At 36.1% G+C, this 144,179-nt stretch overlaps 2 protein-coding genes and 1 long non-coding RNA gene across 11 annotated transcripts; 1 reads left to right on the top strand and 2 right to left on the bottom strand.

The window, feature by feature from the left end:
- The first annotated feature begins 40,842 nt into the window (after window positions 1–40,842).
- Window positions 40,843–101,266, top strand: LOC131060168 (glycolipid transfer protein 1). 2 transcript variants are annotated; one of them, XM_057993297.2, is made up of 6 exons: window positions 40,843–41,276; window positions 71,787–71,842; window positions 94,677–94,807; window positions 99,891–100,026; window positions 100,287–100,418; window positions 100,678–101,266. In XM_057993297.2, exons 1-6 carry the CDS (start codon window positions 41,147–41,149, stop codon window positions 100,711–100,713), a joined length of 621 nt encoding a protein of 206 aa, XP_057849280.1. In that variant the 5' UTR covers window positions 40,843–41,146; the 3' UTR covers window positions 100,714–101,266. The 2 variants fall into 2 exon arrangements, with proteins under 2 accessions (XP_057849280.1, XP_057849281.1); XM_057993298.1 differs by lacking the exon at window positions 40,843–41,276 and adding an exon at window positions 44,262–44,269.
- A 12,630-nt stretch (window positions 101,267–113,896) lies between these two features.
- On the bottom strand, window positions 113,897–115,089 carry LOC131060195 (uncharacterized). The gene is made up of 2 exons (XM_057993341.2): window positions 114,752–115,089; window positions 113,897–114,521 (listed from the first exon to the last, which is right to left on the bottom strand). Exons 1-2 carry the CDS (start codon window positions 115,087–115,089, stop codon window positions 113,897–113,899), a joined length of 963 nt encoding a protein of 320 aa, XP_057849324.2.
- Window positions 115,090–138,648: 23,559 nt separating this feature from the next.
- Window positions 138,649–141,868, bottom strand: LOC131060169 (uncharacterized). 8 transcript variants are annotated; one of them, XR_009358573.1, is made up of 6 exons: window positions 141,734–141,868; window positions 141,440–141,647; window positions 141,208–141,315; window positions 139,527–140,700; window positions 139,077–139,431; window positions 138,649–138,971 (listed from the first exon to the last, which is right to left on the bottom strand). It is a non-coding gene; the product is annotated as an uncharacterized LOC131060169 (long non-coding RNA). The 8 variants fall into 8 exon arrangements; XR_009110302.1 differs by lacking the exon at window positions 141,734–141,868 and having other exon boundaries at window positions 139,077–139,262; window positions 139,337–139,431; window positions 141,440–141,686; XR_009110300.1 differs by lacking the exon at window positions 141,734–141,868 and having other exon boundaries at window positions 139,077–139,254; window positions 139,337–139,431; window positions 141,440–141,686.
- Between the last annotated feature and the right edge of the window lie 2,311 nt (window positions 141,869–144,179).

Raw genomic sequence — 144,179 nt, 5'->3', positions numbered from 1 at the left:
AAAAAATGAGTAGAAATAAAGATAGGTTTTTGGCATCTTTATTACTAGGAAGTACTATAGAACATGTTAAAATGAGTTTTCAACATGTTTTCAACAACACATTAGGTTATATTTGGGGACATCATTTCTTCCTCCTTACACATTGTGGGAAATGACTATCTAGCAACCAGGATGCACCATGACATTGATGGCTAGATGCTACACAACTAAAATTTTGACTTCTCATCAATGAGGGTGTTGTTAATATTGTTTGAGTCAATAGTATAGTGAACAAGTTGTAAACAATCCTCATTGATGAGAAGTCAAAACTTTAGTATAGCACCCATCAATCGATGCCATGCTACATCCCGATGGTTGGATAACCATTTACCACATTGTCCTCTCTATCACCACATCATTATGTTATGGGCATCAAGCGTTCCATCGAAATATATCCTTATGTCTAATGACATGTGGGGGCATTTACATTAACATGAAATTTCACTCTTACACTTTACTTTGTTACACTCATATGACCTATTCATGTCTTAAGAAACTAGTTGACCACATTGCACCAGACATAAGGAATTATGCCTAAGGGTTTCACTAAGGACATTGTGAGATTTCCCCATATTATCAACTACATGTTATCCCATTTACCAACATTTCCATTTCCACTAGAGACTTATTGTCTTACCTTGACCATTGCATGCTTAGGTTGTTGGATCCATATTGGAAGCATATGCCACTTTAGTGTTTACATGGTTATACATGTAATCTTAGCTACAAGAGCCATATTACATCCTTTGTTTATTCATGCTAAGGGTAACACCATTATTTATTCATACCATCTCTAACCAATGTGCTTACAATACTTATTATTCAAGATATTTGATGTACTTATTTACAACTATTACATGATTTACATGCTTATTTGCCTAACATATATTTACTTTTCATGGATTGATTCTCCCCCTTTCACAATTTCTTGTATCATATGAATAAAACTAAAGTTGTTGTGCCTTGTTGTCATTGATGTCAACCTGTCTTGTGTTGATATGAAAGTAAGAATAGTATACTAGATGTTTCTATATGTTGGAAAGAGTATTTATGTATAGTGTTGTTGAAGATATTGTGGTGTTTCTAGAAGATTGGTATAGTGGTAGTTTTAATATGCAAGAACAATATTTAATGTCTCAGTGGAAAAATGTCTTGCATTCCTCTAGTTTGTGAAGATTATATGTTATGGTTCTACATATGATGTATGTTTTCTGTGTACATTGCACTATCTATTTTGCAGATGCTCTATGGCTCAAGTGGTTGAGCTGATTACTATTATTTTTTATAGTAAGTTTATCTATTAGAATAGGTTTAGAAAAGGTTTGGTGGTTTCCAGATATGTGGATTCAAGTGTTGTGGTTTGGAGGATTTTTTCATGTGATCTATGCAACATTTCAGTTCAATTGTCAAGTGGCAAGTTGATTGGCAAGTGAAGTTATGATGCTATGAGTTCCAAATGTCACTTGTTTTGGTCTTTGGTTGACTATGATGTTGTATTGTACTTGGATCATATTCTTCGATCTGGGTTTGCTTCAGATGATTTGTATGGATAATGTTTTGGATCTCACCATGGCATGTGTAGATCTGCATTGATTTTCATGCATTAGAGAATGTTTTTAGGCTGACTAGTTGGCGTGCTTTATTTTACATCTACACATTTCATTTGATGTCGACCTTGGAGGATGTGCTAGTGAATGTGGTTCGTTAGAATAATTTGGAAATGTTATATTGTAATGTTTTTAGGTCTCACTATCTCCTGGAGTGGACCGCATTTAACATTTTAGGTCTGGTTGGCCAAATTTATGCAATAATGTATATTCTATCTTTGGTTGACCTAGTTAAGGGTTTTGATGATTAACCTTTGTATATAAAAGAGCATGTATGTATTAGTGAGTGTGTGGAATTGGTGTGAATTGATTTGTTCAAGGTGTGAAAGACCTAAAAGTAGATTTGGTTTTCGACATATGTGAAATGATGTGGTGAAGAGCTTTGATGATAATATTCTCAGCATGACAGAGATTAGAGGTTGTGTTCTTGAATCAGAAGAGTTTGTTATGATATTGTTCACTTGACATAGTGGCTCAAGATCAATTTCATGATCAAGAGATCTTGTTGATTCCAATTTATTTATTTGTTTCTCTATTGGAAGATGATGATTCTCTTGCTAGCTTTCTGTTTATTGCCCTAAAACAATGAGTTTAGTCTTGCAAGTCACATGTATCTTACCCTAAGGTTATGTGTCTTAGTTATGCAAGTTCTCTCAGGAGAAAGGTGTTCGAAAGGCAAAATTGTAATACATTATATATATTGTGAGCTTGATTCTCACAATGGTTTTTCCCTAATTTGGTTTTCCACGTAAATTTGGTGTTCATGTGTTTATTGTGTTCATACTTTCGTAATTTGTTATTACTGAGATTATATACTTGTGATTTAAAGTTTGAATATAAGTACTTAATAATTAGAAGGTTTAGACTAATTCACCCCCCCCCCCCGCTTCCCTCTTAGTCCTATGGTGTGTTCAATAATTGGTATCAAAACAAGGTTCCTCTTTTCAAGCTTAACTACTTGAGGAAGATCCAGGATGGCATAGGAGTATACATTCAAGGCTACAAAGTTTGATGGCACAAATTATGCTCATTTGAGAGAAAGGATGGATTATAATTTGGCTACTATGCTAGATGAAATTTGAGAAAGCATTAAGAAAGGTTATACTACTCCACAAAATGGTCCTACAACTCCGGATGAAATCAAATCATATGAGAGTAATGCAAAGGCTATTGTTGCAATTATTACTTGCTTGGATGATGCAGTCTTTAGCAAAATTATAGGGTCTAAGTCAACTAAAGAAATTTTGGACAAGATGAATGTATTTGAAGGAGATGAGAAGACAAGGAAAGCCAACATTACAAATCTAAAGGGCAAGTTTGAGAATATGAGAATGTCTAGTGATAAAAATATTGAAGGCTACATTTATCGAGTGAATGAAATAGTAAATTCTCTTAGAAGTGTTGGTGGATTGGTATAAGAAAGTGAAGTTGTAAGGAAGATAATGACAACATTACCTAAAAGCTATATATCAAAGAAGTATGTCATTGAGGAAAGTCATGACATGATTAAATACACCATGAATTAGCTTCTTGGGTCACTTGTTGCCTTTGAGATTATAGAATGGGATGACATCGAGAAGGATAGGAAGGAAGAAACATTCAAAGCCATAAATAAGCCTAAAGAAGAACCAGAAGAGAATGAAGACTTGGATGAGATTGAAGAAAACTTTGTAAGAATGTTGAGGAGAGGAACTGGAAAGTATAGAGGTAAGTTATTCCTAAAATGTTTTTAATTGTGAAAGCGTAGGACATTATGCTTCTAGATGCATGCATAAAGAATATTATAGTGAAATACCTAATGATGATTACAAAGGAAAGGAGAACTATAGAGGAAACGACTGGAGTATCAAAAAAGATGATAGAAACCACCAAAAGAGGAGTTTTTGTTCAACAAAGGCCTACTCATTTGAAGAAGAAGATCACAATAACTCAAATAAAGAACATTTGTTCCTAGACAAAGAATAAAATATCGATGGATGGTCCGAGAGCTCAGAAGAATAATCTATGAAGACTGCTTTACATGCCAAAGTGAAACCTATGGCATGGATCATAGACCACAGATGATAAAACCACATGACCAGTGATGGAGACAAGTTTATTAGTCTTGAAAATTAAGATGGTGGATAAGTGAAGTTTGCAGGAGAGGAAGTTGCACATGTTTGTGGAAAAGGAACCATTTCTATTGATGGTAAGAACAAAATTAATAATGTTTATTATGTTGAAGGTTTGTGAAATAACCTATTAAATGTGAGTCAAATGTGTAGAAAAGGGTATAAGGTCATATTATAGGGATCTCTATGTGAAATCACAAAAGGAAGCTCCAGAAGATTGGTTGCACAAGGTACAAGGACCAATGGTAATGTCTATTATGTAAAAGATAATAATGAGAGTAGTTTTCTACTAACATAATGCAATGAATGTTGGCTATGGGATAAAAGGACGAGACATATCAATTTTGATAACATGGTGAAGATTAACTCTAACCATGTTGTGAGAGATTTACCTATGATTATCAAATTTGTTGATATTGTGTGCCGGGAATGTCAGTTAGGAAAGCAAACAAGGAGAAAAGTCATAAAAAAAGAATTTGGCACCTCACAGCCTTTAGAGTTAATTCATACATATCTATGTGGACCTACAAGGACAAGAGGACTAAGAGGTGAAAGATATTTTATGTTACTTATTGATGATTACTCTAGAATGACTTGGATTACTTAAGAGAAAAATATGAAGCATTAGATAGGTTTAAAGTATTCAAAGAAATGGTTGAGAATAAAATAGATGGTAGCATCAAATGCTTAAGGTTTAATAAAGGAGGAGAGTTTACATCAAATGAATTCATCCTTTTGTGAAAAACATGGCATTAGGAGACACATTTTTTTATCTAAGGAGCCCTCAACATGTAGTTGAAAGGAAAGATAGAACTGCTGTTGAAATGGCCAGAACCATGTTAAAGGATGCTAACCTACCTAATGTATACTGGAGAGAAGCTATACATACTGAAGTTTTGGGAAAATAGGTATTGTACACCTTGCATAATAATGTTTGTAATTGTAATATTTATTTATTTGATGTTGCACATGGACGTGTAACATGTAGAGATTCCTTGTGAATATTCTTGGGACCACTTGATGAGTTGTATTGTAACATTGGGATTATTATATTGTATTTATTTAATGTTGGGGAAATTAATTTAAGTACCCAATATTAGATGTGGGGTCAAGGGGGTAGGTATCCCATGGTATTTGCACATGGCTTTGATGTAATACCACTTGGTGGTTTAGTGGGAGCTTGTGTTTATAAAAGAAACCACAAGGGTAGTTGTTTGGGTTGAAGCCAGGTCATCCAAGTTTAGCATTTGTGGAGATTGGAAGCATGGCATGGGATGTGTGGTTACATGCTTGTTGATGGCTGGGTTTTGAAGGCTTTCATAGTTGTAGTATAATGGTTGCATTGTTGAATAATACATGGTGATGGATGCTTTTGGAGGCTAGGTTTTTTCCTCATGAGGGTTTTCTCAGGATATATCTTGTGTCATCTTTGATGGGTATGTTGTCTATTCTTTGCATATAGATTCTATGAGTTTATTTTATTGAAATCTCTTTTGGGTTATGTGGAAATTGTCATAAAGTTGGCTGCAAATTTCCTTACATGAAGTTTATCTACTTAACAAAGTGATAAGAATAAATCACTCAAAGACACCTTAAAAAATTTGAAATGGAAAACCTCCTATAGTCAAGTACTCCAGAATATTTGGAAGTGAGTGTTACATAAAAAGAGATGAAGATTATCTAGGCAAGTTTGATGCAAGAGAAGATGAAGAAATTTTTTTGGGATACTCTACAAATACCAAGCCTTATTGATATTATAACAAGAGGTTGCAAAAGATTGTGGAAAGTGTAAATATGAAAGTCTCCAAAGAATGGAATCAAACTAAGGTAGCATCTGAAGATGAGTCTGAGACAGAAATAATAATAGTTTTTGTAGAAAAGAAAGTTGATCTAGAAGTAGTATAAACTAATGCAAAAGATGAACTTGAACAAACTCCTAAGACGCTGAAAAAGTATATCCAAAAGAATCACTCAGAAGATCAGACCGTTGGAGACAAGAGTAAGAGTGTTCAGATGAGAAAAAGACTTGCATAACTCAATAAACAAGAAAACTAATGTTCCCTATCCAAAGTTGAGCCAAGGACTAATATGGAAGCCAACAAAAATTAAAGTTGGATAAAGGCAAAGGAAGAAGAACTAAACCAAATGTAAAAGAATCAGACATGAAAACTGGTACCCACACCTATGAACAATAATGTGATAGGAACAAAGTGGGTGTTTCAAACAAGCTAAATAAAGAAGGAAAACTCACCAAGAATAAGGCAATATTAGCTTGCACAAGTTACTCACAAGTTGAAGGCATGTATTTTGAGGAGACATTTGCTCCAATAGCAAGGATGGAAGCTATAAGAATGTTCCTTGCATTTGTAACACACAAAAATTTCAAAGCATATCAGATGGATGTCAAGTCAACAATCCTGAATGGAGAACTTGAGGAAGAAGTATATATTGAACAACCAGATGGGTTCAATTTAACAGATGAACAAGATATAGTTTTCATATTGGAGAAGGTATTGTATGGACTCAAGAAAGCTCCTAAACCTTGGTATGCTAGGTTGGAAAGCTATTATTTACAACAAAACTTCAAAAAAGGCACTACAAATAATAATATTTACTTTAAAATTGAGGACAACAACTTATTGATTGTCATTGTGTATGTTGATGATATCATATTTGAAGGAAATGATGGTATTTGCAGGAATTTTGTAGAAGAAATACAAAAGGAATTTTAAATGTCTATGATATGTGAGCTATCATTTTTCCTCAGTCTACAAGTCACTAAATCAGAAAAGGGAATCTTTATTCCTCAGGCCAAATTTATCAATGAGTTGTTAAAGAAGTTTGAGATGGAGAATTCTAAACCGGTTGCAACTCCTTTTGCTATTGATTGTAAGTTAAGCAAGGAAGATGAATCTTTGAGTGTAGAACAAAAAAGGTACAAATATATGATTAGAGTATTATTATATTTAACTTCCTCGAGACCGAATATTATGCAGGATATATGTTTGGTAACTCAATATGTTGGCATTAGATTGTCATTAATGTCAATAGTTGAGAAGATGCATTGGATATAGATGTAGAGAGGATGAGTGCCCCAGAGGAAGATCAGTTTGGTTGAGATGGTGTTGTATCAGACTAAGTTGTCTATTTGGTAGCTCAATACATTGGCATTAGATTGTCATTAATATCAATAGTTGAGAAGATGCACTAGACAGAGATGTTATCAGACTAGCAAGTTAAGCAAATTTGATTGTATGTGTGCAAGTTGTACAAGCATGGAGCCATAAAAGGAATTTAGTCTAAGGTCACAAAGAAGACAAATAATACAATTGAAAGTTTTATTGGTCTTGCAATTGGAAAAAGAAGACATGGGTCATAGAGTGGTGAAGGCATTGGGCAAACTAGTTTGGCTCAGAAAAAGTGTAGCCGCGGTAATAGATAATATGTCATGTTAGTCACACACTATTATGGGGATAGCATAACACAATGTGTTATCGCTATTGTTGTTTCACGGTCAACTCTTTACGTTGACCAAAGGTTGTTGCGAAAGTGCAATAGGAGACAAGAGAAGCGCATAACACACTATGTTTAGGATTATTGCTATTTCGTAGGTCAACAGGCTATGTTGAAGGTAGCTGTGAAACTATTAAAATGCATAGCACGTAGAGAATGCTATCACTATTTTGTGGTAAACTTTTTGTGTTGACCAAAGGATGTTGTGAAATTGCGATAAGCACATAATACACAATTTCATTGTTTTGCGGGTCAACTCTTTGTGTTGACCAAGGTGGCTATGAAACTGTGACAAGCACATAATACACGGTGTTAGTCAGTCTACAGGATACACCAACTCAGTGTCGTCCATGAATCCAACATGGATTTCTTCTACACATGAACCTTTTGTGAACAAAGGGATATGTTGATGGGTCCCACCATCCACCATGTGGCTAAGCAACATGTGAATGCTATGTGGATAAAATATTTGATTGGTCTATGAAGCTAAGAGCACACATATCAAAGGAGATTTTTTTAGATAGAACAACAAATAAGAAATGGAGTAAATGCTAAACAGAGCTATAGTTGAAAATATATTTTTGAAATGGGGATTGTGTGCAAAGTCAAATCAGATTGCAGAGATTCTTGGGTAAAGAAGGAAGACACCGTTTAATATGGACGGTTGCAAACTGAGAAGAAGAGACAAGAAATATTATTAAATGGCTGGAACAATTTTTGAAATATCTTTTTTTTTAGGGAAAATTCTTGAGGTGCGTAGATGACCACCAAATGAAGAAGTGTAAAAAAAAAAGTAGGTGGATGAGTAAGTGTGAGAAGTTGGTATGTAGGTGAAGAAGCTTTGCAAAAACAAAGGTTACAGAACAACGAAAAAAAGTAGAGGGTCGTAGAGAAGTTGTTTTAGCGAGTGCACATAACACGACACCAGTGCAAGGATGACATCACAAAAAAAATTGCATATAGAATGATCAAAAGATGAAGAGGAGATAAGAGGCAGCTAGAAGCAAAAAAAAAAGTGCAAAAAAATAGAGGACTAAGAAGGCAGAGAAAAGGAGGTAACAAAGGTACAACAAAGAGGTGAAGAAGACATAAAACATGGTACACATAAGAAAATCCAGAAAATTTGCATAACACAGTGGTGAGAAGAGGAGAAGGTGTTTCTATAAGAAGGTGTGTGTGTGTATGCTCTGAATAGGGCATAGCAGGAAAGAAACCATAAATAGAGGAAGCATGAAGAACAAAGGGTTGTTCAAAGTGTGTGAAACTTAGAAAGAAACCCACACAGAGTGAGAAACACAGAAGATAATGCACAATGAGTGAAGTAAAGCAGGAGGATAGAGGACAAGGACTTAAAAGTAGAGAGTGGAGACCTAAAAGCAGAGAGGGAAGAGAATAGAAGTGAAGAGTTGAGATCAGAGATCAGAGAGCAGTGAGCCAAGGGAAAAAACATTGAAAACATAGAGTATGGCAGACAAAGAGGAGTGCTTAGAGCATAAATGAGAGAGTTGGCTGCAGAGAGAAGAAGAGGATAGAGATTGACAAAAAAGATCAGAGAGCAGAGGAGAGTTAATTAAATCTCAAGTGTAGATAACACAATGAATTACAAAACACCATTTGTAACAAGGTAGTTAATTGTAACTAGAATTTTACTTACTGTAATCATCCGATTTGGTGCTCAAATAGGGGGTTGGTGCTCCTTTGGGTTGGTGCCCATAAATATGTAATCAAGCTTTTATTTGTGAGGATAGATTAGACCAGTAGACTCTAGCAACATTTCTCACTGATGTTTTTCTCCACCGCAGGTTTTCCTCGTATATCTTGTGTCATGTGTTTGCTTTGTGAGTATGAATGTGTTTAATATCTACTTATAGTTTCTTGCCTTCTGCCACTATAGCTTTTATTGTTTAGAAAGTTCAAGTTTTTGTTACCACTGATTCACCCCCCTCTCAGTGGTCCATTTGTGTTCCTTCACAATATCGGGCCAACCCTAAGCAATCGCATGAACAAGCAGTAAAGAGGATATTTGGATATCTGAAAGGAACTATAGATTAAGGCTTATGGCATAAGAAGGATGATAAATTCATAATGAAAGCAAATACAACTATAGATCAGGCTAGATGTATAGATGACAGAAGGAGTACAAGTGGTGGTGCATTTTACTTGGGAGATAGATTGGTCTCTTGGTTAAGGAATATGATTCAGTATCATTATCCATTGTAGAGGAAGAATATATTGTAGTAGTATCTTGTTGTACTCTAGTGATGTGGATGAAACAGACCCTCAAAGATATTAAGGTAGTATATGATTAAGTAATTCCTATTTTGTGTGATAATACAAGTGTTATTAATATTTCAAAGAATCTAGCAATGTATTCAAGGACTAAGCATATTACAATCCAATATCATTAATTAAGAGAGAAGGTTGCAAAAATTGAAGTCAGATTGGAATATATACCTACAAAGGAATGGATTGCAAAAATCTTTACTGAAGTATTGGAAAAGGATACCTTTGAGTATCTCCAACAGAAGTTGGGGGTCACTGCCCCTCCTTTAAACTAGATGTACTCAGGCAATGCATCCTTCCAAGGGGAGTTCTAGAATTCATCTTTTGCTCCTAGATTGATGAGGTTAGGGGGAGCAGTAAGTATTGTAGTCATCATAAAATATGCATCAGGGATAAAATTCAGTATGGTACCCTTTGTCTTTGATGTCAAAGGGGGAGAGATAAACAGGTCGAGTTCAAATGTCTTTGCTATTGGTGGTACGCATGTGCTGTTATCAATGACAAAGGGGGAGAATGTTGGAAACTGAAGTTGTTGTGACTCATTATCATTGATGTCAACCTATCTTATGTTTTCATTAATGTTGACCTATCTTGTATTTATATGAAAGTAAAAATGGTATAGTATATGTTTCTATATGCAAGAAAGAGTGTTTATGTATAGTGTTGATGAAGATGTTATAGTGTTTTCGAAAGATTGGTACAATGGAAGTGTCAATATGCAGGAAACAATATTTAATGTATGAGTGGAAGAATGTCTTACATTTCTCTATTTTGTGAAGATTATATGCTATGGTTCTACATATAATGTCTATGATCTATGTATATTGCACTATCTATTTTGCAGATTCTCTATGACTTAATTGGCTGAGTTGATTACCATCATTTTTTATAGTAAGGTTGTTTGTCAGAACAAGTCTAGAAAAGTTCTAGTGGCTTTAAAATATGTGGATTCAAGTGTTGTTATTTGGAGGATTTGTTCATGTGATCTATATAGTGCTTTAGTTCGGTTGTCAAGTGGCAACTTGATTGGCAAGTGAAGTTATGATGTTCTGAGTTCCAGGTGTCAGCTATTCTGGTTTCCGACTATTGTGATGTTGTATTCTACTTGGATCATATTATTTTGGTCTGTGTTTGCTTCAGAGGTGTAAGGCTAATTTTTTGATTCTCACTATGTCATGTGTAGATACACTTTGAGTTTCATGTATTAGATAATGTTTGTAGGCTGATAGATTGGTGTGCTTCATTGTTCATCTACACATTTCATTTGATGTCAACCTTGGAGAATGTGCTAGTATGTGTGGATTATTGGAATCATTTGGAAATGTTATTTTGCAATGTTTTTGGTCCTCTCTATCTCCTGGAGTGGACCACATTTGATATTTTAGGTCTGGATGGCCGAACTTATGTAATAATGTATATTTTATCTGTGGCCAACCTAGTTAAGGGTTCTGATGATTAACCCTATATATAAAGGAGCATAGATGTATTAGTGAGTGTGTGGAATGGGTGTGAGTTGATTTGCTAAAAGTGTGAAAGACCTACAAGTAGATTTGGTATTGGAGACGTGCAAAAGACTGTGGTGAAGAGCTTTGCTGATGATATTCTTAGCGTGATAGAGATTAGAGATTATGTTCTTGAATCAAAAGAGTTTATTATGATATTGATCACTTGACATAGTGTCTCAATATTAATTTCATTATTAGGAGATCTTGTTCATTCTAATTCAGTTATTTGTTTCTTTGTCAAAAGACATCGAGTCTCTTGGCATCTTTTTGTATCTTGCCCTAAAATAGTGAGTTTTAGTCTTCCACGTAAGTTGTATCTTGCCTTGATTGTGTGCCTTAGTTTTGCAAATCCTCTTAGGGGTAGGTTATTTCAGAGGCAACATTGTAATAGATTATATTTATATTGTGAGCTTGATTCTCACTGTGGTTTTTCCTTGATTATGTTTTCCACGTAAATATGGTGTTCATATGTTTGTTGTGCTTAATACTTTCATAATTTGTTATTGTTGAGATTATATGCTTGCGATTTAAAGTTTGAAGGTAAGTATTTAAGAATTAGAAGGTCCAGACTGATTCACCAACACCCCCCCCCCCTCTTAGTCATGTGGTGTGCTCAACAAATATAAGCAATTATAGGGTGACATATTATTAGTACATAATATTTATCAGGAGTTCATACTAGGCCTCATATAGACATTTACAAGGCTTTACCATAATATATACCATTATATACTAAATATGCTTGCAACATATTATAATCACATTTAGCTAGTTAACAAATTGTCTTTTGTATTAATCAATTTATTAATTAGACACTTAATAAATTTTATGGACAACTTCTCATAATGATGTAAACAACCTTCTCTCCCTATATTTTAAGGGATCTATTTTAAGTTTTGTGATGATAAAAGAGATTTTGGTATACAACATTAGGGGTTTAGAGAAGACATTAGAAAGGACGAGGAAGATGTTATCCATAGGTTTTTCTACCTAAATCATATAGACAATCATATAAGTTTTACTAACAATGACATTTTGTGGGTTTTGATACCATAAGGTTTTCCTCAAGTTATAATTTTTTATTTTTATTTTTTGTATTTTATCATTCGTTTACAATTTTAGGTTAAAATATTCTATAATTTATTGACCTAAACTATTTACTATTTTAACATATTTTTTTTACTAACACTCATACTACGTTTTTTTAGATAGTTATAGAAGTGTATAAAGACTCATCTTTTAAATACATGGCAAATTTCTACCCTCCCTCTAATGATTGTTGATAGTTATATTGGGGTTGCATTTATTCTTATTTGCATTACAAAGTTTCTCATGGTATTCTTTCTTTTATTTTGTAGGCTCACATGGAGAATACATGCAAAAGATAAACCTACATGATGACATCTTGCAAGGTCCTCTGCTTTATGTAGACCCTTATTATTAAATTTTATAGTTTAATTTACTTTAGATGCATTTTCATGAGTGCTATGTAGTTTGAGATACACATATCATTTTGTGATTCATAAAGACCTCTAACTTAGGGGAAAATGCATGGTGAAATTTAGATACTCATGTCAATTTTCATTTATTTTTATGTCAATTTTGATTTAGTTTTGTGCCCATTTTGAAGAGATTGTCTTAATACATTTACTTAGTGACAACACATATTTTTTTAATAAATTGGGTCCCTCCCCATGCTATTTACCTATTCACTTACATGCATTCCTATAAAATTATCTCCACCTTATCCACATAGATACATAGCTTAAAAAATTCATCATAACCATGCATAAAAATATTTTCCTATACTTGTTATCAACTTTGTTTAGCCATTTTATGTCTCGGGTCATTTCCTTAACCATGTAGTCACATATTTGCCCTATCAAATTTGAGTTCATGAAAGAAGAGAGGAATTAAAAAATGATGAAAACCACCTTTACTTTTGTAGTAAAAAAACACCACATACTAAATTATTTAATATAGTTGAATCTAATAGTATATATACATACAAATAATTTAGATTCAATTCGAATTTTAATAACTCCCAACCATTTCTTCCATATCAAGGGACCAAACATAAGCTCACACAATTTATTGCCATGTCCTTTTATTTAAAGGTACGAAATAGATTCATTTACATATCTCTTCTAATTTGGATATTCATTGGTATTAAAATAGAATAGTTTGCTCAATAAAAGAATCTATATTTTCATGAGTATTCTAAAAGCATATACATGTTTGCATAGTGTTGTCTTCAATCATTTATATGCTTTTTTGCAAGATTAATTTGAAGAACATGTCCCCTTGTGGTGTATTGGTGTCTCTTCTAAAATATGTCTAATGCTAGTCTTCATATGTTAGAAAAAAAAACAAATAGAGGCAAATCAAGTAAAATAAAAAGCAACTTTGTGTAGATTATCATATTTATTTTGTAAGTGTAATATATCTTGTAACTATTTATGAACCTAACCCTTTACAATACAAATAAAAATATCCTAATCTTGAGATAAGTTACAATTTGCCATCATTTATTTTTTATTTTAAAATACCATCAAAAAAAAAAAAATCTGTACCAAAATTAATTAATCTTTGATCACAAAACTAAACACCACTATTTATTATATTTGATACTAAATTTTTATTATTTCAAAATACATTAACCCTCAAAAATTATTATTATTTTTTTAAGTTGTAAATTATTCACCAATCTATTAATCAAAACATAGTGATTTGGTTACATAAAATAGTGATCAAGTAGATCACTCATTGCAACCCAACCAAACATAACATGTTCCAAAAATAAATAATACTAGTAACTATCAAAATCTATATCATGAAACATATTGAGTCATTTCAAGTACAAAATACATAAGATTATTTAGCATATGATACAAAGGAAATAAACATAAACTAATCAACATTTAGTCTTCATCATCCGCTTTGTCCTAGTTATCCCCTTCATTGTCTTGTTCATTATCAGTATTTTGTTGATCATCCACAACCTTCTATTGTTCCTCTTCATCACCGTGTTATCCTTGATCATCACCCTATTGTTCTTCCTCATCATCTTGCTACTCCATATGTTGTCCTTCCTCTTCTCCCTGCTAGTCTTCATATCCAACAATTATTTTACCTTCTTAACATTGGTCTTAGTTTGTACCTAAATTTCCTTAAATGATTCATGTGGTCTAAGGGGAGGGGAGATCCTCTCCCAACTAGCAGTGTTGAAGTTTTGGTGGGCGACCTTCTCAATTGGTACTAATGTTCCTTGATATAGATGTTTTAAAAGTCCAAGTATTCATCCTGAAACTTGTTATCCACCTTATTGAGGTCTTGTGCCCAATAGTTTGCTTCCTTTGTGTCCTCTTTGAACAGGGGAGAAGACCCCTTTTTCAGTACTTTCATGAACCTATCAGCTAACAATTTGAGAGTTAATGTGACATGTTCAATAATCATCAAAAAAGCGAGTCTACAAGTAGACCTAGTAAGTACTCTATCCTTGTCTTGATATATATGTTCATTTTGTTCTTTCCAAATAAACCATAAAATCTTAGTAGACAAACAAAACCATAAAATATTATGATTTCTTTTCGATCATTTGACATACCCATAAACAATCTCAAACCAATACTTTTTGTCACAAACATCCCATCGAAAAACATTCCTCATAAACAAGGGCCATACATCAACAACAAACTTACAATTGAAAAACATGTGCATATCATCCTCTACACAGCCACAAACAAGACAAATTGCAGTTTTGTTATCAAAAGCAATTTTTGAAACATGAACTGCCAATGAAAACATTTGTTCTTAGGGTCTATTTTGCTCGACAAACAATTTGAAAAAAAGTTTAGACCAATGATATAATTAGCATACTCAAAGATATAATTAGACTATACCAACGATTTTTATAAACACTTAGTCTTAAGTTTCAGGAAAGGAGCATTGTCAATCCATTTCATTTCATGTATATAGTCACTGTTAATAATATAAATGGGTTGCCTCAACAGTGATATTTTCTGCAAGATAACATTATAAGTTCTTTTATTATTATCAACAATATTATATTCATGTTGTAGTGAACTCCAATCTTTAATTGGTCCATTTTAGAACATATAATTTAATGAGGACAACCCACATTTGTCACATTTTTTGGCTGAACATCCCTATAACATAGCTAGAGGTTTACCCTTGTGTTCTATGTTCCACCATAAAGATTTGAACCCACAAATTTTTCCTTGATTGATTCGTATAGCCTCAATGTTTTTCACCGTATATTACATCTCTCCCAAGCCCTCCAAATGCTGCGAAAAACAACAAACCCTGAAGGGATAACATTAGACCTACTAAAGAGGATATCCATCATATGAATGTGATGCTCTGCAAAAAGGATTAGAAAATCTGTTTGATGGCAACACACACAAGAGCACAAGAAACAAACGTTAGTGTTAGCAACAAAAGATTATCCTAAACAGGCATATCAAGAGAGATATTAAGCATGAAATAGAAAGCATATAAACATAGAATGAAATAGCTAATCAAGATGCTCATAGTTGCTCCTCCCTTGTTCCTCTCCTCTCCAAGTCCCAAATGAGTGTAGCTCTCAGCAGCTTTTTGCACTATGGATGCTTATGGAGGATTGAGATTTAATACTAAGCTTCAAATATGAAATGAAAAGCTAAATACTATGCTAGAGTAGATAGTGATGCTATGAAAAAGCTCTATGCTAATGCCAGTATAACAACAATACTCTAAAATGCTTTTTTTTTTGCTTGAGGAGAAGGGTTCTATTTATAGAAGAAATAGGGAAATGAAGGGTTAAGATTGAGCAATCTTAACAAGGGTTAGGATTGAAAGTTGGGGATCCATGTGCACAATTGGCACCAATAAAATGGTGACAAGTTTCAACATAGGATTGGGTTGAGAGAAGAGGTTGGAGGCATTAAAGGCCTGAGAAGACCTCATGGTTATCTAGAAGGTAAGGGTCAAGTCTAAATTAGGATTACCCACTGGATTAGGAGTTAATGCAAGGATAAACCTTTGTGCAAATGATTAAGAGATAATCATGGTCAAAGCATTAAAGGCTTGATGAGACCCTTGGGTTGGGTAGAGGTTGAGTCAAAACAAATGTTTTAACCATGTGGGAGGGTTTGAGGTAACCATTAATGGTTATTGGAGACTTTGGGGATTAAGTGGTTGAAGGTTGAAAGCCTTCAATGGTTTTCAAAGACTTTGAGCCATTTAGTGGTTGAAGGTTGGAAGCTTTCAAAGGTTATCCAAGACTTTGAGGGTTAATTTGTTGAACACACAAAGCATTAATTGCTTTTCAAAGACTTTGGAGTCTTTGAGAAGTGACTCCAATTTGCTTAGGAATGTGACAATATTTAGGGGATGGATTAGGCTAATTAGGAAGGGTTTAGAAGAATCTAGAAGGGGTTTAGGCATACAAGTGGATTTTGTAGGAAAATGCAAGTGGTAGAAATTTTGGTATTTTCAATTAAAATAAAATCATTTATTTCAATTAAATGGTGTAAGTTGAATTTGGATAAATATTTAAATAAATATTAATTTATTTAAATGAGAAAAAGAAGATAAAGCATTTAAAATGCTTGAAGACTTTGAGGGAAACCATTAAAGGCTTGAAGACTTTAAGGAAAACCATTAAAGTCTTTAAGAAGACTATAGAAGGAAGCCATCAAGTTTGAAGACTTTAAAGCCATCAAGTTTGAATACTTTAAGGGAAACCATTAAAGGTTTCAAGTGGGTGAGGATAAATAGGATTTTAAATAAATAATTTATTTAAAATAGTTGTGCAACTTGCTTTTGTAGGAAAATACAAGTGGGTGGAGGGTAAAGGTGATTTAAATAAATTATTTATTTAAAATAATTGTGCAACTTGCTTTTGTAGGAAAATACAAGTGGGTGGAGGATAAAGGTGATTTAAATAAATGATTTATTTATTTAAATGTGAGAGGTGGGATTTTGGGGGATTTAAATAAATATTAATTTATTTAAATGTGAGAGGTGGGATTTTGGGGGATTTAAATAAATATTAATTTATTTAAATGTGAGAGAAGATTTAATTAAACAAATATGATTTATTTATTTAATTAATGGTATGAATTTGGTTAAGTGAATTAAATCAAATAAATTGAATAATTTATTTAATTAATAGGAGAATGGGGTTAAGATGAATTAATTAAATATTAATTTAATTAATTATTAATTGATGGTTAAATAATCAAATAAATACTAAGTATTCATTTAATTAAGTGGACAGATTTATGTGACTACAGAATGTTATTCCAACTTTTTGCACCTTTAGGTTGAGAATATTTAATATTTTATCTGCCTAAGACTTCCCATGGTTCATTGCCCATCATAGCCTTCAATCCACTTAGTTGCTAAGGAAATGCCTTGTACTTTTAGATCCTTTAACCCTAGTTACCCATCTTCTTTGTTCATACAACACCATTCCCAACTGACATCACGTCTCTTCCCATTACCCTTTCCATTTGACCACCAGAAATTCCTGATCACTTTCTGAATACTGTTAACCTGATAGCTAGAAAAAAACCAAATGGAGGCATAATAGGTAGTGATGCTCTGCAAAAAGGATTAGAAAATCTGTTTGATGGCAACACACACAAGAGCACAAGAAACAAACGTTAGTGTTAGCAACAAAAGATTATCCTAAACAGGCATATCAAGAGAGATATTAAGCATGAAATAGAAAGCATATAAACATAAAATGAAATAGCTAATCAAGATGCTCATAGTTGCTCCTCCCTTGTTCCTCTCCTCTCCAAGTCCCAAACGAGTGTAGCTCTCAGCTTTTAGCACTAGCCATGGATGCCATATGGAGATTCAAGATGGTTGAATATGATAAGAAAATACTATGCAAGAGTAGATAGTGATGCTATGAAAAAGCTCTATGCTAATGCCAGTATAACAACAATACTCTAAAATGCTTCTCTCTTTTGCTTGAGGAGAAGGGTTCTATTTATAGAAGAAATAGGGAAATGAAGGGTTAAGATTGAGCAATCTTAACAAAGGTTAGGATTGAAAGTTGGGGATCCATGTGCACAATTGGCACCAATAAAATGGTGACAAGTTTCAACATAGGATTGGGTTGAGAGAAGAGGTTGGAGGCATTAAAGGCCTGAAAAGACCTCATGGTTATCTAGAAGGCAAGGGTCAAGTCTAAATTAAGATTACCCATTGGATTAGGAGTTAATCCAAGGATAAACCTTTGTGCAAATGTTTAAGAGATAATCATGGTCAAAGCATTAATGGCCTGATGAGACCTTTGGGTTGGGTAGAGGTTGAGTCAAAACAAATGTTTTAACCATGTGGGAGGGTTGAATTAACCATTAATGGTTATTGGAGACTTTGGGGATTAAGTGGTTGAAGGTTGAAAGCTTTCAAAGGTTATCAAAGACTTTGAGCCATTTAGTGGTTGAAGGTTGGAAGCTTTCAAAGGTTATCCAAGACTTTGAGGGTTAATTTGTTGAACACACAAAGCATTAATTGCTTTTCAAAGACTTTGGAGTCTTTGAGAAGTGACTCCAATTTGCTTAGGAATGTGACAATATTTAGGGGATGGATTAGGCTAATTAGGAAGGGTTTAGAAGAATCTAGAAGAGGTTTAGGCATACAAGTGGATTTTGTAGGAAAATGCAAGTGGGAGAAATTTTGGTATTTTCAATTAAAATAAAATCATTTATTTCAATTAAATGGTGTAAGTTGAATTTGGATAAATATTTAAATAAATATTAATTTATTTAAATGAGAAAAAGAAGATAAAGCATTAAAATACTTGAAGACTTTGAGGGAAGCCATCAAGTTTGAAGACTTTAAAGCCATCAAGTTTGAATACTTTAAGGGAAACCATTAAAGGTTTCAAGTGGGTGAGGATAAATAGGATTTTAAATAAATAATTTATTTAAAATAGTTGTGCAACTTGCTTTTGTAGGAAAATACAAGTGGGTGGAGGATAAAGGTGATTTTAAATAAATTATTTATTTAAAATAATTGTGCAACTTGCATTTGTAGGAAAATGCAAGTGGGTGGAGGATAAAGGTGATTTAAATAAATGATTTATTTATTTAAATGTGAGAGGTGGGATTTTGGGGGAATTTAAATAAATATTAATTTATTTAAATGTGAGAGAAGATTTAATTAAATAAATATGATTTATTTATTTAATTAATGGTCTGAATTTGGTTAAGTGAATTAAATCAAATAAATTGAATAATTTATTTAATTAATAGGAGAAGAGGGTTAAGATGAATTAATTAAATATATTAATTTAATTAATTATTAATTGATGGTTAAATAATCAAATAAATATTAAATATTCATTTAATTAAGTGGACAGATTTATGTGACTACATTTGCCCCTCTTTGAGACAGTGCGGTTTATCGCGTCGTTTCAAAGAAAGAAAAATAGGTGTGAAGAAATGCCCCATAAAATGTAAATTTAATGGGTGGTATGCCCCCTCGAGAGATGGGCCGAATTTTTTTGAAAAATCGGGCGATCTCTCGAAAAAGAATGAAAAGCGGAGGGGAGGTAGAATAGAAGAAATTAGAACTAATGATGAAAGAATGGGAGAAAATGGAGTGAATATGAAGAAACAACAAGCCAACGAGTACCCTGAGGTCATGCAAGAGATACATAGCAGATGTAGTGTGGGGTTTGGATTGATGCTATACAATTGATCAAAATTGGTTGGACAATCTGGTGCAATCGGTTTAATTGCCCCGGTCAAGTCAAAGCGTGACAGTTGATGTCAGTTGGTCGCTTGGACATGATAAAGTCTGAGTAAGTGAATCAAAGTGACCTGATGTGACTTAGACAATTGATGTAATTGCCCGATGAAGTCAAGGTATATGAAGCAAAATACTCGTTGAGACTTAGACAATTGATGTAATTGTCCATTGGATTGTGTTTGATTGGTTGATCAATGGATAGTGTGTGCGTGTGATGGATGGTTGTGGGGAATCATGGCAACCCCGTTGAGACTAGGTCATTGTGATAAATGCCTGATGTAGTCTAGGATTACCATAATCGATTACCTGTTGAGACCCGAAGATACTTGATCAGAGTATCTGTTGATAGTCTAGGTGTGTGTGAGACGATGTATCTGTGCAGATAGAGTAACTTTCTTGACTTATTGGATGACTTAGGATAGGAAACACAATCCCTCCTAGTTAGAGATGGATGGTGATGAACATGGCTTGATTAGGTTGATTGGGACACGATGTAGGGTATGTGATGCTGATTATTGAGATGGGTAGGGTGGGGGGGGGTGCAATGTTAGATAGAAGAAATGGAGGACCTATTACATTCCTATGGAAGAAGAGGAAAATAGAGTATCCATTGTCATTACTATGTATGAATGATATGCAGCTATTTATGAATGTATGGATGGATGGAATGCAACGGAATGCAATATATACAAATGAGATGGAATGATGATCCATGGTGCATTATTTTTCATCATTGAGCTTTAAAATGTTGTAAGAAAATACAAGCAACTTGACATAAAGATTCAAGATGACCAGAGTATTTCTTACATGGATTTTATATAGCAAGTTAATACAAGCAACTTGATATAATGGATCAAGTTGACCTGAGTATTGCTTGCGGAACAGACAAGGATTATCTCCGTTCATGCATGACTTGGATCGTCCTCCTTGATCTTAGGCTGATCATATCCTGAGACAAGTGCATACCGTACTAAGAAATAAAAACCTTTATCCAATTTGGAGGAAGAGGAACCAAAGAATGAGTATTGTACCTGCAAACAAACAACATATATATACATAAAGAATAAAGAATATGGATCCTTGGTAATGGTTCATGCCCATATGGTCGAGGTATACGCTGTAGTCAGCAAGCCGTAGTGATCTATGACTGCATTTGGCATAAGATCACGTAGCTTGGTGAACTTCCCACGTAGACACCATTAGTACATGCCTCAGAACTTCATCGGAAATAATGCGCAAACGATACAAAACAATGCTGAAAGATCCTGATACAGATAAACAAATGATTGTACTCATAAATCAACGAAGTATTTGATAGCTTAACATAATTTTCTTGTCAAAGAAAATGTCATCTTGTCTTTGTTTTGATAAGGAAGGATGCATCCTTGTTTAAGACAGTTTGGATTGTTGATGTTGATTGTGTTGGTCGAGTGATAAGTGGTCATTTGTGTGAGTATTTTGTATCTGATCGGATGAATATGTACAAGGTGTTGTCATGTTTTTGGGTGATTTTCGATGGTTTTTCGATGTTTTTGGATTTTGTGTAATAGTTTTTGAATGTTTGTGGATTTTGTGAGTCATTTTTGAATATTTTTGTATTTTTGCGAGACATTTTTGAATGTTTTTGTATTTTGCAAGACATTTTTGAATGTTTTTGTATTTTGCGAGACATTTTTGAATGTTTTTGCCAATGAATCACCAGTAATGTAGAATCCACTTCCATCATCTAGATTGTAAGGGCATTGCCCCCAAGTTGGACATGATTTATGAAAAAGCGGGATGCTAGACGCATGAAGTACTTTCTTGGATGACAGATCAAATAACAAGCCATGGTTAAATGGATGGATGTGTGTATGTATGAATGTGATCGCAATGAGCCTGAAAGATACTGGAGCCATTGCCTTTATGAGTGGTGCCTGTTTGCCAGGTTTTCGCCATCATACTTACCCAAGGTGCCACTGGAGTGGTTGTTCACCGTTTGGATGCATGATTTTTCTTTACTTTTTTTTGTTTTGAATGGTTTTGTATTTTCTTTAGGACATTTTCTGAATGTTTTTGATATTTTCTGATATGTAGGGGAGCCTGATGCTCTGTATACCTTAGGTATAAAACCGTTTGAGGTGCATGTTATTGATTGGATCTGTGGTTCTCCATCTGATGTAGCCAACTGATATGCCCCGGACCCGAATACAGCAGTGACAACATATGGGCCCAACCAATTTGATTCAAACTTGCCTTGATGTTCTCTGTTTGGTTGGTTGCGAGGATTTTCTCGAAGAACAAGATCACCTACCTCAAATGTACGAGGTCTAACTCGGTGATTGTAGCTTCTGCTCATGCGCTGCTGATAGGCTTTGAGGTGATTGTATGCAGCTTGTCGCTTCTCATCAAGTAGCTCTAAGTCCTGAAGACGGGATACTCTGTAGGCTTCATCATCGATGAGATTATGCAAGGAAACTCGTAAGGATGGTATCTCGACCTCAATAGGTAAGATAGCTTCAGCACCATAGACCAATGAATAAGGAGTTGCACCTGTAGGGGTTCGAATGCTAGTTCGATATGCCCATAATGCTGGATTCAATTGAACATGCCAATCACGACCGGCATCATTGACTGTCTTCTTTAGGATTCTCAATATGTTTTTATTGGATGCTTCGGCCTGACCATTGCCTTGTGGGTAATAGGGAGTGGAAAAGCGGTGTTGGATATGAAATTTCTCACAAAGTTCACGGACATCCTGATTTTTGAAAGGAAGACCGTTATCTGTGACAATGGACATGGGCACACCATACCGACAGATGATGTAATTGAGGATGAATGAGGCGATCTGCTTGCCGGTGACTTGGGTAAGTGGAACAGCTTCGATCCACTTGGTGAAATATTCGGTGGCAGTAATAATGAATTTATGGCCATTGGATGAAGATGGATGGATTTTACCCACAAGATCAAGACCCCATTGACAAAAAGGCCATGGTGTTGTGATTGGTTGCAGTTCTTGAGCTGGTGCATGTATTAGGTCGCCATGAACTTGACATTTTTTGCACTTCCTGACAAAGTAGTAGGAATCCTTTTCCATAGATGGCCAATAGTATCCAGCTCGCATGATCTTCTTGGCTAGTGATGGACCACTTGAGTGAGTCCCGCAAATTCCTTCATGTACCTCTTCCAAAGTCTTTGTTATCTCACCTTGTTCTAGACATCGAAGGAGAGTACCATCAAGACTGCGTCGGTATAGGGTTTCGGCAATAATGGTATATCGAGCAGTTTGGTGAATGAAGGTTTTACGTTGGTTATTTGATTGGTTGGGAGGAAGGGTGTGATCGCGGAGATAGGTGTAGAACTCACCGTACCATGGGGATTCAGAACCAACAAGGCAACATATCATTTCAGATTCGGGGATATCATAAGCGGGAATCCAAAGCTGTTCTACCAAGAACTCGTAGCGTGTTGAATTCTGTGGAAGATCTAGTAAAGATGCGATGGTAGCCATGGCGTCAGCAGCTCGATTCTGCTCTCTTGGTATCTGCTCAAAAGTGATAGTAGTAAATAATGTCTTTAGATTGTCCACCATTTGCTTATATGGCATGAGTTTATCATCTTTGGTCTGATACTCATCTGTTGCTTGTCGAATGACCAGTTGTGAGTCGCCATATACTTGTAGTTCTTTTAGTTTCCATTGTATGGCTAGCCTAAGTCCTGTGATCAAAGCCTCATACTCTGCTATGTTGTTTGTGCATGGAAATGTGAGCCTGTAAGACTTCGGGATGCTATCACCTTGAGGTGTGATAAACAGAATGCCTGCCCCCGAGCCATGCCTAGTGTATGAACCATCAAAATATAGTTTCCATGGCTGTGCTTCTGTGATCATGAATATCTCTTCATCTGGAAAATTGGAAATGAGAGGATGATCGCCTATGAGTGGTGCATCGGCCAACTGATCTGCAATAACTTGCCCTTTGATAGCCTTACGGTCCACATACTCAATATCAAATTCACTTAGAATCATCACCCATTTGGCTAAGCGACCTGTCAATGCTGCTTTGCTGAGTAAATACTTGAGTGGATCAATTTTTGCCATGAGTTGTACCTTGTGTGTTAACAGATAGTGCCGCAATTTAGTGGCTGCCAGGATTACTGCTAGGCAAGCTCGTTCAATAGGTGTGTAATTGAGTTCATAGCCAACCAGTGTGCAAGAGATGTAGTAAACAGCACACTCTTTACCTTCTTCATTATGTTGTGCCAGTAGCACACCCAGTGTTGTACTTGTTGCTGAGATATAAAGTAACAACGGTCTACTTGGATCTGGTGGCGTCAACAAGGGTGGATTCATGAGATAGTCTTTAAGTGCCTGAAATGCTTGCTGGCATCTGTCATCCCATTGGAAGCGTATGTTCTTGTGTAGTAGGTGTGTGAATGGGTGACACTTATCAGCCAATTGTGCAATGAATCTGTGGATGGATTGAAGCCGTCCTTGTAGTGTTCTTAGCTGACTGATATTCTTTGGAGGTGGCATGTCCATGATTGCCTTAACCTTTGTTGGATCGACCTCAATGCCTTTGCTTGAGACAATGTATCCTAGAAGCTTCCCGGAGGTCACTCCGAAGACACATTTCTTTGGGTTGAGTCGAACATGGTATTGTTCCAGTCTATCAAAGATTTGATCTAAGATATGGAGATGTCCTTCTCTTGTGAGTGATTTTGCTAGTAAATCATCCACATAATCTTCCATCATAGTATGCATCATGTCATGGAAGATGGTGGTCATTGCTCTTTGATAGGTCGCTCCTGCATTCTTTAGACCAAAAGGCATTACATTCCAGCAATATGTGCCCCATGGACATGTGAAAGTTGTCTTATGTTGATCTTCTAGTGCGATCTTTATTTGATTATATCCTGAAAATCCATCCATGAGTGAAAGCATGGCATGTCCTGCTGTCAAATCTACTATGATGTCGATATTTGGTAGAGGGAAGTCATCCTTAGGACATGCCTTATTCAGATCTCTGAAGTCTGTACAAATGCGGATGCCCCCTTTTGGTTTGCCAACTGGTACAATGTTGGAGATCCATTCTGCATAATCAATTGGTCTAATGAAACCAACATCCAGGAGTTTCTTGAGTTCTGTTTTGACTAGCACGGCAATCTGAGGATGCATCTTACGAAGCTTCTTCTTGACAGGTTTGGCTCCTTTTGCTACTGTGAGATGATGCATGACTAAATCAGGATCAAGCCCAGGCATGTCTGCATATGACCATGCAAAGTTGATCTGACGCTGTTGGAAGAACTCTATAAATTGAGGTTGTTCCTCTGGAGTGAGAAGAGATGCCAGATGTATGATATGAGGGTTTTCAGGAGTCCCCACATTGTATTCTTTGGTCTCCTCAATGAGAATCGTCGATCGTTCCTGTTGTGTACTAGCAGGGAGAATGTCAAACCCTTCATCCTCAAGTGCCTCAGAGAGGTTTTCACCGTTGGATACGCTCTTTCTTTTTACTTTTGTTGGATCAAACAGTGCCACAGTGTGGTTTTCACTGGAAGATCCATGTTTTAATGTTATATTTTTGCAGCTGAAGGATTTGGCATCCGCCCCGAAGTATGCTGCGCTATTAAGTTCAATGGCGAATCCAGCTTTGTGATCCCCGCTTGGTAGATTATCCCTTAATTCCAAAAAGTCAATGATAGCCTCATCGTTCTGGAAGAGGTCAAGACATGGGGGATTTGGTTGGTTCCATTCAATGAGTTCAGGGTGGATAATGGGCATTACTTCATCGATTAAGTTAAGTGCGGGAGATGTATCAGTGAGGGTTAAGACGGTGTGGTGAAGGTCGTTGATGGTACTCTCCCTGTCAGAATCAGGCGTAGGCTGAGACGTAGGGTCTGTGGAAGATGTTTCCAGCTCAGGTACCCAAGTGGTCTTTATCTGTGCTTCTCCGTAAACAGGGATGTCTTTGCGGGGTGGAGGTGGTGATGTGTCTTCCTCATCTGAAGTGTTAAGTTGCACTGAATCGAATTCCCACTCATGTGAGTCGGTCTCTGAATCACTCTCCAGCATCCGATTGCTATACCATACTGGGATGTCTTTGGAGTTAAACACGGCAGGTGTGATTGGTTTATGTATCCTTGTAGTGATCGGTGCTGCAGGAATTGTGATGGGGTTTAATGGATTTGTCACTGGAAGTATCGGTAATGGTGACTCAGTGGCTTCTGCTGGAACTACTGGTGCCATAGATGCTGCTGCGGGTTCCAATATAGTTGCTGCTACAAATGGTGTTGCTGATAGGATTACTGGTTCGTTTGATGGGATGAGTGACATTGGTGATGGTGGAGTTGTGAGCCTTGAGGGGGCAGTGGGGATAGTGCTTGATGGTGCTTTGATTATGAAAGGTATCCTCTTTGCAGTAGGTGGGCAAAATGGTTTGCTGGGTTTTCCTTTGAATCTGAGTTTAGGAAGGATCTCTTTTTCAAAGCCAAGGCCTGTATTACCTTTGGGCTTGAATTCTGGTAGTAGAGGTTCGTGTCGTCCTTGTTTGCAGTATCCCAAAGCACTCTGACCATCATATCCCATTCTTTGCATAATGAGGAGGCCTTTGCCATATTGTTCCGTAGGAAGTGTAACTTGCGGTTTGTCAGTGGTGATGGGATCTTTATAGATCCAGTCCGCTAGGTCCTCATCTTGTGTTTCTTCCTCTTGACTCTTTCCAAGGATGAAAGGCGTTAAGGCACATGCTGGCGTGATTAGTCGTTGCTGGAGTAACTGTTGTGGTTTACCATGTGTTCTAGGAGAAGTGGGCATTTGTCCCACACAAAAGAGTTGACTTAAGTTATATTCCCCGGGACCTTCCTCTGCGACTTTCATCTTAAGCTTTTCTTGCTTGGGTATAGGGGTGTTCGAACTGGCAAGAGAGGTGGGATTTACATATGATGTGGAGGAAATGGCTTCCCTATTATTAGGAACAGTAATCTCTGGTTGATGGCTGATATTATGGCAAAATGCAAAGGGATTTGCATCACCCAGGATTGTGATCTCTGCACCATTATGTGGGAACTTGATACATTGATGGTAGGTAGATGGAACGGCTTGCATGGCATGTATCCAAGGTCTTCCAAATAATAGATTATATGGCAGAGGAAGGTCCAGAACCTGACAAATTATGTGTTTTACCACAGGGCCCACTCGGATTGGTAGCACCACCGCTCCTTTGGATGAACGCTCTGCATCATCATAGGCCTTGATGGTGATCTTCTTGCGAGGATCCACTGATTCTATTGCATATCCCAATGCTGTGACCAACTGTAGTGTACAAATGTTTAGGCCTGCTCCATTATCTATCAAGACTCGCTTGATCCTGTGTTGGTTGACAAAGCCTTCAATGTGGAGTGAGGCGTTATGAGGTTGCTGGAACGAAGAGTTGTCACTTTCGGAAAAAGTGAGACAAGGTGATGACTTTAGATTTCCAACCATGGCTTGAAAGTGGTCTGTGTTCAGGTTTGCAGGGACTGACGCTTCTTGGAGTGCTTGATCCAAGATTGTTTTATGAGATGGCGATAGGCGTAATAGTTCTAAAATGGATATGAGCGCAGGCGTTTTGTCTAATTGTTCCACAAGATTGTACTGCTTTGGATTGGAGGTGGTGCCTTGTGGAGCTGCCTTGATGGTGACCTTGCCACGACGTGTAACAACATTGCAATTTGCGGTGGGATTTTTGAAGGTTATGGTTGCAATTTGTTCACTGGCATCATACAGGTGATTTACAGTGTAGTTATACGCAGCCTGCGTATAATCAGTGGTATCAGTGCCTCGCCGGGAAGTGGAAGGACCCCTTTGATCTTGTGATGGAAGTGGATTCTTAAACATTAAATGATCATTATTTGTCATTTTTGGATCATGTCCTTCAATCTCAATTTCTCCTCGATCAATAAGATCTTGAATGAGATCTTTCAATCGATGACAATTACTTGTCTTGTGTCCTCGTCCTTGATGGAACTCACAATGTTCGGTATCTCTCCACCATGCTGGTTTGACCTGAGGCTCATAGTTGGATAGCTTAGGTAGAGTGATCAAATTCTGAGAAAGGAGTTGTCGCAACACTGTTTCAATGGGTTCCCCTAAGGGAGTGTATGTACGTTTTTGTTTTTGTGGACGAGGTCTTGGTTCATCCTGAGATGTGATGCGACCTTGATTAGGAGGAACATTTGTGTTATTTTGAGGTGGAGGATTTTGTCCTGCAAACCGAACCACAGGTTGTGCATTTTGGATAGTTCGAGCATCCACAACCCCATCGTTGACGATATTCTTATTCTTGTTCCAGAAGTTTGGTTTATCACTATTGAAGCGCGGGCGAGGACCATCTTTTGGTTCATTAAAGATTTTGATGAGTCCTTTCTTGATGAGTGCCCTTTCACATTTTATACCTTTGGTGATCATATCGTTAAAGGAGTCTGTGTCTTTGACATCCAGGTGAAATTCCATTTCTTCGTTTAAGTTGGAAATGAAAATTTCCACTAGTTCTCGTTCAGGTAACTGAAGAGAACGTCTGCTAGACATTTGGCGCCATCGTTGCAGGAATACTGAGAATAGTTCACCTGGTTTTTGTTTGGTATTGCATAGATCAGCCATGGTGATGTCACGTTCAATGTTATAAGAGTAATGAGATAGGAACTTCTGGATGAGTTCCTCAAATGTTCTAATGCCTCCTGGAAGTCGGGAAAACCATGATGTGGTTGTTCCTCCCAAGCTTTGGGGAAAAAGGCGCATTAAGTATGTGTCTTCATATGCAACTTCGAGACAAGCGGAATGAAATTCTCGGACATGATCGCGGGGATCTCCCTTTCCTCTATATTTTTCGAATTTTGGTGTTTCGAACCCACGTGGAAAGGGTGGCATATAAAGATTCCTATCAAACGGATAGGGACAGATGTCGTTAAGTGAAAATTGATTGGTCTTAACACCACTATGAAGTTGTTGGGTGAGATTCGCGACTTGTTGCCGCAACATCTCCATTTCATTTGGAGGAGGAGGTGGTGGGTTACCTCGAGGGATGTTATATCTGATGGGATCTCTACGCCTTTCCTCCTCATGGCGACTTTGTCTTTCTGGTGCTTGTCTTAATTGGGCAAGATCAAAGTCTGAGGGGAGTTTGGCTCCTTCTTGAGCGAGTCTTAAAAAGTGAGCATCCACATTGCTCCTTAATATTTCATCAAATAATCTGTTAAAATGAGGGTTATGCTGAACCCTTTCGATTGTTGAAGGAGTGGGAGTACTTGGGTTTTCGTCATTCACATTTCCTCCAAGTGCTTCTTGAAATTCATTGAGGTTGTCCTCTTCTTCCTCAATTTCTATTTCTCGTTGCCTTGATCGTGATCGGGTTTGAGCCATTTTGTTTGCAAGTTTGTTTTGAAGTTGATTGAAGATGATGATGAGTTGGTGATGAAATGAAAGATTGATGGTTGGTGGATTGTAGATCTCTAGCACTCTAAAGGTAAATGTAACTAGAATTCTTTCTTTGAATTGCTTGTTTGTTTTGATGATTTTGGATGTGATAAGGTGTAGAGAAATCTGAGATGTGTTACAGATTTTGACTACCTAGTAATGAGAGGATTCACTCATGAACTAGTTTTAACCTGCGTAGATGTGTCTCTTAGGATGAGCTTATCCTAGATGTAGAAACAATCTAAAAGTGATGTGATGTGTTTGATTTCAAGCAATATCTAAAAAGGAATCGTGGGACAAGAACTTCTTAATGTTTTGAGAGTTGGGATGGATTGATGATGAAGTGATGATGTATGAGTGGGATGATGGATGAAAATGTTTTCAACTTTCAATAAAAACTTTGTGTCACAAATGGGACAAACTCTTCTTCTTCCCTTTCAGACGTTGGTGGCACTTCTCGAGCTGTGTTGTAGGTGATACAGATGTTTGGGAAGAAGTTGGGATTAATATTTCCTCCTTGATTTTTGTGATAACTCAGAGCTCTATATTGCATAAAAGCTCTGCGGTTCAATGATTCTGAATCAAACTCGTTTGTTTTACCTTGAAGATAGAGACGCATGCGATGTAGAAAGACTCTATGGGAGACAAAGATTTGTCGATTGATATAGAAGAATTTCCTCCTTTTGATTAAAGCCTTTGAGCTTAGTGGTCTCCTTTTCAAGGTGATACTCTGATGACACTTCTTCTTTCGCAAGATGTGAAGAATGGTCATAAATTTTTGACTCTTTGTTTGTTTGCACTTTGTTTTTGGTATTTTTGGTTGTGTTGACAGATGTTGGATGAATACTTTGTTTTTGGAATTGATTTTCTGATTTTTCTTTGACAAGAAAACAAAGCAAGCACACAAACACAAGATTGTAGCCTCAAAGGCACAAATGAGTATGGGTCTAGATCAACCCAATTCTTGGACTTGTTTTTGACCCTTCCTTTAGATGTATTTTAAGGTGTATTTCCAAAGCCTGAAGTCGGCTCAATTTGCTCTAGGTCTGTAAAACGAACACACTTCAAACACTCTTTATCCCTATGGTCAAATGGCCAGTTGTGATAAATTTAGCCCACATCTTGATATTTCTTCGACTTTGGTACTACATACCTTATGAATCCCGCCGTGGCAGGTAAGGATGTGATATACTAAGTCTTGCACGAGCATAACAAATAGATGATCCCTATGATGGGGGAGTCACCACTTTTATCAAGTCACAAGTGACTTTTCAAAAAGCTATGTTTCTACTCAAGGAAATATGTATGGTGAGTATCTTGGGAGCAAAACCATCTATGCTCTTGCACTAAATTATATCTCAAATATCCTCAATCAATAGAACAGGTGGGCTACTACTTAAAGGTGTTTAGTCATGTTCGATGTTTTTGGACATAAGTTCATTCTGCAGTGACTCACTTAAGAGCCTTGTAACTGGTGGTGGGGCCCATTTGTCCTTTCGGCCAGTTACACTGTAGGAACAGCTATACCCAAGGCTACAGCTTTCGCTCTCACCTGATTTCTATAGCGGCTCGAAGGATTTACCGCTCGAGGTCGTTCCCAAGAGTATCGATCCCTTGGCAGGCCTCTCTTAAAAAGATAAAATGTGAGTGTTACTAACACTTTTCTCTTGCACCTAGGACCACGAAAGCCAAGGGAGAGGATAGTGTGTGTTAGAAGTAGGACCACTCGACCAACTCTTTGCACAAGTGTGCCAAGCACGAAAAACACCTGTTCTTTTTAATCTATCATTGCAATGTGATCTAACTATTTGGAGATGTTGCTCCAACAATCATGGTGTTCTTTTTAATTTTCAAAGGCAATTGTTTGAGTAAACTAGAATTTGAAAATCCTGGTCAACTTAATGAAAAGCACGTTTGCATGAAGTAAGATTGCTTTAAAAATGAGACAAGTTTGATTGTGAATTTTATTTGCACCAAAAATGGAAGTGTGGATTGTGAGTTTTATCTTGATGCAAGAAATAAAATTTGCCTTGTTGATTTTAAGCACCAAAACGAAGTTTGTTTCCTAACTTGCAAAAAAAAAATAAAGTTGTTTTTGTATAAGTTTGTGGTTCTTTTTACCTTTGAACAATGAAATTCTTTTTAAGAGCCCCAAACAAATGTGTGATTCTTTTTCAAAAGCCCAAATTTGAAATGTGAAGTTAATTTTAAACCAAAATAAAAAGTGAATTCATTTTTAAAACCAACTTCAAAAACAAGTTAGTAAAAAATATAAATCTACTCTTTAATCTAATTTAAATCTGCACAAAAGAGAAAAATAGTTAGTAAAATCTGCCTATTTGGTGGGCTTCTACAAGCCTAAATTTTTTATTTTTATTTTTGGTTACAAGGTGATTTGTACAACGTTTTGTTACAATAGCGCTAGTCTGCGTTTGAACAGAGGCACTATTTAACACAAACGTATTAAAAGAAAGGGAAAGACAGAGAAGGGAAAAGCACTGAAACAGGGGGAATAGCGCCAAAATAATGCCAAACGCACCAAAACAGTGTCAAAATCGCAACCTGTGTGACATTTTCAACATTCAAACATGTTATTGGTTAAAAAAAAAAAAAAATGATCTTTTTGGTGTTTGGATTCACGTCGGGTTCACCAAATGATGCTCTGCAAAAAGGATTAGAAAATCTGTTTGATGGCAACACACACAAGAGCACAAGAAACAAACGTTAGTGTTAGCAACAAAAGATTATCCTAAACAGGCATATCAAGAGAGATATTAAGCATGAAATAGAAAGCATATAAACATAAAATGAAATAGCTAATCAAGATGCTCATAGTTGCTCCTCCCTTGTTCCTCTCCTCTCCAAGTCCCAAACGAGTGTAGCTCTCAGCTTTTAGCACTAGCCATGGATGCCATATGGAGATTCAAGATGGTTGAATATGATAAGAAAATACTATGCAAGAGTAGATAGTGATGCTATGAAAAAGCTCTATGCTAATGCCAGTATAACAACAATACTCTAAAATGCTTCTCTCTTTTGCTTGAGGAGAAGGGTTCTATTTATAGAAGAAATAGGGAAATGAAGGGTTAAGATTGAGCAATCTTAACAAGGGTTAGGATTGAAAGTTGGGGATCCATGTGCACAATTGGCACCAATAAAATGGTGACAAGTTTCAACATAGGATTGGGTTGAGAGAAGAGGTTGGAGGCATTAAAGGCCTGAAAAGACCTCATGGTTATCTAGAAGGCAAGGGTCAAGTCTAAATTAAGATTACCCATTGGATTAGGAGTTAATCCAAGGATAAACCTTTATGCAAATGTTTAAGAGATAATCATGGTCAAAGCATTAATGGCCTGATGAGACCTTTGGGTTGGGTAGAGGTTGAGTCAAAACAAATGTTTTAACCATGTGGGAGGGTTGAATTAACCATTAATGGTTATTGGAGACTTTGGGGATTAAGTGGTTGAAGGTTGAAAGCTTTCAAAGGTTATCAAAGACTTTGAGCCATTTAGTGGTTGAAGGTTGGAAGCTTTCAAAGGTTATCCAAGACTTTGAGGGTTAATTTGTTGAACACACAAAGCATTAATTGCTTTTCAAAGACTTTGGAGTCTTTGAGAAGTGACTCCAATTTGCTTAGGAATGTGACAATATTTAGGGGATGGATTAGGCTAATTAGGAAGGGTTTAGAAGAATCTAGAAGAGGTTTAGGCATACAAGTGGATTTTGTAGGAAAATGCAAGTGGGAGAAATTTTGGTATTTTCAATTAAAATAAAATCATTTATTTCAATTAAATGGTGTAAGTTGAATTTGGATAAATATTTAAATAAATATTAATTTATTTAAATGAGAAAAAGAAGATAAAGCATTAAAATACTTGAAGACTTTGAGGGAAGCCATCAAGTTTGAAGACTTTAAAGCCATCAAGTTTGAATACTTTAAGGGAAACCATTAAAGGTTTCAAGTGGGTGAGGATAAATAGGATTTTAAATAAATAATTTATTTAAAATAGTTGTGCAACTTGCTTTTGTAGGAAAATACAAGTGGGTGGAGGATAAAGGTGATTTTAAATAAATTATTTATTTAAAATAATTGTGCAACTTGCATTTGTAGGAAAATGCAAGTGGGTGGAGGATAAAGGTGATTTAAATAAATGATTTATTTATTTAAATGTGAGAGGTGGGATTTTGGGGGAATTTAAATAAATATTAATTTATTTAAATGTGAGAGAAGATTTAATTAAATAAATATGATTTATTTATTTAATTAATGGTCTGAATTTGGTTAAGTGAATTAAATCAAATAAATTGAATAATTTATTTAATTAATAGGAGAAGAGGGTTAAGATGAATTAATTAAATATATTAATTTAATTAATTATTAATTGATGGTTAAATAATCAAATAAATATTAAATATTCATTTAATTAAGTGGACAGATTTATGTGACTACAGGTAGAGTATGTAGATTATATCTTCTAACAAACTTGCACCCTACTAGCCAATGATAAAAAGGTTCTATTCCAACTATTTAATTTCTTTACAATTTTTGTGAACATCTAATTCCACATATTAGGTAAGGTGGGAGAGACAGAAAAAGGAATGCCCAAATATCTAACAATCTTATTACCCCCTGATTGCAAGTAAAATTCACCAATCTAGTCTAGGGCCTCTTGGCTGCTTCATAGAATGATGTATTTGTCTTTTGATACTTTGGCCCTAGTGGCATAATAAAAGAAGTCAAGTCTATATTTAAGAATGCCCATGTTTTCTTTATTCATAATAGGAAAGAATTTTGTATCATCAACAAACTAAAGGTTAACCAATCGAGAGTCATCAAGAAGTCTAATCCTCTTAGGAATAGTTCCAAGTAGATTTGATCTTAGTATATACTAGAGTGCTTCCGACGTAGGGGCTAATAGACACCCTTGTCTAAAGGATATTCCTAAGGGAAAGGCTTTCAAAATATCTCCATTGATTTCAACATGAGAATTGGAATCTTAAAACAACACTCTTACAAGTTTACATAAGGAATCAGGAAATCCAATCGCTCCCAACACTGTAAAAATGAATGAACACTCCACCAAATTATAAGCTTTTTCAAAGTTCAATAGTAAGATACTGATATATTGCCCATTCCTTCTAGCCCAATTCAAACCTTTTAAATTGGTTAAAATATTTTCTAAGATATATCTTCCTTTAATAAAGCTAGTATGTGTAGGATTTATAATATAGGGAAGAATATCAATTAATCTTCTAGCCACCAATTTAGCAAGTATCTTATATGAAAAATTTAAAAGGGTTATTGGCCTCCAATTTCGAATATTATTCTTATCTCCTTCCTTAGGGAGTAACTTTATTACTCCTTTGTTGATGTTTTCCCCTAAGGAGCCAATCTACAAAGCTTCCTTATAAACCTTAAATAAGTCTCCAACAATTCAGTCAAAATTGGCTTTATAAAACTCCACGGGGAGGCCATCTACCCCTGGGGATTTGCCATTTTTGAAGGACATAATAGAGTTGGTGATCTCATCCTTTATAATCTCTTTTCCATTTTCTTTTACCATACTAGGAGTAAGATTCTTTAAAATCATTTCCTTACATAACCTTTGAGCTTCTTGATAGCTAGATTTATTGTCTTCTATGGTAAATAACAACTTGTATAAATCATGGAATGAACCTTGGATATCTTTGTTCTTATGAATCCATTCATTATTCACTTGGATAGGGCCAATATTCTCTCTACTTTTCTTATCCTTCATAATATTGAAGAAGATACAATTCTTCATCATGCAGGTCCTTCTGAATCCTTGATTCTATATCAATCAAGTCCTCCTGCAATATACATTCATCCTTCCTATTAGATAAAGCATTTCTCTTACCTATTATTTTCATAATTTTCTAATATTAGCAATCAATCTATTCCAGTACTTAATATCCCCCTCATTTTGTCCCAAGGCTTTGGTAAGACTCCTAAGAGTAGAAATCCCTTCAATGCAATCTTGATTCCTTGGTAGGTCAATATTAAGCTTATATAACCCTTTACTCCTATCTCCTTAGACTACTTATTGTCAATAAAGACAATATTAGTTTTTCTATATATTCTTTGAAACAAAATGTGTCCTTATGAGCATAAAACCTATCCAATCTGCAATACACTCTTTTTCCCTCACCTTGATTATTTCACCATGTATACCAAATATTGTTGCTTTCTCTCTTTTTCTTCTCAAGAGGCTCATACAGCTTAAGGATATTCTTCATTCTAGACCAAAAAAATCTTTCATTTCCTTTCTAACCCCACTTATTTCCTCCACACTTATCCTCCTCGTATTTAGACATATTAAAATCTCCTCCTATGATCCAAGGGATACTAGGTAAATTTGATGCCATCCACTGCTAAAGGATTGTCCTTTCCTTGTAGTCATTTGAAGCATATATTGAACACACCCCAAAATGTCATTCTTATTTCCTTATTTCTACCTATATACACCTATTACATGGGGAGATCCCTAGCCCACTATTGACCGATAAGTACTAGGATTCCCCCTTTACCTCTTTCATGCTTGGTGCAAATAACCTTAGCATCTTTCCAAATAAATCTTAAACTACTTTCTAACTGGAATCCAATGGCTTTCACTTCTTGTAGAAAAATAAAATCTAATCCTCTCACCTGGTTACACAAACTTTTGATAATGTATTTTATGTCTGGAGACTCAAGTCCCTTAATATTCCAACTTAGACAAAGAACCGTGTAGGTTTATTCGATGGGGTTGATTTTATCATTCCTCAAGAGCCTTTCAAAATAATCCAAAATATAATTCCCTTTTCCTTTTTTACCCTCAATTTTAGCACTATTAGTTCTACTAACATTTTTCCTTTTCCTTATGGTTTTATTTGCAACCACATTCTCCCATTCACCCACCTCCTTAATTTTTGAGTCAAACATAGGTGGGATAAAGGTACTAAGATCCCCAATCATCTCATTACCATAATTGTCAGACATTTCATCTCTAGTCCCAACTGACTGTGATATGCTAGATAGGTCAGTGGGCATATGATTACAAGGAGATAGCTCATTTTCCACCACTTCTAGGGAAATATTTTGTTTTTGAACTCCTTGTGGGTGTTATTCTAATGCTATCCCTTCATAATCTGATGGTTTTGCAACAAGAACTTTAGTAACCCAATGTCTCACTTTGTTTAATTCCCTTAATTTATCAAGCATTAGTTCTTGACCATTTTTTGCTTGAGGCTTATTGTTTAAGGGGGTATCTACATCATTACATTTTTATTTTCTTTATTATCTCCATTAGGCATACCAACTTCTTTGTCCTCAGGGGAATTACTAATGGTAATTTCCATACTTTCCCTTTCTGCAGGTGAGGGAGTTTTACCTGTATTATCTTCTGTAGATTTCCCATGAGTAACTTCCTCTACACAAGCCGATGTCTCTACATTGAAGCCAACTTTCTTGTTATTAACTTTTTTTTGTTGTCAACAATTTTGGGACAATCTTTCTTATGGTGTCCAAGTTTTACAAAGCAAATAAGAATTAAGACCACCTAGAGCTTCTAATTCACATTTAATCATTTGATCCCTAATAGGGAATTCAATCATTGCACAAATTTATTCACCTTCATTAAACGAAATCAAAACCCTAGCATTCATATGGGAGAGTGTAATGTGAGGTTGTTCAACTTATAGGGTTTTTTCTACTGGCTCTAACAATTTAGGTATAAAAATCTAGCTTTGTACATGGGCATTCTTAATAAAAAACCATTTAGGTGTAGAACAAAATAAGATTTCATTTTGGGATACGTCTGGTGCCAATTGAATGCCCTTGAATAACGAGTTCCCTATGTTCTGATTTTTTTTTTTTCAATAACCCTCTTCTCCATGTTATGATTTTTTTAAAAGATAACAAACAAGCCCTGTTGAATCATTCAACATAAAGAGATATAAACCCCTAGTTTTTTCAGGCCAAACCATATTCAACCAATTATCTAGAAATCTTCTAGTTGGGAGAGTCTTAATGTCCAGGCAAACAAAGAACAAAGCAATATTTCTCAACCTGTTTTCTTCCTTTTTTAGTGCTAGCACCATCTATTCATTAGGTTTTAACCTTAATACCCTAGGAAGGATAGATTCCTTACCTCCCTCAGCCAAGATGTGTCTTGCTCCTCCTACACCTTCAAAGGTTTGCACCATCTCCTCTGACATTGAATACAACTTCCTTTGGTATCTCCTTGGCTTCTCTTCTTGGAACACTTCTTTGAATTTTTTCCACCTTTGTTGTTTCCATTTGAACCCACCAAAACGTCCTTCCTAGAATTGATGTCCTCCTTCCCTTCCACTTGCAACCTTGTTCCCATATGATCTGCTTAAGAAATAAACACACACGTGCGAGATTACATGGACAAACCCAAGGTGTACACATAAACAATCATACAATTTAAAAAAGATGGCAATAAACAAACACACAAATGTCTACACCAAAAATGATGGCAAACTATCCACTAAAAAAATAGAAGAATCTCTAAAACCAAGGTAAGTATAGGAGACAAGGCACGACAAGCTAGTTGCATGCATCAAGAGATGAAAAACCCTCTCACATGTAGAGCCACCCATCCAATATTATTATTTTTATATTGGTAATCATTTAAAAATATTTTGTTCATACGATCATTAACATGACACAAATACGAGCTCTTGCAAACACAACCATGAGACTAATATTAGCGCTTTTCAAATAACCACACTAAAAACCAACTACGAAAGACCAAGAATCACAATTTAGAAATCCACTTATATAGAAACCACTTTCACCTTAGAAGCTAACTATAAAAAAATAAGAGTCACAACTTAGAATTCCATATTAGATGTTCCTTTGAGATTTAAAATTGAGTCCAACCAATTAAACTCAATCTCTTACAATGAAATATTACTTATTAAATCAATCTAAATTAATTTTCGATACTATTAAATTTTCCTACAATGAATAATTTGATGTGGAAAGTGTTTTTTTTTCTACAAGATTAAAGGTGGTTCCCATTTGTTTTTCTAAAGTGTTCTCTTCTCTCTGCCAAGGAAAGGGAATGTTAGGTTCATATTGTCATTGCTTTTAGGAATTCTAATAAATATAATAATGGCCTATTGGCCCAATTTATTTACCATTGCAGATGATCATCAATATTATTAAAGTGAGATCTGGAGGGACATGAAGGAAGGTGTGCTATGCATCTCTGTTTTTTTATACAAGGGGAAGGGGTTAAATGTTATTCCCACCACAGTCATTTCTAAGTCAAACACAAGCAGGATATAGGTACTAAGATCCCTAATCATCTCACTATCATAATTGATAGACATTTCATCTCTGGTCCCAACTGACCATGATATGTGAGATAGGTCAGTGGGTAGAGGATTACAAGGAGATGACTAATTTTTCACCACTACTAGGGAAAGATTTTGTTTCTACAGTTCTTATAGGTGTTCTTCTAATGCTATCCCTTCATAATCTGATGGTTTTGCAACAAGAGCTTTATTAACCCGATGTCTCACTTTGTTTATTTCCCTTAATTTATCTAACACCAGTTCTTGAGCATTTTGGCCCAAGGCTTACTCTTTAAGGGGGTATCTACATCATTAACATTTTTATTTTCTTTATTATCTCCATTAGGCAATCCAACTTCTTTGTCATTAGGAGAATTACTTATGGTAATCTCCATACTTTCCCTTTCTATAGGTGAGGGGGTTTTACTCGTATTACCTTTTGTAGATTTCCCATGAGTAACTTCCTCTACAGGAGCCAATGTCTCCACATTGCAGTTGACTTTCTTGTTGTTAACATTTTTTGTGTTGTTAACAATTTTGGGACAATATTTCTTATGGTGTTCATTGGTTTTACAAAGGAAACAAGAATTAAGACAACTCAAAGCTTCTAATTCACATTTAATCATTTGATCCCTAATAGGAAATTCAATGCTTTCAGGGATTTGCACACCTTCATTAAACGAAATCAAAACCCTAGCATTCATATGAGGGAGTGCAATGTAAGATTCTTCCACTTGTAGGGTTTTGCCTATTGGCTCTAATAATTTAGGTATAAAACTCCAGATTTGTATAGGGACATATTTAATCAAAAAACATTTAGGTGTAGAACAAAACAAGATTTTATTATGGGATACATCACCCATTGAACGACTTTGAATAAAGAGTTCCCTACAATCCGATATTTTTTTTCAATTACCTTTTCTACATGTTATGATTCTTTAAAAAGATAACAAACAAGCCATGTTGAATCATTCAACATAAAGAAATATAAATCCCTATTTTTTTCCCCCCTAGACCATAATCAACCAATTATCTAGAAATCTTCTAGCCAGGAGAGTCTTAATGTCCAAGAAAACAAAGAACAAAGTAGTATCTCTCAACCGATTTTCTCCCCTTTTTAGTGGTGACACCATCTCTTCATTAGGGTATAACCTCAATACCTTGGGAAGGATACATTCCTTACCTCCCTCAGCTGAGATGTGCCCTGCTCCTCTTTCACCTTTGAAGGTTCCTACATCGTCTCCTTCGATATTGAATATGGTTTCCTTTGATATCTCCTCGACTTCCTCTTCCTGTAACACTTCTTTGAATGTTTTTCCACCTTTGTCATTTCTATTTGAACCCACCTGCACATCCTTCCTAGCATTGACATCCTCCTTCCCTTCCACTTGCGACCTTGTGTCCATACAAATTGGCATGCAATAAATACATACATGTGAGATTACATAGATAAAACCAAGGCATACACATAAATGATCATACAATTTTAAAAAGATGGCAATCAACAAACACACAAATGCCTAGACCAAAAACGACGATAGACCATCCACTAAACAAATAGAATAATCTCTAAAACCAAGGCAAGTATAGGAGATAGGGCACGACAGACCAATTGCATGCATTGAGAGATGAACAACCCTCACACACACATATGCACCTATCCAATATTATTATTATTATTTTTATATTGTTAATCATTTAAAATAGTTTGTTCATATGAACATTAACATGACATAAATACAAGCTCTTACAAACACAACCATGAGACTAATATTAGCACTTTTCAAGCATTCACACTAAAAACCAACTACTTAGAAATCCACTTACATAGAAACCACTTCCACCTTAGAAGTCAACTATAATAGATCGAGAGTCACAACTTAGAATTCCATATTAGATGATCCTTTGAGATTTAAACTCGAGTCCAACCAATTAATCTCAACCTCTTAAACATAGAATATTACTTATTAACTTGAGAAGTTGGGAGCACTCATCATCAACTTGTATAGGCAAAAAACTGATCTTTAGAAATCGACTTTGATTAGATAGGCTATCCCATACACTATCTTAACTTATTAATGTTAAAATTGTTTTCTTCTTGTTAAATCAATCTATATACATATATATACTATTAAATTCCCCAATACTGAATAAATTGATATGTAAAGTGTTCAGATTCTCTATAAGATTAAAGGTGGTTCCCATTTGTTTTTCTAAAGTGTTGTTCTCTTCTATGTGCCAAGGAATGGGAATGTTGGGTTCATATTGTCATTACTTTTAGGGATTCTAATAAATTTAATGATGGCCTGTTGGCCCAATTTATTTACCGTTGTAGATGATCATCAATATTATTTCAAGTGAGATCTGGAGGGACACCAAGGCAGGCGTGCTCTGCATCTCTGTTTTCTTATACGAGGGGAAGGGGTTAAATGTGATTGGGCATCCAAGTCTAAATTAAGAAACAACCTGTTCGCTGAATTCTAGCAATTCGTTAAGGCCTTGTTATTTTAGAGCTTCGCTGTCGAACGGGAGTTGAAATCGATTGCGTTTACAGGGATGGCAGAGGGCCAGGGGACAACTCTTTTTACTCCATCATTGGAGGCAATGGCTCATGTCAAGTCTGCTGATGACGATATGCTCACCAAGCCATTTTTGGATGTCTGCCGACTTGTTTTGCCTGTAATTGGTATGCACTCTTTCCTCCCCCCAAATTAAGTTTTTTTCATACAATGTTGTCTCTGATTGTTTCCATTTACAATATGTTTGATAACAAAGGGTTAATTTCCAAACAATCTTGTCCGCTAAAGTAAGAACACAGTGTTAATTGAGGGGTTGAAATTGAAAGATCACATTTTTATTTGTGTTCTTGTAAACCAGTACTTATGAAATATGGGTGGATGATCCAAACCAAGCTGTTGAATCGGGTTAGATCATCACAAGATATATCATAAACTTTGAGTAAATATAATTCAGTGTGCAAAACATTTAAAAATGCCATAATGTAGTCCAAAAATATCGGTAGCGGCTGCACCATATAGATATATACGGCGTGAAACAAATCGAAAGCATCACATTTCTTCTCTATTTTTCTTTGTTTATGTTTAAGTGTATGGCCAGATCTAATTTTTTTTTTTTCCCTCTTAGCGAGGGCTAGGGACTCTAGGCCGGCAATTTTCTTCATTTTTTTGAGTGAAAGAGAAGATCCTAACAGGGCAAGTCTGGGATCTAAATTTTAGAGAGCTTTTTTTTTGTTGTTGGAAAATCTCCTTAAACACCTGGGCACTAAGCCTGTTCTACTCTTTCTGAATTCCCATAATGCATCAGCTGAATGTGCCAAGCAAATATTCACTAATTGTTTCCACATTTTTTTATGCAACTGAAAACCAGCTTATCACCGAGGGGCCAAAGCTGTTGGCCTGGAAAAGGAACATATTCTTTGCTCCCCAAACCTCATGGCCTTTCAAGACTCACTCTACATAAAGCTTGCACAAATGAATTATATTTCGCTGGCGAGTAAATTAATTCTAATATTATTTTGCTTCTGTTTCCCAAGAGCAAAAGGAAGAAAAACAGGGACCATAACAAAATGATCTTATCCAGGTCACATGTGGAGGCAGGAAGAGGCTAAATGGAGTCACTAAACAAACACACCGCCATGTTCATGGGACACTAGAGATCTCATGTCAGTTTTGAAGACTCAAGAATATTGAAGATCCAATCGTAGTAGTCATACTTGACACACTCAAAATAATTGCTCTGAGAATGAAAGGAGTATACATAGAGATATGATGGATCAGATGGATCAGATTCAACCAGCAGAACCGACACTCACATTTTCCGAATTACTGCCCCGCATCAGAAAAAATATGTGGTTCTTTAATGTTATTAAATAATTTTGCAATAAACCACGTGTAATTAAATCACTTTTCTCTTAGGATTGTTTTTATTTAGTAATAAATTTTGAATGTTTATTCAATCCAATTCACTTTAGTGGAGTTTGACATGGTAAATGGTTGTCTTCGGATATTAATTTTTGTGATTTAATATTTTTGTTACAAAATCCCCTTATAAGTTGAGGATTATGGTCAGCAAGCAGTACATTGGCTATATTTCACTCGGCAACTTTGAATTTGTGTTCACTCACGTTTTCATTTTTCTGGGTAGTTTCAACAATGTGCATTCTTCATATTTACTGAATTCTGATTGCAAACATTACAATTGTAATTTTGTCACAGTGGTTTTGAGTTCCTCTATTTTTTGGTTTTGTTATAAATGACATGTGCATTCGTATTTTATCTTCCAAGAAATAATAATGTGGAAATAAAATTGTGATTTTATGTTTGAATTGACAATGTTTATGTATAGTTCCTATTATAAAATTTCTCTCACTTTGTCATTCTATTAGCTTTTCAAGGATTCATTTAGGTGTACTCCAAATCCTTTTTGTGGGTTGTATTCCTCTTAACTAGGATTAGGGACCCTAGGCCAGCAATTTTTTTCCTTTCTTAAGTGAAAAAGCAGGCTCCTACCGATTATCATAATGATCAAGTGGGGGACATAAATATTAGAGAGTTTCTTTTGAGAAACGTCATAGGACACCTAGGCACTAAGTCTATCCTACCCTATCGGAATTTCCATAATGCTTATCAGCTGAATGGGGCAAGCAACATTCACTAATTCTTTCCACTTCCTTTATGCATCTGGAAACCTACATATCACCAATGGGCCAAAACAGTAGGCCTGGGAAAGGCACAGTTTCTCTGCCTTGAAAACCTCATGACCTTGCAAACCTCAATCTCCATCAAGCTTGCACAAAAGACTTTCCATTATCCCAGTCACCTCTACTGAAAGGTGGGCCTCAATCGCCCACCCAAGATCAGCTTAATTAATTAGCAACTGTTCCCTTCAAATAGAGCAGAGAAAAGACTGACTTGCTTGTTTTCAAGGCTGGGGGATGCTTGCTCCAATACAAAGGTATTCTATGCCAATCACATGAATCAGTTATGTGGCTCTCAACCATATATTTCTGGTGAATAAATCAATTCCAATATTATCTTGCCACTGTTTCCCAAGAGTAAAAGGAAGAAAAGCAGGGGCCATCACAAAATGATCTTATTCAGGCATATGTAAAGGCAGGAAAAAGTTTAAGCATAGTCGCCAAACAAATGGACCACCATGTCCAATTGGACTTTATAGATCCCGTGTTAGTTTGATGACTTAACAATATTGAAGATCCAATTGTAGTAGTCATATTGCAACACACTCAAAAGTATTGCACTGAGAGGGAAAGGTGTATATTTAGAGATAAGAAGGATCGGATTAACTGACATCCTTTAACTAGCAAAACCAAGACTCAAGTTTCCAAATTTCTGCTCAACATCAGAAGAAATATTTAGTCCGTTTATGTATTAAATAACATTACAATAAACTATGTGTAATTCATTCGAATAATTAAGTCACTTTTCTTTTAGTTTTGTTTTTGTTTACTGATAAATTTTGCCTCCCAAAACATAAGCTTTTTGATAAAATGTCTGTGATTGTTTCCATTTGCAATATGTTTGATAACAAAGGGTCAATTTCCAAACAATTGTTCTATTTAAATATGAAACTTTTAGTTTTGTTTTTATATAATAAAAAATTTGAATGTACATTTGATACAATGTGTGTTGCCTGTAATTGGTAGGTATTTTTTTCTCCCCAAAATAAAGTTTTTTGATAAAATGTTGTCTCTGATTATTTCCATTTGCAATGTGTTCGATAACAAAGGGTCAATTTCCAAACAACTGTGTCCACTAAAGTATAAACCTTTGTTGTAATTCATGGGTTAAAGTTGAAAGATCATATTTTTATTTGTGTTCTTGTCAATTACTGCTCATGAAATATGTGGATGATCCAAACTGATTATCATACAGATTAAGTTGAGAACCTAAATATTCAATGCTTTTTTTTGGATGAACACTTTAAAGACTTAAAGTAGAAATACCTAGGCACTGAGCCTATTCTGTTCTATGTGAATTCCCATGATACTTATCAGCTGAATGGGCCAAGCAATATTCACTAATTCTATTCACTTCCTTTATGCACTTGGAAACCAACATATCACCAAGGTGCCAAATCAGCAGGCGTGGAAAAGGCACAGATTCTCTCCTTTCCAAACCTCACGACCTTTCAAACCTCACTCTCCTTGAAGCTTGCATAAAAGAATTTTATTTTTCTGGTGAATGAATTGATTCTCGCCTCTGTATCCTAAGAGCAAAAGAAGAGCAAGTGCCATCACAAATAAAAGCACGAAGAGGTTAAGCAGAGCCACCAGACAGACAGACACATCTCCATGTTCAATGAAACTATACAGATCCCATGTCAATATTGTAGATTCGACAATATTAAAGATCTAATTGCCTTTCCCATCAGAAGAAATACTTGGTCCTTTTATGTAATTAAATAATATTGCAATAAACTATGTGTAATCCTTTCAAGTAAGTAAATCACTTTTCTTTTAGTTTAGTTTTTTATTTAGTAATAAATTTCGAATGTACATTAAATCCAATTCACTTACTGGGCCATCATGTGGTAAATTGTTCCTTCGTCAGATTATTATATGTGTTAGGTGTTTCAAATGGCCCTAATAAGTTGAGAATTATGGTCAGTGTGCAGTTCATGGACTGTCTTTAACTTGGCAATTTTGATCTTTTTTCAACTCATGTTTTTGTTTTTTTGGGTACTTTCAGTAGCGTGCATTCTTCATATTTACTGAATTATGATTGCACATTACATTTGCCGCTTTGCAATCTTTCCACAGTGGTTTTCAGTTCTTCCATCTTTTGGTTTTGCTATAAATGTCATGGACATTTGTATTTTATCTTCTATGCAATAACAACGTGGAAATATTATTGTGATTTTGTGTTTTACTTAACAATATTTATTTATAACACTTATTATAAATTACAGATGTATTTTCACAGTCCATGAAATGATTGAAATTGTTTCTGGTTGTGATTGTGTATGAGCTTTTGCATTAATGTTTTCAGATCACACTTTGTGATCCATCATCAAGATGAGGCAAAATGGAGGTAGATTGCAGACCATGTTCTTTAAAAAGATAGAGAGGGAAGGTGAGGTGGACTGGAAAATGAGAGAAGGGAAGGATAAAACCTAAAAGGTTGAAAGCACCAAAAAATTAAGCAAAAAGAAATAAGGTGTGAATAAAGCCAATGACATTGTTATGAGTATCATAGTGTCATTATTAATTTAAAATATATGTCAGGTCTTCGATAGTAAATAAAAATAAAATAAGGGGATGGCCCTTTGGTGAAATGGTGGGGCTTCTTGTCTATAGTGCCTACAACCTAGGTTCAAACTCCACGGGTTCATCTTTACCGTGTTAACAATGGAGCATGCTTTACCTTGGGGAGAACCTTGGAGAAATGGTGGGGTTTCTTGCCTCTAGTGCCTACATTCTTGGTTCAAACCATAAAGTTTTTTACCTGTTAATGGGCATCAATGGGTTAATCCATATTCATCCAAGAATCGAAATGTCGATTGCATCAAACTGGAGGTGGGATGGGTTAAAATCAACTTTGATGGAGCTTCTAAAGGTAATCCTAGTCCATCTAGGGTGGGATGTGTGGTTTGAGATTGGAAGGGTAACATCTTAGCAATTGGAGCTTAGAAACTTGAGGATGGGATGAACAATGAGGCGGACGTTAAGGTGGCTCTGCTAGGAGTGGGTTAAAATCAACTTTGATGGAGCTTCTAAAGGTAATCCTAGTCCATCTGGAGTGGGATGGGTTAAAATCATCTTTGATGGAGTTTCTAAAGGTAATCCTAGTCCATTTGGGGTGGGATGTGTGGTTTGAGATTGGAAGGGTAACATCTTAGCAATTGGAGCTTAGAAACTTGAGGATGGGATGAACAATGAGGCGGACGTTAAGGTGGCTCTGCTAGGAGTGGTTTTGGTGACCAAATTATCGGCTAACAAATTGCATTTGGAGTGTGATTCAAAAATTATTGTGAATGCAATAATTGATGGTGAGTTTCAGATTTGGAAATTAAACAAATATGCCAAACTAATTAGAGAGCCAAATTGGCTTTGTTTGGAGAGTATAAATTATCCCATACATATCGTAGTGAAAATGGGGTGGCGGATGTGTTATCGAAGTGGGCGTCTACATTTAATGATGGCTGCAAAAATGTGGTGTGGGAGCATTATGGAGGGGTATGTATCAACGAGAATGAAGTATGGGGGGTAGGTGATAGAGTGGAAGACTCATGTGAAAGGATTTAGAGGAAGATTTATGGCATGCGAAATGAATGTTGCTGTGAATTGAAATGTGCGGCGGTCTATGTAGAGACTGGCAGATTGGTTTGGTGTATTGGCGGTGAGCTCTACAAAATGGAAGCAAATTTCACTCTTCGAACCAAGAAATGACAAATTGCTTTCTTGAGCAAATTAATAGACGACAGATTGAAGAATGTCTTCTCAATCGAAGACCCTATGTTTCTGCAGCTGATAGAAATGTTGCTAGGTGATGAAGTCATGAGTGTCCAGTATAAGTATCAGACAAATGTGGATATAGCCTCTTTGGTTCTTGCTTGGTGCTTTGAATTGGGAACCAAGGATGATGCATGATGGCTTATCGAGGCATGTGTTCGGGGCCAACGGTGTTTTGGCTTGGGGTCATTTATTGCAATGACCATTCTAAGGGAGGGTTTTAAGGCAAGGGGAAACTTCACCCTCCATCTCAAGGTTGTGGATCTTTGCTAGTCATGAATGACTTGGTCTTCCACCTTCCAGCCGTGGATTTGAGGAATCGAAGAAAAAATTCTGATGACTGCTGTCGATATTGGCTAGCCAAGGAAAAATGTCATGATTGTCATGGATTTGAGGCAGTGAAGGAAGAACTTGAGGATGGCTATTGTGGATTTGAGGCAGTGAAGCAAGAATTTGAGGATGACTGATGTGGATTTGAGGTAGTGAGGGAAGAATTTTAGGATGACTGTCGTGGATTTGAGGCAGCCAAGGAAAAATGTCATGACTGTCGTGGATTTTAGTAAGTAAAGGAAATTTTTTGATGACAACCGTGGATATTGGGAGGTGAAGGAAAGATGCGAGGAAGGCCATGGATTTTGGCCAGTGAAGGATAAAATCTTCCTTGTTGTTCAAGCTTGTTGACTTCAAGCACTTAGTTGATCAATTCACTTAACCTTCGATATGATTTTGATCATCCTTCAATTTGCTCCAAGCAAGGGTTGAGCAAGTTCAACATTTCTATAATGTCCCCATTTTCGTGAGCATCAGAGTTCGAGGGATTAGCCTATTATTTGGACTCTCGTAGGCTAATGTGTTTGGATAGAGAGTCTCAGTGGCAGTTAATGGAGATTGTTGTCACTCTATGTCTTCAGTTCAGTCTCAGTTTCAGTTCCAGGCCTTTGTATATCAGTGTTTGAGCTTAGTTGAGGAACTTGCTATTTATAGTAAGTCAATCTGGCAGTGAAGCTATTTTTAGTCAGCGCACCTAGACACATGGGGATTATATAGTGTTGATCCTAGCTTCTGATGACACGTCAAAAGACTGAATATTGAGGGAGATATTAATATTTTAGTGGTTAAGTTATTTAATTAACTTATATGGATATTATAAAGTCATAAAGTGACTTTATTAAAATTAAAAGCCACTTAAATCTTATAAAGTGATTTAAAAAAAAAATCACTTAAGTGAATTTGGACGCCCAAAAGCAAATTTGACTATAGAAAGTGAATTAAATACATTTAAATGTATTTAAATGACATTGGGCGTACCTTTTTGGGAATTTGTGCCATTTGGGGTTATAAGAGGAATAAAGCAATTCAACCTCAATTCATTATTGATTATTTGAAATTGCTTGATTTTGCTCTGTGGAATTCTTTGACAAGGGTTTCAGAGGTTTGCCATTGGAGAATGATAATTCTTCATGGATTTGTGATTTTGAGGTTGTGAAAGATTAGTTGAATTATTGCAATTGTGAGGGCTTCATCCAGGAGTCTTACTGTGCTTCATCAGAAGTTATTTCGTTCAGTTATTTGCAGATTTTTGAATAAGGGAGGGGCATTTAGGTTTAGACGCCCCAATTTGCAGCATCTTAATCCAATAAGCCAGGCGCACCATCACTCTTGCTGGCCGTACATTTTCCAGCTTGGCACGTGGGGTCCAGAATAGGGGCGTTTTGTTCTGGAGGGCTGAAACTCCTTCCTTCTTGCATTCTGGTTGCACCATTCCCAACGCCCAACACATACAGGTTATTCCATCTCTTTCCTGGCTTGAAGAAATTGCATTTTGGACTTGTGCACCTTGTTTTGTCAGTTTCACAGTTTTGGCTGGCAAGTTCCAGAATTTTCTTATTTAAATAATCTGAGGACCTCCAGGTATGTTTTATGTATTATTTTCAATTGTAGCAATTACCTGATACTTAATATAGTTGGAGTTGCTCTATACTTCTTGTCAATTCAGTTTAATGTGGATTTCTTGCCTGGCGCACTTGTTATTTTTTGCTTAAAATTCTTCAAAACTTTTGAAAATACAAAAACAAGACAGTACTTGCATCAGTAGAAGAGTTAGAACTAGCAGGGTTCTTACAGTTTCATCGTCACTTCAAGGATCAATCTTGCCATCTCCATGCTTGAGGTGTGGATTTTAGCAACCTAGGGAAAAATGCACTCAAGGCTAAGGATTTGAGGAGGTCAAGGAAAATCCACTCCTAGGCTGTGGATTTGAGGAGGTCAAGGAAAAATCACTCCTAGGCCATGGATTTGAGGAGGTCAAGGAAAAATCACTCCTAGGCCGTGGATTTGAGCTAGTGAAGGAAAAACTTCACGATTTACACTTTGAGCTGACCACTTCATTGCTTGCCTAAGTTGATCATTTCAACACCCTTGCCTGCAAACTTGGAGGATTCAAAGGGGTAAATTCACTCATTGCCACTTCCGTTTAACATCATCATCAAGACCTTAAAGGTCTTGGATTTTGGCAACTCATGGATAGTTCACTCCAACCTCATTACTTGCTGATTTCACCAAGTGTAAAGTGACTTCTTCATAAGGTTGACTTGGTTTTTTCTTTCCTTTTATAATCACTTAGACCTTGAATCATCCTCAGCAAATACTTCACCTTAGTTGATTGATCATTCCTCGCTTCTACGCTCTAACGTAAGGATGCCTACTTGCTCACTTGACTATTCATCACACCTAAGACTCATACCTTGACTTGACTTAGAGGTTGCATTTTGAAGCATCACCCAAAGACTACCTTGACTCTCACGTATCAGTTGGCTCACACTAATCACTTAAGCTCTTAGAGCTGCTAAACTGCTTGACTTGATCATATCCTAACGACAAGGTATTGCATCCCCTCACAAGCAAGAGGTTAAAGAGTCAAACTATTGCCAAGCTAGATGACTAAGCTAAGACAACTACGCTACCAAACAAAAAAGCTGGGGGTCCCCATTTGCAATGGGGCGATGTATGAAAACGTTAGAACACATACAGGTTGGAAAGCCACTAGAGGATTCGCTCCATATAAGTTTGTCCATGGCGAGAAAATTGTTTTTCCCATGGAATTTGAAATCAAAACACTTTGAACAACTCTTTAGCTAGGAGTACATGCCATAGACAATATTAGATGGGAAGTGGTATTTTACATTGAGATGCCGCAATAAAGCAACTTGTGGCCTGATTGATTCATTAAAATGATACCAGGATTTTCTTTATGAATCACTCTTAAAGGGTTTTAAGTGTAAGCTACATAGCCAATAGTTGGGACCCTATGAAATCAGGATTGTATTTGAGAATGACTCCATCAAACTACTAATCATAGATTCAGCTTGAATGGTTCTTGGAGTTCATGGCCATTGTCTATGTTGTAAAACAAACCATTGTCCAAAGTAGAGTTCCTCAATCAAGTGAGGCCATTTAGGTTGTGATATGCATCTTGAATGTCCCCTCCATTAAGTTGTTTAATATATAATTAGAAAGAAACCCCCAAAAAAAGTGAAAATCTTCAAGTACTGTTGGTAGTTGTTGACTTGAAAACCATGATGTTAGTGGATCTTCTATTGTTGATAATAAATAATACACAAATAAATTGCAATAATTTATTATTTTTGAATTGCTACTTACAATTTTCAATACTTCATTGCTGTTGTGGGACAAGTTTTGCTGCAAGACAACTTTTATTGTGGGACAACTTCTATTGTAGGATAACTTGTGCTATGGGACAATTTGTGTTGAGGCACTATTGATGTTGTGGGGGATCTCATGACACTTAAATTGGTTTACATCTATAACTCTATCATATTGGTAAACACATATAATATATATAGTTGCACACATACATACACACACATACATGTGTGTGTGTATTTCTTATGGCATTCATCCTGTTTTCTTGACAATCACCCTTGGCTTTGCCTTTATCCTTTGTGGGCTAGTTTTGTGTAACCAAGGACAATTTCCTATTTTATGGTTTTCTTGACTATCGTACAGTTTCTATCATTTGCGTTGATGTATAAGTGATGCTGTGAGAGATCTCATGACATTCAAATTGGTTTACATCTGCAATGAATGATATTGGTTAACCAAGGTTCAATATGATTATTTATACTCTTTGTATCACCTCCCTTCCCATTCCCTTCCCTCTGTATGTTGTTTTTGGCCTATAAAGGATGATTTCTTACTAAGTTGGGGAGGGGGTATGTGCCTGTGTCATCCCCTAACTTTGATGTGCTGAGTCATTTTTTAAAAATTGAAAAGGGACATTATGACATTGATTGCCATGCTGTTTCCATGTGTACAGGCACTTTAGTATAAATGGTGGCTCCAGTCACATTAATGCAAAGCAATTAATATCCAAAGCTTGGCACTCACTTCCAACGTAAGAGATGTGATCTGTTTATATCTAGTCATACATCAATTTGTTCACAACTCCCTTGCCAAGTTCTCTACAACTTTTTTCTAGGGTTTTGATGTGGAAACATGGTAGTGTGTTTAAGGAAGCTCATGGACCATGTTGCTACATTTTTGCATAGTGAGAGGGAGATTGAAACATCATGAACCGATGGTATCTTTGCAACAAATCTTAAGGAGGTACAAATCTTACAAGAAAACAAATGGATGGGCTTCATTGTGTGCTTTTAGCATTTACACGAAGAAAATGCCCTAGAGTTTTCCTAGGGTTTTCAAGATGGAAGAGTGTTAGGATTTGGGGGCTTGACATGATAACATAGGAATAACATAGGAACTTGTATTTGTGGAGATCAGATTACCTCAAAAGGGTGAGTCTTGGTTTTCACTCAAGGGTTGACAATACCAACCTTGTTAGGAATTTTTGCAACTGGGAGAGAACACCATGATGGATGGCAAGGGGACCAAACAAATCTTGCTTCCAGTTCCATTGGACAAGGTTGAAGTATTTCACCCATGAATGTAGATTTTCCCAAATTTAACGGTACTATTTTTGATTCTCGTCTCATTTTCATAATGGTAGGAAGGTGAATATGCTGCATTTTCTTCTTTAATTATTGAAAAATATGGCTGGAGAGGTCTAGAAGGGGAGGTTGTCAAACCATGCCCATCACGGTTTCCTTAAAATAATACTGATGGATGCTTTAAACCACCTTCAAACCCTAGTGTCATGGTATGTGATATGGCTGTTGCAGCCAATCTAGGAAGCAGGTTTTATATCCATTGCTGATGTGATAGAAAGAAGTACAGCAAAGACAGAAAATTTAGAGATTGCTCTTGGAGGAGGACTTATAGCAGGGGGATAAATGCTTAGGGCTTAATATGGGATGTATTCTGTTAGCAGAACAAGGAGCACAAGGAATTGCAGTCGAGCAAATTCCAAGCAATAAACAGTTAGAACTTAGAACAACAAGAAGAATTGGACTCTACAAATACTTTTGCAGGCACAGACTGAGGGACTAAATGTGACAAAAGGGACATTTGAAAAACAACAAATAATTGGAGGATTTGAGGAAGAGTCTAGCCAAATTGGAGTTTGAAATTGCTGTGGAATAAGTCCTTCAGTTACAAGATTTGACATGACAATTAAGAAGCACCAGGAAATTGTACAGGAGCTAAGAAAGAACAAGTGCAAAAATTTAAGCATCAAAACAAAGAACTATAAAAACAGTTGTGTGAACAAAAGGCAGAAAATAAAGAGCATAGAGAAGCCAAGGAGACTGTTTGTCAGATTACCTTTCAGAGTGCTCTGAACATGCAAGAGCAGCTTTACAAGATACACTTTGAAATGATTTTCTCTTGGACTACCTAGGGATGTGAGCAGGTCCTCTACATTCTATAATGCTTTCTTTGCATCATCTAGAAAGCTAAAGTTCAGTTCTGAATAATTTATACACAATTTTGTGATGGACAAGGATGCTGATTGGAACCCCAATGGAAGTGCCATTAAGAGCATATGCCTCGTTTTGGATTAAATTTTGGAGAGGAAAAGCAAAACAGGCATATCTCAGTGCTGAGATGAAAGCCTACATCATAGTAAGAATGTAAGCCTAATGAAGTAAGACAAGAATGGATCACATAGATAAAAGAGGTCATCATTCGGACTCCTGTTTGCTTTAGATTTTGCAAGGATAGGTGACAAGAATTATCACTAGAATTAGGACAAGGAGAGCCTTTGGGCTATTCTAAGTTCAAGATTGCACAAATTATGGTGAAATATTATGGGAAGCTCATAGAAGCACATGTTTACTACCCTTTTTTTTTACCTCCCGCATCATCCTATCCTAAACCTCCCTTTATTTCCTTAGCCTAAACCTACCCCATCCCATCCTTATATCTCCTTTTACCCACCAACCTTCATTTCCTTACATCCTGTCCCCCACCGACCTTCCTTTCTTTACATCCCTCAGCAGCTCCCTCTCTGCAGCACATCCTTACCTTATATCCCTCATCCCTATCTCCACCGTGACACCTTCTTCACACCGACCTCCCTTACTCCCTTCCCACCACGGCACGTTCCTCACTCACATCCCGCACTACCTTCTCCCTCGCGGCATATGCTTCCTACCCACATCCTCCATCCCTTCTCCATCGCGACATGTGCTTCACTTACATCCATGACCCCCCTCTTCCTCGCAGACATGCCTCTCCACCTTGCCATCGCGGCATGTCATACTTAAGACCAAAGCATGGGTATAGAAAAGTCTAACACAGCTAGGATGAAAGAGGGCCCACACACTAAAAGGAAATATTTCATTTGAAAATAATACCGATCACACCTTGGCCATTGGAAATCACGATAAAAGCAAATTAAGGATGATGGAAGGTGCCGATTTGGAGGATGAAATAACCAAAAAAAAATTCGATGCATAGGAATTTAAAGGAAATTTAAATAGAGGAAATAAAACAAAACATTTCAAAATCAAAAGGAAATATTTTTTTTTGGTTATTTCATCCTCCAAATCGGCACCTTCCATGACCCCCCTCTTCCTCGCAGACATGCCTCTCCACCTTGCCATCGTGGCATGCCATACTTAAGAGTCTAAGACCAAAGCATGGGTATGGAAAAGTCTAACGCCAGCTAGGATGAAAGAGGGCCCACCCACCAAAAGGAAATTAATTTTGAAAGATTTTGATCATCAAACTCTTCATCAAGGTGGGATCTTAATTTGCAAAGGTCAGCTAATTCCCTCATTATTCGATTGATCAAAGAAGGCGATTCTTAATTTAGGATGTTTGAGATCAAGTTAAAGATTTTCAGATCAGACTTGTAGCAAACATAAAATCAGAATGAGAAAGTGATCAACTAAAATTAAAAACATCATTTGATCAAATAAAATCAGACTTATAGAGATGAAAGACAGGTAAAGTTAATATATACTTTATGATGTTTGATGTCTTCTTGTTTGCTTTGCAGGAAATTAAGAAAAAAATCAAGAGCAAGTCTGATTATAGAACTATCAGAACAACAATTCAAAGAAAGATTTCATCACCTCAGTAAAGGCAAGGGATCAGCAGCATGAAGAAGATTCAATAAATAAAGAGAGGCTTTGCAATGACAACATCGTGACAAAGGCGAATTCAGGATAAGGAGATCATCAACAGCAAGTTTGGTCAAGATCAGACCTCAATCAGGCTTAAAACACAACATAATCCAATCTGAGAAATAAAAATTACCACAGATAGGAGGATTTTAGAACAGAATTTTGATCAGTAAAAAGCAAATTTTGAACATCAGTTTTGTAGATTATTATCAGCATCCTCTTGCAGGAGGTAGATGGCAGCCTCGAAAGCTGGATGACTCACAAGGCAAGTTCTCATCAAGGAAGATGCGAAAGGAGCACTACCTGAATCAAAGATTACCTTGTTATGGGCAAATGTGAGAGACACCAACTTAGGCAAGACTGACATGAAGAAATTTCAAGGCCCTATCTACACAAGCAAGCCAACTGGGATTTCAGAGAAAATGATTGAAAGTGGAGTTATCCAAGCAGCTGGTTTCCTTCCAGCCATCCAATGCAACAAAATAATAATTGAATGTGCAGGACACTATGATGTTAATACAAGGCAAATAAAGACACCTGATGGCGAAGTGTTAGCATTCTTGTTGGAGACTGCTATAAATGAGGCATTCAACATACTTGAGCCCAGGGACATGATATACAAGAGTAAAGAAGCAGCATTGGCGATATATGAGAATGACCTTGACAAATGTCTTAGTATCATAAATAAGTATTGGTTGTCAAAGGCTCGGCCTGCTCTCAACAAAGTGCCAAGCAACCTCCACCGAATAGACTTCAAGGAGGAATTCAATGATTTGATTACCCTACTCAATAGGATCATGGGAAGTCCACACGCCTCCTCATTTGAGAAATGGATGTTTTTCTTCATAGAAGCAATAACAACCGGAAATGAAAAGATCATCTGGGCCAAGATTATAAGCAACAATCTTGATCTTCAATTGAGAAGACTTGAGCGCACCAAACAATTTCATCTGAGCTCCTACATCATATACTCACTAGCCAGAGCCAAGTAGTACACATGATTGATGTATAGAGGCTCGGTAGGGAATGGAAAGGGAGAAATAAGGGTATGTGAGAATTACACACAACTACATTTTCATAACAAAGCACATTATCGAAGGGTGAACGATGCCTTCTCCATGCATATAACAAGAAAGTTGCAAGGCGGCATCCATCAAAGGTTATCCTCGTAGGCACAGGGATTGGTGAAGAAATACGGTGCTTGGTTCATTCAGTTTCCCAAGTTCACCCACATACAAGTTCAAGGATGCTCATTTCCACCATACAAGCTTTCATGTTACCCTACCGACAAGATAGTGTTGTTGGAGGTGTTGAGGGAATTAGTTGCATATGACAAGACTCAAAAGGACAAACATAAGGTAGGATTTCCTTTCCCATTGTGGTTGGACAATCATTGGAGGTATGCCCATCTTTGCAGGCAATTGAAAGAGTAGAAGAGGAGATGAAATTTTATCCCTTCATTGAATATCCTTTAAGGACTAATTTTGATCCATACAACAACATGAGGAGGAAGAATGGTAACAAACACAAGCACATGCCACATATAGAAGACTATTGGATGAATGTCAAAGATGATTTTGAGATTAGAAAATTGATGTTCTCCAAATTGCCTATAGATATCATTAGGACATTTAGAGTGTTCACAATCCCAGATCAAGTGTAGGATGATGGAAGGCGCCTCCAATGTGCTTATGAGCAAGTGAAGGACAAAGAAATGGAAGTCAATTGGGTTGAAGTAGAAGTCACTAAGATGAATGAGTTGATGAGACCTATCTTGGCTTACACAAAAGGATGGTTAGAATATAAAAATAACAAATTGAAGAGTCAAAATGTGCAACTCACCTTTGATATGATGGGAGATCCGGATTCTTCAGATGACGAAACAGAAAGTGTAAGCATAAGTGAGAATGCTACCTAGTCAACTCAACCTATGAGCTACAAAAGAGAAGGAAGTCAAGGAGGGGTCAAAGCAGAAGAAACAAAGAACAAGTCATCCTTCCACCACCTCTTCCATCCACGAGGTCAATATGAACAAGATGGCCAACAATGAAGGACAATCACCTTGGAAGGGAGGTAGTGATCAAGGTGCGAATGAATCATTGGAATCCACTATACATGATAATCAAGGAGATAGGACAACAAAAGGAAAACCGCCCTAGATACAAGAACCTCAAGAACACAAGAAGCAGTTGCAAATGATAAGGAAGCTGAAGATGAATACGTGGATATAGGAAATCATGATGATGAGGCAACTTCTCCACCTTGAGCAGAACATCAAATTAAGGAGTTACAAGTAGAGAAAGAAAGATCCACTATTCCAGCATGGTTACAAGAAAGAATCAGTAAGGAAGTGATAGTGATTGAGGATGAAACAATTGATAATGTGGATGACTTCTTGAATAGAATTGGTCCAACAAAAGAGAAGAGGAAGTCTATTAAGCTTTCAAAGATCACAAAAGATAGTGTTGGATCTTGAGTCATACAAATTGCTACTCCAAGAGGAGTGGACAAGCCACAATATGAAAGCACTGCTGATGAGTATGATTTGGAGACAATTGAGTTAGGACGTATTACTACGACGTAGGCAATGGAGGACTTGGATGATACAGTGAAGACATTCCATGAGAAATTACAAATTGAACTACAACATAGTAGGAAACTAGAAAAAGAATTGAATGCCTTAGAATTTTGTGCAACAACTTAATAATCCTATAAGGCGAGTTGATCCCTCAAGCATGCCTCCAACATTGCTTCCGCCAGACTCAGTGGATGATTTGGAGGAAATGAGAAATAATTCCCAAATGTTGAAAAGATGGATTGAAACTTCCTTTACTAAGGCCAACGAATTTGTAGGAGAGCTGGCTCATGTATTTGATACACTTCAACCATACTCGATAGTATTGCTGTTCTTATGGCTTCTTATGATGTCTTTGTTTATACAAGGGATTTCACCATTCCGAGGTTACAAGTATTAATGGATATTCCAAGACAAACCTTGCTGGATGCTGGAATAGTAAAGAATGGGCAGAAATATGACTTTCATGTATGGTATTCTACACTCAAAATGAGAAGAAGTATGTTTGAAGGCATCAATAGTGGTTGTGAATGAGTAGCAAACATGATAGAAACAATAAATGATAAGACTGTAGCAGCAGCTGAAACAATTCTTGGAGTAGAAATGATAGTTGAAGCTGACATGGCCATTGACAAGATAGCAGAAAAAGTTCGAAGTATCTTCTTTGGAACTTTTGGATCACTTTCAGAAGGACAATTGGAGGATATTCAATCACTTATGACACATGTGGGTAAGATTAGTGACTTGGGACCTGAATGGGAAAAGATCTTCGCTTCAGCTATTGAGGAGTTGGACTACATGGAAGATTAGATGAAAATCATGCCTAATGTTCTAGAAGAAGAGCTTAATTGCATCATGACCAGATTCATTGAATTTGCTTATAAGGAAAGAGATAAAGGAAACAAGCTTCTAGAGGAAAATTTGTTGTGATTCCATGTGGTGTCTATTTTTTCATTGGAGGAATTTTCCTCAAAATTTGTGCTAGAAGATATTCATTTTCTATTGGTTGATTTTGAAATTAGTTGGTTGGTTACAACTAACCCTAATTAATGTTTTAATCTTAGCCGTTCATTTCAGGGCAATCTTGACCCTCTATTTTATTTTGGAGCTCTATATAAGCTGCCATTTTTCATTTGCAACTAAGAAGAGAGACTTGAACAATTGTTGCTATTTTGCTGCCAGGGTAATATAAAGACATTGAAGTGTGGTGATTTTATATTCTATCTTTGGAGCATCTGCATGGTTATTCATCTTCTAAATTCAAGCTTTAGATTTTGTTTAAGTATCTAAGTTGAATAATGGAATGTTGTGCATGATTCATGATGAAACTCATATATCCATACCACTAGCGATTTGCTGATTGTAAGTTTGCCTTGTGTGGTCAAGTAGAGTTCTTGGATGAGCTTAACTTCAATTATTATTCAATCATTGATATGTATTCAAATGATGGTGTCTATGTTTGATAGTAATTTGAAAACCATTTAATTTCTTTAGAAGATTGCATTAGCCTTTGTGGAGTTGTTCATGTATGTCAAAGCAAAGACTAGTAGAGTCTCATCGAAATTCTCCTTCGTCCTTGCATTCTTAGGCATAATTTAGTATTGCTCAAACTCTTCAACTTTTTATTTTTAATCAATCACCCATTAGTAATAGTAAGAGAGCTATATTGCAAATCATTTGAAAAGCATTCCGTGAAACTAAGTAATATCTCTTAAGAAATATATATGTAAGGCCCCTTGGATTACCAGCAATCACGTCAACCAATTGAGCTATCTTCACGTCAAGACCTGACTAAAGAAACCTTGGAGTCACCTTGGTTGATCATTTAAATTAGCATCCAAGAGGATTTTGTTCAAGAGAGGATAGAATACCTTGGTATTTTATTTTGTGTTCGATTGTGCTAAAAAACACATCAACAAATCCTAATTCAGAATGGAACACAACTGATGAGTAGCCTACATTTAGTGAAGAGGATTTTTTATATCTTAAATGAGTAGATGGATGATTGTGGCCATGCTTGTTTGTGGTAAATGGCTGCAGAGATGGGGGCATTGACCGCTGCTTCAGATATCTAGTCATGGTTGCCTTAGAGGCTATTTGAATTTTGCATCCTCAAAATTTGTTATTGTATACAAGTAATGAGTCTATGACAAACATACTCTAATACTGAAAATTTGAGACATAAGGATAATTTGAAAGTAATTGACCAGTTTGAATCTTTATTTATACCGTATAATTGAATTTTGGACTTGTTGTGACCTTTTTCACACATCACCCCATTGCAAATGGGGACCCTCTCTTTTCCTGCTTTCTAGGGGTTTGGTTAGTGTCCTATGACTTTTTGCTGCAGTTTCACCAAGCCTTGTCCAGTTCAGAGCATTTCAGGCCCTAATGATTGAAAGTTAGTTTTTGCAAGTTATGTGATTCCGGAATGCGAACACCACCAGAGTGCTTAGAAAGGCCAAAGGACGAAGATCGCAATTGATTTGGACAACTTTCTATTTTTAGAAAGTTTGCTTTTTTGCTTTTTCCTATTTTTTAGGAAGTTTCGTTTTTGGCATTTTTAGCCCAATCCCCGGTATGGCTATTTTTAGAAAGTTTTCCCTATGCACTTGCACCACTGACCAGCTTCCACCGGGACTCAAAAATTCCAAGTTTTGACCTAAAAAGCTAAATCCCTAGATTTTAGGCTTTTTGCTTTTTCGGGATGCAAACCTAGGGTTTACACTTGCACCACTGACCAGCTTCGACCGAAACTCGAAAATTCCAAGTTTTGACCTAAAAAGCTAAATCCCTAGATTTTAGGCTTTTTGTTTTTCGGGATGCAAACCTAGGGTTTACATTTGCACCACTGACCAGCTTCGACCGGGACTCAAAAATTCCAAGTTTTGACCTAAAAAGCTAAATCCCTAGATTTTAGGCTTTTTCCTTTTTCGGGATGCAAACCTAGGGTTTACACTTGCACCACTGACCAGCTTCGACCGAAACTCGAAAATTCCAAGTTTTGACCTAAAAAGCCAAATCCCTAGATTTTAGGGGGCGTGATGCCTCAGATGATCCACTTGGGCATGGATTTCAAATTTCAAGTTAATCCGGTTAAATTTGATTAAGCTGTGAAATTTTGAATTTTTTATAAGAAATTTGGCTAAGTCTAGAATGTCATCTTGATCCTGAAATTTGACTAAGTCTGGAAAATTGGAGAATCCTCCAAAAACTAGATTTTGCATTATAAGTCCCAGAGACCTGAAACCACTCTCAAACATCCTGACAATATATATGAAATATAACTTAAAGTATAAGGAAATACCACTTATACTTAAATGTTATATTTCATATATAGTCCGCCCTCTTGAGAGCCTCCAAAAGTCCGCCTTGAAGAGCAAAGGTCTAGAAGTCCGCCCATGTTGGAGATGTCTAAACGTCCGCCATGTTGGGAGGTAGACCAAAAGTCCGCCATGTTGAGAGGTGTCTAAAGTCCGCCATGCATGTTGGAGAGGCTATGAAGAGGGAGCATAGAACCTCGCCCTCAAGGAGACCTTCCTAAAGTCCGCCTTGAGAGGCTTCAAAACTCCGCCAAGTCTTGTGGACTCTCCAAAGTCCACCCAAACTTGTTGGTGAAGATGGTAAGGACATCAAAACTCCGCCCAAGCATGTCAATTGGTGGTCATGCCTCTTAAACTCCGCCCTATGCCTTGTGGAGTGAGAAAAGAAGATGTGGGAGCCTTGTCCAAACTTCGCCCTCCAAGCATTGAGAGTCAGCCTTGTCCAAACTCCGCCCTCCAAGCATTGAGAGTCCTTAGAAGTCCGCCTTACCCTAGCAACATGATGGAGAGGTCTAGAAGTCTGCCTATGAGGAGCAACCTCCAAAGTTCGCCATAGGTTGGGAAGATTTTTGAAGAGCAACCTCCAAAGTCCGCCCAAGGTCTTCAAAGTGGTGGGAGCCTAGCCTAAAGTCCGCCACACATGTTAGGGAGAGCCATGAGGAGAGGCCTCCAAAGTCCGCCATGCCTTAGGGCTCTCTAAACTCCGCCATGTGGGAACCAAGTCCAAAGTCCGCCCAAGGTGCTGTTGAGTGAATGGTCTTGAAACTCCGCCCTATCCTACCATGTTGGTGGCCAACCCTTCAAAGTCCGCCATGTTTTGGAAGAGGCCATGATGGCCAACACTCTAAAGTCCGCCATGTGTGTGGGGTGCCCAAGGGGTGAAGTCTAAAGTCCGCCCTATGTTGGAGACCCATCAAAACTCCGCCCTACCCTAGCAAAATGATGCAAAGGTCTAGAAGTCCGCCCATGTTGGAGATGTCTTAGAAGTCCACCTAGGGGGTGTGTTCCAAAGTCCACCCTATGCCTTAGCCAAAAATTCACCTTGATTGAGCTTTGCTCAAAGTCCGCCCTCCATGTTGAAGGGACCCTTCAAAACTCCGCCCAAGGAAGTAGATGCTAAGTATGATGTTGAAGAGCCTTCTCAAACTCCGCCATGCCTTGGAGAGGTAAGGAAAGTCTGCCCAAGTTTGAGGAAGATGAAGGTAAGCCTCCAAAAGTCCGCCTACACATAAAAGTCAAACAGAATCAACGAAATTACAAAGTGATGTCATGAAAATCCTTCAAGATTTCGAACTTAAATCCAAAATAGAAAGTTTTCAAAAGGAGAATATTGGAAGATTGATAAGGATTTCGAACTTAAATCCAAAATGGAAAGTTTTTTTTAAGAGAATATTGGAAGATTAATAAATATTTCGAACTTATAGCCAAATTGGAAACTTTTGGAAGATATTTTCTTCGAATTTGGAAACATGACAACACTTTCCAAAAGAATGAAGTTAAAATTGGAAACATGATTTGGAAGATTTTAAGGGTTTCTGATTGAGGATTTAACTTTATTTACAAATACTTCGTTGTAAACTTCATTTCTACAACAAGAAGTTCGAAAATATTAAGGAGAGCATAGTAAAATACTTTCAGTTTGGAGTTCATCTGGAGAAAGTTTTGGATATTGCTGGAAGTTGGATAAACTTTTTTGACAAAAGTTTCACAGATTTTTGGAGAAAGACAACCAGTATAAGGACAAATTATTGAATCTCTCCTGAATTTTTGAGTATTTTTGAAGGTGAAATTAAATTCATGATGCAGATTTATGTATTTTCTGAGTTTTTCCAGAGTTTGAGAAATGATTTTTAATTTTTTAGTAAATTTGTTCGAATTTCTAAGTGAGGAAAATCATTTTTTTGGCTAAGTATAAGAAATTTTCGGAGTTATAACACAATTATCTTGAAGGTTGGAGAATTTACATGTGAAAATCCCATTCTCATGGCTAAGTATGAAAATGAAGTGAAATTTTCCAAACACTTAGCCGTTCGCAGCCTCGATTTTCTTTAATCCCAGATAGATTTCTAACTCATTTTCCTTTGGTTTTACAGGTCACAAGAGGAAATAGAAGTGGGATCATCATAGAGATCGCAGTTGGAGTTTCAAGCCAAACGAAAGATTGAGGACAAGTTCACAGGCAAGGTTCATCCGGGCGTGAAGATAGCCAAAATTTGGCTAAGTATGAGAAATGTTTCACAAAGAAAATTCCAATTTCCTCAATTATGATGAAGGCATGTCAGGGTATCGAGAAGGAGGACATGATCACAGCGTATGCCTGAATAGCTTGATCCCATCATTTCATATTTGCAAGGAGTTACCCATAGCTTTTTAACCCTCCTCCCACGCAACATAAATTGGCAGCTGAAGGCAGGATCGTCACAGAAAACACAAATGGAGTTTCGAGCCAAATTCAGAATTGAAGACGGGACCACGAGCAAGGTTCATCCGAGTATAGAGAGGGCCAAAATTTGGCTAAGTATGAGAAAAACTTCACAAGGGGATTTCTTCTCCAAATTCGAGGCACTTGAAAGAATCTCAAGGCATCAAGAAAGAAAAGTTCTCAGACTTGGTGAAAATATGGAAAAGTTAGATAAATTTCCAACTTCTTGAAGGATTTCATCTCCTGAAGGAATTAAAAAAGACAAGCACCCAAGCAAAATCAAATGGCGACAAGAAGGAATCAAATTTCCATACTTAGACGATTTCTTAACACAAATTGGAGAATTCAAGAAAGACATCCAACACGTTGAGGTGGCGCCTCGTCATTTTCCAACCAATCAGATCGCTCCAAGTGAGCATGTCCAGGTTCGATGAACCTGACTTATCCAGAAGCTTCTAGAAGGGCACACTTCACAATGCAACAACCTTCTATTTTCATTGATGGTTCATATTTAGCAAGAAGGACAAGTGTCCCAAATGTAATTGGTCGAGGGTAGTTAGTTTTGGGAAACCCTAATTAGGGTTTATAGCTTTCAATCTGGGCCCTTGAGCACTGTTTGATCTTGGCCGTTCATTTATTCTTGAAAACTATATAAGGCTGCCTCCTCTCATTTGGAGAGTGTGAGGTTTTTGATGTATTGTTGCTTAAGGTCATTTCCAGATAATATATTGCATGTGCGTTGCTTTGTAATCTCTATTATTTGAATGATTTGCATGGTTTCAATTGCCTCAACACTTAGTTAGAATTAATTTATATTTGCTTTCATTGTTGTTAATTTGAATGAAGGATTTGATAAGTGTCAATTGATGGTGTATCTCCGCTCATACTTTTGGTAAATGGATGATTTCCATTCTACCGTGCAATGTTAGTCTGAGCCCATCCCCTGTGCATCCCAACATCTCGATCATAAGCACAACCCATTGAAGATTGCACCGGCCTTGTGTAGTTGTCCCTAGTGTGGCGAAGCAAGGTTTGGTTTCTCAAGAGCACCCAGTTGATACTGTCTCCGAAATTCGTAGGATTAGATTAGCCTTCCTAAACCTTGTCCCTTTTCCCTTTCTTTTGAAAGTCTAAATCCCAGAAAATTCCCCAAAAAAAGAAGAGCCTGAAATTGCTAAATCCATCTAAGTCCAGCAGTTCAAGATACTTGTCAAACGTAAGTCCCCCTTGAAATTTCAGCATACACTACCCAAGAAGCTATTCCACTGAAGTTGCTTGTTTGCACATATAGACCTTGGAATCAGTAGTGATTTTTCAGGAGAGGATAGAATACCTTCAGGTATCCTATCCTAATGTTTGGTAGATGATAAACAGACACCAACAGGACTTTGTTTCTCTTACTATGCACTCTATTTGGTATGCTTGTTTGTGGCAAATGGCTGCAGACATGGGGGCATTGACTTCTACTTCACATTTCTAGTCTTGGTTGCCTTAGAGGCTATTCAAATTTTGCATTCTCAAATTTTGCTTTTGTATACAAGTAATGAATCTATAACAGACATACTCAAATACTGAAAATTTGTGACATAAGGATAATTTGAAAGTAATTGACCAGTTTGAATCTTTATTTATACCATATAATTGAAGTTTGGAGTTTGTTTCTCTTTCTCCGTACTCTATTTGGCATGAAATAACATTTGCAGTTCTTTTCCTGTGTTTTATATGACTTAAGGAGAATTTGAGAGTTGTCTTATAATTGAAGTTTGGACTTTATTTCTCTTTCCATGTACTCTATTTGGAATGAAATAATATTTGTTGTTTTTTCTGAGAGGAATTGGCAACATTGAATCTTTGTTTGTCTTATAATTGAAGTTTGGACTTTATTTCTCTTTCCATGTACTCTATTTGTAATGAAGTAATATTTTTTTATTTTTTTTTTGTGTTTTTATGAGAATTTGAGTGTTTTTAAGTCTGCCATATTTTTCCTGTTTTAAACACCCGTGTAATTGAATTCCATTTATATTTTCAGTTTGCCATGACATTGTGGTAAGTACAATGCTACTATGATTCCAGTCATGCACTATCTTGTAGCAAAAGCAATCCAATATTTGATACATTAGAATCTCTTGAATCTATTTGATACATTATGCAAGTTTTAAATATAGATTTACAATAATAAAATAATAGATAAAGCATATTCTTTATTGTGATAAACAAAAGCATATTTTTTGTTTCAAGATCTTGTACTTTAAAGCACTGTGGGTTGTGAATTTTTCTGAACACTGATATTTAATATGATGATAAAATGTTAAGATCTCAGACCTATGTGATGCATGAAAATTCCTAGGATATTGAACTTTCCAGCACTACAGATTCCCAAGTTCTATGAAATTGTAATTCCAGTAGTGGGGTATAGCCATAAGGAAACTGGGGTCCAGATAAGATTTTCAGAATTCAGATTTATGATTTCATCATGTGCTTTAAAGTTTTTTACATAAGACTTCCATTGAGGAGGCTTATTGATTCTACAAAACCCACATTACCTAGAGGATCTTTGACTTGAGCTTCTGAGGCTTGGGCTAGATCTCAAGAAAAAGAGTATAGAGTGGTAGGTTATCTGTTATAGTCTTTTTGTGTTCTGTCCATATGGGATATTCAATCTTTTTATATGAGGGTTTTTCAAGTTTCATCTATGGTGATTTTCAAAAGGTAATCTCCAGGATTTTTTGTATCATGGGGAAGTCCACTGTAAGGTAGGCATTGTTTGATTAATTTTTTAAGCATTGCAATATCTTGATTTTCTCAATCTAGTATTGTAAAGAAGAATTTGTGAAATCTATATGCCTTTTGGACTTTTAGTTTTACTTGCTTTATAATATAACTAAGTTACTGATCCTGGTATGAAAATTGGTACACGTTTGGGAATGCTGGTATGACATTGTTTCTTTTCCTTGGCTATGGGTATGGGTTTTTTTTTGTGTGTGTATATATATATTAAAATTATAAAAATAGTGATACTCATAATTGCCAATAAACTATATTTAAATACCTCCTAACGTCAATACACAATGAAAATTACAATCAACATTGACTAATCTTCATACTGCTCTCCATCAAGAGTATCAAAGTCAACATTTGGCTCAATTAATTTGAACCACAATCAGTGACAATGCCACTTCCACTAGCTATGTCATATGTAGAAGCTGCCTCAGCTATAGTGATTTCAACAAGTTGTGCAACGATAGTGTCTAAGTTGGCACAATTAGGAGTTAGATCTCATTCTTTGTCACCACCTTGTTTTAATCAAGTTTCTTATGTGACAAGAGATGCAAGTCTATCCTTTGTTTCTTTTGCACCCAATTGGTTGCACTTTACTTAGTGGATAAAGGACTTGTTGTGACGTTTTCACAACATCGCCCTATTGCAAATGGGGACCCCCTTCTTTTTAGGCCCTTTCAGTCTTTTGGATTTGTTTTTTGGGTCTTTTCGCAGCAGTCTCTCCAGTCTCTTTGCTTTGCAGGTGCTTGGGGGGTTGAATTGGTCAAGTCTGCTTTTCGTTTGAGTGATTTTGGTGAAGTCTAGGGCTTGTTTCGTCAATTTTAGGGTTTTTGCCTTTAGTCCTAGATTTTAGGGGTTTCTGCTAGGGTTTTGGAAAAAACTGAACATATCACTAGAATCAGGACCCTTCGAGGAGCCTCCCAGTAAAATTTGAGCAAAAACAAAGCAACTTTCTATTTTTAGAAAGTTCATATTTTTTAGGGATTTTACTGAGCCCCAAAATGTCTTCATTTTACCAAAAATCAAACTTACTATTATTAGTAAGTTTCTATTTATAGTAAGTCATTCTTGTGTCCTGTTTTGGGGTCTAACGCTGATGTTTTGAAAGTTTCTATTTTTGGAAAGTTTATTTTTGACAGGACCATTCAAGTAGGTAATGAAGATCAAGCATTCACGACTACTTCTAAATCCGAAAGGTTTGAAAAGCAGATAGAATCAGTCAAAATTGGCTAAGTATTGGAAGCCCATTCCTGAAGTGGAAAGCTCGAGAAATTTGTCTCTGTCAGGGAAATCACCTCAAATCCATATATGATAGCCTGATCCGGAAGAAGCTCAGAAATTCACCTAAGTTAGGAAGAAGAAAGGAAATCATGAATTCCTCCACACATGGAAAAATCCGCCCTACTCCTTAGGAGGGCGCCAAATTGGAGTGGTCAGGGAAGGATAGAAAAGTTGTGAATTCCTTGGCTTAGGTAGATTTGCGCCCTAGCAACTAAGAGGGCGCCAAAACAAGGGAGACAAGGAAAAGATTGCAAAACAAGTGAATTCCTTCCCAAGTGACAAATACTGCCTAGGAATGATGGAGGGCGCCAAAGTGGAGTGGTCCGGGAAGAATTGAAAGAATCATGAATTCCTCCACCTATGTAAAAATCTGCTCATGAGTGAGTTAAGGCGCCGAAATGAAGAATGCATGGAAAGTGTGAAAGATGATGAATTCCTCCACCCGTGCAAAATTCCGCCCTAGCATTGTGGAAGGCGCCAAATCCAAGGGATGAAGAAAAGTCCAACATATCATGAATCAAAACTCTGCCCTACTCCTCAAGAGGGCGCCAAAATGGAGAAGTCAGGGAGGAATGGAAAAAGTGTGAATTCCTCCTTCATGGTCAAAATCTGCCCCAAGCACTGTGAAGGGGTGCCAAAATGAAGAATACATGGAAAATGTAAAAAAATCATGAATTCCTCCCTCGAGGAATTGCACCCTGGCCAAGGAAGAATGTTGAATGGCCAAAGAAGAATGTTGAAATGGCTAAGTCAAAGAGAATCAAGGAAATGATGAAATTCCAAGACATAGGGAATTCCATGCCTAAGGTGGAAAACTGAAAATTTGTCTAAGGCATGAAAATCCAAGGGTCAAGGAGGAAATTGAAGGTTAGGAATGGATTGAAAAAGCAAAAATTCCCTCTAGAATTTTTTTAAAAAAATCCATTTTTAGAGACCTAATCTTGTTTGAATTTCAAATTTTTTGTAGACTTGGATTCCTAGCAGAATTTTCTATCTCCTGGACCTGGGACCTAAATTTTAGGAAAGTTCCAAAAAAATAGGAGATGTGAAAAGTTGGTCAAAAAGCTCCTTGCGGACATGACGAATTCAAAGAGCACAAAAATTCCTTCCTCAAGGAACAAACTTCCAGAATTTCTTCTCTAGTTCCAAAATGTGCCCAAAGTTGGAAACAAGACATAAAAATCAAGGTTCGGGAAGAAAAATTCAAAAAAATTCCTTACTCAGGGAAGAATTGCGCCCAAGAAGAAGAAATTCCAAGAAAGTGGAAAAATTGACTAAGTGTTTGTAAATTCCTTCCTTCATGACAGAATTCTAGGAAAGTGAAAATTGACTGAGTGTTGGAAATTCCTTCCTTTAGGACAAAATTCTTGGGAAATGTGAAATTTGGCTAAGGCATGAAGGAATTTGTTCCTCAAGGGGTAAAGTAGAATCAAGGTCAAAATGAGGTTAATGAGGAATTTTTCCTCAACATCAAAATTCCTTCACCTTGGAGAAAATGCGCTCCGGGAAAGGAATGGGCGCCAAATGAAGGTAAGGAAGGAATTTTCCTTCCAAGATGAAATTCCTCCATGACATGAAAATTCCGCCCAAGGAAGAAGATGAAAATTCCAAGGCAAGGAAGGGATCGAAGATGAACAAAACAAGAAAATTCCCCTTGGGAATAAATTTGAAAAATCCATTTTTGGGCATCAAATCACATGCAAATTTCAAAATTCTTTCAGATTTGGATTCGTGGGAGAATTTTCTCTCTCCTGGAACTTAGAACCCTATTTTTGGAAGTTCCTAAAAAATAGGAGATGGTGGAAAATCACCAAAAATCTCCTCAAGAGCAAGGAAAGTTCGAGAAACTTCAAGAAAATTCTTCATGGATCAATTTTTTCTCCCGAAGTTTTCTCTCTCCAAGGTTTTCTCGCCAAGTGGTAGCCGAGTCAACGCACGCTGAATTAATGAAGCATCTCTTTGCATGCAACCGTCACATTTATGCCATTATGGCAGATTCCTTCTGCATGCAAGCATCACGTTCAGGAGATGATGGTGCATTTATGGCATCATGGGCGATTTTTGCATGAGGGTACATTCATTGCATAGTGGGCACTTTTGAATGTAATGGTTAATTAATGCTTTATGGGTGCCATTTTTGGCAAGATTGTAATTAATTGTATATGGGATTTATGGGGTATTTAGTGCTGATTCCCACCTTGTTGTATCTTGAGTGGAGAATCTTTTGGGGAAACCCTAATTAGTGTTTGCATGTTATCATAGCTTGAGGCCTATAAAGGGGTGACTTGTATGAAATTGTTGCGATAAGTTTTGAGATAATAACAGTGAAACATTGTTCTCTGATGGTGTCCACTTAAGTTATTTTTCAAAGCTTGCATGGTTTTACCTTCCTCACTTAGATTAGAAGTAGTAAAGTGCTTTGATTTCAATGGAGAATGTAATGGTGTTTGATGAATTTCCATGGTTCATACTTTTTGCATCTTGCTGATTGTAAGTTGCAGTGTAAAGTTAGCTTGAGCCACTAAACTTGTGCTAAGTTCGGTTGTGGACAGTCGTTTGGATTGCGCCGTTTTGGGTATTCAAATGCACTTTCTCGGTTTGAAAATCCTTCAACATCCTCAGAAGATTGCACGGGTTCTTGCGGAGTTATAGTTAAACTTGGCGAAGCAGAGCTTGGTTTATTTGGAATTTGTCCACCAAAGCATTAACTATTGATATCACTACCCTTAGGAATAGATTTAGATCCTTATAAACCCTTTCCCCTTTAAATTCCTGTTCATTCTAGCTGAGTTTGTGCGATGCAAAAGCATCGCAGAATTGCCATATCTGATGATGGAGTTCCAGCCACAACAAAGAAGTGAAAGAACGATCCAAACGTAAGGCCCCTTGGATTACCGACAATCACATCGGCCAACTGAGTCACGTCCGTTGCATAAAGGAACCTTGGAGTCGATTGTTTGAACTTTTTGCAATCTTAGCATGCAATTGTATTTTGATCAAGAGAGAGTGAAGTGACCATTAGGCAACTTTATTCTGTGTTAGGCGCTGTCATAAAAAACACGTCAACAGGACTATGTGCTCCAATTTGTCTTAGTTGACGAAGAACTCACAACCTATAGAAAGTGTTTAATATTGGGCAAAATAGGCTATATTTCATGGAGTCTTAGGATGAGAGGATGTGGGGATGGGTCTTTAGGATGGGGGGACCAAGGGCCTAAATTTGGGGATGGCAACTAGTGGGGGTCTTGGAGTGAAGCCCTAAGTGGGGTCAAGGGGTACCCCTTTAAGGGGTTTAGGAGTGGACCACCCAGTGGGGTTGAGGGGCAGTGCCTCTTGTGGGTAGAACCCCTGCCACCAGGCCTAAATTAAGGCTTTTGAAATCACACAAACCTTCATGGCAATGGCCATTTTCACAATTTTATCACTTGGGTAAAATTAGGTATTTTGTCACTTTTTTGTGGGTAGAGCCCCTGCCACTAGGCCTAAATTAAGGCCTTTGAAACCACACAAACCTTCATGGCAATGGCCATTTTCACAATTTTATCACTCAGGGTGAAATTAGGTATTTGGTCTCGTTTTTGTTTATAAAAATGTTTTAAAAAATTATATTTATTTGGCTATTTCTTTTGGGTGGTGTATGGGTCTGCTTTGGTTTGCTTAGGGTCTGCCCTAGGGTTCCTTGTGGGTCCGTTTGTGGGGCAGACCCTTGCTTAAACTAGACCTATGTAGGTGTGAGGGGTGGGGGGAGGGGGTTGTTGAACCTTGCAAGATAGCAATATAACTTGCAAATTTTTGTGTTAATCCCTTAAAATACATAGCTAATTCCTGCATAATTTCCAATGAAATATAAAATCTTTCTTAATGAGTTTTGTGATGGATATTGCTTGTATTAATAGCACAATTGCATGGATACTGATACAGCATCGGATATGGATACGGCCATTTTTTAAGACCCCCAATATGGATGCAGCTGGATACAACATTCATAAAAAACACATACACATATTTAACACAATTTTGTAAGTTATTAGAGGAGATTTTCATTACTTCAAAAGCAATATAGACACATAAGTGCTACATAAATAATTATAAGTTGATTTAACAATTTATAATATGCAAAAATAACAGAGTTGCATTGGAAGATAACCCAAAATATGGGTCGCTTGAATAGAAAAACATTTCATTTGTTTTTCTCATTTGGTGTAGGTTTTGTTTATACCAATTTTTTTTTTTCAAAAAATTGCATGAATCAAAAAATCAAATCACATAGTATCCGACACAATTGGAAAATCAAGGTTTTTTGGGCACACATGGGTACAGTATTCAATGCGCATCCGGGCCGTATCGGATACATATCTGTTTCGGATACGGGGATATGCGCGCCCAGAGAGGAATAAAGGGGTATCTGGCTATTCTGATTAATAGTTAATAGCAGATCTCAACTTTTAAATAACTATATACTCTCTATGTCAGTGTACAGTGGGAGGTTTCCTTCGAGGATTCTTTTTTTACATAATATTTTAATTTTACTTTTAGTTTGCTAGAAATAAATTTCATTGAAGACTGATTATTAATGCTGTTTCTGGCTATTCTGATTAATAGTTAATAGCAGATCTCAACTTTTAAATAACTATATACTCTCTATGTCAGTGTACAGTGGGAGGTTTCCTTCGAGGATTCTTTTTTTACATAATATTTTAATTTTACTTTTAGTTTGCTAGAAATAAATTTCATTGAAGACTGATTATTAATGCTGTTTATGCTTTGGCTTTTTTGCAGACAAGTTTGGTGCAGCCATGGCACTTGTAAAATCTGATGTTGGTGGGAATATATCAGTAAGTTTTGAATAATTTTAATATTTCTTTCAAGGGAGAGATGATCTAGCAACATAAATTAGAAAGTGGAAAGATAAGTTATAGTAAATATCTCAGTGGGACCTGAAAATATGTTCAGTTACAATAGTAAGGGAATAGGTGGAAAAGAGACCTAGCTGTTTCGTTCTTGCTTTCATCTCAAATTGATTAATTGTTTGGATGTGAGGATTCTATTTTCAGGATTTCTACTGATATTTATGTAATGGTTATCATGTTTGATATCAATTGTTTGTTTCATGTCTTATCTCCTGATATTACGTTTCTTTTCCAGCAGTGAATACTGTCTAGTCTAGTTGTGGATGTGGATCTTTGCTTTCCAATATATTTTCTCTCAATAAATTTTCAAGGGAATATTCCTATAAAACATCACACTACAAGTATTGCATAGCTGAGCTTTTATCTAATGCAGCTAGGCAATGAGATTTTCATTATGAAACAATGCTGTTTAATTGATATGTCTTGAAGTCTGGGTCATGGATGCTTGAATATTTGCCTTCATGATTGGTCCTAAACAATAGACCACTAATTGGATGTTTAAAAGTGGGCAGCTCTCCTCTTTTTAGCATATAACCATAGATTGCATACGATCATAACATTCTATCGAGAAAGAAACAAAGAGAGATTATATCAATGTCCAAGAAAAGAAAAAAGGAGGTCAATAGGACTTGAAAGCACATCTAGTTACTATAAAAAGTGTTAGGATAAATAGAAGCTCTAGGATTTGCAAAACACATCCCAATAACACTGGCAAATGCAAAGCAGTTAGATATGAGCAATTATCCAAATATAAGTAGAAATAGGTGTGTGAAGAGAAGATCTCTCAAATGGACAAGGAGCTAATGGATGCCAAAGCTGGATACTATTAAAGTAATATTTAGTTATTTAATGGTCATTTAGGAATATTTAGATGTAATGTCCCCTACTAGAATTTGGTCTATTTTAATCATAATTAATCTATTTCAAAGTACTAATGACTTAAACTAACTTGATTAAGAGTCAAGTCTATCTTAACATGAAACAAATCTGTGATATTCTATCTTTCTTTAGTCTATCAAATACTTGCTAATTTACCGTACTAGATAATTAATCTAATTCTGATTCGTTTATAAATCATTTACATATTTATTAATTAATAATTACTAATTATATGAACTATTATGTATTACTGCAAAGCAGTTCCTAAAAGAGATTATATTAATTATAATTATTATATTAATATCTATTATTATATCAGTATCCCTTTTATTATTCCTTATTCTGATTTGAGTATATATATACGTAAATAAATAGATGAATTAAATAATATCACCAATAATTTATGTATTTGCCAATTTCCTATTCTATAAATTTTTAATACTACCACTGCATAAAGATATTAGTTATTAATATATATTGTGGTTGGTAAAGGCAGACAGCTCTGATGCATGTCAGATCTGGTCTGCCACTGTTATGGAATTTTGATATTACTATAATAAATATTGCACCCTATATGAATATTATCCTTAAATTCTGCATAAAAACGTTATCGAGCTTCATATAGCAAGCATACTTATTAAATACATCCCCATGCATACCATCAAGAACAAGGATGTTACCACCTGCAACTTAATAACAGTTCTGATCTGAGCTGTACGATTTGCAGACTATTAACCTATCTTATCTCCCCTTGATTCAATAACGATGTGGAGAGGAGGATCATCAATAAGAAGTAATTGATGATCCTCCTCTCCACATCCACTACGTAAACCTCTATATATATCCTCATCAAAAGGTGTGGTGATCTTTGAAAGTCGTCCCTTTCCATAGGAGATATGTCTTTAAGTGAGGTGCCCTTTTGCCATAATAATGATTATCTTAACTTGATTACCGTCTTAAATCACTGCATAATAATCTGTTCTTTAATTGCTTCCTTCCCAAATTTAATCGATGCTTCCTCTAATAATAATCGCTGACTAAAAGGCTTTAATAATCACTGTCACCTCTTCATTCACTCTTGGAATGTACCTTGTTTATTTATTACTGTTTTTTATCCACTTTTATATCAGTCGCTTAGTCTTATTGTGCGTCGATATTTGTTTGATTAATTGGATTCCCATGCCTAAATGATTCTTGGCCAGCAATATATTACTTTCCGGTAATATCGGTAATGGCTAATTGTTGATGGATGTTATAGCGGTGCTGTACGTAGGAGTTCCTCAAACCGATGCCTTTATATACCTTAGAATATAAAACGGGTTCGTTGTATTAGAAATATGGTCGCTGTCTTCCTTGATTAATAACAATGTCATCACTTTCTCCGAATGCATATGCTTTAGTCAATCTGTTTACTAATCACCAATCTGTGTATCATATCGTACTTGATATTTTCAAAGGCAAATTGATATGTATTATAATATATTCGGCTTCTTCCATCTGACCAAGGCAAATGGACCATTATGTTGTAATTCATACTTACTATCTGTTCAATGCTTGATAATCGATTTTAGTCCAATCATTATTGATTACTCATGACTTCCAGTAAAATTGAGGTTGAACACCATGTACTTCATCGGGTGCATATGACTGAGCTGTTTGTATCATCTATCTATTGTGCTATGATCATCTTCTAAAGAATCAATAATCCTTGCTTAAGGGAAAATTGCCTTATTCATAAGACTTTTGTAATAGCCTATCCATCTAGTGTATCATTTTTAAAGATAATACAAGGGGCTTTCTTAATAATACAATACTGGACAAAGTCTTGTGTGGGGACATCACATTAGATATATTAGATAGTTTCTATTTCTATCGATTGTTTTGTTTAGAAACATTGAATGTAATTGTCTTTATATGTAATCTGCGTTTCATTAATTTAGTATCCAATTATCATTCATGGTATAGGAGCAGGACTAAATTTTTGATAAAAATTTGTTTGCAATTCTAAAAAATGAATCTCAGAGAAATTTTTTAGTGGTTTGAAATTGTGAAAGTTTTTTCTTGCTGAAAAAAAATCGAGGGTTTCTTTTGTTTAAAAATCGGGGCACGTTTTCTACAACCTACGCGCAAGGGTTCTTGTTTGTTTTGTGGCTGTTTGTCTGCTATTTCACGTGACTTTTGGTGAACAAATTACGTGTTTTTCCAACGCGTTTTCTTATTTGAGCTCGTCTATACTGATGATGGACTACACGATTCTCCATGTGTGCTACATGTTTCATTTTTTTCCTTCCAAATAGCGTTTTCTTCCACGACGGAATTGTTTGTTTCACACAACCTGCGTGTTTTGGCCAAGTGTGAAGTTTTTAATGCGACGTGAATTCATACATGTGATTGGTTCTTTTAGCTCCTTTTTTTCTGCAACAAATATTTCTGCGACAGTGCTTTTTCAATGGTTGTTTTCACTTTTTTTTGGGCCCGTGCGAGGATTTTTTTGCATTTTCTCTTCGCGATTTGGGTGTGATTATTTTATGCAACCTAGGGTTTTGTAGTCTCTCGGTGCTTGTTTTCTACCACTAAAACCTGCGGCTAGGGTTTTTCTTTTGGAGCACAATGCAACTACGACATGAATATCCTTTGCTAACCTGCGATCAAGGTTTCCTACACCTTAGGGTTCTACAACAATATTTTTTTCTACCACGAACTAGAGTTTTATTTTTTGACTGATTTTTAATATAAAAATCAGGGTTTCTTTTTTTCCAATCTAGCTTATTTGGGATATATGCATTGAAAATTGTGCCCTCTGTTGTTTTCTATTTGTGTTTGATAGTGTTTTTAGTGCCTTGGGATTTGTGATAGCTATTTCTTTGACTTGATTTTAAATCAGAATCTTTTGCCTCGTTTTTGGTGCCTTGACAAGGTTGACTTGCTGTGACCTCGATATTTGTGATGGCGTTTTTGACCAACATTATGTTGGAAAGCAGTCAAAAGTTCAATGGCTGCAATTACAACACTTGGAAACAGCGCATGCTCACCATCTTCAAATAACAGTGTCTCGATCAAATCATTTTGGTAACTCAGTCTTGACCCATGTTGGCGAGAAAAGACCAAGACAAGTACAATGAACGAAATCATGAAGCAGTGATGCTCATCAAATTATTGGCCACTGATGATCAGCTGCCTCAAGTGCTGTTTGGCAAGTTAGCCTCAGAGATTTGGACTCATTTGAAGGATCTCCATGAGACTTCAAATAAAAGTCGAGCGTTCTTCCTGAAGAACATGGTGTTTTCAATCACGATGGATGAGAAAATGTCCTCGCAGGAGCATCTGAGGAAGAATAAGGGATATTCACAACTAGTTGTCATTACAATGAAGAGTCTACCATGATCCTATGAGTAGTTTATTGAGACGCTCAATATCACTTCCACTAGTGTTGATCTGAAGTTTCCTGATCTCTGCAACAAGATTTTATAGCGGGATCGGTGGAAACGACAGTTTGGAAGCAGCACTAGGACATCCTCCACTGAATAGGCATTCATTGCCAAAGCCTCAAACAAGAGCAAAGGCAAGTCCTTTCGGCAAAAAGGACTAGGCAAACCTTAGAAGAACCCCAAGAAGAATATTCAATGCAACTATTGTCACAAGTATGGTCATATGAAGAAAGATTGCAAGAAACGATTGGCACCTGAGCAATCAAAACAGGGAGGGTCTCAGCAAAAGGCCCATGCTGCAGAGCATAATGAGCAGGAGTCTTCTTTTTATGCTTTTATGGCCAAAACACCAGCGATCTATGTTAAATTATCTGCCTAGTACACTGATTTTGGAGCTTCTAGACATTTCACTCATTGACAAGATTGGTTCACAAAATATGATTGGCACTTGAGCAATCAAAATAAGGAGGGTCTCAACAAAAGGCCCATGTTGTAGAGCATATTGAGCAGGAGTCTGCCTTTTATGCTTTTATGGCCAAAAGACTAGCAGACCATGTTAAATCATTTGCCTAGTACACCAATTTTGGAGCTTCTAGGTATTTCACTCATCGACGAGACTGGTTCACAGAACACACATCATTCAGAGATTTTGTTATCTTTGGAGGCGGCAAAGAGTATACTGTTGATCTAGAGGGAGATATTTGATATTTCTCAATGTTTACTATGTTCCATGCATGGAACTAAACCTTCTCTCTGTCAGTCAGATTATGCACCATTCTCCGAAGCTAGATGTCATCTTCAGTGCACACAAGTGCAACATTGTTGACAAGGAGGATCGCACCACTGTTGCTGTTGGACTTGAGGATCATGGTCTTTACAGACTTGTTGACATTGGTGATTCTCAAGAGCATGCGATGGCAGCAAAGAGTTCATCCATCAACATACTTTGGCATCAATGGTATGGGCACCTGAATGTTCACTATCTCTCTTAGTTGGCTCAAGAGGGTTTGGTTGTTGGTTTACCTGAGATTTAGTCATAGAGTCATGGTATTAGGGAGCTTGCTAGGCCAGTAAGCAGCATCAAACTCCTTTCTCAGATGGTGACGCTTGGAGAGCCTCCAAGGTCTTGCAGCTAGTCCATGCAGATGTCTATGGACCGCTGAACACTGCATCAATCACTGGCACCAGGTATTTTTTATTATTTGTCGATGACTTTAGTAGAAAAATGTGGGTGTTTTTTCTTAAAAACAAGTCAAATGTGTTTCCTGAATTTCAGAAGTTTAAGGCCATAGTTGAAAAAGAGTCACGGTGTCTTATCAAAACTCTTAGGTTAGATAATAGGGGGGGGGGGGGAGGAATCTTGTTCCAATGATTTCTCCAACTTTTGTGCACACCATGGCATTAAGTGCTAGCTTACCACACCTTACACCCCTTAGCAGAACAATGTTGTTGAGTAAAGAAACCGCACTATCACCAAAATGGCCTATTCTATGTTGGAGCATAGAAATGTTCCAAAGAAATTTTGGGCTAAAGCAGTCTACACTGCAATTTACAATTTCAGATACCGACACTGGAAGTTGATTTATAATCGAAATAAGCTGGAGATTAAGATTGGAAGTCAGCATTGTCATACATTTGCAACAAAACTTTGAGTCAAACTAATGACTCACTATCCACCACCATGATGAGACCAACACATAATTTGATAATGTCTGAAGGCTAAAGGGACCAATTTCTTGGCCTTGATGTAAAATTATATGATGCACTTGGCTAGGGTTGAGGGTATCCTTTTTCTGTTTTCTCCCTGATTCTGTTTTCTGTTTTCTCCCTGTCTCAACTTGAATGGAATATAGGTTTTTAATACTCACCAAATACTTGTAAGTGTTTTTGTAAACCAATCTACTCGTGACTTAGAACAGATTAGTTTAAGTTTGTGGTCCAAGCTCGTTGTGAGTATTGATGAGTACTTAGCAAATTTGCCAGACATGGGAAAAAACCTTGCATAGTTTGACATGCAGAAAAACAGAGAAAATTGTGGGTAAAACACTGTAATTAGCAAGCTTTTGGTCTTTTTAAGCATATTTAATCATGCCATTTCTTCACAACATTTGTGAGTTAGCCCTAGTGAATTTGAATGGTTTGGAGCAAATTTGTGCAATTTTAGGATTCTAGGTCAGTATTGTTTTCTTTCCTCTTTTCCAAGCATTGCAAGAATAATAATTCATTCCAAAATTTTAGATTTAGGTTTTTAAACATGCTTTGAAAGCATTGAATTCAATTTTCATAAATTTTATTGTTGATTTAAGCTTTTGTTTATTGATGGACTTTTTGTTTTTTGTACAATTTAGGGTTTAGGAATGGCTATCATACTTTAACTTATTTAATGCTATTGCTATTCAATTTCATTTGAAATACGTTTTATGTTAAATTCATTTTACATTTGGGTTCAAATCGCTATTGTTACTGAATTTGTGGGTTTGGGTTTGGGTTTGGGTTCGGGTTTGGCCTTGGGTTCAAACTTGGCGCCTAAGCCAAACCCTGGGCATTTCTGCCGTCGTGGGCGTCTGGAAAAGGGCCCCATAAGTTTTAAAACACCATTGAAAAATTAAAAATGCCCCACCAACCCTAATTTTGCCCTACCTTTCCTTTTTGTCATTTCACCTCATTTTTTCAACACAACTTGCATTCTCATTATTTTTTTCTCCTAACTGGTTTTGAAGGTTGCTGATTTAGATCCTACAGTTGCACAACTTTCCTAAGTATCCATAGATGAGGCAACTCTTGCACTTGACATAGACGTACCTAGTGGGAGTGGCAATCTAATTGATTGTGGTGCAAATGAAGTTGAACCGAATGTTGACCTTGATGCTTTTGATGAAGATGGATATGGATATTAAAGATGGATTGTGATTTTAATTTTCATTGTGTAATGGCATTTGGACACTCGAGTCTTTATCATTTTTGCAAATTATGAATATGATATAATGAGGTATTTAAATTTTTATTTATTGGCAATTATGGATTTACGAGTATCACTCTTCTTATAGTTATATAGTTATATTTTATAATTTTGATGGTTGAACAGATGTGTGTGTGTGTGCGCGCGTGTGTGCGTGCGTGTGTATAATGTCTCCTTTTGTGAAATGCCCTAGTTTACCCCAGATTTCGATTCTTAACTACTAAGGGTGGGTTAAAGAGGGAATACTTTTACTTCTTAAAATAGGAAACCCTGCAAACAAGTTAGAAATTTAACGTATAAGTGACTAATAATTACAACATACTAACTATGATAATAAAATACAAAATGACTGATTATGACTCAAGAAATATAGAAAGAATATGAAGTAAAAGAAAGATTAGTTATTAATGAAGCTAAAAACAGTTTATAATTAGAAATAACTGCAAAAGTAAAGCTCAGAATTATAGATTATAACTAAAGGAAATCTCATCATATAAGATAGAGTAGGTGACTTGTCAGGGTGTCTTAACAACCGTTCTCCCTGAATAAGCTACACTTGATAGGGTGTCCCATCCACTGTTCTCCCTTAATCAAGCCACATTGATAGGTTGCCTTATCAGCCGTTCTCCCTATTGTAAGTCTTATCAACAGGGTGCCATGTTGCTCTTCAATGATCGCTCTCCATTAGAGAGATCACTGATAGGAGTATTGGACCTTTCTTCATTCACATGGTATACCCTAGGAGAGGTACAGGTTATTTACTAGCATCTCTAGGATTATTATCTACAAAAGCTTTTATATGTGATGCATGTTGTTTTATGGTGATATATTTAGGAAAATGCATTATCTCTCTCTCTCTCTCTCTCTCTCTCTCTCTCTCTCTCTCTCTATCTATCTATCTATATATATATATATATATTCCTGAGTTTGTAACTTGTATTGGCTTGAGTGCTGGTTAATATGTAAGTTCTGGATCTGCACTCTTATTAATTCAAATGCTCAGTGATTCTACTTCTTTTATTGATCCTTCTCGGATGCCCATTTCAAATGGATTCTTCACCCTTTTATATCTTCCAATATGAGGGAGAAGTCATGCCTCTTCATTTTATATATATAACACAGCAGTTACATAACTAGCAGATATTATGGGATGAATATAATGCATTATCATATGATTTAGATAACTCATTATATGTCTTCATTTGATAAGAAGTATGAATGTTTGCAGAGATTCTATTGCTTCTAACGTATGATTAATAATAGGAATGTATGATTAATGTGGATAAGATTCCTTTAAGCTTATAGCCAATCCACTATCCCATTATGGAGGAAAGGCAGGACTTATGAGGATGGCAAGTAGCAAAAAGGTCCATTCAGGTAGTGGTAACCCCGAGTGGGGCTGGGAGGCCGAATGATGATTTGTTGTGAAGGAAAGAGTTCACGAGTGTCTAAAGAGTATATGTAAGGAGGTAGGTTATCAATAGAGATGTTGATAGATAGAAGGACCAAACTAGACTCATAATACTAATAATGTTAGTTTCTAGTGGAAAATATAGATGCAATACTCTTTGAAGTACAAAGGGCTATGTATGGATAACTGGTATGACTTGAAGTAGAATCTTTAATGGATCCAAGTTTGCGGATGTAGAAATAAAGTAAGCTTGAAGATATTCTTAATGAATAGAGGTTGGGCGACAAACTTGGTTAGGATGGTTCATTGAGGAATAGTCCAATTGCAATGGATCATGTGTTGTAATGAAAGTTCGGACCCTCTTAGTGAAGCCTAATTGGCGAACCTTAAAATTAGATTCATATATAATTGTAAGTTTTATGATTGTGTCAAAAAGGTATATCTTTGAAGGGATATCTTGGAAGCGAATCTAGAAACATTGACACTCCAAGATAGATGTATATCCCTTGCAAAGGTGTGATTGTAAAGCAAGCTTCATGCTAAAGGATGGGCTACATAATGGGACCTTCAAGTAGGTGTATGCTGATGTGATCTCCAAAGGTTATTCATAAAAGAATTGAAATTTGGAATATCTTGATAATGATATCTTTGAAAGTATTCGTTGGAAGTGGGACCCCCAAGTAGGTGTATGTTGATGTGATCCCCAAAGGTTTTCCTTTATAAAAGAATTGAAATTTGGGGGAGTGTTTGGAGATGTTGAAAATTATGACCATTAGCTGTCAAACTCATCATTGTAATTGCTAAAGAGGGTCAATGAGAATATAATATTTTCTTGACTGCAATGGTACTCTTCACTAACTAAAAAAACCATGAAAAGTATAGAAATGCTCTATAATTGTCTCACAAAGCGTCCAACATGTAGTGATGAGAGAATCTACTCTTCGCTAAGTTAAAAAACCATGAAAAGTATAGAAATGCTCTATAATTGTCTCACAAAGCCTCCAACATGTAGTGATGAGAGAATCTGGAATTCTGACATGACATAGTTTTTGGGATTTTAGGTGAATTAGAACCAAGTCTTAGGATTTCTTGAGGTCCATACAAAAATAAGACTTCCACCTCATCACGCCTCTGCTATTTATACAAGGTTTTTATACATGTTTTATCATCTCAATTCATTATCACTCATTTGGTAAATAGCCTCGTTGCTTCTCTCACATTGTGAAGGTTTGTGTTTGCAGATTATTGTTCTTGTGTTGGGTGGTTACACCAACATGGTATTAGAGCAGCGAGTTTGCATCTCCTTCCATTGAGAGTTTTCATTAGCTTGAGTTGTTGAGGTTCTGGGAGTTACAGATTGGCAATATAAGTGCCATTTCGTTTGGCGCATCTCCATTCCTCCAAATTTATTTCTCAATTTATATCAATCTGCAGTTTCATTTGTCATCAGTGGTTTTGAAATTGCTGCATTTTCTTTGCCTTGGCCAATTTGTGCTTTGCCTTGGCCAATTTGTGCTTGTTTGCCCACTGCGTACCTAGTATCAAAGGTTTTCCTCTTGGCCAATTTGTGCTTGTTTGCCCACTGCGTACCTAGTATCAAAGGTTTTCCTTTTCGCATGGTAGAGATCAATGTTCTTCGTTTTGGTACATTCATTGTTTGGAGAGACATATAGTTTGCAGACTTCAATTCACTGTCGCATTTGCATTTGTGTGCAAGGTTTTATTTTTGCTAGATCAGGAGCTTTATTGCTTGGCAATTAATTGGATCGGCTCGATTTGGTCAAACCTACTATTTATTTCCCTTCATTATTCTTTGGCAAGGATCCATCTTGAGGTAATTTTGCATAATAGGTGCTTTATTGAAGGTGTTTCATTTGTGGATTGGCATATACCACTGCTTGATTTCCTTTATATCGACCAAAGTTTATATTAGTGAGGGCGTTTTTTGCAGTTCGGCAGAGTATATTGTCTGCAAAGTCTTTCATTGGCAGGCCATTAACTCTCGTCTGACAGTTTCATTTTTCACTAGTGTACTTTGCATAGTCAGAGGTGCATTATTGGCTGATTTAATTCTTATTTGAATCAGACTATATGCATTTATAAAGTCTTGACAAAGTATTTGTTCTTTTTCCTCAACTTTGTGGCGTTAGGGTTTTACTTGGTGTAATGTATAGAGTGGTGGGCCCATGGCTTTTTTTGAAGATTCACCTTGGGACTTTAGTCCCAGATTTGTACCACAATGGTTCTTTTCGCTCTTTATATGTGGCAACATTGCAATGGTATGGCGTGAGTTTGTTTGAGAGCCTATAGTGGTGTGTGGGTTGTCATGCGGTGTTCGAGGAGTATTGTGCATGACGTGGCTGTCTAGCCACAATGTCGTATGTCAAGATCCCTTCTTAGCCCGCAGGGCTTTTTCTTCGCTCCAGTGCTTAGTCATAGTCATATGCAGTGACCAATTGCTATCAGTTAAGCTCCCTGCTGCTTTGAAAGTGCATCATATAGGCCTTTTCTCATTTTTTGCGTAACTTTTGCAAATAGAGGCCATTTTTTGCAAACTAGATATTGACATAAAGTTGCTTTCGTCAACTTCGTGATGGCACAAGTATTTTTTAGTGGTTTTGCTATTTGATGCTGATTTTTACCCATTTAAGTTGATCTCTATTTATGATTTGAGAAGTGTATCATTGATGTAATCATGGGTTATGCAACACATCCATCTATTATCGCTTTGACTAAGGACAATTATGAGTCATGGGCAAAAGGCATTATAACACATTGTAGGTGGCTTAGGCTCTTGCCCCATCTTTATGGACTCATTCCTGAGCCAAAGATAAAATGGAGGCAATCAATTTGGAGAAATAAGAATGATAATATCATAGGGTTGATTGGTTGTAGTACCAATAAAAGCTTCCTCCATGACATCTACCCCAAGTTTTGAGGTAGATTGTGCCCATGCACAGTTAGGACCATTATTTGGGAGTTTTTTGGAGATCCACTTGTTCCTCCATTTACAAATGATCCTTCTTCAAATTGCCTTCTTCCACTTGATGATATTGACAATATTCCCTTTGATGATCGTATCTTAGAGGAGTTTGAATGTGAAGCAACACTTGAGAGTTATGATGTGATCGACTCTAGTTGTAGCTCCTACTTCTCCAGTTGAGATCACACATTCATCTTTTGTTGATGATTCATTGAGTACTGTTGACTTGGTGGTCAGCACCTCCTTGGGGACTTGTGACATGGCTTAACCGCCTTCCTTGGGTCGGGTTAAATCTGGCGTTTGTATTGGGCGTTGATAGTTCGAGCTTTTGGTGCAACAACAAATAATTCCAACAATTGGTATCAGAGCCTTGGGTCATGGGTTCAAGTCTCCCTTCAATGGGTGTTGAAGGCTCAGTCAGGGCTAAGGGGGAGATTGTTGACTTGGTGGTCAGCACCTCTTTGGGGACTCGTGACATGGTTTAACCGCCTTCCATGGGTTGGGTAAAATCTAGCATTTGTATCGGGTGTTAATAGTTCAACCTTTTGGCACAACAGCAAACGATTCCATTAAGTACTACTAGTGATTCATTGCAACAAGTAATTGGGATTCCTATTCGACAGACAATGGTTCATTGTTTGTGGAGTCTCACATTTCAGATTTGGGAGACACATTTGAGGGTTTATCTCTCCTATTTGACGACAATCATAGCACACTTGTTGTCACTTCATCTTTGTCTTTGTAGCTTGCTGAAAATCAGTTTCCATTGGTTTTTTTTTGTCACCTTCTATTGTGATTGGGTATGTACCTAATTGGTTTGTGGCATCTTCATCCACTAAGGATTTGGCGACATATGAGTAGATTTCGGAGACATCGTTTTCATACATTTGGATTTTGCTTCCTATCAATTCCTATCCAAAATGGGAAGCATTCCTACATTTGTACTTGGTTTATCCTCTTCTCAAGGGGATAAATGTTGTTTGTGGGCATTGGACTATGTTTTGTCTTTAAGCACACACCATTTCTGCAAAACATTATCCATTATGGTGGGGTTATGTAGTCTCTCTTTTTCCTTCCTATGGGAGGATACTTGATTGTATATACATGATGTATGTAGTACTTGGGGGTATTGTTGAGTCCATGCATCATCTTGTTTCTTTTTTCTCTTTTGGAGAGAAGTTTTGTCCCATTGGGTTCTCTCCTTTTCTCCAGTTTGTGAGAGATTTCATTGCATTGCATTTGCATTGTACATGGGTACTTAACATGGCCTATTTGTCGGGACCCATCTTGCATCTTTCTTTCATATTGCATAATAATCTACTCCCCAAGTTGCACTTAAGGAGTAAATGTGGTTTTATCCCATTTACATAGGCTTGAGTTTTACTTAGGTAGCCGCCATAATACTTTATTAGATATTAGTTGCATAGTATTTAAGAATTGCATAGTGCATTTAATATTTGTACTTGGTAGTTACATGTCGATTTGTCTTTACCTCATCACACCTCTGCTATCTATACAAGGTGTTTGTACATGATTTATCAACTTTCAAAGCACTTTTTGGAAAGAGGTATACTTAAGCTTAGGGGCAAACTAGTCCCAAGGGATATTGCTCGATGATGTTGGTGTAACCACCCAAGCCAAGAACAACAATCTGCAAACACAAACATGTAACTACCAAGTACAAATATTAAATACACTATGCAATTCTTAAATACTATGCAACTAATATCTAATAAAGTATTATGGTGGCTACCTAAGTAAAACTTAAGCCTATGTAAATGGGATAAAACCACATTTACTCCTTAAGTGCAACTTGGGGAGTAGATTATTATGCAATATGAAAGCAAGATGCAAGATGGGTCCCGACAAATAGGCCATGTTAGGTACCCATGTACAATGCAAATGCAATGCAATGAAATCTCTCACAAACTGGAGAAAAGGAGAAAACCCAATGGGACAAAACTCCTCTCCAAAAGAGAAAAAAGAAACAAGATGACGCATGGACTCAATAATACCCCCAAGGACAAAGTTGCATGTCTGACACCGTGGCATAAAGTTTGGTAAGTGTAAACCTAATCATAATGATCCTATAGTTGCCAAGGTTGGAGACATCTTTAGATTTATGAATAGGATGAATTATGTGCTTAAACCAAGATTGAAGAAAACTCGACGAATCACCTTTGATTAAATTTTTTTGTCAAAGGGAAGGGAATGGAAGGGATTCCACACCATATTTGAGGAACTTAGCTTAGAGGCCTTCACCATCAATTGATTTGGTGCTACACAACTTCAAAATAGTCCTCTTAATGGTACAACCGTACAAGTGTAGAAAATAGTGGAGAATGGTGGGGGAGGTGGGATAATGATAATAGGTTGGTTGGTTTTTCTTTGGAGAAGAGTACACCAAAAGGTTTTGAGGGATTGGCGGAGATCAAAATGGAAGGCAAGTCATGTAGATGTAAGAAATGTCGGAGTAGACAACAATACTCCCTAAGGATGAAGAGTATGGAGTTGGCGGGGTCATGTGTGGGAAAAATTTAAGTCTCTAATGAAGGGATCTACACTCATCATCATATCACCAATTCATAGGGCAAGATTTGTGGGGGTGAGGTGAGTTGGATTAATGTATAGAGTCAAAGTGTCCAAAAGTGACATCCCAAAAAGCTTGATGTATACTCTTACAAGGAAGTGATGGTGGGAAGAGGAAGGGAGTAGAACTTGGACAAAAAGAGGGAAAGATGGGTAGCATGGTCAAGGGTGGAATAATCATCAAAATGGATTATGGTGTGACTAGGGATGGGCATGGAGTGTGGTAGGAGGGGTTGGGTGAAAGGGGTGAACATCAAGGGAATATGGCCAGCAGCATGGTAGAGTGAGTAGTATGGTGGTTTGGAATGTTGTTTTAAAAATGCTTAGATAAATTATTTTTGAATGCTTAGGGTTAATATTTGTGTTAGTTTGTACTTAAACAAATTGTCATTCAAAGTTGTACTCAAGAACAGTCCAAGTGGTTAGAGTTCCTAGCATTTTATTTTGATTTTTTGCAAATATGTGTCGATGTGTGATGTTATGTGGCTAGAGTTCCTTGCATGGCACCACTTAAATACCTTTTATTGAACTCATCCTAGGAGTTATGTAGTTTGAGAAGCCTAACCACACCTCACAAACTAGTTGAGCTAAACCTATAAACATGTTAGCAAGAGAGCACACCATGCACTTCTTTGACATGATTTTGGGGCGAATAGAGTCTGCTGTTTTATACAACAAATTTGGCCCTTGGATAAAATAGAACTAGGATCATGTCCTTGGCTAGATTTCCTACCACAACTCATCTTGCTTGGCTTCATTGATATTGCTTGGAACAAATATAGGAAACAACTCCCTAAGGTACCCAATGACTTATTGAGAGGAACTCCCCCTCGTCACATTGAATTAGTTCCCAAAGAACTCTTTCACTCAAAATGATGCTATCCAATTCTTTAGTCATTGACTTGTTCAATTCTTTATATATTTTGGAACATTCCCTACCATCTTATTTATAGGCTACATCTAACATGGTCATCCAAAATAGGCTAGTTGGCACATTGAACAATTGCAAGGCAAAAACTCTTATCCAATGCAAGTACATTTTGGGGTGCCTAATGGCACTTCATCCATATATACTACATTCATATTTCCCCAAGGCAACTACATTTCTATATGCTTCATTATTATGTTCCCAAGGCAACTACGTTTTTGAGATGACTAATGAATCTGCCCTCATATGCCTTATTCTTATGGTTCCCAAGGCTAGTAAGTTTTTAGGCATCCAATCCTAGCTTAGATTAGGTTGCTTTCCCCACAACTGACCTCGTGGACAGAATGTATTGAAAGTTCCGTGCACATCCCTCTTACATGTTCATCTAGAGCACTATGTCGATATATGTTATTAGTTATGCAAAAAATTGGCGAGTTAGGCTATGATTCAAAATTTTGCTTGTGCTTGTGGTTGTAAATTCTCTAAGATTCACTGTTAGATAACAACACTTACCATATTTTGAAAACTTGGCCATAGTTTGAAAGCCAAGCTTTCAAAATATGCTTTTGACCATATTTTGAAAACTTATAACTTGCCAAAGCTTGATAGACCCAATTTTTACTCACACTTGATGAGTTGACAAAAACTTAGCAAAACTTCTCAAATTAAAAGATTGAAGATATCAGTTTTCCACAATCTATTATTCTTCTTGCTGTTATTTCTGGATTCAATTGCATGTTTGTATTTTTGTATCAACGTTTTGGATCACGCTTTGTGATCCATCATTAGGATGTTAGAGAGCTCAAGGATTAGAATGTTGGATTGTTGCAGACCTAGGTTGAATAAAAAGATGTGGGATAGGGAGAGGAGAGGGAGAGATTACACATGGCACAATGAGGTTGGACATTTAAGAAAATGATTATTATATAAATTAGAACAAACACTGTTAATATGTAAGATATACACTACCACATAAGTATCAATAATATAAAGGAAAAAAGACATAAATAGAAAATAATAGTATAAAAATATTATTAACTATGAATGCTTATATTAAAAGACTAACAATAAGAGGTACATATTAGTAAAAACAAATAAAACTATAGGCAAATCGATACATGAATAATATTAAACTATTAGAGGATTAAAATGATAGCTAATCAATCTATTAGCGAGGATAGATATTAATTAAAACAAAAAATATAAAACCAAAGCACAAAAATTACAAAAATGATAATAAGTAACTGAAGGATCAATATAAAAAATGATAATAATGAGTGCAATTAATTAAAACATAAATGATATTACAATGCTAGCGGATTAATACATGAAGCAATGAAACAAAATAATAAAACAACAAAAAAACTATAAGCAAACTAATACAAGAATAATAATATTAAATTAATAATGGGTTAATATGATAGCTAATTAATTATAACGAGTTCGATACTTATTTGAATTAGAGCACTTGGAAATCTCTCTCACCTTAGGAAGATTTTTAGTGGTTTTACACTCATAACTATGGCACATTTTGTTAATGTTAGAACCAGAAAGATAAGACACAAAAATCTGAAACTTAGAAAAAATCTCACAAGAACAAGATACACATAATTTTATCCTAGGAAAATCGTCCACTTGAGGGTGAAAAACCCAGCCACACCAAAATTCAACCTTTATTAAAGGCATGAATCTGATACAAAGCTTCACAAGCTTAATCAAGCAAGGATCTAAACATGATTGTTTGCACTTAACAATCAAAAAAATAAGTCAATAACATCTTAGGAAAACTGATGGTTTCTACCATACGGCTAGCACATAAGCTCTCTGCAATATGAAATACTCATACATCAATCATATATGAAGAGAAGATATAGAAACGCAGATGAAGATCCAAAGCTTCTCACACAAATGATCTCATAAGCAAATATATATATCTCGACTCCCTTATTAACATCTTGCACACACCCGACAACCTGCTAACACTGCTATATATAAGAACAAGGCTCAAAGATATCTCTTGACGGAGGAAGACGGAGAGCTGAAGCGCCATAAGCTATCGGAAATTACAAAGTGAGCCGTTACATAAACCGGTTATCAAAAGAGCCACATAGGCAATGAAAAAATCTGAACCTCTCAACGGATGAAATACGAGGAAAGAAACCGCTGCCGGCACACACGAGGCTCCCACGAAGCTGCAAGTCATACACACATGTCGGTGACGGTTATCGAGGAAGCCGTTACCCTTCCAACTATGAAGAAACCCAAAGAATCAAACGCAAAACTCAAAATTGTTGAACAATATAGATTCACAACCATCGCAGGAAAAATAAAATCTCCTGCAGCGTACACAAACATTAACACATTCTAGGAGAAACAATTCTCATTCAAAACACATCATGCTCTAGAATAATTACTCAATAATGCACAATACAACATGCTCCATAGTGTTGTGATCTTTTTCACACATCGCCCCATTGAGAATGGGGACCCTCCTTTTTTCCTGCTTTCTAGGGTTTTTGTTAAGGCCTTGTGACCTTCTGGCATCAGTATTGCCAAGTTTGTCAGTTTTGAATGGTTTGAGTTTTGAAGTTGTAAGTCAGTATTGTGCAAACCAAGTTAGAACAAAGTCTAGACACCATCAGAGTGCCTAGAAAGGTTGAAGGACGAAGATCACAATTGATTTGAGTGGATTTGGACAACTTTTTATTTTTGGAAAGTTTTCCTTTTTGCTTTTTCCTATTTTTTAGGAAGTTTTGTTTTTGGCACTTTAAGCACGATCCCCAAAATGGCTATTTTTTAGAAAGTTTTTCCTATTTTTTAGGGATGCTTGCTTTTTCTATTTATGGAAGGGGATCTAGGGTTTGCATTGTTGGCATTGAGATGTACTGGAGACAATCGTCAAATTCCTCCAAAATCCAAGTTTTGACCCAAAAAGGCCAACTTCCTAAATTTTAGGGATCATGAGAAATTCAAGGGATGATTGAAGTGTGGTTTTCAAATTTCAAGGCAATCTGAGGAGTATTGTTCGAGTTATCAAGATTTTAAGGTTTGATCCCATGGTGCCTAAATCTCATGAAGTCCGCCCTAAGGCATATCATTTGGTGCATATGTTTGACTAAGTCTGCCCTAGAGAATGGTTGCAAAGTGCACAAAATTAACCAAGTCCGCCTTCATGGTGCACAAGATTGATAAACTCTGCCCTTGGTTGAGTGTGAAGTGCAAGAGCTTAATGAAGTCTGCCGACTCTGCCCTATGGATGATTAAGAAGTTAGGAGATAAAGGAAGTCCGCCCTCCATATGCTGGTGCAACAAAATCCGCCAAACCTGCAGGTCTATGGTGCCTAACTTCAGCAAAGTCCGCCCAGCATCACAAGCAATGGGGCATCAAATCCATGAAGTCCGCCTCAAGACATAGGAGAAAGTTCCCAAAGAAGTCCTCCCTCTTACTAGTTCAAATTGGGAATGAAATGCACAAAGTCCGCCCTCAAAGAAAGAGAAAAACATTTGCTAAGAGGAATGAAGGAGGTAAGGATGGAGAACTTTTCATAAAGTCCGCCCAAGCTCAGAAAGAATAAGGAAAATCTATAACAAAGTCCGCCTTGGCTAGGTAAATAGTTTGGTTGGCAGCAAGGAAAGAAAAGTATTCTCTCAACTTGGCTATGCCAAAGAAAGAAACTCATTAATCTCGCCAACATATGGAATACAATCTATCAAGTCCGCCCCGCCTTGGAAAATTTGATCAGCAAGCAAGGAAAATATTTTACCAACTCCACCATGGTGAAGGAAAGAAAATCTGCCTAAGTTCGAACTAAGGGAAAGAAGAAAGTTTTAGAAAGTTTCAAAATTTGATTCATGAACTCAAACTGAAAATAGAAACTTTCTCAAGGAACTAAACTCAGACTACAAACAAAATCAGAACTTTCCCAAGTGACTGAGTTCAACTGAATGAAAATAGAAACTTTCTTAAGAGACTAAACTCAACAAAGAAACAAGACATGTCTAGGTTTGATGAATGGAAGAAAAAATAGAAGCAAAACTAGTTCAAGATTGGAATGACCAGCTGTGTTTCTAATTGCAAAAATTCGAACTACTTGAAGGTTTATACAAATGGTCATTCATTCATTCATTTCATTCATCATGAAAGTTCGAACTTGGAAGAGCAAGACACGAGGAGGAGAAGATTTTAAGAGTTTTTGTACAGATTTCAAAAGTTTTCTAAAGCATTTTCAGAGCCTCAAGAACAGATCGGGGATTTTTTCTAAGGCATTTACAAGAGGGAGAAGTGAAGATTTTCACACCAAGCATTCATTCTTCTCAGGAGATTCAAGACACGTTTGTGGAGTTTTCAAGCTGCTTTTTCAGGTTTTGGAGGAGATTTTCAGGACTTAGTCTGATTTTCACATATTTTCCAGAATTTGAATCTGATTTCAACTTTAATTCACAGATTTTTGGAGATTGAGTTTTCATTTCCAGGTTTCTTGAGGGTCAATTTCAATTCCAAATTCTCAAATCAGATCAAGTTTTATGAGTATTTCCAAATTTCTAAGTGCTTACAACCTGTCAAAAACTCTAAGTTCCAAGGAATTGGAAAATCAGAACACACTTTGCCATCAAACCTTCAAAATTCTTGTTCAAAATGAGGATTCTAACTTATTTTCTTTTGGTTTTGCAAATCATAAATGGCACCAAATGGAGTTTCAAGCCAAATTCACAATTGAAGACAAGTCCACGAGCAAGGTTCGTTTAAGCATAAAGATGGCCAAAATTCGGCCGAGTATGGGAAAATTTTCATAGGAAAATTCTAAATTCCTCCATTATGGCTAAAGCATAAAGAAATTCTTCTCCAAATTCAAGACATTTGAAAGAATCTCAAGGCATCAAGAAAGAAAAGTCCTCGGACTTGATGAAAAGAATTTCAGACTTCTTGGGGAATTTCATCTACAATACCAGACCTATGGAAGCGATCAAGACAACTTCTTGAAGGATTTCATCTCCTAAAGAATCAAAGACAAGCTCCCAATCAGAATCAGATGGCGACAAGAAGAAACAAATTTCCACACTTAGACAATTTCTTTACACAAATTGGAGAATTCAGGGAAAACATCCAACACGTTGAGGTGGCGCCTCGTCATCTTCCAACCAATCAGATTGTTCCAAGTCAATATGTCCAAGTTCAATGAACCTGACTTATCCACAAAAGCTTCTAGAGGGCACACTTCACAATCCAACAACCTTCTATTTTTATTGTTGGTTCATATTTAGCAAGGACAAGTGTCCCCAAATGTAATTTTCTCATTGGTTGAGGGGTAGTTAGTTGCAACAAACCCTAATTAGGGTTTTGATCTTTTAATCTGGGCCCTTGATCATTGTTTGATCTCGACCATTCATAATTTCTAGACTATTATATAAGGTTGCCTCCTCTCATTTGGAGAGTGTGAGGTTTTTTGAAATATTGTTGCAAGGTGGTCATTTCCAAATAATACATTACTTGTGTGCTTTCTCTTAAGGCTTTGTAATCTCTTTTATCTGAATGATTAGCAAGGTTTTCAATTTCCTCAACACAATAGTTAGAATTTATTTCATGTATGTTAGATTGAATGCAAGATCTGATAATTATTGATTTGTGGTGTTTTTGCGCTCATACTTTTAGTGAATGGATGATTTTCATTCACTGTGCAAAGTTAGTTACTTTTCGTGAATGGATGATTTTCATTCACTATGCAAAGTTAGTCTGAGCTTTCCTTGAAGATTGCATCCACTTTGTGTAGTTGTCCTAAGTGAGGCGAAGCAAAGTGTGGTTTTTGAGTTCACCTAATCAATACCGTCTCTTGAATTCCTAGGAATAGATTAGAACTTCTAAACCCCTATCTCCTTTTTAGTTTTTCCATGATCCAAGTCCCAAACGATAGAGCTTCATTGTCTAAACCTTCATTGTGAATTGAACGATCCAAGCGTAAGTCCCTTTTTGTATTACCAACAAATCACAACGCCCATTGAGCTTATCCACACATCAAGACCTGACAAAAAAAACCTTGGAATCACCATATGATCTTCTTAGCAATCTTAGCATAAGCGGTGATTCTAATGTTTGGTAGATGATAAAACAAACACCAACACATAGTAATCACTCAACATGCACAAAACCCTACCCATAACCATTCCAAATGTACTCTATACCTTGAGTTGGACACACTCTATCTACCCCTTCTTCTATGCCTATAGCCTATCAAACCACCTTCTTCTTCCTTGACTGATCTCCATGCCCTTTCCTAAGTCTCACATAAATTACTTCATATAAACTTTCAAGGGGTGGCTTCCAAACCATCACATCCTTTCACAAAGTTCTTTAATTTTTTTAATAAATACTATTATTCCTTTCTTAAAAAAGAATCTATTACAAATATTCATTATCATTATCCGTTTTAACTAAAGGATCATAAAATCCTTTATTTTTCTATCTCCTTTTTAATTTTAAAGGGGTTAATCTATAGAAAATAAGTTTATTTTCTTTGTGGGAAAAAAATCCCATAACAATGCCTCCACTCTTCTTCAACCCACAATAGTTGCAATGATTGGTTTTTGCAATTGGTCCTGGTATGTCACACGTTGAAAAATAAGAAACTCAAATTTAGTCATTGGAAATCTAAAATATTTTTGTTTTGGAACCTATAGCTTTGAAAGAAAACAAATTTGTAAATACAGAAACACTAGATGAATTATCATGCATGTGAAACATGAATTAACTTAAAGGGAAGAATTTAGAAATGTAAAAGAAATTTAGAAAAGCTTAGAAAAAAAAAGAAAGTAACATACTTGAAACTTAAGAAATTGCAGAAATCTCGCATCCACAAAATCCATGTAATTTCTGCATTTTTTCAGTGTCTGAGTGCTCAAAGGAGATACGAAATGCAGTGTGTGATGATGTGCATTTGTGTAGGGTTCTTGAAAAAAAAATCTATGTAATTTCTGCATTTTTTCAGTCTCTGGGTGCATTGGTTTTTTTGGGACTTTGTCTACAAACTGTTATGAGTCTGGTTCATGGACTCCCCAAGTACTCATTAGTGCCAGTAGCGAATTTGTGACTTGAATATGGGTGGATTTGGTCATGAGTTTGTATGTGGTTAACTCAGCCCTCGAAATGACTCGTGAGTTCTCATTCGTATTTTAGTTTCCACTCATATTTAGCTGTCAACTTCCTTTGTTAAGCATGTGTAGTCTACATATTCATTCTTTCTTGTTGTCACAAACATTGACCACACAACATAAGGAACTTATTTTTGGGTTTTACTTCAAGCATTATGCTTTAGTTAACTAGGGATGGTTTTTGACGTGGATGGATGGTAATCAAAGCTAACAAGCAAAACTTACAATTCTTGCTTATGCTGTATTTTGACATAGATTCAAGTGTCTGATTTTTGTTTTATTTCACAGTCAAATTTTGATTTATAATTGATTATAGTATATGATCCTTTTTGTTTTTTTATGCCATCGATTATTTATTTCCATGAATAAACATTGCAGAACACAAATTGTTGTTTTCTTGAGCATGTGAATTAAAAATATTTCAAGTATTTGAATGCAGAGATTGGAGGCTAAGTACAATTCAGATCCTTCGACATACCATTTATTGTACAATATTGTGCGCAAAGAGGTTGATGAGAAGACGGCTAAGGGTTCTTCTAGTTGCACAAACGGTCTTCTGTGGTTGACAAGGTACTATGTTTCATGTTATGGTTGGATTTTTTCTCTTGTTGCTTTTGTGACACTCCTTTGATGGTGGTTCCTTGACTTCTTTTTCTTCGCATTCCTATTTACAACCTTTTGTTATTTGTGAGAATCAATATGACTTCTTTCCTTCTTACATGTGGGTCCTCTGTTTTTACTGAAGTAATACTGTAACACATTTTTAGTTATGTTTACCCTTGAAAAATTGATTACTTGCAATGCAGTATCCTCCTTTAATGCTTTGAATTAGTTATGTGGGTAGGTACTTTTGGGAAGAAAAACCTTTTTTTTTTTTAAATGTATGCTTTATTTACTTGCGATTGCAAAGGAGCCTGAAGTTTGGACGAAGTGATATCCCTAATTGGGACGATAGTAAACCTACAAGATGTTTGATAACAACTCCTTGACCAGATTTTTAGCATGCCAATGTATTAGACTGGCCTTTGGATTTCATGTCTAGAGCCCCAAGTTTTGAAATCTGTCTTACTGAAGCTCTTTGAGATATTGAAAATCCCAGTTGCTTGATTGCTTTGCTAGCATGGGCATGGTATACAAAAAATTACATATGATCCAAGTTGTATATGCAAGCTGTATGTTTCACAAGAAGCTATTGTTCTTACCTCAGGTTTTGAGGGTTTTGAACTTCATGCTGCTGGCTTTTTGAATGAATACATAGGATGATTGCAAACTTCAGTCTTTGCTCTTGTGCTGAACCAACATTAACTTACAATTATTGCACTTTCTGTTGTCAATCTTGAGATTCAAAATTCGAAAAATGAGATAATTTTGTTTTCTTAGTTTCCTCTATTAATTTGTTTTGGTTAAAGAAATCATTGCAAATTTCTTTCCTTGCACCAGATAAATTTAGTAGCTTCCACCAAATGACATCTTTCCAAATACATAATGGCGGCTTATACTCGACTGTTGATAGAGACAGAGGTATCTCTAATAACCCCATTCGTTCACTAATACAGTTTTCAAGAAAAGGGGTATCAATCAAGTCCAAGGACGTTTCATACAGACACACATGATATCACAGGTTATTTTATAAGATGATTGACATCATTGATTACGGTATATTGAAGTATTCTCCAAATCAGTGGCAGATGTCCTACGGATTAGAAGTTAATGGCACAAAGTTATAATGTGTTCAGACTTGTTACCATGGTGGATTTCAGACCAGTGATAAAGAAGAGTTGTTGCAAGAGATTTTGCGACAATGAAGCAGCGCTAAAGACTTCTTAGAGGCAAGCAATTGTTCACAGCAAACAATAATAAAAACAGTATATGTTAATGCAGCAATCAACAAAGGAAGAATAATTACCTGTAAACAGCATGGTAACTAAAACAATAATTAATGATTACATAATGTGTGGTTTGCCAAAAGGTGCGATTCACACTAAATGGAGCAATTAAAGTTTATGAAAAGATGGTGCAATTAATGAATTATAAGCAGCGATTAGGACAAGAGAAGCAGCGATTGCGTAAGAGGTATGTTGCTATGAAAGAACCCGATCTAATAAACAAAAGGCAAAGTTTAGAATGCGATTAGAAGACTAGTCAAGAGGCGTGTGGTTTAAAGACTTATTAAGACAGTTGTCTGTTTTATACAAAAGCGAACAAAGAGACTTGATCTATGTGTCCATTTGATTGAAGGGTGATGACCATTAAGAAAATTGCCTCTCTTGAGGCAGATATAAGATCATAATGAAAAGGAGAGTTAGGAGGTTGGAAATGTTTATGGCGATGGCTCAACAAGGGGAAGGGTTTGTCACCAAGAGCAGGGAATGGATGCAAGTGGCACAGTTTGAACCCCTCTGTGGCCTTTTCTATTATGGAGCGCAGATGGAGATACAGAGAAGTAGCGTGGAGAGGCTCCAGTGGGGTGGGAATATATCAAAGAGTACCTTCGTTAAAAGGAGCGGGTTGAGCAGGTGTTCGGCCTTGAGGTGGAGAGGAAATCAAAGAAAACAAAATTTCAAGAAAGGGAATTATTGGCTCAGCATGCCACGACCAGATGCGAAGAAACCTTAGTTTGTTTGGGTATGGAGAAAGATGGTTCTTTTTTGGTCATTACAATATGATATATTTTCTCTACAGTATTCGTCTGTAGGGTTGCAACAGAAGGTAGTTGTAGTAGTATTGTCAAAGGATGTATAGTGTTTTTTACAGTACCTAGTCTATTCTCTATTTATACAATGGCATATGATGCATGATGTTGTTACTACAAGGCATTGGGGTGTCTGGTCTTTTGGGATGGTAATAACTGGAAGTTTCAGTGGGCAAAAGCCACAGACTTTACTGTTTTTGTAATATTTTAAATATTAATATAATACAATCTTATTACCGATCAAAAAAAAATAGTACCATTATTTAAGAATAAATTAGGCTGACTATATGGATTGTCTCTAAATAAAGAGAAGCATGCCCCTATTACAAAGCAAAAGCCTAGCAACCTAGACTAGACAAAAGAGATACTATCTTAGGAGAATAGTCGTCAGCCTCCAGTGATGAATCTTATCTTTGAAAACCATCTAACTAATTGGGAGAAAAACTCTTCCCTGCTATGCATACATAAACATTTAGAACTTTCACAATAAAAGCGCGCCAATAACAGAATAGAGCTGAATATGAATATTTTATTTCTTGTCATTCCATTCGCCCAACAAAAAATCTCCACCATTCAATTTATATTGAAAACCTTAATGATATCCAACAACCTGATCAACTGAACTGCACATTTACTACCTTGATATGTGGGCATGTGTGACTGCTATCACTTGGCGAAAGCCCCTCAAGGCCTCTGAATATGAATATTTTATTTCTTGTCATTCCATTCGCCCAACAAAAAATCTCCACCATTCAATTTATATTGAAAACCTTAATGATATCCAACAACCCGATCAACTGAACTGCACATTTACTACCTTGATATGTGGGCATGTGTGACTGCTATCACTTGGCGAAAGCCCCTCAAGGCCTTTGCACAGTTCAATCTAGTGACAAAGAAATGCTACAATGAATTTCAAAAGCTATATTTAAATATCTGCTTTTCCACCTATTGAGAAATATCCTATGTTACCCCAAGTTTCCGGGACGGCAATTTTTTTTGCAAATTTTGGGGCCGGTGGGGGGACGGCTATATAAAATATAGGGAAAATTTAAAATATATAGGAAAATTTAAATTTTCATATGAAAAATAGAGAAAGCATCTACATTATATTCATATGAAAACATGGATAAAGCAAGCTATATGTACATTATAGAACCTTAAAATACCACATTTGTGTTCAGAATTCATTGTCAATACTCAATATGCATTCATAATTGAAAATTCATTGTCCATATGCCAGCACTTGTTTGATTTGCTGAAAACCTGATCACTCTACTTAAACAATTATTGCTGGAAATAATTGTTTTTATCGTCTGTATGGCATATCCTTCCCTTTTAAATATATGAATATCATATGGTAAGAGATGAAATATTTATATCATTCCCTTTTAAAGTTTTAAATGTATCATATAGTCAAACATGAAATATGGCCCGATATGAAACATAAATATTTATCGTTGCCTTTAATAATTTATCCCCGTCTTGATCTTCAGATTATATTAAATTTTGATATAAGGCAACGATATTATGAAATATGGCATAGTCAAGACTTATATTAATAATTTAATATCGTTGCCTTTTAAATTTTTAATAATTGGAATGATTTAGGACAAATAATTTGGGGCCCACATTAGGATTTTTTTTTTTTAAATAATGACATTTTTTTAATGTTTTTAACTAGCCCCAGCCATGGGGGACGTCTGGCCGTCCCCAGGACGGATTGGGGATGTCCCAGCCATCCCCGAGACGGATTGGGGACGTCCCCCACGGCTGGGGCAAATGTCCCCCAATTTCTGGGACGTCCCCAGCAAATTCCCACATTTTGGGGACAAAAGGGAAACGTCCCTGGGACTGGGACGGGGGTTTTTCAGGCCGGGGATGCGTCCCTGAGTTACATAGGAAATATCCTTTCTTTAGTTAGAAGCATATTCCAACAATGAGAAGTAAGTGAAGATAAAAAGCTAATGTAATTCGTCACTCATTTGTCCCACTCTTCTTCTTTGATCATTCTCTATTGGTTAATTCAAATACTAAAGGCATTCAGTTCCTATAAGTATGATTTTCTGTATACAAAAGTCTTTTCTTTTTGATCTGGAGTTTTACAATTTTTAATGACGAGCAATCTTTTCCTTTTGATGCAATCTTTCCATGCTGTGGAGGAAAAGAATTAGCATAGATCATCTTTCCCGAATTTTCCATCTTCGGTTGGCTGCTAGCTGTCACTCTATTTCCTGTCCTCTATGTTGATATGAGAACATTTTTTTCGAGTTTCTGTCATTATTTTCCTGAATAACTAGCATTGATTCACCTTCCACCTAAACTTTTCTCCTTCCATTTTTCTTAGGTATCCCTTGTCTGTGTAATAGAGCAATTGTTTCTGCTTTATTATTAGTATTCGATTGCATGTGGAGAAAAAATGTTAAGAAATATTGTCCATCATCTTTACAGATCCATCCACCTCTTACTAATCTTGGATTTTCTTTTGTAGCTCCATCAATATTGAGTTGAATCTTTAAGTTGTTTTTTCCTCTCACATTTTCAGGCATTTTCAAAAACTAGTGAACATGCTTCAAATTTTTTACATCATATACATTTAATGATAATTTCACAATGTTCTGCTTCATTGTATAAATTTATCACAACTTGTATAAAAATCCAAATCAGATAATGACAGATATCTATTTCCACCAAACCCATTATAGATTTAGCTTTTATGCCGTTGTCAGAAAATAGAGAAGATGCTTTAAATTTTTTATATTTATGATTCATGATGTTCTTGTCAAGTCTATGGACTTCATGGTAGAATTTTTCGCAACTTACCTGGGTATCCAGTTTGGACAATGATAGAAGTCTATTTCCTCCAAACCCATCATAGACTTAGCTTTTTGGTAAACATCAAAAAATAGAAAGCATGCTTCAAATTTTTGACATTTTCTGTTCCATGATGTTCTTTGTTAGGGCCATGGACTTCATGGTAGAATTGTTTCGCAACTTACTTGAGCATCCAGATTGGTCAATGACTGAAGCATGTACAAATTCTTATAACAAGACATTGAAGAAATGGCATGGATGGATAGCAAGCACTAGTTTCACTGTAAGCTTTTATTTGTCTTTTCATAAAGATCAATTGCATTAACCCTGGTAGCATAGGTTTTTGCATTTTCTTTTATATATAACTGCATTAATCATCAATAGCATGTATCTTCCCTTTGGGTATAATCCTTTTGGGAAGGACAAATAATATATGATATTGTAGATTAAAGCAGTTACAGGAAAATATAGCTAAATGAAAACTTACATACGCAAGTTTGTATGAAGACTTTTCTTCTTTGATCAAACTCCTTCCCCTGGCAGGTGGCCATGAAACTTGCTCCAGACAGGAAAAAATTTATGGAAGTAATTGGAGGTACTGGTGACATCACATCGGACATGGAAAAGTTTTGTGCATCCTTTCCATTGCTGCTTCAAGAAAACCATAAATTCTTGGTAAGCTGTTTTAGGCCCAAATCTTGGCATGTTGGATTTAATGCAGAACTGGCTTTCTGTATTACAAAATTTTACACGACGTAAATAGGAATCTGTAATGAGAATTGTGTGCATATTCGCCTCTTTTTGATACTGATGTAGCATGCTTGCATGTTGTAGGTTATTTCATTTCCAATCTCAATACAAGAAAGATTGTGATAATGTCTAGTATAACGATTTCATAGATGTTTAATGAGATTTTTGTTTGTTTGTTTTGCAGAAAAGTGTTGGCTTGGATGATTTGAAAGCTTCTTGAGGAGTCATTCTCTAGGTGTTGGTTTTGTTCAATGTTATTTAAAACATATGGTTGATATGTTTGGCAGATAAAGAGAGGCCCATATATTAGTTTGTTGGTGAGTTTGTTGGTGAGAGCATATTCCAAAGTTTAATAAGTGGAAATATTGTGTGTCTAGCACCATTAATTTACCTCTGGGTTGGTTACATTGTACCTCAAATTGTATCTGCCATTGTTAATTTGAATTTATTATATTCTACTTTGTATTTTCATAGCTTATGCTATTATCCCTAAATAAAAGCTGTGAACTAGTATCCTGGAAAACATTCCACCACTTCTTGATCCTATGTAGTTGCCTTTCACTGATGTTTGTTCACCGTAGAACATCATAAATTTGTGAGTAATGTCAGGAGTTAAAACATGGAAAAACAGAATCAGTCTCAGGAGTTAAAACTTGGCAAAACAGAATCAGTCTATTTTCTGTGTTGGGGTGATTTGCCTCTTACCCCTCTATTGGGACCTGAGTTTGTTTCAGCCCATTGCTATAATTCATTATAGTTTATCGATTGCAATACCTCTAGGATATGTGAATTTAATTATTTTGTTCATATTATTATGCCATTTTCTGTGGCTTCTGACTGAAAGTGCAGTTATGATTTAAGCATGCGACTTTCCCTTGGGTTGTGATTCCTTTCCATCATTTTTTATATGATTAGTGTTTCACTTTAATAGTGTCTATATACTTCTTTGTAACACTTCCCAATCCCCCCAAAAGTTATGTTTTCCACAACTATATTTAGATGACCATGGTGAAATAAATATATCCTCGTGATAATTGGAAACTAAACATCGAAGGGCAATGTAAGGGAATCTTGGTGTTGCTGGTGTCAAAATTATTATTAGAGACAAACATGACAATATGGTTGGAAGATTCTATCTTTACTCCTTTGGGCACCAATAATGAGAGTTAAATGAAATTTTCTAGCACAATGATTTAGATTTATTATAATTGTTGAAGGTGACTCTGTGTGCATGAAAAACCCCAAAGCATACTTTACTTCTCAAAGTTGGACCGAGAAAGTAAAAATGACAGTTTAATGGGGCAAAGAGAGCCTCATTGTTGCGGTTGATTGTGGGGGTTATGTTTGTTGATGCAAGAAAAGTTTGAGAGTCCAATTAAGTATTGTCAGACCAAGTAGCTTAGCAAAAACAACACATAACAATGTAAATGTGGAGACATGATGGAAGAAACAAACAAATCTTTATTGATTCTCAGCAGTTGAAAATTTACAATATGATTTACTTGCCTGCCATTTTGCACACACCTATAACTTGGCACAAGGTTGAATAATTGTATATTAGTTTTGGTTTAGCAAGTAATTGATAAGTTAAGAATTGACAAAACAAAAAAAAGACACTTGTTGGCTATGTATCATGAATCATGATCGTATTGTTGTCGACATTAATTACCATCTTAGGGGGAACTAAAAGAATCCTTTGTGATTTTGTGATAATGTAAATACCAAATCTCTATTTCAAGTACAACTCTTGGAAATCATCATGATTACTTAGGAGAAAGTGCACTCTCAAACTCATGGTGCTTAGAGACAAATCTACAAAAACATAGAAAATACAAAAATAAAGCATAATATATATTGTTGATGCAAGTTTGCAAGGGATGCCTTTGTATTGATACCTTTGGTAGGACATTTGTTTGCTTAGTGCTAAAAAAATAAGGGTTGAGTGGTACAACCTCTCTTTTAGCTAGTTATATGACCTCAAAGAACACTCAACATATGAATAGAATTAAGGAAAGAGATTGGTGCTCCTTACTTTGCCTTTTCTAGTTATAAGGCTAAGAGTTGGGAAATTTTTCAATCTCCTTTGTTAAGTGCCAACATACATGTACCAGATGATGACTAGAGTGTGATCCCTTGTCTATCCGCCTCCTCCAATTATCATATATGAACTTAACTCACCTAAATAATCTTCTTTCTTTGTCTACAATCTAGACGCTTGGACTTCTTGAATCCAAAATCCTTCTAACACAACCATGTTACTACCTCAAGTTGGAAGCTTGATCATCCTATTGGAACTTCCTCCAAGAAACCTAGATAAACTCAAAATTAGGCTAGAGTGCCTCTTAATATTTCCCTATTTCCACTTATCTACATTATTGCACGACTTCCACCTTTGCTCTCCAATAGATTCGTTATGAATATCATTGATATTGAATTTGGCTTCTTTATATCCTCGCAACTTCTTGATACTTCATTGGAGCTCATTAACAATATTTCCTACTATTGTAATCTCCCAAATCACTCATGTGCCACTCTTTACCATTTTAGCACTACATGCCTTAAACCTACCTTTTGTCTTCATCTTGGGATTCATCTATCTACATCATCATTCTTGTAGTACATCAAATTTCTTTTGCACCTTGTCATCAATTTTATTTAGTTGATCCTTGAAGTTGGACCATTTCCACTCTTTAGACAACCTTGCTACCTTCATTGAACACCTTCACCAGTTGCTCCATTGCAGATTGATATTTGTTCAACAATTCTCTCCCTTTGGTGTTACATTATCCAACAACCATTACTTAATTTCTTTGTGCAATGCTTTAAGCATCCTTCTTTCTTTGTGCAATGCTTTAAGCATCCTTCTTTCCACCCTTGGGTTTGTGCTCAAATAGACTTTAGACATTGCTTTTACATTGCAATAGGCTACACAACCCACTCTTAATGCATTATCTATTGGTTTTAAATTGTTTACAACAATCAACTTCAAGTATTATTAGGATAATTTTATCATCCAAAGTTTCTTGCTAAAATGTCCAAATTTCCCTTGCTTTTGAGTTATTCTACCCTTTTATCCTTTGGACCATAGTAAGCATGTTATCCAACCCACAACTACTCCTAATAATCCCAATTACCTTACCAACTAAGCATCCACGTAACCAATCTTATTGCTATTTTGTGTTGCCCTTAACATTTGTTGTATGGTCTTTTCCTTTCCTTCCCTAGATACTATTTGGGCAAGCTTCTAAAGTCCCATTGTTTGTACCTCTTTTCTTAGGGCATCTTTTGCATGTCTTGCACTTGCTAGGTTGACTTGCTTTAGTTACTTATTGAGTCTTTTGATCATATTTTCCCAACTTCATTAAAAGTCTAGCTCGAGCTGTCCTTCCAATTTGACAACAATTATTGATCCTAGATCCTCATGTATACCATATATTCCTTTGCGACACATTCAAAAACTACAACCTACACTTTTGTCCTTTCCTACTTTCCTAGGACCTCCCTTGAGATCATCATCACCCATGCATCAACTCCATCTTATCGTGTAAAGACGTAAACGCTCTAACTTCAATATAAAGAATGGAAACTCTCTAACTTCAAACAAATCTACAATTCCTTTAATAAATTCATTAGTTCTCTCGAATCATTCCATAATCACATAATGGCATAATATTTAAGTCATTTAATTTGCGAGTTCAAAGTTGATTTAACCAGTCTATATCAAATAAATAGATATACATAAGTAATCTTACAAAATGAGTATTCTTTTACAATATTTCATATTGCAAACACATCATTTTTAGTTACATTACAAGACTTGGGCATTCTATTGCGTTAAGCTAACAATTTATACAAATACAAGATAGTATACAATAATGAGATAAGATATGTCATTTGATCTTCAATCCAAAAACCATCTTCAATACAGTTCTTCGTTTGAAGACGAGAACAAGGTTCAGGTGCTTTTTCCGCCCAACCTTGAAGCATACGCTTCCCCAGAATTCTTAATCAATTAAGAATACCCGACATTGCACAAATTGCTTAACAGAAAGAATTCGACATGCAAGATGGAATCTTGGTGCGTGCCTAGAATGATACGTGCATTTTCTATTATTCTAACCCATTTAAGAAACAAGCAAGATCAACTCAAGGATACGGTAGAGTCATAAATATATCCATCTATTCCAATGGTCAATAAGTTACTCGACCGAGTATAATGCCATGCATAGCAATAAAAATAGTTTGGAAAAACAAACTATACTCTCTAAAACCCCATATTCGGCACCCATCCCGAAAGGTAAACTTTCCCCAAAACACATGACTAGCATATTCATTCATCTAGCATGCCTATTTCCTTTCATTCTACATCTTTGAACTTATGACATGCACTTCCATTCACAAGCATTCATAGTTTGAAAACAACAAAACGTAAAATTCTATTTTTCAAGTAAACAATCTTTTCATTTTCAACATAATTTAAATAAGTTTCAAGTAAAGAAGGTGTAACACATGTATGCACGTATTTGCATATATAAAAGAATACAGAAAATAGAAGTTATGAGTACACTTTCTTTCTGTCTATTTTCCTTATATGGTCTAAGTATGTTTTTAACATGCGTTATTTCATTGATTTAATAATTCTTCAACTATGTTTGTTGTTTTCTAATGGATAATAATCACAGAAATCAGTTTTAGATATGTTTCAGTAACAGTAAGTTGTATATATATATATTTTTTGAATCTAACCAAGTCTGCTCTGTTTCTTGTATGTTTGCTACATGTTCTTTTAAAGAATAACACAAGTTTGATATGTTTCATCAGGTTATCTCTTCTCATATTGAGATTTGAGCATGTATATAACAACATATATGGTGAATCCCATTATCTTGATATATATATACTGCATTTATCCTCAACGTATACTGCATACAAGTAAACAATATGTACAACAATAAATAAGTAAAAATAATTTTTAAAAGAGTTGTATTCTGGGTATGTTTTCCTCTAGGTATAATCTTTATTTTAAATAAGCTTATATAGTGCTGGTTCTATCTTCAGCTTAAAACAGAGATTCAAATTCGACAAACTATGATACAATTTTGACAACATTTCATTCTACATGAAATATTTTACCAAGATTTGATATAATGCAAAGAAAATCGATTTGGCCTACCTGTATATGCGAATCCTAAGTTGATTGAGCAAATGATCTGTCGGATTGATATCGTTTCCACTTTCCTCCTTCCATTATGTACTTTTCCCACTATTCAGTTGCATACAAATCTCCGTTTCTGAGTCTCCTAGCAAAATCACGGAATATTATCGCCCTTTCTAAACTTCTCTGTTGCGTGTTCTTTCCCTCCTAGCTGTGTACATATCAAACAATGACCATTTTCCTCTTCTCTTGGCTGGGCACTACCTTTTTCCTGCCTTTGTGGGATGAGCGCTCCTCATTTCTTATTTTGATTGCCACTAACAACAGTTCCATTGAATACAAAAGGCACGCCGCCCTCCACCTAAGGGCTCATTAATGTTTTAAAGCAGTGGTGTATGTGTTTACGTCAGATAAGTATGAGTGTTCGGTTATACACAGTCCTTCCTCATTCGAACACATGCAGTTTGAAACATTGCTTACACAACATGGTCGATATTAATATCTGATAACTCAATGATGAACAGTGAGTACCAAACCGGTACTGAGAGTGGGGGGGGGTGAATTAGTAGAGGCACAAAATTTTTTCCTGAACTGGTTTGATTGCAGACTGTAAACTACTGGCAATCCCTAACACCGGTCCGAACCAGATTACTACAAGTTAAACATAGTGCAACTGTGAAAGACATGAACTGGTCAATCTTCTTAGCTTTCCATACAACCTACTCCCTCATTTCCACTTTTTCCTTATGCATAAACAGATAATCTATCATCAGAGATACAATGATTTACCACTAAACAAGAAATAACAAAACATCACATGAAAGAGGCATCACACATGACACATATTTTTTCACGTGGAAACCCAACTGGGAAAAACCACGGTGGGGATGAATACCCACAAGCTGTTTTTGAACTCTTTAGAAGTCCACTCTGTTAGGAGCCAGATCCGGTTAAAGACTATTACATCAGGTTCTGTTAGGAACCGATCCTGTTAGGGATCACCCAGTTAAAGGATGGCTAGAATACCCGGTTAAGGGTTAAACCCTGTTAGAGGTTACCTTGTTAGAGGATTTTATGAACTCAATGGCTTTGAGTCACCCTATTAAAGGATTTACAACAAGCTAGTTAAAGCTACCCTGTTAAGGGATTTTCCAACTATTGAAGTGGTTAGAGATCAATAGGTATCACAATGATCTGGTAATAGCACTCAATGCCAATGCAAATCTGCTTTAGTTCCTTCCTTCTGCACACACTATGCAAGTATCAATCCTCTCAACTGGTCTGGCAAGAATCATGTATCTCTGCACATAGATACACACACAACATTTGCCAACAACCTCAGCATGAAACACCACATCGACCTTATAGGAAACAGATAGGTCGGTAGCATAAACCCTAAACCCTAAACACTTAGGTTGAGAAATTTAGTCGGTTCAATCCTGACTATTGAACACTTTGCATTTGAATACAACGGTCTTGAATAGATCTCAAGACATTCTCCATCGTTCGTTCTTCACTGCTTCTTGGAGGCGATAACCCATCACGCGTTCTCCACCGTTTGCAGAGACTTCGCACATTCCCGAGGTAGATAGGATCAATCTCCTTCATGCAAGATCCTTCACGCGCACAAGGCTGACGTGGCGACACGATCTGACCTCCATTACAATGCTCACTTCAACCGAAAACCCTGAGACTCAGACTACCAACCGGTAGTCATGCCATATGAACCCTTGATACAAAACATTCCATATACCGGTTCTCTTGTTCTCTTTGCGACATACCGGTTCACTTGGACAAGCATACCGCTTCACTTTTTCACATATGTCGGTTCACAACATCATATTGACATCAATGACAACATACAGTATTAACATGTCATCATGCTCTGTACATATGCCAACAATCTCCCCCTTTGGCATTGATGGCAATATACAAAGATATCTCTCTTTCTGCATCACATCTTCTCCCTATTGTTGTAGATATCTTCTCTGTTTCACATCTTCTCCCCCTTTGACAACAATGCCAAAGTGGAGGCACAAGTTGCCCTGTTCCACTATGGTGCTCCCCCTGAGGAGTAGCATCCTGCAACACATCAATCCTGAAATGATATATCAATGGAAGACCTGACTGATGTGGAGCATAAACTTTTAATTTACCTCTTGAAGGGGCAACACCCCTAATTTACCTCTCAGATAGGTAAAGGTAACCTCCGGTAGAGGCTTGGTGAATATGTTTGCTAACGGCTCCTTACTGGAAACATGTTCCAATACCACCTCTTTGTTCTGAATCTTTTCCCTCAAGAAATGACACTTGAGTTCAAAGTGCTTGGTTCTAGCATGTAAAATCGGATTCTTGGAAATGTTAATTGCACTTGTATTGTCACAGAATATGCTTACCGGTTCAGATACAAGAACTTTGAAACCATTCAATACATGTTTCATCCAAATAGTTTGGGTGCAGTTCATAAAAGCTGCAACATACTCGACTTCTGTTGTAGACTGAGAGATACAACTCTGCTTTTTACTCATCCATGAGACCAGTCTACCACCGAGAAAGAATGCACCACCGGTTGTGCTCTTCCGGTCATCCACATTACCAGCCCAATCAGTATCTGTGAACACTTTCAGATTGAAATCATCATTGTATGGATACCATAATCCATAGTCAATAGTTCCCTTCAAATATCCAAGAATCCGCTTGACTGCTACTAAGTGGGATTCTCTTGGGCTTTGCTGAAACCGAGCGGTAATACCCACTGCATGTGCAATGTCCAGTCTGCTATGCACTACATAATGCAACTTACCAATCATTGATCGGTATTCCTTCTCATTTACCAATGCTAAGTCATCCTCTTTTGATAGTTTACAACCGGTCACCATTGGTGTACCAACCGGTTTGTTGTCTTCGATGCCAAAGGTCTTCAACACCTCTTTGACATACTTGGACTGAGTAATAAAGATTCCATCTTTCATTTGCTGAATCTGCAGTCCAATAAAGAACTTAATCTCCCCTATGAGTGACATCTCAAACTCCTTTTTCATCTCATCTGCAAAGTCATGACTCATCTTGTCATCTCCACCAAAGATTATGTCATCAACAAATACTTCACAGATCAGAATCTAATCTCCTTCTAATTTTAAGTAGATATTGTTATCTTCACTTGTTCTTTCAAATCCGATCTTCACAAGATGGGAGTGCAAGCGTTCATACCATGCTCTAGGTGCCTGCTTCAGTCCATACAAGGCTTTATGTAGCCTACACACCATGTCACTGTCTTTTGATAGGGCAAACCCATCTAGTTGCTCTATATACACCTCCTCTTCAAGTATTCCATTTATAAATGCAGATTTTACATCCATTTGGTATACCTTGAATCCTTTAAAAGCTGCATATGCAAGGAGCATACGAACTCCTTCCAATCTTTCTACTGGAGCACGGGTTTCTCCATAGTCCTCTCCTTCTTCTTGGGCATATCCTTTACATACTAGTCTGGCTTTGTTCCTTACCATTGTGCCATCCTCATTTAGCTTATTTCTGAAAACCCATTTGGTTCCAATGACATTTTTATGCTCCGATCTAGGTACCAAAGACCATGTACCGTTCTTTTCTATCTGGTCAAGTTCCTCCTCCATTGCCTTGATCTAGTCTTCATCTTTATGTGCCTCTTTGAATGATTTAGGCTCAAATTCAGAGATCATACATGATCTTTCTCTGACCTTTCTTCTTGTAAGAATTCCTGCATCTTTGTCTCCTATGATCTGCTTTGGATCATGATTGAATTTGACATACCTAGGTATGTTCTTAACAACTTCCTCTTGCTTTTCTTCATACCTGGTTAAGGGTTAAACCCTGTTAGAGGTTACCTTGTTAGAGAATTTTATGAACTCAATGGCTTTGAGTCACCCTGTTAAAGGATTTACAACAAGCTGGTTAAAGCTACCTTGTTAAGGGATTTTCCAACTGTTGAAGTGGTTAGAGATCAACAGGTATCGCAATGATCTGGTAATAGCATTCAATGCCAATGCAGATCTGCTTTAGTTCCTTCCTTCTGCACACACACTATGCAGGTATCAATCCTCTCAATTGGTCTGGCAAGAATCATGTATCTCTGCACATAGATACACACACAACATTTGCCAACAACCTCAGCATGAAACACCACATCGACCTTATAGGAAACAGATAGGTCGGTAGCATAAACCCTAAACCCTAAACACTTAGGTTGAGAAATTTAGTCGATTCAATCCTGACCATTGAACACTTTGCATTTGAATACAACGGTCTTGAATAGATCTCAAGACATTCTCCATCGTTCGTTCTTCACCGCTTCTTGGAGGCGATAACCCATCACGCATTCTCCACCGTTTGCAAAGACTTCACACATTCCCGAGGTAGATAGGATCAATCTCCTTCATGCAAGATCCTTCACGCGCACAAGGTTGACGTGGCGACACGATCTATCCTCCATTACAATGCTCACTTCAACCGGAAACCCTAAGACTGAGACTACCAACCGGTAGTCATGCCATATGTACCCTTGATACAAAACATTCCATATACCGGTTCCGGTTCACAACATCATACCGGTTCTCTTGTTCTCTTTGCGACATACCGGTTCACTTGGACAAGCATACCGCTTCACTTTTTCACATATGTTGGTTCACAACATCATATTGACATCAATGACAACATACAGTATTAACATGTCATCATGCTCTGTACATATGCCAACAATATCGATCCTTAAATCAATATAATATTTTGTTATCAATATTGCATGTAATGTATTCATGCAATTGATATATGTTTATCAATTCGTAGAATATACTACATGCAATTTGATATTCGATTAACAATATAATCTCTTTATAAAATATTATATATATATAACTTATCATTTGAGTATCAATACCATACGAGCTAAATGACATTATATACATTAAAAATTTATGTATATATATATATAAACGAACATCAAAATGCACGCATAATTGATACAAACACTAAAATCAATCTATATTTCAAAACAATGGCATCAATTATAACTCTCCATGTAAGATTACATCATTCATATTTAAACAAATCATTCCATTTCGAGCAATTTAAAAGATTCATTTATGCAAGATGCATTCTATACAAACTAATGTGGTGTGTGAGATTTCATCTCCATATCGAATTCAAAAAGCATTCACTTGCACTTGATTGCTCATTAGCAATGACAATCCCCAATTTTTACAATAAAATAATTTAAATCATTCATTTGCATTTAAATTTTTATTTCATTTCAAATCCAATTTCAATCTCAATTTCATTTCTATTTCAATTTCATCCTCATAAACATAAAATATATATCATTTTCCTAATTTAATAATTGCAATAAATATAGATAAAAACGGTACATGACATCCTTCCCCACTTGGAAGAGACATCGTCCCGATGTCTTATTAATCCAACATAAGAAAATAGTATCTCAAACATCATGAAATAATAACCACACATCATAGTCTCAAATCAAAACATAATAAAAAACAATAACATCCATGCTATCCAAGTTCACAACATGTGAATCAAAATCAAAGTATCACTGTATCTCATGCAATCAGAAAATACTAATCTATGAAAGTAAATGAGGAAATTGACGGTCAATCATCTCAAAATCCTCCCATGTAGTAGTATTCTCAGAATACTGGTCCCACTGGACCTTATACTAAGTAAAATCTCTGCTATGTAGCTTAACGCTACACTGATCTAGGCTTCGGATGGGCTCCACTAGCACCACCCCTGGATCTTGTACTTGTAAAGATCGCCAATCAAGAATATGAGATGCATCAAGATGATATGATTTCAACAAAGAAACATGGAAAACATTATGAATTCGAGCTAGAGGAGGTGGTAAATCTAATCTATAAGCAATTGGATTAATGCCTTCCAACACATCCAAGGGTCCCACATATCTTGGTGCCAACTTTGATGATTTTCCAAATGAGATAGAGCTCTTATGAGGCTTAACCCTCAAAAAGACTTTATCTCCAACAACAAACTGTCTGAAAGTTTTGTTTCTATCAACATAGCTCATTTGTCTATCGGTTGCCTCTTTTAACCTACTCTTGATCAACTTCATCTACTCATCCATTTCCTTGAGAAAATCAAGACCAATGATGATCCTATCTTTCATTCTGTCCCAACTAATGGTTCTGCGACACTTTCATCCATAAAGTGCCTCAAAAGGTGCCATCCCTAAATATGCATGAAATGAGTTGTTATAAGAAAACTCAACCAATGGCAAAAATTCCTCCCACTTGTACTGTTGATCCATGCAGTACATCTGTAGAAGATCCTCCACTACTTGAATAACCCTTTCCGTTTGGCCATCTGTCTGAGGATGATATGCCAAACTGAAATTCAATCTAGTTCCCAAATCTGCATTCAGTGTCATCCAAAACCTAGACGTCATCTTGGTATCCCTATCTAATACAATGGTTTCTGGTCATGCAATCTGAATATCTCTTGCACAAATTTCTTCACAAGAGTAAATGATTCATCCTTGAGATTCCCAGGTGTGAAATGTGCAACTTTTGTCAACTTATCAACAACTACTAAGATGGTATCATGTTTGTTCTTGCTTAAAGGTAATCCTTGGATAAAATCCATACTGATTACTTGCCACTTATACTCAGGTATGCCATGTTGAAATAAAAGTCCTACTGGATGAACATGCTCAACTTTCACTCGCTAGCATTCCAAACATTGTGCCACATACTCTATCACATTTTTCCTGATTTTAGGCCAAAAATACAAAGTTCTCAACTCTGCTACCATCTTCGTTACTCCAGGATGCCCTGAGTAAGGCGTATTGTGCACCTAATGCAAGATCAACTTCCTTAAGTCTCTGCCTTCAGGAATATACATTCTCCTTTGGTATCTCAAAATACCATCAAGTTCCAACACATATCCATCAAATCGATGATCTGAAGCATCTACCCCCAATGTTTGTTTGACCCTTTCATAATGTTCATCTTTAGGAAGATTTTGCAACAATTGTTGCTTCAAATTTGACCTTGTTGTAACCAGATAGATGTCTTCTTCAGCTAAGAGCATCTTCTACTCTGTTTTCCTTTCCCTTGATATATTCAATACCAAAATCGTACTCACTTAGGAACTCAAGCCACCTTCTCTGTCTTGCATTAAGGTTATGTTGTGTAAAGATGTACTTCAGTCCTAAATGATTTGTCTTCAACTCAAATGGATTCCCTAGGAGGTAATGCCTCCACATTTTTAATGCATGAACAATAGCCAAACTCTCCAAGTCATGCGGTGCATAGTTCAATTCATATTGCTTAAATTTTTTAGACTCAAAAGCAACCACTTTTCTTTCTTGCATCAACACTGCTCCTACACCTTCACCTGAGGCATCTGTAATCACTGTGAAGTGTCCATTAGGATCCGTTATAGTCAAGACTGGTGCAGATGTCAACTTCTGCTTCAAAATTTGAAATGCCTCTTTGCACTTCTCAGTCCATTCAAATTTATTTCCCTTCTTCTGAAGTGAAGTAGTAGGTGTTGCTATCCTAGAAAATCCTTCCACATACTTCCTGTAATATCCTGCAAGACCCATAAAACTTCGAACCTCTGTAACACTCTGTGGTGTTGGCCAATATACTATTGCTTCTATCTTTGCAGGATCAACATAAATTCCCTCTGCAGATTTGACATGGTCTAAATAGTGTACCTTTTCCTGAAATAAAGCACACTTCGAAAACTTACCAAAAAGCTTTTGATCTCTTAGCTGTTGCAAGACTATTCTCAAGTGCTTCTTATGTTCCTCTTTGGTCTTGGAATAAATCAAAATATCATCAATGAATATAAGCACAAAATCATCCAATTAATCTCTAAATATATTGTTCATAAGGTTCATGAACGTTGCTGGGGCATTTGTTAGACCAAAAGGTACTACTGTGAACTCGTAATGCCCATATCGAGTTCGAAATGCTGTTCTAGGAATATCCTCTTCCTTAATCCTCAACTGGTGGTATTCTGATCTAAGGTCGATCTTAGAGAATACTGTAGCACCCCTCATCTGATCAAATAACTCATATATCCTAGGCAAAGGATACCTTCACTTAATGGTCACCTTGTTCAACATCCTATAATCAATACATAGTCTCAAGGTTCCATCCTTCTTCATGAAGATTACTGGAGCACCCCACAAAGATACACTTGGTCTTATGAAACCCTTCTTAAGAAACTCCTATAATTGATCCTTGAGATCATATAGTTCTATGGTAGTCATTCTGTAAGGAGCCTTGGATTGTGGCTCGGTTCCAGGTAAGAGTTCAATAGAGAAGTCAAATTCTCTCTTAGGTGGTAACTTTGTAAGATCTTCCGGAAAAACATCTAAGAACTCTATGAGAACTAGATAATCCTTAGGACTCTTCTTGGCATTATCCAAATCACTTACAAATATAGAAAAAATGGAATATCCCTTTCTTTGTGCTTTCTTGAGTTGCATAGCTGAGACGTGTCTCAATTCAAGAGGCTTTTGAGACCCATGAATCTCAATCGGAGTCCCATAATCATCTAAGCAACTAACAACTTTGTCCTCACAGTTTACTACAACTTTATGATCAGTTAAACAATTAATACCTAAGATCACATCATATGATCTCAGTGGTGCTACATATAGATTAACCAAAATTTGGAAATTAGGAAGCTCTAAATCACTGCAAAATACACATGAATCTACCCTCTTCTCTGCTCGATTCCCATACTGAACCATCCATGCATGTGACACATAACCAGGTCTAATAGGTAATTTATAAACTACTTTAGGATCAATAAAGCAATCATTATCTCCTATATCTATCAAATAGAAACTGATTGACCAAAAAGCTTACCCGTCATCTGGATAGGTGAAGCCTGAAAGTCTGCCTAATGGTTGTCAACCGTTGCATGAATCTGATGCTGCGATGCTCCTTGCTAATTTTCTCGTCTTTGAGATGTGGAACGTTGTGGGAAATTGGTAGCATAATGATTTCCCCCACAATTATAACATCCATCTCTAGGCCCTAGGTGTCCACCTAACTTGTTCCTATCAAAGTTTTACCTGGTATTAGAATTAGAGAAGTTGGTGTTATTATTCACTTTCTTGTTTCCACCCTGATTTACTCCTTTTTCCTGAGAGTTAGCTCCTCTTTTCAGATTCCTTATCTGTCGATTGATGTTGCCCTTATGATTATCATTGTTTTGGAAATTCTTGTTCCCAAAACCTAGTTTAGTATTCACATTCTTCCTGAAATTGGCTAACTGTTCCAACTTCTGTTCTTGGTTAGTAGATTTCTCAAAAACTTCATTCATAGTCAATGGATTGTGAATATCCACTTCAACTCCAATGTGAGTCCTCAAACCTAAGATGAAATTCTGAATGCAGAATCGTTCATCCATTTGGAACTGCGGTACATGCTTTAGGAGATTGGTGAATTTCTCCCAGTATTGTGTAACTGTCATATCACCTTGCGTCAGATTTCAGAACTCTGTCATCTTCCTATTGAAGAATAACCGAGGAAGCCACCTCTTTCTGCAAGACTGTAGAAATAGTTCCCAAGTGATATCATCAGTTTGCAACTTCTTCTCTGATTTTTCATTGTCCCACCATGTCAGAGCTTCTCTAGTAAGTTGATAAGCATCCCATACTACTTTAGTTTCATTTGACATGTTATGGAGCTCAAAATATTTCTCCATCTCGATTACCCAAGCTTCAATGCCATCACTGATGGTCTTACCATTAAAATTGGGTGGGGCTATCCTTTTCAAATATTTTGCTAGCTCCCCTTCAATCCTAGTTCGATGATCTAGTTGTTCCTCACCCCTTGGAATTTCAACTCTAAGTTGCTCATCCTGTCGAGACTGTTCATTTTGAATCTCACCAACCCTTCAAACTTCCTGTTCAATTCCATCCATTCTAGCACCCTGTTGATTCAGAAGATTCAAAATCTGATCAAATCTATCACTCCCATTACTTGACCCAACTCTAGTGTTTCTAGAACCCATTGCAAATCAATAATTCCTACATCAAGGAATGTTTATTTATCATAATGGTCATAGGCCCTAGTGTTATAAACCTAAAGCTCTGATACCAAAATGTAAAGACGTAAGCACTCTAACTTCAATATAAAGAACAAAAACTCTTTAACTTCAAACAAATCTATAATTCTTTCAATAAATTCATTAGTTCTCTCGAAGCATTCCATAATCACATAATGCCATAATAGTCAAGTCATTTAATTTGTGAGTTCAAAGTTGATTTAAAAAGTCTATATCAAATAAATAGATATAAATAAGTAATCTTACAAAATGAGTATTCTTTTACAATATTCCATATTGCAAACACATCATTTTTAATTACATTACAAGACTTAGGCATTCTATTGCCTTAAGCTAACAATTTAGACAAATACAAGATAATACACAATAATGAGATAAGATACGTCATTTGATTTTCAATCCAAAAGCCATCTTCAATACGGTCCTTTGTTTGAAGACGAGAACAAGGTCCAGGTTCTTTTTCCTCCCAACCTTGAAGCATACACTTCCCCAGAATTTTTAATCAATTAATAATACTCGACCCTACATGAATTGCTTAATATAAATAATTCGACATGCAAGATGGAATCTTGGTGCGTGCCTAGAATGATAAATGCATTTTCTATTATTCTAACTCATTTAAGAAACAAGCAAGATCAACTCAAGGATATAGTAGAGAGTCATAAATATGTCCATCTATTCCAATGGTCAATAAGTTACTCAACCGAGTATAATTCCATGCATAGCAATAAAAATAGTTTGGAAAAGCAAACTATACTCCATAAAACCCCATATTTTGCACTGTCCCGGAAGGTAAACTTTCCCCAAAACACATGACTGACATATTCATTCATCTAGCACACCTATTTCCTTTCATTCTACATCTTTGAACTTATATGACATGCACTTCCATTCACAAGCAATCATAGTTTCAAAAACTAAATGTAAAATTCTATTTTTCAAGTAAACAATCTTTTCATTTTCAATATAAATTAAATAAGTTTCAAGTAAAGAAGGTGTAACACATGTATGCATGTATTTGCATATATAAAAGAATACAAAAATAGAAGTTATGAGTACACATTCTTTCTGTCTATTTTCCTTTTATGGTCTAAGTATACTTTTAACATGCATTATCTCATTGTTTAATAATTCTTCAACTATGTTTGTTGTTTTGATTAAGTAAAAGTAGGTATTTGAAAGGTACCCGGACCTTGTACAAGCCAGAAGATCAAAAGAATATGAAAGAAACATGCTTGATCACTTCAAAAAGCAGAAAGATCCCACCCGAACAAAAAGGGGATCAACTTACATAACATAAAAAACCAGAAACAGACAGCGTAAGGACAACACAACGACAACAAAAAGACAGAACCTAGAACCCCTGCAGAAACAAAGACAGAGACCTAAATACATTTCATGATATCCTCGGCATGGACAACCATTTGTTTCATGTTGTTCATCGAGGTCTTTAATTCCTCCAGCTCACGACCTTTGATGTCACCCTTGGTCCTTGTATTAGCTCTGGTCCTCTTTTGATGACCCTTCTTGTTTGGTTGATCTTTGTCACCATCCTTCTCTGCATTGTTCTCAAATCTATTGATCAGGATGTTCATGTTATCCACCGAAGCTTTGAGGATCTAAAAATTTTGTTCTACAATCTTCTTAACATTGAGTTCGAGTCTGTCAATTCTGCTACCCAAATTGTTCATTTTATTTTCTATTCCTTTAATCTCCTTGTTATCTTCCATCTCATTGACCTTTTTTTCCGTTGCTATGATTTTACCCACCATACATTCAATTGCTTCCGCATTGTGAAGTACAACAACCAGTTCCTTAACATGTTCCGCCAAGGGTTTATCACCAACCGTCACTCTTGTAATAGCCATCATATTAGTTTTCAAACTGTTAATATCCTTCACCATGGTTCCGATGGTATCACAGAAAGCTTTTATAGTATCATAATCACCGATACCACTTTTATCCCCTTTATCCTCCTTTTGTAGATTTATGGTGTTCAAACCCTCAATGTTGCCCATCACCGGGTTTTCCTCCCCCTCTTTATCCTGACCCTCATCCTTCTTGTTCTCCTCAACTTCCTCCTTAGAATCAACCAGAACATGGCTGATGTCTTTATTATTTCCCTTTTTAGTGTTCTTCTTCTGAATCTGCTTTCCAATTGCTTTCCCTTTCTTTTTTTTAATAATTTTTTTCTCAAAGGATTTAGTTTCAAACTCCAAAATGTTTGAATCCACCACAATCCTTTTCCTCTTAGCCTTATTCCTCCCTTTTTTGCTAGTCTCTTCCGAATCTCCCTCAGTCTCCAAATCAAAGTTGAATCCACTGGCTTCACTCTCCATAGTCTCATCTCTTGCATTTTTGCCTTTAATAGGCTTTTCAATGCATTTCCCCTTAAGTATTTTATAAACCAGAACCATAAGCCCCTGGTGGAGGGCATGATCACCTTTGGGATCTTTCTAAACCTCCTTGATAGTATGGTCCATAGAATAGGCTAGGTAATAAGGCAAGCTCACCTTTTACCCATGGCGGAAATGGTTGAGCAGGACAAAGTGATGACCATAGGCTCTAGTAAACCTACCATCCAAAGTAATGTAGGCGATAGAAGCAACTAAAACAAACCTCCATGGCCTGCATATCCTCTTTGGGGCATGGTAGGAATTGTCGATTTTCACCATCTTTCTCCTCTCATCATCCGTGACTGGGAACTTCTCCGTTGCTTTATCTGATATGTTGCGGTCCCTATAAAATTTCATGCCCTTAGTAATCATCCCTGTAGCTTTAAAATCATCATAATATCCATCCCTAAAAATTTTGAAAAAAGTTAGTCGAACCATGTGCATTCCCGCCACGGTCCATGGCTTTTTTTCCAAAATTCTGGGAAACTGTTATGACTATATTTAATAGCCTAAATCAAGAAGATTGGCTGATTTTATCAATTTTTGAACCCTCTAGAATCGTAAATACCTTCAAAATTCAATATTTCAACTTTCAAGAATTTTTTTAAATTTAAGGGGTTAATTATAGTCTGCCCTGATTTTAAAAATTCTAATTTTAAAATTAAGTGGTTTCCTTGGCCCTAATTTTAAAATTCCAATTTCCTTTCATTTTTAGAAATTGTGTCATCCTCTTCCCCCAACAAAGTTCAAATTGTGTAATCATTATTTTCTTAAATTTTGCATTACTCAATTTTTGCAAGCTTTGTCCTACAATTCAAAATTCAAATTTTTCCTCTAGTGCATGAGTTTTACCACTATTAGTCCTACCTATCCTATCCCCGTTAGATGAAGCATTAGAATTAAGGCTTCCCGAGGTTTAATTACCGAGGAGATGGGACCTAATTTGGGTGACTTCTTTAATGAGGATCATACTAATTCTTCCCATCCTAATCATGTGCCTATTCACCCCATTGATGGATCTCATGATGAAGAAGAAGCTCTATCTAGAGTTTCTTTAGATCAACTTTCTACATTGGACAATCAATTTGATAGCTTTCAACAATGGATGTCCCAAGAATACCCTAATAGTGAAGCTCTTCCATTAATTGAAGGTCTTAAGTGCATGCTTCAAATTGATAAGAATGGAATTGATATATTGTGTGGAATTGCACATATTGTTGATTTTAATGTCATTCCTATCAAGAGTTGTGCTGAAACCCTAGGTTACTCACAACCTTCAACACAAGTCAATTCCTCTATTCCTTTGACCAATCTTATTACTAGTATTCCTACTTTCACATCCAACATCATGGCTACTTCAACTCAAAATGTCATTCCTACAACCATAGGTCATGGGGGCAATCCCTCTTCTTCATTTAATCCTCCATCGTTACCTATGTCTTCCATGAGTATTCCTATTATTCCTCAACCAATCAGTGTGACACAAGGGGGCAATTCCTTCAACAACTTTATCCCTCCTTTAAGTGTCTCTTTTCCTACCCAATCATCACCAATGCCTACTTATCATAGTGTTCCACCACCTTATTCTCAGTCAATGCCTTCTTTCAACAACATCACACCACCTTCTCAATCACCTATGTCTAACATAAATTCTTCTACTGAAATGACCATCAACAATCTTGCCCAAACTATGTCTTCCTTGCAACAACAAATTGGTTCCATGAGTCATTCTAAGTTTAGTGTGCCCATCTTTGATGTTGTGAGCCCACTTTCTCTTGATATTGTCAAAGTCGTGCCACCTAAACATGTTGAGATCCCTCAATTGAAACTCTATAATGGTAAAGGTGATCCTCTTATGCATGTCAAAACATTTCAAACCTTGTGTACTGATTTTTCTTATGATCAACGATTGATTGAATTACAATGGTATTGCTCTCTACCTTCACATTCTATCACTTCCTTTCAAAAACTAGCAAATGGTTTCATCCAATAATTTCAAAACGACATTGGTCCTAAAATCACTTTGACTGATTTAATGCACTGTAAACAATGTGTTAAAGAGAAAGTGATTGATTTCATTGGTAGATATAAGCATTTGTGTGCTCAAATTTCTTTTCATGTGCCTGATAATGATATTCAAAGAATTTTCATTTCTAATTTATAAAAAGATATCAAGGAAAAGATTATTTTGCCTGAGTTTACTTCCTTTCCAAAGTTGTGCGCAACACTCCACAATTATCAACTGGTTGTAAGTCAAATGGAGCAATCCAATCCTATGGCTCTAAGTGATAAGGGGGAGAGTGTTCAACAATCGCTTGTGAAGTTCAAACCAACGAAAAACTTCATCAAGTTCAATGATCCAATCAACAACGACCATGTGAATGCTACAATAGGTGTGCCTCCTATTTCTAAATTTTTCCAAAGAGAAAGACAATTTACTCCTTTGAATGAGTCTTTGCATAGTATTATGTCTCAGTTATTGCATAGAAATGTTATCAAACTTCCTGCTATAAAACAAGTTGATCCTTCCAAACTTGCATCTCCTCATTTTGTAAACAATTCATTTTGCCAATTTCATCGTCAACCTGGTCATGATACTGAGAAATGTCTTGCATTGAAACATAAGGTTCAAGACTTGATTGATAATAATACTATATCTATGGCAGGTGTGAATAATAAAGGGAATAAATCAGTTGCTCATCCTAATTGAAATATTAATATTTTTATTGATCCCTTGCCATCTCATACCTCTAATGTTATTGGGATTGTGCCTAATTCTCTCTCTTTTGAAACATTCATCTGTATGACTCCAAACTTGGTTAATATGGTAGAAACACAAGATACGCCTAAGGATCCTTTTATTACATTTGACCCTAGCGAGACCATTAGAGCACCTGATGGCCCTTTATAAATAGTTGCAAAGGTTAAGGATATCCCTTATCAGGGTGCCCTGATTGATCCCTCTTGCATGGTTAATGTCATAACTGAAGAGTATCTTTTCACTTTACGATTGCATAAACCATTATATGATGCTTCTAATGTAGTTGTGAAGTTATTTGATGGCTTCTCTTGTCCTACCATTGGTTCCATCACCCTTCCTGTCGAAGCCCATACTCAATCCATGGATGTTGACTTTGTTATCATACCTTCCTCTGAGAAATTCTGTGTGAAGTTGGCCTATCCTTGGCTATCTTCCATGAAGGCTATTGCTTCTCCAATCCACAAGTGCCTTAAATTTCCTCACAATAGAGAAATCATAACCATGAACCATAGCTTATTTTGTCCATCTGAAAGAAGCTCCAGTGTTCCTATTGATCTCTTTTGGCCTAAACAATTTCAATCTCCTCCATCAAGGAGCGATGCTCTTTTTCAATCTTATCAAAAATGGAAGAACAATATGATCTTATCCTTAAGTCAACCTTGATATCCAACACTTGACATTCCTATTATTCTTCAAGATGATGTTCTTCCCCTCTCGGATAGAACTAATCTCCCTCCTAAGGAAAATTGTCCACCTACTCCTATGGGTGTGACTTTACCTTCTCTTAAGGGGAACACCAATATTCTTCCTAAGGTTAGACCTATACCTCCTCCTCATGGTGGACTTGGTTTCCTTCCTACACCTAATATTCCTCCTTTCTATGGCGTAGTTCCACCTCCTTCCTCTTATCGAGAGAAGAGGCTTGCCTCTCCCATTGTTCAACCAAAAATACCTCAACCTAAACCTTCCACTATAAAGGAGAAAACCATTCCTACTTCTTAAAATATTCCTCCTCCTTCTCAGCCTTCAACTAAGACTCAACATAATCGTTGTGCGAGAGAGAACCGATGAAGACGTCGTGTTCAAGCTCTTGAAGCCATCCCTCAAAATAATCAGTCTACTCAGACTCCAACAGTTGACATGATTCCCTTTTCTCCTAAGCAATATGTTCAACCAACATCTCCAAATCATAAGTTGCATAAAACATGTGATGTTTTTACTCCTATTCGTGTTCTTGCTCCTCTTTCTTTAAACTTTGATGAAGAAATGGGTGTTAATGTTATTCATAATGGCAATACAACTCCTAATGCTTCTGATAGTGAGCATGAATATATTGATGTGGACAAACATTTGTCGGATGAGTTTTCACAAACCCTAATCCTAGCTCCTCGAATCGAACAAAGTGACTTACAACATGAGCATAGTCCTTATTTGGATCTTGTGATAGCTCCATCTATTGTTCTTGATATCGCTCCTCTGGCATGTTGCTCGCCTTCTTGATATAGTGATAAGCAAGATTGGGAGGCGGATGCTGTGCTAGATTAGAAATATTAGCACTACAGATCTTTCTCTCCTTTCTTTCTCTTTTTTGACCATTCTTCTATGTGTATCCTTGTTCTTCTATTGTTCCTTTAATGTCTACTTGGGGAGGATGCAACACATTGAGATCTTCTCTTGGTCTCTTTTATGTTGACTCAAAAGACATCCTCTCTTCCCTTTCTTCTAAGATAGTGTCCTTTGGGGAATGAAGATTATTATATGCATATACATACATGATATACATTAGTTATTCATATAGCATACTGAACCCGAGGAAAGAGACATTATCTCATGTTTTGTGTTCATTATCCTTGGGTTTATACCTCGATTGGGGGATAAATCCTTGTGATAACGTGATCTCTCTCTTCTCTCTCTCTCGGCGTATCCTACCTTAAAGCAATCACTCCCGATAAGGTGCGTGCGATCACTTTAACGTGGGGGCATACACTCCGCTCATACTTTCCTTCTTGTGATACTTAGAATTACTTAGTGAACTTTGTTTTTCTTTGTGATCTTTTGTATCCTTTCTTTCATGACTCATAGTGAAGGGAACTTTTCTACTTGCAGTCGTGGTTCTCCCCTTCTCGATCTTCCCTTTTACTTTGTCAATCGAAGTCGTAAGTTCCTAAGTCCACTAGGGGCTTGGCGCATCTTGCCTCCTTGACGTGGTGAAAATCTTTCAATCTTGTTTCCTTGTACTTTACCAACAATACCGGCATACACTTATACTCCCGCTAAAGTGGGAGCTAAATGTAATGTCATAAAATTGTGACCCTAGTAATTTACAACTGCATTGGGTCCTCACGCATGCGAACTCGAATCCTTTAGCCTGATCGGAGACTGGAGAGTGCTCGGCTTGTTAAAATAACTTCTTCCTTGACCTCCGCATCACTCTATCCTCATTGTGCCCTAGAGAAAGGGGTAGGACAGGGGAGTGGCGCCCCTGTCCCTGCCCTATTTTGGGGCAGGACCTTTCTAGAGCATGCATTGTGGGTTGTGCAATGAGTGATAAATCTCCCCGATGTTGACCCATGACAAAATTCAAATCCTTCAAACATGTATTTTAGGGGGCATTCACTCTCTCATTTTCATAAGTTCAATGGGTAGAATTTTGATAAGGTCATAAGCAATCAAGAGCATTCAAGCATTCTTTTCCAGCATTGAGCATTCTCAAGTCTCCCTTCAAGGCTAGGTGTTGCATTGAAGTCAAGGATTCAATCATTGAAGAGGAGATTTATTTCAACATACAATTCCATACAAGCATTTCTGACAACATTTCTACTACAACCTCCCTTGAGGTGATTTACAATTCAGTCTTTCATTTACATCTACTTGCAAGTATTTTCTTTCATTACTTGGTTAATTCCAAAACTGGGGTTTGACCTAAAGGCAAACCCCCAATACCAACACATTTCCCTCTCTTTTCTATGTGTAGGTTGTAGGTGCACAACTATACTTTTGGATTCGGGCTTCATTTGTAGAGGTGGAAAAACTTTTCATTTCGCGGATTTTTTGGAGGACCATGTACATTCCCGCCACAGTTCAGACAAATTTTCGTCAAATTTGCAGGGCGACTTCGTCTCAACATTTTACTACCAAATCCAGGTGCACAACTTCATCCCATATTCAAATCTCAAGTTATAATTGATTCTTTGTCACTTTTGCACTACATAATTCAACCAATTTCCTTTCCAAATCAAATAAAGGAAGAAGAGATCATCCTATCATTCTTAATTCATTCAGAATTCAATCTATCATCTTTGTGTGGAGATTGAATCTAGTGAATTATCCCTTATCTTCCTAATGTAATGGTGAAAAGTGCTTGAAGGATAATCAATAGTGAAACTCTCATCTCTCTTTGAGGGAAAGGGTTAGTTTTCCTCTTGATCTATCACTCATCATTTTCCCGCCATTACAATATCTAACAATGACTATTTTCCTCTTATCTTGGTTTGGTTGGGCATTACCTTTTTCCTGCCTTTGTGGAAGCACTCATCATTTCTTGTTTTGACTAACACTAACAACAGTTCCATTGAATATGAAAGACACGTCACCCTCCACCTAAGGGCTCATTAATGTTTTAAAGCAGTGGTGTATGTGTTTACACTTGTTAATTATGAGTGCTCGGTTATACACCGTCCTTCCTCATTCGAACACATGTAGTTTGAAACATTGCTTACGCATCATGGTCAATATTAATATCGATCCTTAAATCAATATAATATTTTGTTATCAATATTGCATGTAATGTATTTCGTGCAATTGATATATGATTATCAATGCATGGAATATACTACATGCAATTTGATATTTGATTAACAATATAATTTCTCTTTTAAAACATTATATATATATATATATATATATATATATATATATATATATATATATCACTTGATTATATATAATTTATAATGTATATAATGTCATTTAGCTCGAATGGGGGTAGGAAGAACAAACAAAGGGCAGAAGGGAAGAGAGAATTGTCATTTAGCTCGAATGGTATTGATAATCAAGTGATAAGTTATATATATATGTATATACATGTATATGTACATGTATATATACATGTATATACATGTATGTACATATACATGTATATATATATATATATATATATATATATACACACACATATATATACTATGTATATGTATGTATATATATACACATGTACACACACACACACACACACACACACACACACACATACATATATGTATATACATGTATATATATATGTGTGTGTGTGTGTGTGTGTGTGTGTGTGAATATATATATATATGTGTGTGTGTGTGTGTGTGTGTGTGTGTGTGTGTGTGTGTGTGTATTTTGACACACACACACACACACACACATATATATATGTATAATAAAACCATATATATATATGGTTTTATATATATATCAATAATTTAAATGATGGAATATAAACATTGTACTTCATCTATTTCTTTTTGAAGACAATTCCTCCATCTGCATAAACAATGTATATAAAAATGAACATCAAAATGCACGCATAATCGATACAAATACTAAAATCAATCTATATTTTAAAACAATGAAATCAATTATAACTCTCCATGTAAGATTACATCCTTCATATTTAAACAAAACATTCCATTTCGAGCAATTTAAAACATTCATTTATGCAAGATGCATTCTATGCAAACTAATGTGGTGTGTGAGATTCCATCTTCATACCGAATTCAAAAAGCTAAAACAACTCTACCTAAACCAAGTTCTCACCTTCATCCATGTTCACCTGTTCTTGTATTCACTTGCACTCAATTGTTTTTGATAAGGCAAAAACAAGTTTTGAGGGGACCCAAAACCCCTTGCAAAAGAGAACCAAGGACTAGAATCCAACAGATAAGGTTGTCCAGATAGATAGACATTAAACACCAGCAATCCAAACCACCACAAGAAAACAGGATAGCAAGAAACTATCCCCATGGATTTACAAGCACCCTGTACTAGTGGAAAAGACAACACATCCTAACCAAAAAGGCGAGCCCTTAAAAAATGCTAGCATACACCAAGGAAAATAGAGGGTTTTAGATGGCTCCCTCAACCAGAAGAGGACAAGCAACAAATTACTTCTTCCCTTTATGGGATCGAAGGGTCATATCAAAAGCACTCACAGATTTAGATTTTTTCCTTTCCACCAATATCCACCCTTCTTCCACCTTCGTAGTGAAATCAATCAAATAATTCGAGTGTAAAGGACCCGAGAAAGAGCCAACAACATCAACTTCCTCACTGTTAGCAACGGGAAGGACAACCACATCAGAAGAAACACCATCCTACGACCCACAAGCCCCAACAACCTCCAAATGCCAAGAAGAGTCAGAACCACCCTCCCTAGAGGAAGCCACCCCATCCGTTAGAGGAACCATAGTAGTAGTCGGGCTATCCCGTGCAACCACCTGAGAGAAAATTCGCTGTGAAAATTTCTTCACAACATAATAATGCTGAGCTGAAGCTCCGTTCCACCAAGACACATAACGTTACTTAGTAACACCAAGATCACATTTAGCAGCAACATGACCCATTTTAAAGCACTTTCTGCACCTTAAGGGAATCCCTTCATAGTGAAAAGGCTGAATCCAATGGCCCTTAGAAGACATAAGCTTAATCTCTGCAGGAAAACACTTAGACACATCAATGTCCACCAAAATGCGAGCATAGGTAGAATGGCATATATTAAAAGAATCAGCGTCTAACATCAGAAAGTTCCCAAGAGCCCCAGCCACTTCCTCCATAAGAGAATCCACCCAAAGATGAAGTGGGAGGTTAGGGAGCCTAACCCAAATAGGCATCTTGTTGAAAGTTTCAGAAGAGGGATTGAAATCTTTATACCAAGGCTTCACCATTAACACAAAACAATCATCCCAACTGAAGAAATGATCAAACATAATACAGTTTTTGTCCTCAACATTATCAAATTTTGCTATGAAAAACCCTTTAGCCAAAGGAAATATATGAACTATACTAGACAAGATGGTATCCCAATGCTTGGAAATCCATGCATGAAGATCACGAAGGCTAGGCCAAAAACCCCTAAATCTACAAATAATACCATGAGCAGTAAAAAACAGAGGCAACATGATCAACCTCAGCCTCAGTATCCTTTTCCAGAGAAATGGCAATGGACCTGCAGACAGGATAAGGCTCGGCCACAGGAACAAACTTCTTTGCAACCCCAGCTTTGGAGCAGTTACCCCCAGGAGGCGGAGCAGACACAACACCCATACTTGAAGAGGGAAGAGCCTGCGCAGAAGGCGGCGAACGAGCACTCGAAGTAGAAGGAAAAGCCAACGGGGAAGAAGCTCCCCCATTTGCAACACCAGCAGACAGAGGGGATTCAAAAATCCCCAGCAGGCGGGAAACATCTCCGACAACCATTAGTGTTACCACTTGCACTCAATTGTTCATTAGCAATGACAATCCCCAATTTTCATAATAAAATAATTTAATTATTCATTTGGATTTAAATTTCCATTTCATTTCAAATCCAATTTCAATCTCAATTTCATTTCTATTTCAATTTCATCCTCATAAACATAAAATATATATCATTTTCCTAATTTAATAATTGCAATAAATATAGATAAAACAATATGTGACATATCGATTATCATCCTTGATAAGTTTGTAAGTGTTTATGTGATTATCATGTATATCTAACCTTTCCAATATTACATGGTAGACATCTATGAACATGATGTTCCGTGCCACCTCTTTCTTATATGTGTGAATGTTAAAACACGCCTAAAAATACAACATGTTATCCTCCTTATGTAAATAGGATTCCCTGTAAGGTTTTGAGTGAACTATCCTCTCCAACCCTAATTTTTCTGCCATCTATTCTAATATTAGATGGTTTGTGTTACCATTACAGACCATTATATTGCAACATTTTCCATGTCACAAATTATGTGAAACAAACTACTTTTCTATGTTAACTCCCATTCCTTGTGTAGTTTCAATAACACTCACCACACCATGATAATCTCTCTTTGCTTTTTAATATTTCTTTGCTCCTCTAAGTGATCATACTAACACTCATTGATTGTGACAACATCCATATGAGTCTCTTACCCCTATTGTCAATTGATGTCAATTATTTGCATTCAAGGACTTGGTGGCCTTGCTCAATATACTCAAATAAGTTATTCCAAATCCTTTTCCTTAAAATATCTACCCTGACTTTTCTCTAACTTCACACTATTACATCTATTACTAGTTGACCTGGGAAGGCTTCCTCCTTTTCTTCCTAAACCTTATTGAGGATTTTAAATTTGATCCACATCCTTTCCACAACTCATTCTATCTTTCCCTATGCCATTCATCCCTTTAGTACATACCAGTATGCTTCTTCAATGGTGTAGAATTTAAGCATGCTTATCTCCTCCTAGAGGCCAAGCTACAAGCCATTAAGATACTACAGTATTTTATGATTTTTAGACTTTATTTGCAACCTATAGAATTCCAATTGTAGCCCCTACCCAATAAATTACTCTTTATCTCTATGACTACCCAATCCCAAGGGGTGGTATTATCCTTTCCATTCTATGCCTACCCAATCCCAAGGGGTGTTTTTTAACTTCATTTGGGAAATTCTAGTTCTTTGCAGGTTTGTGATGCCTTAAGACAAAGAGTTTATAGTTCTAGTTTATCAAATCCTTTTGGATTGACCATCCAATAGAACCACACCACTTATATTCATGCAACATAGTAAATCTACAATATGACTAGCACCCTTTTCTCTTTAGGGACACTTTTGGGCCAATATTTGTTGCTTTCGCCTATTGTAAAGTCAAAATTTGACTACTTCACGACTTCAACCTTATGTTTTTGCACTTGTTTTGGTGTCCTTTCCATCAGTTTTGTTTCAAGATTAGTTAACTTATTTCTATTCTTTTCCATGACCACAAAAGGATAATGCATTGAGACCCAATCTTAGGAACACCTTACCAAACAACCCCAAAAAATTGAACTCTTGAATCCTTGGGGATATTTAATTTATTTAAAGATAAAATAAAAAAAATTCATGTACATTTGTGCCTTGATCCTTACTACCTCTCCAATCGTATTTTGGGTTGAAACTCACTATAGACCTAGTTTTACTTGCATACTTTTTACTCACCAACATTCATAAGGGTTAGAAAGAGTGTGTTAGAGAGCAAGCAAGAAATTTTGAAGCCCCTATAATCATCATAGGTATGAATTCTTTGTGATTTCATTCTCTCATCTATTCTCTCATCCACTTGACCATTCCCCTCCATTAGAAGCCATAGAACATCATTTTCTACACCCCCCTTGAACCCATAGCCTAGAACCTTTGCTAAAAACTTCCACAATCATGTTTGAAATATTTCCTACCCTTTACCTCTCCATTGTTTCTCTTTGCAAACTCAAACACCCTATTTTCTCTTTATTGCTACACACACCACTATTGTGTTTCTCATTCCTTAGGGATTGTGTTTGTGATCACTAAACATGTGCTCGCATCACATCAACATTATCACTAGGTATTGCACAAACTTGCTTGCATAGTGGTATTATTTAGGTTGTATTGCACCACCAAAGGGATTGACATATGTTGAATTACACCACTTAAGAGATTCACTAAGGTGGTCACCTTAATAACGCAATCCTCTTGTCCCCAATTTAATCTTAGGACCCCAAATTTGGTGTATGAAATTCATATTATATAGGTAGAGGGAAGATTAGAGTATTTTTGTGAGCATATCCTAAAAGTTTAGATGTATTAGTCATTTGAATATTGGCACTGATTCCTAACTTGTAGTGGCACTTAGTTGTAACTTGCACCAACACCTAGTCTATTTTGTAGTATTGCCTATTTAATTTTGTAGAAGTACCTATAATTTAGAGTTCTTTGTTTGGCCTAAAATTTACAGTACCATCTAGTTTCTTGAGTCAATTTTTGACACTAAATTAGTCAAATTCTAGGTACATCTACCCAATTTTTGCATCTTTTGCACACATTTCCTATTGGTTGTACTTACTATTTTAGATCATAAAAGAGAATTTTCTTTTCTATATTTTTTGTTAGAATTTAATTTTATCTATTTTGTCAACTATTTCCCAATTTCATACACTAAGGTAGCGTAACTTTTATCTTTCATCCACTAGTACTCTCCTTCTCACTTATCCTCCACGTCACTTGTGTCATCTTACTAGACAAAACCTCTTTGTAAATCCACTTCTATTGTGTTAATTGTCCCTTACATTGAAAATTTCAATCTTTATTAAACCTCCCTACCACATTGGTGATCCTAGCTTGATCCAAACTAACAACCATTCTTGCGAACATTGTCAACTCTAGATGAACAATCTCTATGATGGCAACTACACATCACACACCAAATTCTCGTATATCCTTGAGATCTTTTGACCTCTCAAAGAATACATTTCCTTGATATCACTTGATGTAGGGTAATGCTTGAGAGTCCAATTATGGACTATCAGACTAAGCAAACCCAATAAAAATAACATGCAACAATGCAAACATGGAGACAAAATAGAATAAATAATTAAACATATCTTTATTGATTGTTAACAATTGAAAGATTACAACATGACATGATTACAACTTGGCACGAAGTTGAATATCAAGTTAATAGAATGTATTATATTGTCTAAAAGATAAAGCATTCATTTGGTGAGAAAAAAAGAGAGTCCAAAGATGTGTATTATACACATTTGAGGGTGTACACATCCATTACACTCCAAGAGATAGGCATGGACTTTCCCATTTGGCACACATTTTTTAGATTTACAATAATTGCCATAATGGGAACTAAACCAACCCAAACTATTTGGGATGTGCTACAATGTAGACCAAGGTTCAAGGATTTGGTTACAACTAGCCCCAATTGATGACACACAATAATAGTCACATTCAAATTCAAAAATAAGCTAATGGGTGAACAATGTGTGGTCCAAAATGATTAGCCCCATACATTCAATAAGAAATTAAGTGTTAAGAATATATTACTCTGGCTAGCTATAGATAATGAATCATGACTAGACAATTGTCTCAAATCTCAACTATTATTTCAAGGAGAATTGAGAGAATCCTCTAAATGTAACAAAATCTGGAAACCATCTAGATCACTTAGGAGAAAGTACATGTTGAAACTCTTGGAATCTAGAGATAAACTTACAAGATAGAGTAGACATAAACAAGATAACATATGACTTTTCATTTTTCCAAGAGTTTTTATGGGTCAAGTGACAAGGATATTCTTCCATCATTTTTTTGTTTTGTCTTTTTCCTATTTGAATTATTTATATATATCAAATTGACAAATGAAGAGTTGAGGAAATGGAGTATATTTGATAGCTAACTTAGAAGGCTATAGATTGATGTTGTGATTAGGAAGGATGAACTCTCAATGCTTAAGATGTATTTTCTTAAAATTGGATACAATTTTATACTTACTCATGGATCAGTTTGAACAAGATATTGGAATTTTGAAAAGGAGAGGAGGAAGAGTAGCACATACCTATAAAACTATCACTTTTATATTAATTGCAAGAAATGAAATGTTGAAACAAAGCTACACGAAATAATGAAAATAATGAGATTTTATTCTTTTAATGGAAAACAAATTATCTTCACAAGTTTGGGTTTGGTTTTATATTTGCAAGATAAAAATTGGTGTTAACTTAAATCAATAAATTAAATATAATTATTGTAATGAAGAGAATGTAGCTAGAAAAACATGCAAGCATAATACAACATATTGAAGAATAATGATGAATAAGAATCTTGGGTAAATACAACTTGATAATATAAAAACAATAAATCAATGAAATAAGAGTTGCAAAAGGTGAAGAAATTATGCAATAGCAATAATCATAACAAATTTGGATAGAAAACTATAAAGTGGAAAATTGGATCCTAGTGACTCCCCACCTAGGAGAGAGAAAGGAAGCCACTAGGATGATTCTCACTTGGGAGGAACTTTACATTCAAAAGAGAGGTTGAATCCACTAGATCCAAATCCAAGAGAGACAAGGATCTGAATAATAAGTGGATTGCAAGTGGTTGATGTGTGATTTACCCTCTTTTGTAAATGAGAAAGTTGACTTGTTGACTATATGGAAAAGAGAGAGGAAATGAGTGAAATGAGGTGCTACCAGTTCGAGATTGCGTTGTAACTTCGGATCTGAGCTAATTAAACTGACGCAGATCTATCTTGCAAATATGGAGAAAATTCATTGGGACCGTGGCAGGAATGTACATGGTCTGCCCCAAAATCCGCGAAACAAAAAGGGTTTTTTTGTCTCTACAAATGAAGCCCAAACCTGCAATTACAGCTGCACACCTGCAACCTACACACAGAAAGAGAAGAAAAGGGGGTTGTGGATAGGGGTTTGCCTCAGTCAAACCCTGATTGAGGAATCAACCTAGAAAGAAAGTAATTGCAAATGCTTGAATGTAAACAACAGAGATATATACCTTGTAGATCTGCAACTTGTTGATGATGATTTCTTTTCTTCTTGAATGTAATCACAAATATTGTATGAAATGGCATGTAACATGACAAAACCTTAACACACACACATGCTTGCAAATGAATGTTGTAATGTTTCTCCAATGGTTGAATGAAGAAGACTTGAATGCTTGATGATGACCTTGAAATCTTGTATCTTCTCCTTATTCTCTCTATCTCTTATCCTCTGCTATCCATCTATACGCTATCCATCCATCCTTGAATGAGGGCTTTTATACATGCCTCAAGGATTAATTTTCAACTACCAAAGGCCGAAAAAGAGGAATAACAAACCCCGAAGACAAGAAGTGCATAGGAGATTGGGCAACCCACACATAGGACCACCCTAGGAGGTGGGGACAGGGGCGCCACACCAGAGTCCTAGGGGGGACAGGGGCGCCACGCCCCTGTCCTGCCCTATTTTGGGGCCCGAACAAGGTCTAAAGCAGACACAAGACATGAAGGAGGAAGAGAAGGGTTAGAAATGCAAAAATAGGTCTCAGTTAAGGAAGGGGATATCATCGCCAAGGTGAGGATCCCAAATGTGGTTAAAATTGCAGGGGTCACAATTTTATGACACTACAAAAACTATAAAGATAATAATAAAGAAAATTGAAATTACTTGAAATGAATAGAATTAGTATAGAGACCATTAATGTAAGAAAAGTAAACAATGAGATCCAAATGGGCTTGAAATTGTGAAACAAAGACTCAAGAAACTTGTAAAAACAAGACTACAGTGACATACGATGTTTAAAAAAAAAAGATGTAATTTGTTGTTTTCTAATTGTAGCCCTGAATATTTCATTCAAGAATAATTGATCCTAGGATGTGAGTCACCAATCTGACTTTTTTTTATAATAATACATAGAAGGGAAACTATACAAGAGGGTTGCGGCTAAACTAGTTCCAAAAAGTCACAAAAAGTCAATAACACAAAGGTTAGTCAAAATTACAGATCATTGATCGTGATCAACAGAACTAGTTGCGGCTTTGATTTTCCTAATTTTTTTTAAAAAGTCAATAACATAACCATTTTGGAGCCAGTTTAGTCGTGTCCATACAAGAGAGGGTCTTCTCTCATCATTTTTGGTTCATAAATTAACTTTTTGATTATTTGGGATGCCTCTAAGGCTCATTGATAATTGAATGTATTCAAAAAAATAATATAAATCTTTAATAAAACATAGATCTTGTAATTAAGAATTAACGTTTTTAGTGAATATGAGGTCCTTATGTTGGGATTAAGGTGCTATTTATCTTGAAATCTTATGTATTCATTTTATGTATATCTAGCACTCTCGGAAACTTACATTGGATGCCTAAGGTGTAATTGAAAAATAATTTGTTGCCAACATTGGTTTCTTGTGATGTTAAGTTGTGGTGTTGTTCTTGCCATCTAGATTCAAACTTTATTGGGGTGCTATTGTTGAATGTTTAAATGGAGATGAGTTCCCCCATTTGTGACCTCACTGGTCATAGCTCCAAGTCAAAGGCTTTTATCCCTTTAAAAAAAATTGATTTTTTTGTAATTAAGACTCTCTGAGAATCTTGGTATTTCTTGTCACATGCATTCATGGAGGGGGGTCACAATGGTTGTGGTTACGACAAAATTTAAAAGCAATAAACCTACATAATCCATCTTAGGCACTAGAGGAGAAAGTGGAGAATCTTTGTATGATAGATGGAACCCACACAAGTAAGTGGAATCCCAAGTGGAGTGTTGGAGTTGGGCATATGAGCCTCTGGGAGTTATGATTTCAACAATGCATTTGTGGTTATGTTTTCTATGTGGGGACTCATTAAGTGTGTGCTAAATGTGATTATCAAAATTGATTGTGATAATTAAAGTGCTATTTGTTTGGCTATAAATATCATGTATTATAGTTGAAACTATAATGTTGATGTTCAATATTAGGGTAAGTGCATAGAAATGGAGGACCAAAAGGGGGTCCTCATGAAAGACTAATCTTGGATGAGAAATTGAAGATAGTTACAATCAAAATTCAAAGATGAAAAAAGAACAAAAGTTGTAGTGCTCCAAATCTACTTTCTAAAGCACCCCTTTTTTTTTTAAAAATGGTGGAGATTAAGGGGTTCAAAAAGAGGGGCCACACAAAGTGGTTCCATTTTTATCAAAAAAAAAAAAAACATAATATAGCGTCTAAGTGTGGTTCCCCTAAAATATTAACTTTTTTTAGTATTTCAAAAATTGTTTAAGTGGAAAAATAGCTAACACCATGTAGTTTATGCTAAGATTTTATGTTAAATTTTGAATGAATATATGGTTTTTTACTAATTTCAAAGTGGTTGCATCCTGAAAACCAAAAGCAAAGCTTGCAGACACCTGAATTTAATGAAAACTAATCAAAATTTATTTATTTGTAATTTTGGCGAGTGGTTAAAAAATGAAGTAAAAAATATGGCATTGTTTTTTGATAAAGAAAAGTATATATAAAGAAGATAAATTAAAGATGAAAATCTTAACATAATCAAAGTGTGAAAAAAATTGCATTGTTAGAAAACTAAGAGAGAGCTTAAAGTTATTGTGGTGTTATTAGTCATTTTTCTAAAATTTGTCATAAACACATCCCTAGTAGTTTAAAAGTCAGTCCAAGCCTTTAAGTTGAATGCCCAAGGTAAATCCAAATCTAAGGTTTGGATTTCCAAAAAATAAAAAATAACACAAGCACATTATAATGTGCTCACATTTATAGAAACAAAAGTGTTCTTTGTGCTCCAAAGAGTCATCTTCATAGTAATATGCACTCGGATTCCTATGAATATTTATCAACTTCTCTCTCTATACAAATGTTTTTCCTTGCCTCTCTCTCACTCCTCCATCCATCTCTCTCTAATGTGCTCACTTTCTATAAAGAAAAACATTTTTTCTCTCATTCCCTTCCCCCTCTCGCTTTGTCTGTCTTTCCTTCCCTTCCTCTCTCTACATCTTCCCTCCATATCTCTCAATTCCTCTTTAGACCTATAATACCCTAAAAATGGTCATCTAAACCATGGGCCTCTAATCTCGACAACATCACCAAGACCCTAACCAAAGGCAATTAAATCAACCTTGAGCACCTAATTAATTAATTCTCAATCATTAATGTTACAAGTCAAGTTAATCACTAAATATTAATTAAATATTTTATTAAATCATTCCAAGTAAATCATTTTGATCAATTATCCTATTTATTTAATTAAATATCCCAACATATTTAATTAATAAATAAATTTAACATTTAATCATTAAAAAAAAGGAATTAATTACAAAAAAAAAGAATTAATTTACAAAGAGAGATTTATCACAAAAAGAAGAATTAATCTGCAAAAGAAAGAGTTAAATTGAAAACAAAACAAAATTTAATTAAATTGAGAGAAAAAATCAAACTTAAGATATTTCTTTTTCTAAAATTGAGATAACTTGAGAAATCATCAAAGAAATTCAACTGAATTAATCATTTTCTCTAAAAATTAAAACTCAAAGCTTTTGAAAAAAGAAGTTCAGTTGCATTGAAAAGGCTTTTTTCTAAATAAAAATCTTGAGCAAATTAAAAGAAAGTGCATGGAATCACCTATTTTTATCTCAAGTGCATGAAATCAACTAAAGTTTATCTCCAATGCAAACTCATACTTATAATCTGAATGCATTCAATCAAGTTATAATTGGAATCTATCTCAAGATTAATTGAATCTGATCTCTCAATTATTTCAATTTATCCTAAATTATGTTTTTTTATTGAAAAATCTCAACCGCTCATTGCTAATCGATCTTGATTGTTGGTCTTTCTTTTGAGACTCTATAAATTCAACTTTCATCTCTCATTCAAAACACCCTGGAGATTTATTGTAATTAAACAGTTTTTGCTCTGGAGTCATTGAAAATATTGTGCTTTGAGATTATTGCATCTTAGTTTAGCTTTTTGCATATTTAGTTTAGTTATGATTGTTTGAATTCATATAGTTTAATATTCATTCATCTAGCTTAATCTTGCATACATTTAGCTTATTCTTGTGCTCATATAGATTAAATCCTTCGCCTTGGTGTAGTCTAGTCACTGGTATTGCTTATACAAATACGAAAGAAAGTCTATACTCGCATCTTTTAGAAGTCAATAGGTTGATTTGTTATGGTTTTTATATTCATTATTATATCTGTCCAACCATGCATGCAATGACTTAATTGAAGTGTTGTGTCTTACAACTTGCAGATACTTATTCCACTTTTCGCACACACAAGACCTTTTCACATACTAAATGTATGCAAGATTAAGCTAGATGAATGAATAATAAGCTATATGAATTCAAGCAATCATAATTAAACTAAATATGCAAAAAACTAAACTAAGATGCAATAATATCAAAGCATAATATTTTCAATGACTCCAGAGCAAAAACTGCATAATAACAATAAATCTCCAGAGTGTTTTGAATAAGAGATGAAGGCTGAATTTATAGAGACTCAAACGAGAGACCAACGGTCAAGATCGATTAGCAATGAGCGGTTGAGATTCTTCAATAAAAAGCACAATTTATGATTAATTGAAATAATTGAGAGATTAGATTCAGTTAATCTTGAGATAGATTCCAATTATAGCTTGATTGAACGCATTCGGATTATAAGTCTGAGTTTGCATTGGAGTAGATATGTGGTGTATTCCTTGAAGCAATTGAGTAGCCAATTGGTAGATACTATGCCCATTAGACCTGTGGTGATTATATGGATACGTTTTATTGGTGCTTGAAGATCATATATGAATACGGGCTTAGTATTTCCAAAACTACCTTTTGGACCCTCACAATGCTACAAACTTATATTCTTCTCTAAAAAATCTATGCAGAAAATGGGTAAGTGTATGGAAGATTGATGAAAGAAAGGAACTACAAAAGATGCAAAGATGGAAAACTGGGTGACAGATAAAGAGAGAGAAAAGGGAAATAAATACTTCAAGACGCAACAGTAATTTTGAAAATTATAAGCATTTTATTAGGTTTTCATACTGGGGATTTGATAAGGATGAAACCTAATTGGTTTTGTGAGAAATGTAGGTTGACTATATATTTTTCATAAATGGTAAAAAGAGAACACAATTTTTATGTGAAAAAATAAAATAAAATAAAAGGAAGCATACTATGGAAAGAATGATGTCTATGGGGCCAAAATAAAAATTATTGCAACACTTGAGATAATTCAATGCCAACATTGAGCATGACCATTGTTTTTAAAGAAAAACAAAGATACAGTTACAAGTGAAAGCATGAAGTTAATATTTTGCGGTGGGTTTGTTTCAACCATAAGAATAAACAAACCCATAAGAACAAGAGCTGCAGAGCAGCGAAGTTTCTGCCAGAGGCCGGAAAAACAGTTATGCTATTGTTATGTGATGTGTTTGTGTATAATTGGTATTGTGTGATATGTTTGTGTATAATTGACATCTTTGTAAGCCAAAGCACTGCACATTGACCTGCATGACTCTGTATAATAGAAATAGCATATTGTGTTATTCTGCTTGCCAATAAATAATCAACATGCATTAGTTGTAGATGTGTGGTGTTGCGGGATTGCATAAGAAATTTCAATATAAGATTATGGAAGCTAAGGATGAGAGGATGAGAACCACTTCGGAGGCATTAATAACTGTGCATATATTGAAATTTTATGCTTGGGAAACTAAATACATGTAGAGGTTACTCTATACCAGGAAAAATGAATGGAGCTGGCTCTGATGTATTTATATATTAGAGCTATTGTTATATATGTTTTCTGAGTAACTCCAAAAGTCCTTCGAGAACCAACACATCTGCTTCCATTAATAATTTAGGCACTAGCTCTGTCTATAGTACAAATAATTTCAAAGAACAATTTTAATTGATTGCAAAAATTGCATACTAAATTGTAATCTATCTTTAGTATTATTTTTCCTAATTTTTTTTCTAGCCGCTGCAAGAGCAAGAGAATCCTAAACTTTCTTTGCAGCACCTTCTCAGAAATTTTAGCAATTTTAGCTTATACCATGAAACCCCACTTTCCCAGCGAAACATTTTCCTGGGTTAGTTACGAAACATATTCCTATCATAGGTAGAGTCAGTGAAATAGGAAACCTAAAATTAAAGTTCTATGCATAGTTGAAAAACTAGGACTCGGCAAGCCCAAAAATTTAAAAAAACTGGAAACTCGCAAAAACTCGCAATAACTCGGTAAAAGTACTATAAACATTTAACATGAGAATTTTAGTAGACAAACCAAATATTAAAGTTATGAAACGCTTGGCTCTAGATATCTAATATTTTTTTCTGGCTTAGGACTTCCTCTTTTAAGTTGGGCTTAAACTCATATATAGAAAATCTGATATATAAGATGATTTCTAACATACTAATGTAGCTGTGTCACTCACAAACTTGTTCCATCTGTGTCCTGAATATCTATAGCAATTCTTCCAGCTGGTTTTGTTTGCGGTGGAGCATCTACCATTTCTGCTGAGCTACTTCCTTCTCCTAATTGTAAAGAAAGATCTTATCAGTTGCTAAGGTTACAATATTTAGGAAGTACAAAAAAGACATAAATCCTCCTTAAAATATTAACCGTCTTTAATTGGTTACCTGATATAGGAACCACAAAGCCAAGCATTTTATTAATAAAAATCGGGCACATTATATTTTCCAGCCTGTTCGAATGCAGAAAATAGAGCATTGTATGCTCTATCTATTTCTGGCATGGAATCATCTTCTCTATCTGTTTCTGATTCTGAGTGGCCTTCCTTACTTTGCTTTTGGAACACTGCAAGTCTAATGGCAGTTGTATTATCTTTTGTAAATACTTGTCTGCTAACTTGCTATTTTTTAAGGATTTATCTCCATACCTTTTCATTATTGCCCATTGGATCAACTCTTTATCCATTCCTAGAACCACGCTGATTTCACAGACGGCTAATACCAGATTAATAGCCGATAAAACCTGTGAGACATAAAAATTTATTTTACCACATTGTCAATGGCATAGGCACTGGTAATTAATTTTTTTGATTGAAAATAAATTACTTCTAAATGTACCTGAAGAATGACAGATTCTTGACATCGATCAAGATCATCAACAAATACAATTGTTCTAAGATTAGCACTGGGAGTCGAACTGGTCATGTTCTCTCCATTGTGTTTAGAAGATAGAAATGAAATAATGCAAGAACCTGTCATGATATCCCATATGTAGGAAGCAACAGTGCACAGACAATAGGGTTTTTGGCTAATTTCCTCTTTCAAGAAAGTAATATCAGAGATTACCCATTCTTGATAACCAAGCTTTTCCTTGTGGTCTGGAAGTTTTATATAATTCATCAATTGAACACTCACTGGATTTACTGAGCTCATCACTTTCTTTGCCAGAGCCCATGCCATAATGACTACAGTTAGAGGGAAAGATGCGTATTTCAGTTGCAATGATTGCTTGATGCGTATTTTAGCTGCATTGACTCCTTGATGTTGTATCTATGGAGAAGCAACCATACGATCCAGGTAAACGAGGTGGCTAATAGAACTGCAAGGAGACATGGAAAAGTAAAATACAAGAGCCAGGAAAATAGCACACAGGTTTTGTGAAGAATCATCCAACAAATTCCTATCATGAGAAAGGTTGCATTTGTGAAGGCAAGGGCAGGCAAGGAATGAAATGCGTTAAACTCACCATGGATAAAGTGATAACATTTTTTTTTGAAACCCAATGAACCAAACAAGTCATTCAAACAGAAGCCTGGAAGTTGTGAGTAGTAGTAAACTATCATAATGTAATTATTATTTCTGTCCTCTTATTTATGTGGTAAATACATTTTAATTTGTATATTTCTAGTTTCCACCCACATCTGTCTGAACCATTCCAATCTGAAGAATTAAAAGCACAACCAAACAAATAGCTAAATGCTTGTTTTGTAGTGTTTCTTTAGGTTTACGACAAGTGGGAATTTGGGGACACAGTTTGGGACAACACAAAAGCAAAGAAAAATAGGAATGAAGTAGACTATCAAGGAAGAGCAAAATGCATACCACAGGTCCATAACCAAAATTGGATTGAAGTGCAGAGACGTCACGAGAGTTGTAGAGTTTGGATATTATTCATTGCAGCCTTCCAGGAACCGTGTTAACCCTCTCCTGCTTCCAACTTATTTACGGAGCTGCTTATCTGTGGATGTGGCACAGACTATAGTTGGCAAACTCTTCAACACCCACATCTAATCTGCATGAGAAAAATAGAACCCAATTGCAAACTAATGCAAAATATTATAACATGCCATCTTTAAGCACAAGCACATATAAACTGGACGGTTAATAGAGTAATGTCAATATATGGGGAATTAATTCATTAATTTTGAACACATAATAGAGCCATACAGAATATCCATTGTGTATCACGCATATGAGACAGAATTTAGGTAATAATAATCGTCATCCAGAATTTCTTTAATGATTTTTGTATTAAGGTAACAGAGATAGGGAAATCTGCCAATGTCCATTACAGTAAATTTAAATGGCAAGCGAACATGGAAAATGGCAATCTCAAGATTTTGAACAAAATCTCTTTCTTGAATGATGTGGATCAAAAAATTTACTAGACGAGACTAAGACCAAGGGACTTGCGTGAGAGATGAATGCACTAAGGCCGATTCTGGCGCAGGATCAACAACGAAGCCTGGGGTTATCAATGTATCTCGAAACAAGTTTAAGGGGGAGCGCAGAAGCATACCCAAGATGGTACCAGAGAGACAAATGGCTGAGAAAATATAGCCTTTGGAATTTAAAAATAGAAAAATTGAAACCCCAAATCACCACCTGTCCATGCTCCGGTGGCAGCCTGCAAAAAATCAAAGATCAACCATATCATCACATTTTATATCCAAGTTTGAAACGAAATTTACCAGAGAAGAAAATTCGAGCAATGTTAATAGCAATTCATGGCAGGGACTGTCATACCACACCTGTCATTTGCAAACGAAAACCCTAATTGGTAGTTGTGTAGTTTGAATGCATACTGCATGCGATCTCACCAAATGTTCCCTTCAATCTGCAGGTCTCTTTTGTCCGCTAGTTTTTCTACCATCTGCGCTATGCAAACTTTTGTTTCAGCGGCCCCTGCAACTGCCTCTGTACCCGTACGTTCTCTCTCATGGATAAGCATGCAAGCCTCTGCAGACGGTGAATAACACCAATCGTTAAATGGCACAAATTTTGGTTTAACACATTTTGCTTAAATAATACGCAAGTTGACCTACCTGACATTAGCCAAGGCAAAAAAATATTTGTGAATACTGATTTCTGATTCGCTCATTGCAATTGCATTAATCACCGGTTAAGGAAAGAGGCCTCCGGTATAGTCCTTGCTGGCAGGAACTGATGCCAGCAACTGATAAGATATAGTGTTAAAGGGAATTTTATTTTTGAGCATACATGGTACAGTTGGGGAATTCACTTTCATCTAAGGAAAAAAGGGAACATATTACAGTGAATCATATTCAATAGTTAAAAGTTTCTTACATAAAATGTCATATGAGTGAATGTAAAGGTACAAATGTGAAACTATAGATAGAGGAGGAATGATAATCATCATCAAGATTAAGACATTACAAAATACTTGATTCTGAAGTATTACTCACAAAACTACAAATTAAAGATTATGAGTTGTAATATTAAAATAGATAGAAGGTTGTGATTTTTCATAATTGAGTAATTCAAATAACTTCTTGTAACGGTTTGAATCGTTCCCTTGTTTTTATAAAAGGAAATCACATTGAATATAGGGGGATATAAAGTATGACATACTTTTAAACATTGTAACATATTATTTCAAAACTATTCCTTATACCTTTAGGGTTTCCAAAGGAGAATGTACAGAAATAGTTTTGTTCTGAAAATGTTATCAGTTGCTTATTGATTTAAATACAAAGATATTACTAGATTCATCTCCAAATTTTGTTCTTCTCAATCATATGAATCATTATATCAAGGAAATACCTAATTTGTCATTGCACCTTAATGCTCTTGTGTGTTTTGTTTAATGGGTCTTTTCAAGGAAGAGTTAAATCCTATGGAAAGAATACTGTGATTTAGAGGGATAAAATTGTATCAATAAGTACGATTGGCATACTTGCACGTTTATGCAACAATTAGAATTTCAAGAATCACATGAACAAAGATTCAATACAACTCTGCAGCCTGGGACAAGGCATTGATCAAACTTTATTTTCAAAACTAATCAAAGTATTTATGTCATTTTCAATTATAAAGATAGGAGTAGGAGTTAGTTTGTATATTATTATCTATTTTAGATATTTTTACCAATCGCTTATTCAAGGTTTTAAGAAAGCTATAATCTGCTCAAATTAAAAGGTACAACGAGCGGGGAATTGCAACCGTATTGGTTCATTGTGTTCGTTGGCTAAAATCATTATTAAACCTGAGCATAAGGCTTGGCATACCTTTAGGGTTTAGCAATTTGCAGTTTTGGGAACCATGAGACTCATAGTTGTAGTCATGTGACAAGTGTCACATGATGGATATGATCTAGAGTCAAAGGATAGATTAAAACAACATCTTATGTGAATGGTTAGGATTAAGAGATTTAGCTTGAGATGTATGGATAGATGTTTGATTTTTGGAACTTGTTTAGGTTCAATGATTCTAGACAAGGCTTAGCTAGACATGTGAGGGGGACACTAATCACATGATGATGATTTTAGATTGTAATTGAAATGCCTCTCCCATTTTCTCTTCTTTGTTGTATAGTCTTGGTATGGATTTGTCGTGGTGCTTGTGGTTTTGCCTTTTGAAATTTGATGATGTGGATATTTTGTGATGATGTGACCTTGTTTTGGGTGCTTTGTTGTTGCATATTACTCTTGGAATACTTATGTACTAATTCTGATATGTGTTTCATAATCATTTTGGCCCAATAATGTGTTGATCAGTTTCTTGGTGATCACATTTACATCATTGCATTGAGATGTGTGCATTGCTTCTTGTGCTTGGATGTGAAAACTTATGTGTTGTGACTAATTATGTTCTTGAGTATGATGAGATGTGATATCTTACTTGATTAGACCTTAAATCTATTGATTTTGGCTTAATTGTTATTTCATTTCTGAGATGCATATCAAGATAGAATAACTATATGATTTTGGATTATCATATCTAGAGATGATAATGCTAATGTTGAAATGCAATTTTAATATAATTTATTAATTTAAATTGTAATTAGTTATATTTGATGATATTTTGTTATGTTAAGGTGTTAAATGCTTAATAAAGTAGTTGGGTATATTTGTAGATTTAGTGATTTATTAAATTCATGGTGATATGATTATATTATGGTGTACTGAAGATGACTAGGATGTTGATCTCGATTTGGGGAATATATTACGCTATTGGCTATTATATATGTATGTATATGCACATATATTACGTTATTGGCTATTATATATATGACCTTCCCCAATGGCAGTTACCAGGAGATAGCGCACTAGCCAAAATATCCTCTAGCCAAAACCTATTGTACCTCATAAAGGGTGATTGCCTTGTATTTTAATGTTTGAGCCCTAACTAATACAGTTTGTAGTATTGAAATTGTCTGATGAGGTCTTTCCCAACGCCATGGAATGACTCCACATGTGGGAAGGCTATATAAACCCTCTCTTTCATGTTTATCAAGGTTGGTGTACTTGG

This window comes from Cryptomeria japonica, chromosome 7 (genome assembly GCF_030272615.1).
Source record: "Cryptomeria japonica chromosome 7, Sugi_1.0, whole genome shotgun sequence".
Classification (NCBI taxonomy): domain Eukaryota; kingdom Viridiplantae; phylum Streptophyta; class Pinopsida; order Cupressales; family Cupressaceae; genus Cryptomeria; species Cryptomeria japonica.
This window is presented reverse-complemented; position numbering and strand designations above follow the sequence as displayed.

What these genes read in the sequence shown, in the direction of transcription:
- LOC131060168 (XM_057993297.2), top strand. Translation starts at nt 41,147, where the DNA reads ATGGCAGAGGGCCAGGGGACAACTCTTTTTACTCCATCATTGGAGGCA. An exon ending in ATGTTGGTGGGAATATATCA is followed by an intron (nt 71,843 to 94,676) that starts GTAAGTTTTGAA and finishes ATTTGAATGCAG; the next exon opens with AGATTGGAGGCTAAGTACAA. An exon ending in AAGAAAACCATAAATTCTTG is followed by an intron (nt 100,419 to 100,677) that starts GTAAGCTGTTTT and finishes TTTGTTTTGCAG; the next exon opens with AAAAGTGTTGGCTTGGATGA.
- LOC131060195 (XM_057993341.2), bottom strand. Translation starts at nt 115,089, where the DNA reads ATGGATGAACGATTCTGCATTCAGAATTTCATCTTAGGTTTGAGGACT. An exon ending in TTCTCTAATTCTAATACCAG is followed by an intron (nt 114,522 to 114,751) that starts GTAAAACTTTGA and finishes TTGGTCAATCAG; the next exon opens with TTTCTATTTGATAGATATAG.